A 144,179-nucleotide genomic window follows, 5' to 3' on the forward strand; every position below is an offset into this window, starting at 1 on the left:
GGTCGCTACTAGTGCACATCATCTTCTGGTGTTTCGAGGGTTTTCGGCATTTAATTGATGCAAATGGATTACTGGAGGGTTTTGAGGTCGCTAAACACGAATATGCCATCACAACCGACACCCTGTGCACCTGGTGCCCAAGGTCACTACAAGGGACAGCATCTTCTGAAGTTTTAAGTAATTTCGGCATTAAATTGATGAAACTAAATTACTCGGGGGTTTTTTAGGTCGGTAAACACTAACATGTCATCAAAACAGACCATCGTAGAACCTGCTGCCCAGGGTCACTGCAAGGGGCGTCATCCACTAGGCGAGGTTTTCGGTACTATATTGATGCAAACAGATTACTTATAGGTTTTTTGGGATACTGAACACGAATACCCCATCAGACCAAACACCGGAGGACCTGATGCCTAAGGCACGCCATCTTCTGGAGTTTCGAAAGTTTTAGGTACTCAATTGATGCAAACAGATTACTCACGGGTTTTTGGGGTTGCTAAACACAAATACGCCATCAGAAGACACACCGGAGCACCTGGCCCTAAGGCACGTTATCCTCTGGAGTTTTGAGGGTTTTTGGCGGAGCTTTTGAGAGTTATAAATATATTCAAACGGATTACTCATGGGGTTTACATTTTTGGGGTTTCTGAAGACAAATATGCTGTCAGAACAAACACCGGAGCACCTGGTGCCTAAGCTATATCATCTTATGGAGTTTAGAAAAATTTTGGTACTAAATTGATGTAAACGAAATAGCTCATGGGTTTTTGGGTTTGCGGAATATAAACTCTACTATATTGATCTATTTATTTTTTTTATATGAGTGTTATTATTCGTTGACGTTATTAGTGATTACCGTAATCACAAGATACTCCAGAATTCCTCATGTAAGCCATATTCGTGTTTAATAACCCCAAAACCAAAAAGTAATCCATTTTTCATAAATTTAGTACCGAAAACACTCGAAACTCCAAAAGATAACGTGCTTTATGCACTGGGTGCTTCGGTGTCTATTTTGATGGCGTTTTCGTATTCAGGTACCTCAGAAACCCATGAGTAATCCGTTTTCATCAATTTAGTACCGAAAACACTCGAAACTCCAGAAGTTGACCTGCCTTAGGCACCAGATGCTGCGTGGGTTAGGTCTGATGGCATATTCATGTTCAGCAACCCCAAACATTCAAGAGTAATCTATTGCACTAATTTAGTACCGAAAACCATCGAAACTACAGAAGATAACGTGCCTTAGGCACCAGGTGCTCCGGTGTCTGTTCTGATGGCGTGTTTATATTCAGAAGCCCCAAAAACCTATGAGTAATCCATTTGCATCAATTAAGTATCGAAAACCCTCGACACTCCAGAAGATGTCGTGCCCCTGATACCAGGTGCTATGGTGTCTGTTCTGATGATGCAATCGTGTTCAAAAAATCCAAAATCCGATTAGTAAGTAATCCGTTTGTATCAATTGAATACCGAAAAGCCTCGTATTTTCAGAAGATGACCTGTCTTAGGTACCCGGTGCTCCGAGGGTGAGATCTGATGGCGTATTCGCATTCAGCAACCCCAAAAACCTATGAGTACTCCGTTTGACTCTCGAAGCTTCAGAGGATGACGCCCCTAGCAATAACCTTGGGCACCAGGTTCTCCGGGATTCGGTTCTGAGGGCATATTCGTATTTAGCGACCTCAAGAACCCCTCAATGATCCATTTGCAACAATTTAATGAAATTTCTCGAAACTTCAGAATGTGACGTCGCTTGCAGTGACCCTGGGCACCAGGTGCTCCCTGGGTCTGTTCTAATGGCATATTCGTGTTTAGCGACCTCAAAAACCCCCCGAATAATCCATCTGCATCCATTTTATGCTGAAAACCCTCGAAACTCCAGAAGATGACGTGCCCAAGTAACGATCCTCGTCACCAGATACTCCGGAGTTCAATTCTGATATCATATTCGTGTTTAGCAATTCTAAAATCACGTAAGTAATCCGTTTGCATCAATTTAATACCGAAAGCCCTCGAAACTCCAGAAGATGACGTCCCTTGCAGTGACCTTGGGCACCAGGTAATCGAGAGGTCTGTTCTGATGGCATATTCGTGTTTAACGAGTCAAAAATCGCCGAGTAATCCATTTTTATCAATTTAATGCCAAAATCTCTCAAACTCCAGAAGAGGACGCCCCTTGCAGTGAGCTTGGACACCAGGTGCACAGGGAGTCGGTGTTGATGACATATTCGTGTTTAACGAGCTCAAAAACCCGTAAGTAATCCGCTTGCATCAATTTGATACCGAAAGCCCTCGAAACTCCAGAAGATGACGTCCCTTGCAGTGGCCTTGGGCACCAGGTGATCCTAAGGTCTATCCTGATGGCATATTCGTGTTTAACCACCTCAAAATCTCCCGAGTAGTCCAGTTGCATCAATTTAGTGCCGAAATCCCTCGAAACTCCAGAAGATGACGTGCCTTAGTAGCGACCCTGGGCATCAGGTACTCCGGAGGTCAATTCTGATATCATATTCGTATTTAGCGACCCCTAAAACTCGTGAGTAATCCGTTTGCATCGATTTAATGCCGAAAACAATCGAAACTCCAGAAGATGACGTCTCTTGCCGTGACCTTGGGCACCAGGTGATCCGGGGATCAGGTCTGATGGCGTAATCGTATTCAGTGACCCCGAAAACCCTCCAAATAATAAATTTTGTTCCTTAGTATATTGATTTTGACTATATTTTTATATTTATGAAATTTTGGATGCATTTTATGCACTTTACAGTGCAATTATGCATTTCCACCCATTTTTGAATAGTAGACTTTTTTCCTGATGTCATCCTGAACATAATGCAAAAAACTGCAAGTCTCTAGGTGCTGTATTTAAAAAATTATTTATTCGGGTGTTTTTAATGCTAAATGCCCTGGTCTAATAATATGATGACGTACGTACATTCAAAACGGCTTGAGGTTTTTGCCCGCTACAAAAACTTGTTTATTAGTTTGAGTATTGGAATTTATTTTAAATACTTAACATAGGGTGACATAGGTACATGCTATTATAATAGTAGATAAATTTAAAGAGGTATTGGAACACGGCGATACGAACTGTAATCGATTTCACTCGATAATGTACTACATATGATAGAAGAATAATGATGATTCATAATGATAGATGAATAAGAAAATTTCTTATGCATTTAATGAATCTTCTTTAACACTGAGGTTAGTGCAATCTCTGATATTCCTCTCTTCTTTCTTCCCAAGACTTTTCTTCCCTCTACTCTCCGTTGGTACCTATTACTCTCCTAAACAGAACTATTAACGAATGTTGGTACGATATTCAAAACTCGATTTTAGAGGACGTAAGGGAATCTTTAAAAACACCTACAATGTTGGCAAAACATGAATGGATAAACCAAGAAATTCTAGACTTGATGGAAGTTCGACGAAAATACAAAAATAGAAATATTATCAAATACCGTGAAATTAACAAACTCATAAAAAGAAAAATTAAACAGGCCAAAGAATCCTGGCTCGAGAATTCATGTAAAGAAATAGAAGACCTAATATATAATACCCCATAAATAATATATGATAATATGGTAAACATGTTGATTGAAAAAGATTGGGCATATTCTTCGGTAAACATCGATGAAGTTACTGATACTTTCGTCAATAATATCGTAGATGTTTTGAATAAAGTGTCACCAGTTAAAACTGTGGAAGTTAAGAACTTTGGTAATAAATGGTTTGACAACACTTGTAAATTGGCAGTTAAGAATAAAAATATTGCTTATAAAAGATTTTTGTTTACAAATGATTGCGTAGATTGGAATAACTATAAAATTGAAAGAAATAACTGTGTTAGAATTTTAAAACAAGTTAAAATTAGATTTTATGAGTCAAATATTGATAGGAATAGGGGTAATTCTAAACAAATGTGGAAACATCTCAAACAGTTAGTAGGAACTAATAAAACTATATCACAATTTCAAAGTCTTGAACATGAAGGTGTAACATATAGTGTAAATTTGGCAAACATATTAAATCAATATTATGTTGATAGTATTAAAGATATTATTGTAAGTTTTGACCAAAATAGTGATATTAATTTAAATTTGCAGACAGTTGTTTCATCTGATGTAAATTTTGAAACTTTTGAGAGCATATCACTAAACCAACTATATGATATAGGTAATCAAATTACAATATAAAAAAAATAGTACGGATGAAGTAGGTCTTGATATTATCAAAAATCTATTTCATGTGTTAGGTTATCCTTTATTAAATTTAATTAATATGAGTTTAGAGAAAGGCCTGGTGCCCAAGCAATTTAAAATATCAACTATAGTTCCTGTTCCAAAAGTTCCTAATACTAATAAACTTGATCAATTACGTCCAATAAATATGCTCCCATTTTGTGAAAAAGTTTTAGAAATTGTGGTGTACAATCAGCTGATTAAATTTATTACTTCAAATAATATCCTGTATAATTACCAGTCTGGATTTAGAAATTCTCATTCATGTGAGACCGCATTACAGTTAGTTGTCTCAGATATGAAAAGTATTTTAGATACGACAGGGGTCGGTATATGCGCAGTTTTTATAGATCTCAAAAGAGCATTTGAAACAATAGATCGTCATATACTTCTTTTGAAATTAAAGAAATATGGTTTTAACGGGACAGTTTTTAATTGGCTGGAAAATTATCTGTCAAATAGGTACCAAAGGACTAAATTAAATAGTGAAATGTCAAATCCAAAGTTAAATGATATTGGTGTGCCGCAAGGCAGTGTACTTGGACCTCTACTTTTCATATTATACATTAATGATTTGGGAAACGTATTAAGCAAATGTAAAATTCATCTTTTTGCTGATGACACATTAATATATTTTTATGGGGAAGATTTTGTTGATGTAGTGGACACGATGAATCGTGAATTGCATTTATTAACTGAAAGATTTAAGTTAAACAAATTGAAAGTCAATGATTTAAAATCCAAATACATGTTTATTGGTAATAATACTCTTTTCGGGAAATTCTTAAGTTTGGATGTTCACATTAAATTAAATAATGAAAAAATTGAAATGGTTCAGGAAATAAAGTATTTGGGATTCATATTGGATAGGGAACTAACTTTTAGTAAACATGTTGATTACATTTGCAGAAAGATAGGGAAAAAAATAGGTTTTTTTCGAAGAGTATCACCATTTTTGACATTTCAAACTAAATTAACAATTTATAATTCGTTAATATTACCTCACTTTTTATATTGTTGTTCATTGATTTATACAGGATGTTCTAATTATGACAGGCTTCAAATTCTCCAAAATAAGGCTATGCGAGTAATATTGAGATGCAATCGATATACTCGAATTCAAGATATGCTGAAAACTTTAAATTGGTTAAAAGTTGAACATTTTTGTGTATGTCCAATCTATGACATTCTTATTTAAGATGGTAAACCATTTATTGCCTGAGTATTTGAACAGTCAGTTGGTCCCGATAGCAAATGTTCATGAGCATAGCACTAGAGCTGCAAATTCAATAAATTTTTATGTTAGAACAACCAACAAGTCCAGTTCAATGAAAAGCTTGTTTCATAAAGGAATTGTACAGTTCAATAATATACCTTATCACATTAAAAATAGCCATAATGCAACTATCTTTAAGAGATTATTAGTCCATTATATTAAAACTAAGACCTAGAAACCAATTGGCAATGTTTGTTGTACTTCCAGTGTTTTTATTTTTATTTTATTTTTTCTTTTTTTTTATTTATATATTGAATGTTTCTGATTAATTTAATTTGACAATGCTTATTTCTTTATTTGTTTAGTCTCATGTTTTTAATTTTTTGTAAAAATTTTTTGTAATACTTTATGATAATTATACAGCGCTACTTGCCTTGACAATTCTTATGTAATTTGTACAGGTGTGGAGTGCAATGTTTCTGTTTTGTGTATTATCTATTATGATAAATAAATAAATATCTACCTCCAAAAAAAGCATGACAGTTTCAACCTCCACAAGAAACTTAAATATACCTCCGGAATTAGAAAACAGAAAAATGCTCACGTACTTAAAACCGCAGACGGAAAAATTTGTGATCACGAACAACAGTGCAAAGAATGGGAGAGATACATCAGTGACCTTTTTGACGATGCTTCTCGAGAAAATGCTCCAAATACTACCTGTGACAACCATTTAGACAGAGGTCCCAGTATACTGAAGTCAGAAGTCATAAAAGCAATACAACAAGCCAAAAACAATAAAGCACCTGGACCAGATCAAATCCCTGTTGAGCTACTTAAACTTTTGGATGAGGAAAACATTACCTACTTGACTACTTTCTTTAACAAAATTTACAACGAAGGAAAATTACCAGATGATTGTTTGGAGTCACTGTTTATAACATTACCAAAGAAAAGCAGGCCCACCAAATGCAGCGATTTTAGACTAATCAGTTTGATGAGTCACACACTTAAGATACTTTTACGTATTATACAAAACCGAGTATTCCTTCTGTGCGAAACTAGAATGGGTAATAAGCAATTTGGATTTAGAAATGGTCTAGGAACTAGAGAAGCACTATTTTGTATGCGCGTTCTATTACAAAAAAGTTGTGCATTCCGAAAGAACGTTTATGTTTGTTTCATCGACTTCGAGAAGGCATTCGACCGAGTACAACATGATACACTTTTCGATTGCCTGCAAGCAGCAGGACTTGACCACTACGATATAAGACTGCTGAAATACTTATATTACAATCAAGTAGCCTCTATCCAAATTGGAGACAGTCGTACTGAAAAACTGCCGATAAAACGTGGAGTACGACAAGGTTGTGTTTTATCACCCACCCTTTTTAATCTGTACTCTGAAGAAATCTTTAGGGAGGCTTTGGATTACAGACAAGAGGGAGTAAGGCTAGGCGGAGAAGTAATCAACAATATTAGATATGCTGACGATACAGCCATTCTTGCTGAAAATTTACAAGATCTTCAGACACTACTAAATCTAGTCAGTGAAGCAAGCTATCGGAGAGGCCTTAAAATCAACATTTCAAAAACAAAGTGGATGGCAGTTGGAAAGATTAATATAGATCAAGGTCAGCTTTCTCTTGATGGAGAGGAGTTAGAACGGGTAAATCATTTCAAGTACCTTGGCAGCTGGTTAAATGTAAATTGTGACTCTAATGAAGAGATAATAACTAGGATCGAAATATCACGGAAGGCTTTTATGACCTGGAAACCAGTTTTATGTAATAGAAACCTGTCAATGAATATTCGAAAGAAGGTGCTGAAATGTTATGTGTGGTCTATCCTATTGTATGGTTGTGAGACATGGACGTTAAAAACCACAATGCTAAACAAAATAGAAGCATTCGAATTGTGGTGCTATCGACGAATCCTAAAGATTTCGTGGGTTTCGCACACTTCCAATGAAGATGTTCTTCAAATGATGAATTCGGAACGTCTGCTCATAAGCATCATAAAGAGGAGAAAAACAGAATACTTCGGCCATATAATTAGAGGACCTAAATACCATCTGCTTCGCCTTATAATACAAGGAAAAGTGGAGGGAAAGAGATGGATTGGTCGAAAGAAGCTTTCATGGCTGCGTAATATTAGACAATGGTGTGGCTGCACAGTAGAAGAATTATTTCGCGCAGCAGCCGATAGAGAGAGATTTCAGGAAATTGTAAACATGATGACGGCCAACGTCTGAATACAGACACGGCACCTAAAGAAGAAGAAGACTCTCCGTTGCATCTTTTCGAAGTATGTGATATCACGTTTTTCTTAATTTAATTGTGCTCATAAGAAAGAATAGAATTTTGTGTTTCATAGAAATGAATAGAATGTTATATTTCGTTATAAATATTAGGAAATTATTACAAATACTTTTAGGCCTGGATCCCGCATACCAAAAAAATGTTGATTAATAGCAAGCTGAAAATTTTTTGGTAGCTTAACGGTGTCTAGTCGGACAAACTTTGATGTACGGGAACACTGGAATAGTGGAAGTTTTAATTGTGAAACAAGTTAAAAATTTGGAACGTCAGACTACGAAAACGTCCCATAAATTTGTCGGACAGAACTTCCAATTGATTTGTTACCCTTTCATTAAACTTTCAAGCAAAAAATCAGACTGCTATTTATCACCAACATAATTCCTGTCATTTGACATGTTCCACGTGTCGGACTTATTAGAATGCCCAGTTGGTGATAAATACTAGTCTTATTTTTGCATGAGAGTTTAATGAAAGGGTAATAAATCAATTGGAAGTTCTGTCCGACAAAATACATGGGACGTCTTTGTAGAATGACATTCCAATTTTTTATCCTGTTCCACAATTAAAACTTCCCCTGTTCCAGTGTTCCCATACATCAAAGTGTGTTCGACTAGACACTGTTAGGCTATTAATCTGCTACAAATCTTCAGCTTGCTATTAATCAACTTTTTTTGGTACGCGGGATCCAGACCTATTTGGAATATTGTAATTATTACAAATACAAAATGCTACTTTGGACTAAGTAGACATATGACAAGCAGAAATTTAAGGCACAAAACAAAAATATCCATATACAAAACCCTTATACAACCAGTGTTTACATATCGAAAGTGACTTCCGCCCTAAGGGTCGTTTAAACACAGCGATAAATCAAACAACTTATCAAGGTCAATCGAGTTGTTGCAACTTATCATTGTGTGTAAACGGTGCATCGCACAACTTATCAAAGTTGGAGTTGGGTTGAAGGTGGTATCGCATTGAATCGCAGCGTCTAAACAGCGTTTCAACTTGTCATCACAACTAGTTGCAGCGTCGTTTAAACACAACGATAAGTCACAGCAACTAGTTGTGATGACAAGTTGAAACGCTGTTTAGACGCTGCGATTCAATGCGATACCACCTTCAACCCAACTCCAACTTTGATAAGTTGTGCGATGCACCGTTTACACACAATGATAAGTTGCAACAACTCGATTGACCTTGATAAGTTGTTTGATTTATCGCTGTGTTTAAACGACCCTTTAGGGCGGAAGTCACTTTCAGTTTGTTTTGTAGTAGATCAAAATTAGTGTTCTTAATTTGTACACCATAATTTTAAATGCCGTTAAAATTATCAAATGATGTTGCAGCTTTATGATTTAAAGGAAAGTGGTAAAGCATGCTTTGTATTTTATTTTACAGGAACATAATCGGCGTTAAGTTGTTTTGTGTTGAAATAATAAATAATTTAGGACTACGGCCTTTTTTGTTCTGTGGTACTATATCAATAAAAAAACAGGACAGCCGCCCTTTTGGTATGATTTTATTAGAAAAAGAACGTTATAATCAGAATTTAACATTACAAAAATAATATAAAACTTAAATTAAAAAGCATTTAATCATCTTCGGAACATGAAGAATGGTTTTCGTTAACGACAACTTTATTATTTTTTTTGTTGTTTTTAAAGATTTATAGTAGGAATGGTAAATAGAAGGTACCCATTCTAGCAATTCCATTAGGTGGTTATATTTTGAACTATCAATTGGAATTGAATTTTCATTATTTATTTGGTCCAATGTCTTTTTTAGGAGACCATCGAGAGAACTTCTCAGTTTCATTTTAAAATTGACAGATTTAAAATTTTCCTGGGAAAATGTTGTTTTATAAAACATAATGCCAGGGTGGTCTCTCTCGACTTTCAAGTGCACAATTTTAGAAGATAGAAAGGGTTAATTGTCTGTGTTCCGTTTCCGACTCACAAACGGGCTTGTCGATTCTTTGCCCATTTTTTAAAAGTTAAAAAAGTCACTTGTTTTCATCTCATAAACAATAAGTGGTTTTAACAAACTGCAGGTCCTTATAAACTGGGCCCATTCATGAGATACAGAAATATTCATAGTAGGCAGTCTTTTCTTCTTCCTCTCAATTAGTGTATGTATTGTGTCTGCTTCGTTGTCTGTATGCCCCTTGAGTAAATATTTATGATGAATTCTAACTACCGAGGTGTTATGGACATATACATACAAAATAAAAAAAATTCGGTTTTGGCCAGAGCAGTTGTCTGACCAAAATGACCTCTTCTGTTGTAGAAGGTAAATTTTTCAACCACATTATTACAGCGGAAGCTATCTCGTTACCACCCTTTTTTGCAATAGACTCGTCCCACATGAAGCATGAATCTTCGGCAGTACTATCATTATAGACGGTAAAATTAAATATCCATAACTGCTTTAAATCAAACGATTTTCCATTAGTTAACATAGGTGCAGGGAGGCATTTTTGCAAATCCATCATTGCTACGACTTCTTTTAAATTCTGCTTGCATCTTATCTTATCCTGCCTTTTTAACTTGTATCTGTTATCTGCGTCATTGAAATGATCTGCTTTTTTCTTTAAAATATCTTCAACATTAGGATATGCCTCTTTTCGCTTATTTTCAAAACTGTCACAGGTGTCACATGTATCAATGTTAGGGAGCTTGAAATGAAGATTTAACTCAGTAGAACCATCTTCTTTGCTCTTTATTCAGACATTTTTGGTTGTTATTTATTATCACATTAATCTAGATAAAGAAAAAGTTACTTTTATCTATAAACCATGCAAAAACATTAGCTTATAACCTCAATTTTTACACAGCTGACAGGCGTTTGTCCGTAGAGATTGGACTACCGTCTTTTTAACAATCAGTATGCCATGCAAAAAAGACCGGTGTACCACATGGGGCTTTTTGCAACAAATTTCACAGTGGACATCCGACTTGAAATTTTAGTAATATTGCCTGTACAACCACCTATTAAACACCATTCGAAAGATAACACCTTTAAGTGCATTATTGGCTGCATATCTCCATTTACTGTAAAAATGGACTACCTCCCTTTCAATTCTAACGTACAGATATATGGATCGAAGGCATGGACCATCTTCAAGGCAGATGGAAACCTGCTTATATTTGAACGAAGGATCCTGAGAGGAATATTCGGTGGTATCTGTGAAAATGGTGTTTGGAGGAGGAGGTACAACTACGAGTATACCACAGATATAAACAAAAATTTGGTGGTAAAAACGTAGTATCTCTTATAAGAATAGGAAGACTAAAATGGGCAGGACATCTAGCAAGATCACAGCAGAACAACACTCCTAAAAGAATCCTTATGTCACAACCTGTGGGAAGTAGAAATAGGGGTAGGCCAAAACTCAGATGGAAGGATGGTGTAAAAACTAAGTACAGATCCAGAATTTTCTATTGTTTCAGGGTGATTTCAAGTATATATAGATTTCAAATTTTCTCTGATGATCGGCTGACTTCGGGGTGGCTTCAACCCTTTAGGGATGATTTTATGGTAAAACTATAATATATGGTATTCTATGGTAAAACTAAATTTAGATTCCAAACATATTTGTCGGACAAACATTTTTTCATATATTATAATATAAAGTGTGCTATTGAATAAACCTGCTAGTTTTCCCAATCATAAACTTATCAGGATGACAAGTTCCACAATTATTAAACTCATGTTCCACAATTAAAACTTCCCCTGTACCAGTGTTCCCATACATCAAAGTTTGTCCGACTAGACACCGTTACGCTATTCACAAATGTTCAACTTGCTATTAATCAACTTTTTTGGTACGCGGTATCCAGACCTATTTAACTGATGGAAGAGTTGAACGGCAACTATTTTTAGAAGAAAAATAGTAAAACAAAACAGACAGTTAACAAATGAATTAAATCAAAGGAATTAAAATAAAATGATTATTTAAAGAAAAATAACAAACATGATATAAGATATAATTAGGTACGTAAAGGATACTTCCGTCCCCAATTTTCCTGCATATGACCTAGGACTCTAAATTAAATCGCACCTGAATGGTTATAAATTTGTGTAAGTAATACGTAATTGCTCTGTGACCTACTACTACTGCTCTAAACTGAAAATAGGGTAACTAGAGTATTGTGAAAATTAATTGGGACAATTCAGTACGAGGGCAATGTAACAAGTTTGAGGTCTAGTATGAAAATGTGGGGGAAGAAAAAGAACGAATGGGGGAGTTCTACTTGTAAAGTTAAAGGGAAGAGGGGCTGCGGAGAGGTTGAGGGCTGAACTGGAGAGCAAAATGAACGGGATGGACACGGCAATCAGAAGAAAACAGACTTTCTTCACGATTACGAGGTTGGACCCCGGGGTTGGTGACGAAACTCTAATGGAAATGATAAAGAGCTGTACAGGCGTTCCTGAGAGAGATAGAAGTTAAGGCTCTACGAACAAACAGATATAAGGAACAGGTCGCTATGATAACACATCTCAATTTCGATGGTAATATAAAATACAGGGTGTTCCATTTAAAAATATGAAGAAAATCTTGTATTTACATTTTGACTTACCCTGTATACAATTTGTGTAGTTATAAAAAAACTGAATATTTTTGCAAAACTACTTTAATATTGACAGTCAAAAGCAGTAAAAACATTAGGTTATATTACACCGTTAGAAACATACAGGGCGATCAAATCAGTATGATTTTTTAATAAAAGTGCTCATAACTTTCAAACGCTCGGTATAACCTTAGACAAGTGTTATATCTTTTTAATCAGAAAAATATAGAGAAACCAAATTTTGAATAAAATATAGGGTGTTCCATTTAACAAAACATAACTTTGGTTTGACACCGTGTTATGGAGGACCCTGTATATTTCTCACTAATTTTAAAATGTGTACATTGAAGGTGTCTATAACTTTTATTAACAACTTTTTTTCATATATTGTATAATAACAGATATATTGGACTTTGTCACATAAATTGATCACCCTGTATAAAGATCTAAAGAAAACGTTAAATAAAAAAATAAGACAAGAGAAAAAGGAAAAGTGGCAGATCCTGATAAAAGCATTGGACGAAGATATATGGGGCGGCGTACAAGATCACTATCAAGACGCTGAAAATAATCGCCTCATAGAGACTCGACGAAGACCAGCGGATGGAGTCAGCTGAGCTCCTCTTTCCTACCAAGGATCATCAAAATTTCATCAAGATATTTCCAACGATGGTAGAGAAGTTCACGGAAGAGGAAGTAAGAACCGCTGGTCAGGAGATGAAGACAGGGAAAGCTCCCGGCCCTGGCGGGCTGCCAGCAGGGTCAGTAAACATAATAGTAACGTAGAAACCAGGTTTGATCAGAAGAACATACAACGACCTACTGCAGAAGCAAGAGTTTTCCAGGGACTTAAAGAAAGCGAACTTAGTTCTACTCCTAAAGCCTGGGAAATCCCCCAATTCAGCAGCCTCTTATCGGCCAATATGCCTTCTGGACTGCCTTGGTAAGTTCTACGAAGGACTTATCAAGAAGAGGCTGGAAGGCGTGTTGCAAGATCAGAGACTGTTATCAAACCAAAAATATGGATTTCGAAAAGGTAAATCGACAGTCGACGCCGCGAACTGGATAAGGGACGCGGCTAAAGCAAGTAAAAAGAGATGGGTGGTCCCCTATCTGAGGACTCCTATCTGAAAGAACCGTATGCATATCGAAGAAAAAAATAAAGAGATTACTGCGGGAGTACCCCAGGGGTCAGTCCTGGGACCCTTACTTTGGAATATATTATACAACGGGGTACTAGAAGTAAACAAGCAGAGAGGAGTGAGAGCGATTGCTTACGCGGACGATCTAGCCTTACTGGTCGAAGACGACATGAATAGGGGAATAATACACAAGTAAACGAAGCAATACAGAAGACCGCGGATTGGATAGAGAGAAATGATCTAAAGTTAGCAGTAGAGAAGACAGAAGCCATTATCTTGAGGGGACCAAGAAAGATAGATGACATAATATTCGAATACAAAGGCTCCGTAATAAGACCCCAAAAGACGGTTAAGTACCTAGGAATTATTTTCGACGACAAGCTTAAATTCGGACAGCACGTACAAGAAGAATGTCGAAAAGGCAGAAGAAGGGACCTCTACACTAAATAAATGTACGCCAAATATCGGGGTCCTGGATCCCAGAAGGAAATGGTAATGGCACAATTCATCTTATCCATAGTTTTATACGGAGCCCTAGTGTGGCACGAGGTCCTTCGAATGAAAAGTATAAAGACGTGCTTCTTAGGATACAGTGGAAGCCTCTGATCAGGGTGTGCAGCGCGTACAGAACCGTATCAACAATTGCCTTACAGGTGGTGGCTGGGTCTGTGCCGGTGCGCATCCTGGCCAGAGAAAGAGCCCGAATGTAACAGAGGGGCAACGTGCCAATAGGTTCAGGTCCACAAGAAAGAAAAAGAAGTCTAGAGATGTGGCAGAGAGAATGGGCAGCCGAAGTCGAGAGGGCGGCCTGGACGAGATCCCTGATTCCAGATGTGGTGAGGTGGTACGAGTTCCGGCATCAGCGCGTCTACTACTATTTCACACAATTTTTGACGGGACATGGATCGTTCAGGAAATTTACTCATCGTAAAGGGAAAACCGTGGACGATCTATGCCCTGAGTGTGGAGTAGTGGATGACGCATAGCAGCAGCATGTCGTCCTCGTGTGCCTTGCATACCGGGCGGGACGTACCGAGCTGCAGCTGGGACTGGGATCCCCTCTAGGAAAGCCTCAACTAATTGATAAAGCTATCAATAGCAAGAGAGAGACTTCGACCTGATCATTGCTTTCGTCATGAAGACAATGAAGCACAAAGACGAGAAAGAGGGGCGACTGCAAGCGGGATGGCCGTCTATTTATTTATTTTTTAACGTTTTTTTGTGTCGTAGAGAGCAGCCAGTGGGGCAGGATCCTTTACATCCAACCTGCGCTGTCTGTCTTATTTTAATTAGTTTTACTTATTTATTTATTTTCTTTTGTTCTATCTCCTTATTTACTTCTTCAATCTTATTTATACGTATTATTTTATATAAAATTTATTACTCAAGTGTGTTGCGTGTGGTAAGCGGTAGTCAACAGGGGGAGGACTTATTACATCTGCCCATGCTGGCCGCCTTTGTATTGTTTTGTTTACTTTCTGTTTTGTCTTGTTTTTTAGTCTGTTTTTGTTTTGTCTTAGGTATTGGGGGAGGATCTTTACACCCAACCTCACTGACTGCTTCCTTTTAACTGTAGAATGAATGGGTATGGGTGTGAGTGCGAATTGATGAAACTACGAATGCTTGGAGTTGCTCGTAACTGTCGACTGGTATCCTTTTGCTAGTTCCTGTTGGATTGGGGGCACCCCGGTCGCCCCACCCGCACATGGGCTTCACGGGACGGTCGTCTTCACCGACCGATCTTTGTGCGGGGTGTGTGCGGGGCTGGGTGGCCACTTAATCTACGGAGTGCACGCAGAGGGTGACCGGGGGAGTTAGAAGTAAGGTCGACGGGTCAGACATGCTCGCCAGGAGCGGTTTCAGACCTCTCGGCTGGAGGAAGAGGTGAGTTTAGTCGGTAGGCGGTTCGGCACGGTGAAGCGTGACGGACCGAATCCGACACACCTGGGGCACCTTCCCAGACGGTCTTTTAAAGATTCTCACCTCCCAAAAAATAGTATGAAAAATACGTTTACCTTTGGTTTAATATAATTTATCTAAGGTATCTCTGATAAACAGATTCTTTCCCAAATGCTGTCTTCAAAATATTCATTTATCGCTGCTGTCATCTTTTGACGCTACTAAACACAATTTGTGATACTGGGGAACAGTTTGGTTTAACAATAAACAAAAATAAAACAAAACTCATGGTGATTAGTAAGAGGGGTAAAGTCATAACAAAGGTCATAATAAAAGAAGATATCGAACAAGTGGACAAAATGAAATACATATTAGTCTGGATTACGGTTCTAAATCAGAAATTCGATAAATTATTAAAGAGGAAATTTCTGAGTAACCAAAGAGTCAATCTGCAAATCCGGTATCGGATGGTAAAATGTTATATCCACTCGTTCTTCTTTATGGTGTCAAAGCTTTGACTATTAATGTTGACTTAATGAGAAAGCTGGAAGCTTTTGAGATGTGGCTTTTTAGGAGACTTTTGAAAATATTGTAGACCCATCATATTACGAACGAAATAGTCTTGTACAGAATGGGAGGAAATAGAGGACATTTGACGACCATTAAAAAGAGAAAAACAGCATAGTTGGGGCACATACTTAGAAATGATAAGTACCTAAGTATACTTAGAAATGATAACTTTACGAGTTATTACAGCTAATTATAAAGGGTAGAATCCAAGGAGGAAGGGGCCCTGGAAGACGACAAATATCTTGGCCAAAAACATTCGCGACATGACCGGGTTAAATATACAAACGCTTTTAAGAAAAGAAAAAGATAGAGATGAATTTGCAATAGTTATAGCCAACCTTCATGAGTGGAGTCGGCACTAGAAGATCTCTTGATTTGGCCTAAAACGTGTTCCACCTATATCGAGTGTACAATGCTTGTGTACGTCCTGGATCTTCTTCAACATTTTTGTAACGTAAGTTTCTGTGGGTGTATAAATTAAGTATATTCTCATTTATATTTTGTGACGCACCGGCATTACCTGCAATCTGCTCTTATGTGTTATCCTGTATCTCAGTTTCGTCCATTGCAATCTGGGGGAATCCTTCTGTCTTATTTCATGGCCAACTTCATTGGGGTAAGTTAGTTCTTCTACTTTTACTTTTATGGTGTTGTTCTGGTAGATATTTTCAAACGTTTTAATTATTTCTACAGGTATTGATCTTTTCGTAAGTGAATAACTTCCTTTAATTTGACCCTATCCAGGGTCGCCGCTACCATGTGTGCAAAGTGTGCATCGCACACGGGCGGCCGATTATGGGGGGCGGCGAAAAGCAGGCCACTGATGATACTTTTTTTAAAACGAAAATAGATTTAAAAAATTAAATAGTAATGATTCAGATCATTCTATAAACTCTAATATTCCAAATCTAAACAAAAATGTCAGAAAATGTTATTTATTATATGAACTGCCCTTTTGCAACTGTAGTCATAAAGTAGTTTCGGGAACGCTTTTTAATTCAAAGTGCAATTCTAACATTTTCAAAATTTTGTAATCGAATCCAGAGAGATATCTACAAAAGCTAATATTGAAATTTCCCTAACTCCTCTACCGAACGAATTAGAAGAAGGAAAGTGCATTTTGAGTATGAAGGAACTGATGAACCTATATTATCTCCGCAATTGTCATTTAATATAAATTTTTATTTTAAAATTTTGGATGCTACCATAATAGCAATTAAAGGACGGGTCCAATTACTTCAACAGCACGCAGAAATTTTTAGTGTAATATATGGCATAACTAAAGTTAAAAACGATGATGAACTTAAAACGAATTGTAAAAAAGTGTATCAAGTCACAGAATAAAAGAATGTGTGTGTACTTTGTACGCACGTAAGAAGTTATACTTCTATTATAACGAAATAAATATACTTTAGACAGTGTATTTTTATTTTATTTAAATATTAAACTATTTTTCCTGCTTACCACTTTCCAAAAATAAAAAAAAAAGAATAGGAATGGTCCGTATTTGAACCCAAGACCTCTCGATCTGTAGCCGAATGCTCTACCAATAACACCACGAGCTCTCTGTTTATAAGTATGTAGTTTCTCGGACATAATGACAATTCACGGTAACAAACTGACGAAGTGAAGTATAATAAATATAAAAATGTTTTAATAATACTTATTTTACTCTCGAGGAAGACAAATCCAAAGACACAAAAATTATAATAAATATATTTCCTAAAACCATAAATATATTCTTTTTACACCTTTTTTTGCACTGATATAATACATAACTTAAAAGATTTAGCAACTAACGCCATACTGTCAGTATGCGCATGCGCGCAGAAAAAAAAATTCACTCTCAATCGTGCCTAAAGAAGTATAACTTCAAAAAAGTCCTAGTGATATTCTTGAATACATTTACGAAAATAATCTTATATCAACATTTCCAAACTTAACTATACTTGCAGTATATTCCTAACTCTACCCGTTACTGTATATATTCATGTACATACTGTATCTCATTTGTCATTCTACCTTGTATAATGACGGAGGAGTTGTGTTCACAGACAAACAGACGGACGTGGATAATTCAAAGTTTTCAGATACAGTGGAATCCCGAAAATCCGAACTAATTGGGGGGACAGCCTGTTCGAATTCCGAAAAGTTCGGATTATCCGAAAATTAGCCTAACTAGTAATTCAAAGCTTTGATTGTCGTTGATTTTGAGTCGCAAAACGTTCTCGCAAGAGTGTGAACAATAATTTTGGACTGAAGTTGACTACGAGAGAACAAATTAAGTTTATGTTTAACCTGAATAAGCACTACATATTAAAGTACGTATTTATTTTTAAGAAATTTTAAATGTCAAAGTCCTATTAATCCTACATTGTTTAATTTTCTGGTTTTACTCTGTATAATAAACATGTTTTTAAGTTTTTGTCTTGAATTTTTTAATTTTTTTCACTTTCCGTTGGTTCGGATTTGGCGAACGTTCGGATTAGCGGGGTTCGGATTTGCGGGGTTCTACTGTATTTTTCAAAATTGGGTGAAAACAACAACAGACCACCAAATTACCCCATCTACACATCTGCCGATGTCTAGAGGATTCAATAGAATGAAATAGCAACGGCGGATACTGCGTGAAAATAGTTCATGTGTATTATTATTTCTTGTTACATTTTGTAGTTCTGTCTAATTATGCCCAGAGCGAGACACTAGTATGGTAATCCCTTGGTCTAGCGTTAACATGAAAGATTATAGAAACTTATTAATGTTCTCCTATTTCAGTTTTGACAGAGGTGAACGGCTCCTTCAATTTGCCATCGATATGGATCTCAGTATTCGCCTGGAGGACGATACAAGAACCAAATATATTATATTCTTATCACTAAACGATGGAGGAGCTCTGTAACCAATGTGAAGACAAAACCAGCTGCAGACTGTGGTTCGGACCATAAAATGCTACAAGCAGAATTTCGCATTAAGTTGCACAGTAAAACAATTGCAAAAAAAGACAAAAATTGGTTCCAAAACACCCGGAAAAGTTTAGAGAGGCACTAGCAAAAGCTGACCTACCAGTTACTACCGGAGACCCTGAGAAAACGTGGGAATACACAAAGAAGTTGATCACCGAAGCCATCAACAACACAAATCCCAAAGAAAAAATAGATAGGAAAAGACATTGGATGACTGAGGAATCTCTCAATCTTGTAGAAGAAAGACGAAAACTTAGAAACGGCACGTCAAATTCAATACAAAAAGAAATAGAGATAAGCACCATAAATACAACTATGTATAAAACACTTGTGCAGAAGGGACAAAAATAATTATATAAAGAGCATATGTGAACAACTAGAGGAACATGCTGACCGCCAAGAATCTAGAGAACTTTTCTCCAAAGTCAAATATCTAGCAAACCACAGACACAGACCATCAAAGATAATAGTGGAAATACCATAACAAACCCAGACGGTGTCGCAGAGGTTTGGAGACAATATTGTGAAATACTATTCTCTAGCAACGACCCAGACCATAATACAGAGAAAAGAAGTTATGAAAAAGAACCTCAAATATTGAAATCTGAAATTGAGTCGGCAATAAAAAATCTAAAATGTAGAAAAGCACAAGGAGAGGATGGAATAACAGCTGAAATACTCAAAGAAATGGGAGAATTAGGGACGGAAGTAATGCTTAGAATTTGCAATGAGATCTGGAATACCGGAAAGTGGCCAAATGACTGGGGTAAACTCACGTTTATTCCCATATACAAAAAAGGTTCTCCGACAGATTGCAGTAATTACCGTACAGTAGCGTTGATATCTCACGCGAGCAAAGTACTTCTAACAATAATCAATGAAAGATTAAAATCCATTCTCTTACCGCAAATTCCACAAGAACAATGCGGATTCGTCCCAGGTAGGGGAACAAGAGAACACATTCTTAATATTCTTCAAATTATCGAAAAATCTCGAGAGTTTAACATAGAAACATATTTGTGCTTTGTTGACTACTCCAAGGCCTTCGATAACGTAAAATGGGATAAAATGTGGCATATACTTAGAGAAATGGGTACGCCAGAACATCTAATCTATCTATTACAAGCACTTTATGTAAATATCACCGCTAATGTAAGAGTTAATAATGTGGTTTCGAAAAACTTCAAATTCAAATCTGGAGTGCGGCAGGGATGTATAATATCGCCCATTCTATTCAATATATATAGTGAACACATTATGCGTAAAGTTTTTGAGGAATGGCAAGGTGGAGCAACGATAGGAGGAAGAAAAATAAAAAAGAATGTGTGTACTTTGTACGCACGTAAGAAGTTATACTTCTATTATATGATTTCAACGAAATCAATATACTTTAAACAGTTTCTCTACTACTTTCCAAAAATTTTTATTAAAACAATACCAAAAATTAAAAAAATAAAAGAATAAAACACACACAAACACATTGAAAAATACCACAAATGATTTCTGAACAATAATTGTTGCCAAAAATTTTAATTAAATACGTATTTTCTGAAAAAAATTATATAATAATATACTTACAATCATAAAATCTATAAAAAAAAATAAAAAAATGATATAACTTGCATTGGGCTTGAACCTACTTCCCGTGTATCCTGCCGTACGAGAGTCGAAGCGATTTCAAACTGCACCACCTTTGCGTATACGTCATGTGGGAATATACACACACTGAACAACTTTTTGACATTTTGTTTATATGAATTTTTATTAGTTTGATTTTTGTCGAATTAAAATACAACAATATATAGAGTAAGAAAACGATACATTAGATGAAAATTTGTAGAAAGTTTGTTCGTAATCAGATTATGTAAATTAAAGCATTGCCTACTAGGGGTATAGCATAGCAAGTACTAGGTAAGTACATTATTTTTTTTTACATTTTCCAAATAGGTATGAAGATAATTTTTTATTGGAATACAACTGAAACATTTAGAATTACGTACCTGTGGCTTTTCAAAACTATTTAAAAAGTCACTATAATTATAAATTTGATTTTATTTCTGTCCTCACAACAATAAAAACTAATATATTATACAACGTTTTTGTTTACCGATAACCTCCATATTGAACAATTATTGACAGATCATTTCAACACCCAATCAAAGTCCGTATAAAGACTAATACCAAACTTTCGGTGTGCGCATGCGCGCAGATCAATATAAAATTCACCCTCAATCTCAATCGCGCCTAAAGAAGTATAACTTCAAAAACCTACGTTATGCTGATGACACTGTTATATTGGCGTCTTCACCAGAAGAACTGGAAGAAATTTTGAATAGGCTAGGAACGGTGAGTACAGAATATGGTTTGAAAATAAATATACAGAAGACCAAAGTAATGATCATCGATAGAATCAGAAACAACCAACCGGAGATAAGAGACTAGGCAGGTTACGAAGTGGTCAGACAATTTAATTACTTAGGCTCCGTTATTACTAACAGTGGAGGATGCGAAGACGAGATCCGTAGGCGCATCATAATGGCCAGATCGGCAACAGCCAAACTCACACAAATATGGAAGAATACTGACATTTCAAACAACACAAAATTACGCCTTGTTCGAGCGTTAATATTTCCTATCGCCACCTACGCTTCAGAGACTTGGACCATCAAAAAAGCAGATTCAAAACGTATAATGGCATTTGAAATGTGGGTCTCCCGGAGAATGTTGCGCATACCATGGACCGCACCTCGCACAAATAATTCAATATTAGCCGAACTTAACATAAAAACTAGACTCAGCACAACTATCAACCAAAATATACTGAGATATTTTGGACATATAACTAGAAGAAGGGAAGGCATGGAACGAATGATAGTTGAAGGCAACGTAGAGGGCAGAAGATCCAGAGGAAGATCTCCATTACGATGGTCGAACCAAATAAGGGACATGACTGGTTACTCGTTCTCCGAAGCAAAACAACACGCACAGGAGAGAGAGGATTGGATAGAAATAGTCAAACGACTTACATGACGCCACTACATCCTTACGAAGGAGAACAGATAGAGGAGGAGGAGGAGGATTTCAGTTTTGCTTGCTTGTTTTGTCACAATATAGTTTTAATTGATGTAATACCTTGTTTGGTATACATCTACAGCTCCCGGAACGAACCATGGCCGGTGACAAAGGCTGTCGTCGGTCGTACACCCACCTAATCTTTACGCAGACAGAGTTTCCTCATCGGTCATAGTTCGATCCGGGAGCTGTACACTGTTTTACAAGATATTCCTTTCTGAAAGACTACCATATTATGGTAATAGAATACACTGGAACTAGGTTAGTGAAATAAAACAAATTATTCTTAAACTTCTTTTACTGTGTCATTTGTTTTCAGTGCTATTTTAACAAACAAAATAATTACACTTCAAAACTTTAAATGAATAACAAATAATATAAACATTTTGGATAACATACATAAAAATTAAAACAACCCAGCACACCAAAAAGTTTGACATGTAGTTGAGTTCAGGAATAAAATAATTAAAAAATAAATATTTAAAATAAATAATAAAAGGATTTCAAGCCTTATTTACCATTCAGAGAACATGATTTTGGAAAAAGTATAAAAATAGGGTCAATTTGGCAGTTCTTAGTACCTACATAAATGCATTTTCGTTTTGTAAAAATAGATTAATAAAGAAATATATCTAGATTTTTCAAAACAATCCAATATGTATATCTAAAATTGTTGTAGAACAATGTACATACTTCTATATTTATAAATCTTGCAGTAACTCTAAAAACTTGGTATTATAATTGAAAAATTATTTATTTTCTTTCGTTATTATTTTGGCAGCGCAAGTTGTCTAAAGAATTTCTGAAACTGTTTTCTTGTGTCTTAAAAAACAATTAATGCAGAAGTCATTTAAAAAAAAGTGGTACAGTAGGCGGTACAAGCGCAAAGCTTCATACTGTTTTCTATATTTTTAAAATTGAATAAATTTTATTATATATTTTATACTTCCTATATATTTTTTAATGAATTGGAAACAGTTTACATGTTGTATAGCGGACTCCCCTCGTCGCGTAAATGACTTATTTTTCGCTCGTGACGCTCGCCTCAGCAAGAAGTTTTGCTTCAAAAATTTTAAACCAAGAAATTATTAGATATAATCTGTAAATTTACAGTTTAAATCTAAGTTATGTAGTTTTATGAAAATATAACAAAAGATATTCTACATAAACGTCAAGCAAGCATACCTTTGGAAGAGAAAACAGTGTAAAACGATTGTATTGTCCTTTTCATGAGCATTTTTTAGTGCGTAACAAATGATAGGAAAAAGGGTAAGTCCGTGATAATACACATTTATGACATTTATTCTAACATGACATTTTAGTTAAATCTGACAGTTGTCACATTTTATTTTCAATTTGTAATAAAAACAAATCAAATGTGTTTCTTGCATTTATAAAATGGTATTTTCTTTGATTTGTATAGTCTTATAAATTATACAAATTATATTTGTAATATTAAGTAAAATTTAATAAAAAATTTTGGTCTTGGTAAAAGGTATATTATTTTAAAAAGCCCTATAGGGCTACAAACATCGAACAGAACGTTTTCGCTCTAAAAAGAGCATCATCAGTGTTGCCTAAAATAAGTATAACCATATTAATTATCAAAATGTTGAATTTAAAGTGATGACCAAGGTAGAATCAAAGTTTGGTTATACTTACAAGAACATGGTGAGCCAACCAAAAAATACGAAGGTCAAAGCCTTTCAAAAATGGACTAAAAGTCACATCAAAATGCTAACATAGCAAATTCCAAAGGATGGATATAATCCCTAAGGATATGGCCCTAGGATAACATATGACTCCCACACGTTGTAAGTGGGTCAAAGGTAACAAATTAGGTCATTATGTTACAAGAGCTGACAGGCAACTAAGATATGAGATATCAAAAGCGAATCTGTCTGATGTCAAGACAACAATTGTCAATGGAACTTGAAGTATCATGAAAAATTGGTTACACAGCTACTAAATTTATAGTTGTTTATAGTACAAGCAATGATAACAGCTAACATCAGTGTGTTGGAATTATAAAAATAAAGAGTTAGTGAGAATAGATTATCTAGATGTAAAATAGAAGGGGGGAATTTGAGTACCCACAATCATCAATGAAGTGTACGTAAATTGATGAAGAAAGATAGGCAAAACAACATACAGATAGTGTAATGTATGGTTTATGTTTTGAAATTAGATAATTTATATTTGTGAACCAACACAAATGATGGCTGAGAGGCTGGCTGAAAAACTAGAGACAAAATAGGGGTCGTGATATCAAATGCTGAAAAAGTTGTAAATGCAAAATCTTATTTATAAATTAATAAAATATAGATGGGTTCATCAACACAAATTTACAAGACTGAAAAGGTTGTATTACAAGCTTAGTCCAAATTTCTTTATTATGTCCTTTTATGTTAAATAACATCTAGGGCAAAGAAAAATTAATAACTTGGATAAAAGTGTCTAAGCTACAACTAAAGTGGGGTCAGATGAAGATAAGTGTTGAGTAAGATTATTGAGTATATGAGAAAATTAAAAATTGTGTTTATTTGAGATAGGTGAGTTTGTGGTATATAAAGTAAATTTGACATCACTATTGAGACTAATTAACATTATTGAGAGACTGGGGACTCCAGAGACCAGGCAACCAAACAAACCAAATGATGAATGAAAGGTTGGCTGAATGGAATAACTACTAGATGTGTGAAACTTGAAAGATATATTGTACAGTATTATTGGTTGATTTAGTTTAGAATGAAATAGTTATGATTGGACCCTAAACGAAAAACGGTTTGAAAAGATGATGTGGAGAGAATGGGATATATATTGAATAGATATAGTTGTGTACAAGTTGTGACAAATGGATGTTGTGGATATAGTTGAAATTGCTTTGTTTGGGAGAAGAAAAATTTTTTGAAGAAAGGATTAGATGATTATCGAAAATTGAGTGAGAAATTGAGTTGAGAGATAATCATCTAATCCTTTCTTCAAAAAATTTTTCTTCTCCCAAACAAAGCAATTTCAACTATATCCACAACATCCATTTGTCACAACTTGTACACAACTATATCTATTCAATATATATCCCATTCTCTCCACATCATCTTTTCAAACCGTTTTTCGTTTAGGGTCCAATCATAACTATTTCATTCTAAACTAAATCAACCAATAATACTGTACAATATATCTTTCAAGTTTCACACATCTAGTAGTTATTCCATTCAGCCAACCTTTCATTCATCATTTGGTTTGTTTGGTTGCCTGGTCTCTGGAGTCCCCAGTCTCTCAATAATGTTAATTAGTCTCAATAGTGATGTCAAATTTACTTTATATACCACAAACTCACCTATCTCAAATAAACACAATTTTTAATTTTCTCATATACTCAATAATCTTACTCAACACTTATCTTCATCTGACCCCACTTTAGTTGTAGCTTAGACACTTTTATCCAAGTTATTAATTTTTCTTTGCCCTAGATGTTATTTAACATAAAAGGACATAATAAAGAAATTTGGACTAAGCTTGTAATACAACCTTTTCAGTCTTGTAAATTTGTGTTGATGAACCCATCTATATTTTATTAATTTATAAATAAGATTTTGCATTTACAACTTTTTCAGCATTTGATATCACGACCCCTATTTTGTCTCTAGTTTTTCAGCCAGCCTCTCAGCCATCATTTGTGTTGGTTCACAAATATAAATTATCTAATTTCAAAACATAAACCATACATTACACTATCTGTATGTTGTTTTGCCTATCTTTCTTCATCAATTTACGTACACTTCATTGATGATTGTGGGTACTCAAATTCCCCCCTTCTATTTTACATCTAGATAATCTATTCTCACTAACTCTTTATTTTTATAATTCCAACACACTGATGTTAGCTGTTATCATTGCTTGTACTATAAACAACTATAAATTTAGTAGCTGTGTAACCAATTTTTCATGATACTTCAAGTTCCATTGACAATTGCTGTCTTGACATCAGACAGATTCGCTTTTGATATCTCATATCTTAGTTGCCTGTCAGCTCTTGTAACATAATGACCTAATTTGTTACCTTTGACCCACTTACAACGTGTGGGAGTCATATGTTATCCTAGGGCCATATCCTTAGGGATTATATCCATCCTTTGGAATTTGCTATGTTAGCATTTTGATGTGACTTTTAGTCCATTTTTGAAAGGCTTTGACCTTCGTATTTTTTGGTTGGCTCACCATGTTCTTGTAAGTATAACCAAACTTTGATTCTACCTTGGTCATCACTTTAAATTCAACATTTTGATAATTAATATGGTTATACTTATTTTAGGCAACACTGATGATGCTCTTTTTAGAGCGAAAACGTTCTGTTCGATGTTTGTAGCCCTATAGGGCTTTTTAAAATAATATACCTTTTACCAAGACCAAAATTTTTTATTAAATTTTACTTGTAATTAATGGTATACAGCCAGCTACAGGAAATTCTTCCTAGTGGATTTGTAATATTATTATCTACTTAAAAAAAAATTATTTTTTTTATTATGGCGCCATCTATCGACAACTAGAATAACTAGAATAAATGTTGTAAATGTCTGTAATCACGGACGTGCCTTTTTTCTGTCACATACAATTTAATGCGTTAGAAAGAAATCGAAAAACTGTGACGCACTGAAAGATGATCATGAGAAAAAGAATACAGTTGATGTAGTGAAGATTGGTTTTGATATTGATTGGTTCAATTCAAAAATAGGTATATGGGATAAGCTGTGTTTGGCAGACTCAAAACATCGTGCATATTTTTAATTGGCTGATTATGCCACATACAGCCAAACAAAGTACTTGATATTTCTTATTTTATCCATAGCTACTGAGCTAATCTCATCGATTTTGTATTTATTTCTGTACAATGTTGACATGGTGCAATAAAAGCATGAACATAAGTGAAATTGAGAAAACTGTCTTTTCTACAACTGACATTGTTACGTATCAAAGAAGAAACATGAACAAACATGTAACGAGAGCAGAGGTTGATAGAATTAGCAAAACAACTGATAATAGGAGTCACAAATATTAAACACAACCGAAAAAGAGGTCATGAACATACTGTCAGAAAAATAGCAATATAAATTGTAGTTTAAAGATGATTTTAACTGAATTTTAGCGTTTAATATTATCATACAACAAAAGTTAAGTATCAAACAAGATACTTGTGAAAAAGAAACTCTGTATACATCAAATACATTTAGTTTATTGATTATTTTATTGATAGTACGACTGGGTACATTCCCTTACATAATTAAAAGAGAAGTCCATAGAGAATAAACATACCAAGTTTTTAGATTTTATCCAAATTACAATTTGTCAAGCGTACACAATATCCATCTAAGACTGGCATAAATTAAATCTTAATGAGGTATTGTAAAACTCTACTAAACTAGCTAACAATGTAGTTCCCATTCCCTTCTATATTGGTCGTAATATGTTATGGCTACGGCTTAAGTCTTTATTTCGAAATAACATTGTACCGTACTGAAGTTACAAGCTGATACAGCCTTACTGCATTATTACGAACAACATTATCGCTAACAGTCACATTATTTCAACAAAAACTTCAAAGGCATCATATCGTTTCGTATAGGCGTAATATTCAGTCTTTATCTTCAAATAGATATTTGAAAGTTTAACAAACTATATAACATAGTTAACAAGAGTAAAATATTTTTGAGAGACACAAAATATATAATTTTTTACGCAAAAAAGATCAATTATAAAAAATAAAGGCTAAGTAGACGATAAAATATATTTTCTAAAGTAGGATGATTGAGAAGTGATCTTGAGGAGGAGTACGATTAACAATCATAATTTAATAAAGTAAAGTCAAATGTGTAATGAATATGGACAAGCTGAATGAATACAAGTTAATACTATTTCTACTGCTACATTCTCTCAGCAGTATTTTAGATTTAGTTCTGGCTTTATTTGGGCGTAATTACTTGATCCTTCTCTCAAAAGAACATTTACATCCACAAATGTAACTAAGTTAGAAATTAAAATTAATACATGGTTATGAAAGTATGGTGGTTTGTTCTACACTGAATGTGTTATATTTTTTCAGAATAAAGCACACAAATTTATATTACGTGTTTTTAGGTTTTGAATCTCTGTCAAGATATAGCGTAACAAAAGAAATTATTAAATATAAAATGATATATTTAGAGGTTGTATCATTTTTATATTTAGTATGTATTTTAATACAATTTCGCGACTGGAAGTCGGAATATCGAGACATACAATTGCGATTGTAATATTTGTGGTTTATTCCTAAAAATATCAAATATTCAGTAGAATCAACATAATATACGAATAAAATATAATTGCATATAAATGCAATGTTATTAGACAAAACTCAAAATTAAATAAAGTGTCACGTTTAACAAACTATAAATGCATATATGTTAGTCAAATATACTTTTCCCGCTAAAATAATGTGACTATATAGCTCCACACAATCGTTAAAGATGCCAGAAGGAACTCATAAAATCTCTTTACCAGAATTTGTTAAACAATTCCATGAAACTGTCATAGATCATAAATGTTATGGCAACGTCCAGGCATACTCTACCCAATCTGGGCACAGTTCCCTTGTAGAAAGCTAGGGGACCTTCGTTTTTCATTATTTGAACGGCGCAGTCAAGGGTATTTTTGTACTTTTTCGCTTCTAAACCTTGCATACGGGTCTTCACAACGTCGATGGGATTGTTTCCGTATACTGAGCAAGCACCTGAAAATTAAAATTAGCAAATGAAAAATTTGAGTGGGTGCTTCAAATTTTCTGTTAGTCAGATATGTTAGGTCTTGGGCCACACTTTAAAAAAATCATAATTACCCCCCGCATGAGACTTCGTTTATTCAGTTATTCATATCGAATCGGGCAACTTTTCTAATACCAAAATTTTCGGAAGGGGGGCGGAGAGAAAATGCATGAAATCGTCAACTTTGGAGCATCCGACAACTGGAGTACCTTTAAAAATTTGTCGGACAATATTACCAGTAAATTGTAAGTATTTTTTCAAACAATCTTGCAAAAATCAGATGTGAGGGTATAAATTTTATGACTCATTATAATGCGTGCGTCCACCCCTCAAACACAGCAAAGCTATGGAGTCAAAATTTATACCATTACTATGATTTTTGTAGGATTTTTTGACAAAAACACTTACAATTTACTGGTAATATTGTCCGACAATTTTTTAACGTCACTCCAGTTGTCGGGCGCTCCAAAGTTTACGATTTCATGCCTTTTCTCCCCGCACCCCTTCAGAAAAATTTTCCGTATTAAAAAAGTTGTCCGACTCTACATGAATAACTGAATCATGAAGTATCATGATTCAGTACTGTTACTGTTGTATCATGATTCAGTATACTGAACGAAGTATCATGAGGGAGGTAATCATGATTTTTTTAAGTCTATAATGTCTGTGTATGTTTGATTTAAGTATAATGAATAATCGCACACACAACATGGCAATCGAGAATATCAACGCACATAAAAAGAATGTCAGATGAATAATTGATTTATTTGGCATAATTGTGTATTGTTTAATATAAACTGAAAACTTTGCAAGTACCGGCTATTTTAGTAGGTACGTAACTTCATTGAGGCTACAATGAAGCATGCTTCACTCAGTCTTTTAAATGAAGAAACACGAAACAAGAGAGCCGTCATCTCCCAGGCATGGATCATCCTCATTGTACGCAGGTGTCCCTTGACTGGCGCTTGTCCAGTAAGGAAGACTGTTATGAGTGTGTGGTAGTTTCTACTTGTTTTCCGCAGTACTTCAGCCCTATTAGCGCATGTCCGTGTAATACACAGTTTGTCATGTGCTTGATCGGGTATACTTTCCCAATGAAAGGTATATTGTGTTGGGATCCAGCCTTTTCCGGTCGCGTTTTGGTACTCCTGATTCAAAATTTCGTCCTTGATCAGAATATCAAGAAGGAACTTCATGTCTTGATACGACATGTATTATGAATGCTTCTGCTACTGTAGTTGCTTCTTGATTAGGAAGGGGTACAATTTCAAGCCATTTTGAAATATTGCGACCATTATGTACTTGTTTCCTCTCTCTGTCATCGGAAGTGGCATGCCGAGAATCTCCACTGCAAGTCGTTCAAAAGGTTGTCCGGAAAGATATTATGCCATTTTACCACGACTTCTTATTCTAGGGATTTTTCTATCGTTACATAAATCGCATTTCTTACACCAATCTTCTACATCTTGGCGACAACTGATCCAGTGTTCTTTTGAAAGGTGTTCTTTTTCGAAATCTGGCCAGTGTTCTTTTGGCTCCAAAACGTCCTCCAGAAAAGCTTCTATACAGATCTTGCAACACACTTTTAATGTGTGATTTTGATAGTTACCACTTATTGAACTGTATGTACTCCATCGGGACTCTCCCATTTCCTATAATAGACCATTGAAAAGATCAGAGATTCCCATTGTGCCCAGTGCGCCTTTATAGTTCCACTACAGTTGGTTATTTCCTGCCAAATAGGTCTTATTCCATTTTTAAGTCATTCTCACATGACTTTTAGGTCATTATCTTTTTTTTTTTGCCATTTTTAAGGTTTTCCAAGCAAGTCAGATGATCTTCGTCATGTTTAACTGTGGTTACCTACAGACTTACTTCTTCGCTTATGGTCTCTTTTTCTTCAAGTGTTTTAAAGTACAAACATTGTCGTTCCAAACAGGATCGCCTAGAAAGAATATCGGCATTCTTATGAATATGTCGATTTTTCGATGTACTACGTCGAAATTGTACTGTTGGGAGTCTCTCTATCCACGGAGCAACTCGTCCTTCTGGCTTTTTAAAATTCGTTAGCCAATGTAAAGCGCTCTGGTCAGTTCTAATTATAAAATTTCTGTTATAAAGGAAAGTATGAAAATGGTCTAAGACTTTTATAAATTACAACTGTTCTATGAATGTCAACTTTCTATGTTTATATACTGATGGGATGGGCATGAAGCGAATTTAATACGGCCAGGATGAAATAGAAGATAGTCAGGGAAGGAGGGAAGATAATCGCCATCTTTCGTAAACAAAAAAATGATAGTGGTAGTCAGGGTTGCCAGATTGGGGTATTTTCCCACAATTTTGGAGTAATTTGAAAGCGTCTAGGGGAATTTTTCTAAGCAGAAATGGTTGGACGATTTGGGGGGGGGGGAATTATGGAAGATTTTAAGGGGTCATGGTAAGTTAAATTTGCGAATGTACATAAGACTGTACTGTAGATTATACTCTCACATAATCGAAGACGATAGGACCTATGAATTATTTCCAGGGCCTTCTGTTGGTAAGTAGTATAATTTGGGTTTATAATTTTGGTTTACTGTTCTCTACATTTGACTACTAGTTTATTAAAATACGGCAAAACTTTAAATTTGGGTGATTTGAGCTTCAATTTGATGGAATTTCAGTTTCTATGTGGGGGATTTATAAAATCACATCTGGATTGACAGTTCGTTGGTTTATAAACATTTTCTGACGTTCATAACTTCATTCGACATTTCTCGATTTTCGATGATATCTCGAATATTCTCGAACTTTAATACTTCTTTTCGTCAAGGGACTTTTTCAATGTGGGACCAATCTTACAGAACTGGTGTAACAATATTGATCATAAAAAAAGGTATAAATATAACAGGTATTTAAGGAAACTTGCCATTCATAAGAAATGTTAATAGTAAAATATTTACCTGCAAAAGCACCCATAGCACCTACAACTATCTTAGGAATCTTCTTATCACGATCGCCTCCCTTGTAAGCATCTTTTAAAGTCTCCATAACGAAGAATCGTATCGCCTGATTAGAACCCTGTTTAATTATCGTCGCTGTAACTCCTTTGTATACACCACCAATACCTACAAAAAAAAATATTATTATACGAGAAATATGAATGTTTCTTACTCTTCAATACTTTCTTCCAATACTGTTTTGAAGCCTTTCATTTTTGTATTCCGTGATATTTCTTTTCTATATACAGGGTGTTTCATTAACAATAGGGAACTTGCACATTTTTTTTTATTACATAATAATGTTTTATTACATAATAAAAAAATGAGATTTCCAAAATTTCACGCTTCAAAAACTCATAATAACTCAGAAGTACAAATTTAAAGTCTTATGTATCTTAAAATAGTTCAAACGACCCGTGACGTCACAGAGTTTAACTATGTGGTTCCGTTTATGGTTATATTTACGTATATTCTTCTTCTTCTTCTTTAGTTTATTGGCCTCCACCTACTTGGGTATTTGGCCAGCTCGTCGTAGGGGAATAAAGGAAAAATATTTATATTCTAATGACATTTACCGTATGTCATTGTCATAATATATACCAGTTTGTTGAGATTGGAGTTTGATACAGTTTTTGAAGGAAAGGAAAGAAGGTTTACTATTGAAAATAAAACCATTTTGTAAAAGTACAAATTTTCTATGAATAGTTCAAACGATCAAAAACACTTGTAACGTCACATAACTGTATTTTCTACTGACGTTTATAATGTCTAATTTAAAATTACCAGAGAACGGCAGTTCTCGCCAGTGGCGCACATCCACACTCCCCTATACGCAACACTATATATATACACGAAATTTTCGATTTTCTAAATCTGGCTGAATTGAAAACTGGGCCAACTCCCATCTTAATGTTCAGGAAAAGACTCACCCATTCATATGTCAACCATCCATTTTGGTCCACGGGTGTGGATTTTACGGCCCTTCCTATTTAGGGTCTGTTTTTCGTTCTCGTCTCCAAAACTCCCAAAAACTTCGAAAATTTAACTCCGACCTTTGCGGCTTCTGATAGTACTGATCATTACCTTTCTAACGCATGTCTAATTTTGAAAATCGGTTATACCATTCAAAAGTTACCGAGCTCAGAAATATGACTCAATTTTTATTTAAAAAAAGGGAAAATGTTTGTCGATATGTATGTATGTATGTGGAAAAGTTAAACAGATCTGAATTTTTTTTCTGCGTTTGAAGAGGGGGTCAGGGCCGATTCAGAACCGATGTAGTTTGTGACTTTTGACCACCCATAAGCCAGCTATAGGACTTGGTAGGTACAAAACGGCATATTTTTTGGGGGTATATATCTTCGGTTCAAGAAGAGACAGGAGAACCGCAAATACACCAAATCAATAGTATTGAGTTAAGCTTTCAAATGGTGTCCAAGCCGCCAGGATCAGACATACACACGGCTCAGTATAGCCGAAAAACTGAAAAACTAAACTTTGAAAATATTGGTTTTTCGACAATTACTCAAAATTTCAACCTACGAATTGCGCCAATAACTGAGCGTTTGTAGAAGGACTCTAGGCGAATCTAACGGTGTATACCTCATATCCAGGAAAATTCGAATTGTTAAGTTATAGAATTCATAAGTATGATCAAATCTATTTCTTATGGGAAAAACGGTTTTTCAAGCTCAATAATTCCTGTAATAGCTTCAGTTATCATACTTGATCTTAGATTCATCAGATTTGTCAATACGTTTCAAACTCATGTTTAGTGATCAAAATCGGTTAAGCCGTTTAAAAGTTATTAAGCTACAAAAGTATAATCCAATTAACGATTATTCCCTAAATGGTTTATGTAGTTGTAGTGGTTAAGACGCTAAATTTGATCTGGTAACGGGCAATTCGAGTTTATTTACCGGCCATTTCAATTTTTTTTTTTCAATCTATTTCGAATAGAAAAAAATCTAGTGTACATTCGATGGACACTAGATCATTTGGGAGATAATGCGACAATGGCGACTATTTATAAAGCTTAACGTGTAATCGAGAAACATTGTATTTAACTTCATACATTTAATTTATAAATAACTTTGAAGAACTCCTGATAGAAGAATAAAAAACTGATATCTGATAAAAAGATCTGATATGAATATTACGTGGCGCGAAAATGTATTTTCATTTTGATGCAAAACAAAATTCTAGTTTTATTTTAAAAGATTTTTCCATAATATTTGCTAAATTTGAAGTAAAACGCGCCACAAAAGAGTAACTTTGATACAGTTTGAATTTTGAAACTCTTTTGTGGTGCGTTTACTTCAAATTTAGCAAACATTATGGAAAAATATTTTAAAATAAAACTAGAATTTTGTTTTTCATCAAAATGAAAATACATTTTCGCGCCACGTAATATTCATATCAGATCTTTTGTAGCTGGAATATTGTATGCGCCACTCATTTTTACGGCGTTTAGCGGTTTTTTATTCTTGTTATATAATATACAATTGGTGTATAATGTAAACATATAACCCCGTGACGTCACGACGCGTTTTGGGGTGGCTGGTATAAGTTTAATTTTTAGTCGTCTTTAGGGCCCAAACGAAAGACAAACAAAACTTTTTTATCTTTGATACAGGTTCTAAATTATGTTCTGTTGTGATTTATACCATTTTTTTCGAATTTAAAGTTTTATGCAAGTTCCCTATGGTCCATATCGTAACTGGAGAAACCTTAGCACAAAATACGAAGATTTAACCTAAAACACTTAAATAAAATATTCTTCCTTACCGAGATACAGAGTGTTTTATTATAAATATTTTACAATGATTTTAGCCCATTGTTTAACACCTTCCAATATTTTTTGTTCAAACTTGGCAAACAATTTACACATGTTAGGATACTTTAACTATTGTTAAAAGATAGTTTTCCGCTGTTACCAGAGGCGTGCTGTAGGGATATATACTTCTTTTTCGCCCCTTTCCCCCCTCACAATCTACGCCACTGTCGTAATAATGATTGCAGCATGTTTTTTGATTCTTTGATATTTTTTACGTAAATATCATCCTTTTGCCTCATTGCGATAGAGTAAGTAGTTTTCAAGTTATTTGCGTTTAAATGTAATGGATTCAATAAGATTATGTATTTTAAACAGATAATCTTATTGAATGTTGTTTCAAATACATAATCTTATTGAATCCGTTAAAAGGCAAATAACTTGAAAAATACTTATTCTATCACAATGAGACAAAAGGATTATATTTACGTAAGAAGTAACAAAGAATCAAAAAAACATGCTCAAATGGGGGGTAAAAGGGGCGAAAAGGAAGTATCCTACAGCACGCTTCTGGTAACAGCAGAAAACTATCTTTTAACACTAGTTAAAGTATCCTAACATGTGTAAACTGTTTGCCAAGTTTGAAAAAAAATATTGGAAGTTGTTAAAACAATGGCCTAAAATCATTGTAGAATATTTGTAATAAAACACTCTGTATCTCGGTAAGGACGAATATTTTAGGTGTTTTAAGTGTTTTAGGTTAAATCATCGTATTTTGTCTAAGGTTTCTGCAGTTACGATATGGACAATTGTTAATGAAACATCCTGTATCAATTTGTTGTTCATTGTACGATATAGTAGTAGCGTTTTCTATACTCTCCTGTTGATTTCTGCTTCTAGAGATCCTGTTTCTTCTAGTAATACTCCTAAGGATGTAAAAAAATTTAACTTATTCTATTGTTGTTCCTTCAATTTCTATATTAAGTTCTTCTCTTTTTTCTCACATCTGCATAACTTCGGTTTTCTTAATATGTATCTTCATTCCTTTTTCAGTGAGTACTTCTTTCCATATTTCTAAAGTTATTTTTCAATTTTTGTAATTAGCACCAAATCGTTAGCAAATACTCCTTCAAAAGAGATTTTTACTCTTTGCAGCTTCCTATATCCTACATTCAGCATTTTACTCCTTGTTGTGCATTTTTTAATAAGTTCGTTCATAAATATTAGAAGAAGTGTTGCTCTAAGGGCTCCTCCCTGTCTTAAACCCTCATTTATTGTGAACGTATTTGATATTGAATTATTACTAATTATGGCTTTGCTGTTCTCATTGTATATTTTTTGTAGTACTTATTCTAAATTTCTTGTTGTCCATTCCTTCACATTTAAACAAATCAGTGTATATGTTACAGTTCAAGTTGATTATCCAGTTGGAGTTGACTCCAACTAGTTGGAAACGGCTGGTTTCAGTAAAAGTTGATTATAAATATAAAATGAAGATTTATATTCAACATTTACTAGTAAAAGTAGACTCCAACTAGGAAAAGTATACTCTTCCCAATGCCATTTAGTAAAAGTTGATTCTGATTCACACAAACAGCCGATTCTAGAAATTAAATTAATGTTACTGAATATGTTCAAATTAGTCTAGGCTGTATCGTCGTCCCCGTTAGTGAAATTGCTCCGATTCGAATTTTTTGCACAAACTTACTCAAAAAGAGGTCCTTATAACAAATCTACTGGGTGCCAGGCAGTACCTTGATCGATAAATTGTTTAAACAATTTTTTTTAGACAAATTCACAAAAATAATTTTTTCACTTCGAACAATTTTTTTAGATCATTTGAGTTATTCTGAGCAAAAAAAGGTATTTTGTGATTTTTCTCTAAAATTGATTGTTGTCGAGTTATACGCGATTTAAAATTTGAAAAATGCAAAAATAGCCATTTTCAAGGCTTAATAACTCAGTTAAAATCCATTATTATGAAAGTCAGAAAGTGACCAAATCAAAGTTTATAGCCCCCTGTACAAGATCCAGCAGAAATTTTTGTCACTATTTTATTACTAAGCTTTATCTTTAATTATTAACAATGAGCGCTAAGTACGTATTAGGCGGCCGTCAATGGTGAGTGCTAAAGAGATGCACCATTTGGGCCGTCCAATGGTGAATCTCACTCGCACTCACATTGACGGCCGCCTCAATACGCGCTTAGCGCTCATTGTTGATAATTAGAAATAATATCTTATTAATGAAATAATGACAAAAATTTCTTCAGGATCTTATAGAGGTAGCTTTAATCTTTGATTTTTTTTAGTTTCTGACTTTCATAATATACAGTGAGCACGTAAAGGTTGGAATAAATTCATTTTCTCGAGAATGGACGATTTTAGAAAGAAATCCCGAAACAGGTCAATTTTTATTTTTAAATTACGACTTTTTGGCATATATACCATAGTAGTGACGTCACCCATCTGGGCGTGATGACGTCATCGATGATTTTTTTAAATGGGAATAGGGGTCTTGTGATAGCTCATTTGAAAGGTAATTCAATTCTCTATTCAATAATATAACTAATAACATAATTTTTTATACAGGGTGCCCAAATTTTTTTATTTTTTTGATTAAATTTACTGACAAAAAGAAGAATGCAAGTAATTTATCTAATTCAAAATACATTTTACTGCTCTCATAAAACAGAATAAAATGTTTATTTGAAAAATAATCATTGCTTTTAGCTTAAATTAAATGTTCAAACTGTCAAGAGGAAGGTGGGTGGCTGCTTTAATACTGAATTTAAGCAAAAAACAATATTTTTATTTGTCAAATACACATTATTTCCTGTTTTCTGATAGGAGTAAAATGTATTATGAGTTAAATAAATTACACACATTCTTCTTTTTGTCAAAAAATTTAATTCAAAAAAAATATTTTTTGGACAGCCTGTATAAATAATAATGTTAATGTTTATATTACTGAATAGAAAATTGAATTACCTTTCAAATGAGCTATCACATGACCCCTATTCTCATTTAAAAAAGCGTAGATGACGTCATCATTCTAGAAATTAAATGTTACTGGAAATAATTATGTTCAAATTGTGATATTTATATTCTAGGCTGTATCGTCGCCTCCGATAGGTAAATTATTCCAGTTCGATTTTTTTGCACAAACTTACTCAAAAAGAGGTCCTTATAACGAATCCACAGGGTGTCAGATGGTACTGTGGTCGAAAAATTGTTTAAACAACTTTTTTAAACAAACTCACAAAAAAAATTCATTTAGGACAATTTTCTTTACATCATTTGGGTCATTCGGAGCAAGGTCAAAAGAGGTCTTTTGTGATTTTTCTGTAAAATTTAGTGTCCATACTTGTTTATTGTTATATTTATTTCAAAATACGAAAATGACCATTTTCAAGGCTTAATAACTCAGTTAAAAATTATATTAGTCACCGAAAGTGACGAGAAAGTCACCGAAAGTCACGAGAAAGACCGAAAGTCACCAAATAAAATTTTAACGACCCCCCTACAAGATACTGAAGAAATTTTTGTTATTATTTTATTACTAAACTAAGGGGTTATTTTTAATTATTAACAATGAGCGCTAGGAGCATATTGACGCAGCTACCAATGTGAGTGCGAGTGAGATTCACCATTGCACCATTTTGACATTTAAAAATTCAAACTTCTGTCAAACCCCAAAAACACTTTTTTTGTAATTTATTGCTCACATGTCATCACCATGACAAGGCGAAAGTTCTTCTTCTTGTGGTGCTTTCTCCTTTAGTGGAGGTTAGCGACTACACTGCAGCACAATGCGGCTCTAAACAAAGATGTTGAATCAAGGCCGGTCCAGTCTCTGATATTTCTAAGCCATGAAATCTGGCGCCTACCGGGACCCCGTTTTCCTTCAATTTTACCCTGGATGATCAGTTGCGTGAGGCGGTACTTTTCGTTTCTCATTATGTGTCCCAGGTAGCTAACTTTTCTGACTTAAATGATTTTTAGCAGTTCCCTACCTGTACCTATTCTCCTCAGAACATATTCGTTGGTGGTGTGGGTTGTCCAAGGTATTTTCAAATCACTTCTATAAAGCCAGAGTTCAAAGGCGTCCAACTTGTTCATCAGTATTGTGTTGTGTCCAGGCCTCCGTTCCATACAAAAGTATTGACCACACATAGTAATGCAGAAAACGACATCTAAGGTTGATATTAATGCTACTGTTACAAAATAAGCTTTTCATTTTGATAAACCCCTGTCGGGCTACCTATATTTTCGCTCTTGACTTCTTGTTTATAATCAAGTTGATTGTTGAACCAGCAATCAAGATATTTGTACTGGCTTACGTATTCAAGCTGTTGGTGTTTCACATATTTATTGGAAGAGGTAAATTTTTGTTCCTTGATATTTTTATAACTTTGGTTTTCGCAGTACCTATTGATCTTCATCCTCATTTTTTCACAACTCTCAGTATCCCTGTCCAACAGTATCTGCAGACTATGGTCCGAATCAGTCATTAATACTGTGTCATCTGCATAGAGGATGTTATTTACTCTCTGACCGTTGATCCTGATTCTTTCTGAAGAGTGCGATAAAGAGTTCTCAAATATTACCTAAGAGTAGACGTTAAAAGTATGGGTGATAGCACACAACCCTGTCTAACACCTCGTTGTATTTCAATTGGCCTTGACGTATTACCATTGGTCTTTACGATTGCTGCCTGATTCCAATAAATAGCCTCTATAATTTTAGAATCTCTTTTGTCGACTCCGATGTTGTTCAATCTTTCTATCAAGGTCTTGTGCGTCACCCTATCGAACGCTTTTTCAAAATCTATGAAACAGATAAAAAGGTCTGCTTGCTTATCTTTGTGCCAGAGTTTGAAGACAGAATATTGCTTCTCGTGTCCCCATACCTTTCCTGAAGCCAAATTGTTCTTGACCGGTGACCTCATCACATTTTTTATAATACAGTAGAATCTCGGTTATCCGCCATAAACAGGCCGACGGAAGGGCGAATAAGCAAAAATGGCGGATAATAGGGAGCGTTAAATGAAACACAAGTTGAGCCCTTGATGATTTCCAGTCTTCGATAGGAGTGGCACAAGAAGAAGAAGAAGAGAATCAGTTTAATTTTGACTGACATTGGACATTGTAGATAGAATGATTTAGGATGAACGAAAAAAACTAGCGATTTTCATCTGCCTTGCTGATTTATCTCGTTTTGTTGCTGCCAATACTCGCCATCTTGTAGCATCATAATATCGACAGCTCTTTCTTCTTATTGCTCGGAATGCTCGGCTTATTTTATCTCATCTTAAAAAATTTTTACTCGTTCTTTAATATTTTCAAAGTTATAAAAATTTGAAAAAAAAATTATTACTTAAATGGAGCGGCGGATAAAACGGAACGGCGGATAAATGAAGGGCGGATAACCGAGACTCTACTGTATATTCTATTCTGTATGATACGCAAGAAAAGCTTTAGAATGTTATTTAATAGACTTATAAGGCGGAAGTCCTGGCATAATTTGGCATTCTTATTTTTAGGTAGTGGTATGAAGACTGATTCAAGCCATATTTTAGGGATAGCCGTATTGTAAACATTATTAAATAGTCCAAGAAGAAGGTCTAAGTTTTCTCGTTGATTAACTTCAACAGCTCAGCTGGTTTTTCATCTTTTCCTACAGATTTGTTGTTTTTTAGTTGACATAGAGCATATTCCAGTTCGAACTTCAGTATTGGAAGAGCTTCGTCGTTAGTCTTCCCACATGTTTATTTGTTCTTCTGGGCTTGAAATCAGTTTGCCTTCTGCGTTGATTAGATTATTTAGTCCTTGTGAATATGTCGTGCTTGTGAATTCCTGAGTTTCTTATACAGATGGAAGTCATCATGTTTTTTTATATAAGTTTTCGATTTCTTCACATTGTTCTGTTATCCATTTTTCTTTTGCAATTTTTATTTTTTGTTTAATGGTTCTATTTAATGCTTTGTACATTGCTTTGTGCTGTTTGAATTTTCTTCTTTTATCCATTAAATCCAATATTTCCTCTGTCATCCATCTTTGCTTCCGTGGTCGCTGTTTTGTGAGCATTTCAGTTGCCGTTGCAAGGGCGAGTCTGATTTCCTCCCGAAGGCGAAAGTTAAGGATGTTTAATTATATGAAAGTGTGCTAAAAAACAGTGCAAAAAATTAAAAGCCATTTAAAATACATTGTTACTTCAGACACACTTTAAGCCCTTCATGTACTGCTATCTATATTTACAATTTTCACACAATAAAACCTTTACTTACATAATATGAGATAAAGTAGATAAAAATTATTTTTTTGAATTTAACAAAAATTGGTTAAACAATTTTTCGACCGCGATACCGGTCGTATTTCTTTGAGTAAGTTTGTGCAAAAAATCGAATCAGAATAATTAACCTAACGGGGACGACCTTACAGACTCTACTAATAAGTAGTTAAAACGGTCAAGACAAAGAAACGCACACTCATCAAAAATGCACTTGAGATTCTCGTATAATCAACATTTACTGAATCGATCCAGGAAGAGTCAACTCCAACTAGTACAAGTTGATTTAAATTTTTAAAATCAACTTTTACTGCTCGTTTCAGTTGGAGTTGACTCCAACTAGTTGGAGTCGACTCTAACTGAGAATCAACTTGAACTGTAACATATATACTTATTCACGACTTATAACTTTCACACTTGCTTTAATTAGTTTTGATTGCTTGTCAACACGGTGTTACTTAGTCATTTGGTGCATTTAACACTTTTTGTAAAGTTTAGATAATTTAGATGGGAAACACTACATTTTTCATTACCGATATATACAATATCCGCCAAAAGAAACAGTACCGAATAAAAAAATATATATTTATGAATTAATTTTTATAATACATATGTTCAAAATGTGCACCGTGGCGTTGCAAACAAGCTTCATAACGTTTCTAAAGATCATTAAATATATTTAAGAAAAGTGGTTGTTGCAAATGTTGAAAATAAGTTATTATTCTTTGCGGTTTCTCCAACAGTCTCTGGCGGATTTTCCGAGCGAAATATGAAATTCGTTATCATCCCCCAAATGTAGGCATCAGGTGGTGTTAAATCCGGTGAATAAGGTGGATACTTGAAATCTCTTCGACGAGAAATTATTCTGTTACCAAAATGTTCACGGAGCAAATTTATGGAGCGTTCAGCTGTATGGCTTGTTGCACCATCTTGTTGAAACCATTGCTTAGGTACGGATTCTTAAATTACGCGCACGACAAAAGATCTTTAAATCTCTGACAAAATGTGTCAGAATATTATGTCTGTACCGCTCTGGATTGACAGTAACTGGCTGCTCATTCTCGTCTTCAACAAAATAAGGACCAATTATCCCATGACCAGACACAGCAACCCAAATGGTTACTCGAGCACTGTGGAGAGGCTTTTCTGCAATAGTATCAGGACGTTCAAACCCAAGGAAGTGTTTGTCGGTTAATGCAACCGTTGAGGTGAATGTGACTTTCGTCATGTCCGTTTCTTAAAAAATCGGGATCTTCATACAGTAAGCTCAGCACGCATCCACAGCACGCAGTAAAGGACCCCGTAACACACCTTATGGAAAAGTGGTCCCGGTCAAATTTAACGAAACTTTGGTCAATGATAGTCCTCAGTAAGTATAATAAAAAAGTCCATGGCACCTAGGTCTGAAAAACTATTATTCTCGAGCTACAGCCTTCTGAAGTTCTTAAATTCAGGAATTCGTTTTCCGTTAATGCACTAATTCACGGTCAAGTGAACGAAAATATTTATTATTGAAAGAAGAGAGACCCATTCTCTTCATGCATATTTGCGTGTTGCATATTAATTCGTGGTGAAAAATAAATGCATCGTATTTTAGTCTCCAGGAAATCTCCGAAAAGTACTCAGAAACTGAAGAAGTGCGAAAGAAAATGTGTGGCTACAGTGACATAAGAATTATCACGTTTTCATGAATGGTTTAGAGTTATCATATACCACCATAGCTGCAGTTCCACCTTATCGTTAGAAAACTACTGAACAGTGGCGGATTTACGTGGGAATAGGGAAATTCCCCCCGTAACACGGTCCAGAATTAAAGAAAACATTGTTGGAACATGATTATTACACGTTGAAATCTGTTAGCTTACGTGGAACTTACTACAGACAGACAAATTCAACCCAATTAACTCGATATTTAGGAAACTAAAGTGAACTTATTGCACATGTCATTACCTATGTCTTTTATGTAGTTTGGGTTTATCTCTATTATATATATTTTTGGTTGGTCTTTTATTGGAAGTCGCCACCCTCCCCCAAATCTAATGTTTCGCCACTGCTACTGAAGTATCCTAATATGTCGTTCGTTAACACGACATATATGATGCATCTACCCCAAATCAGCAAAATCTTAACGTACAGATAGTCAAAGATGACATAAACCCGATTTTTCCATAGAAGATTGTAATTCGTCATATTTCGCGTTTACCTACTACCATGTGTGTACTTTGTATTTTCTTTTCGTATTGAGATCAAGTATATTTTCTCTACCCATATCTGATATGCTGGATATTATTCTTTGCAAATCATCTAAGCTATCTGCATAATAAAAATAGCAACATTAAATCATCGGATGAACAAGGGTCTACAGTACCTACCTCTGTATTTGGTTAAATGGCACTACATAATTTGTAGCGCCATCCCATAAACATAATGAAAATACGAATGCAAAGATTGCGTTTATCTCAAAACTTGTTGAGGTTGTTCCTCAATTTTCTGAAGGCGCTTCAGTAGCAGTGGCGGAACATTTGCCTTTGGAGAGGAGGCGAATTCTAATAAAACACCAACCCCTAATAAAACACAAACCTCCAAAATACATAAAATAGATAAACCCAAACGACAAGACATTGCACGTGCAATAAGTTCCCTTAATTTTCTTAACTGTCGAGTTAATTGGGTTGAATTTGTCTGTCTGCAGTAAGTTTCATGTCAGCTAATATATTTTTATGTTTCAACAATTTTTTCTTTAATTCTGGACCGTGTTACGGGGGGAATTGCCCTATTCCCTCATAGATCCGCCACTGTTCGGTAGTTTTCTAAAGATAAGGCGGAACTGCAGCTATGCTGGTATTGGATAAGTCTGAATCGTTCATGAAAACGTGATAATTCTAATGTCGCTGTAGCTACACATTTTCTATCGCACTTCTTCAGTTTTCTGAGTATTTTCGGAGGTTTTCTGAAGACTAAAACACGATTTTTATACTTTTTATATTTTTAACCACGAATTCATATGCAACACGCAAATATGCAGGAAGAAAATAGTCTCTCTTCTTTCAATAATATATATTTTCATTCACAAAAGCCATAGGCTTTTTTAATCTACTCAGTGAGAACTATCATTGACCAAGGTTTCCTTAAATTTGACCGGGACCACTTTTCCATAAGGAGTGTTGCGGGGTCCTTTTTCTTTCACGTTTATCGCAACATTTAGTCGTTGTCAAAATTGAATTCAGTATGAAAATCCGCCAATAGATTTGAACATTCGACGTGTAGATCTTTCACTTATATTCAGTTTACGTGCTGTTCATACAAGACTTCTTTGTGGAGAGTGGATGATTTGGTTAAACACGCGCCCTTCATTAGCATTTGTACAAACTGTTCTTCGACGACCTTACGAGCCTTTACGTTGACATAATACACTACCAGCTATCTGCGACGAAATTCCTCAACAATCACTAGCAATACAGCTACACTAGGGGACGCCTTGTTAAAATGTTGATACCTTTCTGACACTTGTTATAATCATTCCGTCCAACTCAGTATGAGCGGAAAGAATGTTCTACTAAAAAAGCTTTTTCTTCCGTAGAAACAACCATAATGACAAAGATTTTAACCGTAACGTAATGTCAAGTTGACAACTAATGACAAGTATAACAAATATGATAAATGCAACTTGCATGAGCAATTTCACAGTAATTTCGGTACTGTTTATGTTGGCGGATACCGTACTAAATTGCATTTTATTTGTAAAATTCATGTACTAAATTATTATAATTGTATCAAAAATTGAAACTAAAAGTTTTTACCTTCTTCCCTGACGATCATCTTTACACCATGCAGAAATCCCTTAAACCTAGGCGTTTGAGATCTCTGGTCATTAATGAATTTCACCTTAACAGTTTCCATTGGAGTCACGGCTAAAATAGCTTCACAAACACCAGCTCCCATACCACAAAGTAATCTACCAGATATGCTAAGGGTGCCATCAGGCCTTTGCATTTTATTCTTAAAACTTTCAAAGGCACCAAACCTAAAAGGAAGAAAAATATATTAGAAATTCGGTATAATTTGCCTTAAAATTGCTGCAAATGTAGGAAAATCAAAAGCACAATAATTCAAAGCGGCGGAAATACAATAATGAATTATTCACTTCTCTATTCCTACAGGTGGCATTGCAAAGAACATATAACAGGGAACTATAACAAAAAAAAAACTAACTATTTTTAAAGATCTCTTAATCAATCTCAACCAAGCAAAATAAAATAAACGGGAAAAAACTAAACAAAAACCCATAAGGACCAACCTAGGCTTCCCCATGGTAGTTGTAGCTGTTTTCATTTAATACTTTCCCATCTTTTAGTTTTCTTCCAATGTTTCTTTCCATCTCTCCTACGTTTTGTTCTTCTTCTTTTCTCCATCATATCTTCCGTCTGCTTCTTGATATTGTTCCTCTAATGGTTTTTTCTTCTCTCTTATATCTAAACCATTTTATCCTCTGTACTTTTACTAATCATGTTGTTATCATTATTCATTAACTCATTGTGTTTCATGATTTATCCATAGTCTTACACAATATTCGTTAAATATCTTTGATAGTAGTATTTTTTCTTCGTTTTGTGAAAAGTTGCTATTGTCAAAAATTTTTAAATAAGATTTTATGACAAATTAGTAATTTATTAATCGATATTTTTAAGGTGTAAGCTATTGTTATTTACGGTAAGGTTTGCTCCAACACAACGAGAAACCATCCACGAAACGATCACCGTCCTGCGCAGTAAACAAAATAACCCATGGAACACACGATATACAGACACAGAACGCATGGAACGTATTATGTTATAGTAAAGTGATCGTTACATGACGGTTGTCGTTGTGTTGGAACAAAATTAGCGCCAGGCATGTAACGGTAAACAACCTTCCACACCGTTCGCCGAAGAATCTGGAGAAATCTGTGTTTCAATGAGGGTTTGAAATAACAACAGAACGAGTTTTACCGCTAAATTCTTTGACGGACGGGTAGAACGTTCTAATATTTTCCAGAAAAGGGGTGGACTAAGTATACATAGGTCAAACCAACAGGTGTATGTTCTCAAAAAAAAATTTAATAGTGTGTAAAAAAATTTCAATTTCAATTTAAGTATAAATAGACAAATTGTGTTGACACGGGTTCATTGATATTTTGACTGTAATTGTGCGTGTTGAACATTCTTCTTCTTCAAGTGCCGTTTCTCAATCGGAGGTTGGATATCATCATCACTATCTTTACTCTATCTACTGCTGCTCTGAAGAGTTCCATAGAACTGCATTTAAACCAGTCCCTTAAATTCTTCAACCAGGATACTCTCCTTCTTCCTATACTCCTTCCTCCTCTTATCTTTCCCTGTATTATCAGTCTTAGTAGTTCATTTCGCTGTCCCCTCATTACGTGTCCCAGATATTGTAATTTTCTTATTTTTATTGTGTTTATTATTTCGTATCCTTTGCCCATTTCTCACAATACTTCCGTGTTAGTTTTCTTCTGTGTCCATGCTATTCTAAGTATCCTCCTGTAACACAACATTTCAAAGGACTGTAGCTTATTTATGTGTTCTTGCTTCAATGTCCAGCTTTCATGTCCGTATTGCAGTATCAAAAACACGTAGCATCTCAGAGCTCTTACTCTCAGTTCTAATCTAAGGTCTTTGTTGCAGAGAATTGTTTTCATTTTTACAAACGCATTTCTTGCTATTTATATCCTGACCCTTATTTCTGTTGTTTGATCATTATTGTCTGAAATCCAGGTTCCTAGGTATTTGTAGTTAACAACCCTTTCTATCGGTACATTTCCCAAATGTATATTTGTTTGTATATTTGTTTTCTTTGTTATTATCATGTATTTGGTCTTTTTTATATCAATTTTTAATGCATATTTTTCACAGAAACGGATTTGTTTTGTTTAGCAGTAATTGGAGTTCTTCAGCAGAGCTTGCCATAATCACGGTGTCATCTGCATATCTTATGTTGTTAATAGATCTTCCGTTAATTATTACTCCTTCACTTTGAGATAATAATGCTTCTTCAAAAATGGCTTCACTATATACATTAAATAGTAATGAAGACGTACCTAATACATCCCTGCCTAACTCCTCTCCTGAGTTCAATTTCTGGACTGGGTTCGTTATCTATTACAATTTGTGCTCTTTGATTCCAGTAAAGGTTTGTTATTATTCGTAAGTCCATTTTGTCTATAATTTTTGTCTTTAGAATTTGGACTAATTTTTCATGTCTCACTTTGTCAAGTGCTGTTTCAAAATCAACGTAACAAACATGCACATCCACATTCATAACCATGCATCTTTGAGCTAACACATTAAAAGCAAATAACACCTCTCTGGTTCCCACCTTCTGGTTCCCAGTCCGTGTCTGAACAGTTCATTGATGTATTTTGTCCATCTCTTTAATTTTTCATTACTACTCAACACAAGTTTCCCATTTGTATCTTTCAGTATTTCCTGTTTTCTTGTTCTATTGTTGTGAGCTAATTCTTTAAATCTTTTATGTGTGTTGAAACTATCCTGTCTTTTCTGGTATTCTTCTATTTCTGCGCATTGTTCTTTTAACCATTGTTCTTTCGCCTGCTTAATTCTGTATTTTATTTGATTTTTAATTTTTTGTACATCTGATTGTACATATATGTTATACCTATATTAGTTTAAAAATGTGTTATAAATTATTATAGTAAATGTAATAAGTTAAATAAGTGTGTGTAAATTAGTTACAAACAAAGACTAATAAATTGAGTGTTTTCAATTAAAGTAAGTATTCATTACAATATAGTATTTCATGTTTATTTAAAATTTTGTATAACTAAACTACATTCAAAACTAAGATAAGCTTGAGGTGACACCCATCGGTGGGTTGTCGTGCCGTCGCAGCTTGTCATTGGTCAGAAATTAATTTATATTTATAATTTATTTACAGAAAACTACTTTTTAATATTTTCTTGTAACAGCAACATTTTCGTAAAATTCTGTTAGGATTGTATAAAAACAAAATGAAAGTCACAAAATGTCATTATTTTTGCAACTAATAGATCAATAAAAACAACACAGGGTCATGCAAATAAACAAAGTAAAACACACTTCTATTTACCCTCATTTCGCCACCCTTAATACATTATCTGAAATATACATTTTTAAATATTATTTACGGTATAATACAGTTAAATTCACAAGGAAAAAGTTAATTTCCTATAGTCGGCTATATACCATATATCACAAAATATTTTATTACAAAAAGGATATATTTATTTAAAGCCCTTTCAGGCTAAATCACAGGACGTTTTCGGAATAAATATTTCATCTTCAGAGCTGCCAATAGGAACTTTAAACATGAATACCTAGTAGCAGCACTGAAGATGGAATATTTATTTCTAAACGCCCGAAACCAATATTTGTTGAATATTTGTATCATCTCAAGCTATAAGAGTCGACTTAATTAATATGATTTTCATATTATTCAATTTAATTCAATTGTCAATTGAAGACCTAAGTGGAAGAAGGAGATTATGTATCATTTTCTAAAATTTTGAGTTTTTTAGTGAATTAAGGTGGTATGTAACTTCACTATCATATTATGACACTTATCTGTACCTCTAAAAGGCTTAATAAGAGATATTCTAGTGGATGAAGGAGGTATGTAACATGTAAACTACGATTCTTGAATGGAAGAAGGAGGTATGAAACATTTTTCGTCGTTTTCAGATTTAAATTGTTTATAACTCGAAAACTATTAACTTTGGAGAAAAATTACAAAAGACCTTTTTTATTTCCAATGGTCAAAAGAACCTAAAATGATGTACCCTGGTTGAAAAAATTAATTTTTTAAATTTGTTTAAAAAATTTTTTTTAAAATAAATGTAGCTAAATAACTTCGAAATTATGGCATTTAGGTAAAGGGAATATAACACGAAAAATAATCAGTACTTTCTAAGGACTTTAAAACGCAAAAAAATATACAGGGTGTTCCATTTGATATAAGAAAATTCATTAGATTTCCAGAAAAACGGAAGTTCTGACAACAATGTAATTGCCACTATTATATCGGCCGCATTGGGAAACCCTTTGTCACCAAAATCTATAAAAAAATCGTGCAAGCCGTTTCCGAGATAATTGAGGCTTTCCATACATAAAACTCACTCTATATAATATACTCCATTTAATAATACAAGGCAAGGTAAACGGAAGAAGAAAGGTGAGGTCGAAGAAGAAAGGCCAGGTCGAAAAAAAAAGGCCAGGTCGAAGAAGACCGTCATGAGACACTTCTTGTGAGAATGGTTTAACAGATCCTCTGCATCCCTTTACCGAGCTGCCATCAAAAAAATTACTATAGCCAATTTGATAGTCAAAGCTCAATAATCGAGCACGGCACATGAAGAAGAAGATTATTTTGCGTTCAATTACATAAATTTCTGTAAAACTGATTATAGAATATTATTTCATGCCACATACCCCCTTCATCCATTCAGATAAAGGATAGTTATACAAACTAAAATTAATGGAAGAAGGCGGTATGTACAGTTTTTATTTATTTGTAGGAAAAATACTACGAATAAAAACAAGTTATCAACATTATATGTAAAGAAATGCTTATAGCAATATAAATAAAACCAAATAACACAAACAATGTTTTCCTGATAAAAGTAGACGAATAAAAACTTTAACTGCCCATATCTCAAAAGGTAGGCTTTGTAACATAACTCCTTCTTCCACTTAGGTCTTCAATTGCAAATTGACAATTGAAAATAAAAAACCAATTAATTCAACACGTTGAGTCGTATACATACCTTGTGGTAGGGGAGCCCAAGAGGGGATTTTTGCAGTTACTCGAGCGCGTCAGATTATCACATGAGGAGAAACCTTGTACTCTGTAAATGTACATCTACCATATATTGGCTCTTAATACAGGGGAGTTAGTTAAGAGGGGTCCGAAAAAAAATATATCCTTAGAAAAACTCGAAATCGTCAGATTAAGATAAGGTATTGTAAGTTAAGTTGTATATGCAAATCAGTGTATATTTCAAAAATTTGACGATTTGAGCGGGGCGCACGGAAATGAGCGAGTCACAAAATTTCACAAAAAAAGCTAATATTTCGCAAAATGAAAGTCAGATAGAAAAACTAAAAAATACATGTTCAATATTTTTCAAAAATCAATCGAATGACACCAAACACGACCCCCACGGAGGTGGGATGGGGGGTTACTTTAAAATCTTAAATAGGTTCCCCCATTTTTTTTAAGGCAGATTTGGATTCCTTACGTAAAAATAAGTAACTTTTATTCGAGACATTTTTTCGAATTATGGATAGATGGATTGTTGGAAATGGAAAATTGAATTAAAAAATGGAAAGTCCCCCACTTTATGGAAAACTTAACTTAACTTTTTTTGGTTTTAGAACCTACTCTTCACAACCCAATAGGTTTCCATAACGCTCGAGTGACTGCAGATTTAGCATACTTTCCTCCCCTATTATTGGTACAGTCGTCAACTCTAAATGGGTTCAAACAACCGAAATACGATCTAGAATTGAAAAGGCCAGAGCAACATTTAACATGATAAATACATTCACCCATTGCGACATATCTCTCCCGCTAAAAATACGTCTACTAAAATGCTATGTATTTCCAGGCTTGCTGTATGGCGCAGAGGCCTGGACAATAACGGAAACGTTAATGAAGAAGCTGCATGCGAAATGTGGTTGTACCGACGCGACGTATCCTCAAAATATCCTGGACGACTCACACCACCAACGTAGAGGTATTGCGCCAAATGGGAAAACAAAAAGAAATCTCTTTCACAATAATTAAGAAACGGAAACTTGAATATCTCGATCATAATATAAGACATGATAAATATCATATACAGTGGAACCTCGATAAGTCGGATTAATCGGGACCGCCTCCGATCCGGGTTATCGAAAATCCGGGTTAGCCGGAGAATATGGTAAAAATTAATAAAATACACTATACTTCGAGGTAAACTCCGCTATACTTGCAATAACAAGAAATACATGAAATACAGTAGGTATTGTTCATTTATTGGTGAAAAACTCAGTCAAACTGAAAAAATAAATGGGTTAGACGGACTTCCGGATTATCGGAGGCCGACTTATCGGGGTTCCACTGTACTCCAACTGATAATACAGGGTAAAATACAGAGCAAACGCGGACCCGGAAGAAGAAGACACTCGTGGCTTCAAAACTTACGCCAATGGTATGGACTAACATCGATCGAGTTATTCAGAAACGCCGCAAACAAAATTAAAATTGCTATGATGATAGCCAACGTCCCCAACGGACAAGGCACATGACGAAGAAGAAGAAGATTTTCGAAAAAATTAATTCAACAATGCAACTACAACAGTAATTTAGATGGACTAAAAAAATTTAAACTCACCTTACAGCACTTTTTGGGATTGAACCATACAATAATACACTAAGACCTCTGTACAGACCGAAGAACCCATGACTTTTAACAGTTTTCTTTACACAGTCTGCGATACCATTGTATTTCTTCTTATCTCCTTTCTCGTCTAATTGGAGCTGCGTCTTTACATATTCCGTTGGAAATGTGATACAAATTTCTATACCACCAGTTATACCCCCTAAAAAAAAACTGTCGTTATTATTATTGTTTATTATTTCTACATCGAAGAGGTATTATTGTTTTTATTGTTTATTATTTCTACATCGAAGAGGTATTCCTTTAAATTCTTCAACCATGACACTCTTCTTCTTCCTATACTCCTTCCGCCTCTTATCTTTCCCTATATTATCAGTCTTAGCATTTCATATCGCTGTCCCCTCATTACTTCTCCCAGATTTTGTAACTTTCTTATTTATATTGTGTTTATTATTTCGCATTCTTTGCCCATTTCTCGCAATACTTCCATGTTCGTTTTCTTCTGTGTCCATGCTATTCTAAGTATCCTTCTGTAACACCACATTTCAAATGACTAGCTTATTTATGTGTTCTTGCTTTAATGTACAGCTTTCAAGTCCATATTGCAGTAACAAGAATACTTGGTTCTAATCTAAGATTTTAGTTCTAGCAGAGAATGTTTTCATTTTTTCAAACGCAGTTCTTACTTCTTCTATCCTGTAGGGGAGGCAATATAGATTTTGACTTCGGAAAAAATCAAACAAGATGGAACTTTTTGTAATTTGATTAAGAAATGTTTAAACAACATATCAAATAGTTCTACTCCAGAAGTGGGTTGTAGTTGTTTTTTAAATAACTCCTAAAATATAAATCTTAGAAAAAAACTGACATGACCATTAAAAAAATCAGAAAATTTTACAAAAAAAAAACCTTATATAAAGATTTTTCTAAAATTAAATCTGTAGCTTCTATAATTTTTTATTTATTAACACTAAAGTCACCCTTTGCCAGCCCGCCAACCGGCCATTGGCGCAGTGTACTAGCGTTCGGCAAAGTGCACGGTTGAGTTATTTTAATATAATTCTTTAACTAATGGATCAAATGAAATTTTACAAATTGGACATGAAACCAGAACAATTATGATATCTTAAAAAGAAATAAAATGTATGGGCATAAGTACGGTGTGGGTGCAAAATGAGACTTACATGAATTTTGTTTAAAAATTATTTAAAAATGTGTAACTAATACAATTTTACCTATATAACTCTCAAATTTGCACAACTTACCAATCAAACATCTTATTTTGTTGAAAATTTTGAATTTTGTTTAAAAATTATTTAAAAATGTGTAACTAATACAATTTTACCTATATAACTCTCAAATTTGCACAACTTACCAATCAAACATCTTACTAAACGATGTTTTATTAAAAAACATTTCAAAAATTTAATTCAAATGATACGTTTCAAAAAATGTAATTTTTGAAAACTTCGTAGTTTTACAGAATTACTACCAGTTTAAGACGATATTACTTAAGTTTGAACAGATTTATTACAATTTTGTAGGTGTTTTTTTAAAGCTTAGGATGTAATCTCTAAAATGCACTTAATTATTTTACTATAGAAATGCAATAAACAATTTATTTTTGAGAAAATTAAGTAAGATAAAAAATGTAATACAAAAATCGAAAAAAAAAATTTTCTGTAAAACTTAGCTAAAATACATTTAAAAATAAGCTTCAACGATAATAAAAAAATGATCAACAAAAATTTTTTTGAGCTATTATACAGAGTAGGTCTGCGTAACTTGGAACCTATTGATAACTTTTTTATTATCAGTTTTACGAAAAAAAGTTATTCCTTACAAAATACTCTGTATCGTGTAGATTTTAGGATGCAACCATCAGATATCTAATTTTAACAATTTTATACGAGGTATGTCAAAAAATATGAATGTCACTCAAGAGTATAGTACAGTCGAACCCGGTTATTAGAATACCTCTTAAAGGAATATCCCGCTTTAAGGAATAGAGCTTTGAGGTCCTGAAACCTTTCTACTAGCCACCAAAAATCTGTTATTAGAATAGCCCGGTTATAGGAATACTTTTGCTTGGCACGAAGGCAATTTCAATAAGCGGGTTCGACTGTATATGAATTTCACTCAAGAGTATACAGTACCTGTATATTTCACAATATCGAAAATTGTTATTAAGAAAAGTTGTTTGGAATTAAAAGCTATGTTCCAATGTTCAATTACATCCTTCTAACTGAAATATTGGGAACCATAAAGGCACTTAACTGGTACGCGAAATTCATATTTTTTTACATACCTCGTATAAAATTGAAAAAGTTTGATATCTGATAGTTGTATCCTAGATTTTAGACCAGGTAGAGAGTTTTATGAAGAATAACTTTTTTTCGTAAAATTGATAATAAAATAGTTATCATAATTGTAATAATATGATGATGGGTATCCATAATTTGAGAAAAAATTGAAAAAAAAATCCGATAACCCGGACCGATTTTCATCAGATAAACATTTTGATTTTCAATATTTTGTATTTTTCAATTTAATTGTGGCTTATTTCCCATCAAAATAGTTAATTATCAGACAAACCGTTCAACAATAAAAATGTATGTAATATAATATTTGAGAGCAGATAATGTGTATGTGTGTAATTTGAACTATACGATATTAAAAATGACTCATAGCACACGCCGCAGAAACAACAGCCACCTGTCTGTAGTAGGTACCTATTCCTTTTTATTTCAAACTGTCTTAGCATTGTTTAGGAAAGACTATTTAAAAAATTCTTTTATAAACAATGGTCTTTAGTTTTCACTGTTCTTAAATAACATTACATCGTTGTGACTGTATTGTGTGTCTTGTATTGTTCGCTTCCGTTTGCTTACGTTTGTGTTTGGTGTTTTTTTTTAGTAATTTTAATGAGTAGGTACTGTGCATGTTTATAAATATATTTCATGTTATTTCAATTCTAACGGAGTTTATCTGTAAGTATACCGTATTTTATTAATTTTTACCATATTCTCCGGCTATCTCGGATTTTCGATAACCTGGATCGGCCGCGGTCCCGATTAATCCGAGTTATCGAGGTTCCACTGTAATAAACAAGGAGATAGTCGCAGCCCTTTGCTATTCATAATCGTAATGAATGAATTAATAAGAAAAACTAGAGCAAGAACCAACCAACTACAGACAATAATAGGATACCATAGACTACAACCGGTAACAATAGAGTCCTTAATGTACGACATAGTACTAATAGCAGATTCCGAGAAAAAAATGCAGAAACTAATGGATATATGGGTAGAGGAAATAGAAGAGCTAAAAATGGAAATAAACGAGGAAAAAAGTAAGATAATGATAATCAACGGCAAAGAAGATAATGAAATAAAGATAAAATGCAAAAACTCAGAACTGGAAATAGTTACAACTTACGAATACCTGGGAAGTATCATTACTAACGACGGAAAAATAGACTGGGAAATAACAAATAGAGCAAAGAAATCAAACAAGTTATACTATGCCTTAGCCCCAATACTGGGGAAAAGAGAACTTGCAAGAGAGACAAAAATAAACATATATAACACAATAGTGATACCGACTGTGCTCTACGCAAGTGCAAACTGGACAGTTCTGGAAAAACATAAGAGCAGAATAAATGCAATGGAGATGAGACATTTAAGAAGGATAGTTGGAAAGACAAAATGGGATAGATTAAGCAACGAGACTATTAGGAGAATAGCCAACCAAGAACCAATAATGAATAAACTAAAAAAGAGACAAATGAAAATGAATTGGTATGGGCATTTGATGAGGATGCAACCCAACAAATTACGAGAAGAGTCCACGAAGCAAGGAACATTGCATAAAGAAAAAGAGGCAGACCAAGAAAAAATGGATACAGCAAATAGTAGAGGCGGGAAAAGTTAAAGGAAAATCACTCGAGGAATTAAAAATAATGGCGGAAAACAGAAAATAATGGAAGAGATAGGTGAATGTAAATTAAAATAGAGATCCCAAATCCGACACCCTGATAGGGTACAAGGAAGGGGAGAAAGAAAGAAAGAAAGATATTCTGAAATATAAAGGTACTTTACTCTTTAACGAAATTTATATTTTTGACATACCTCGTATAACATTTATAAAATTTGATATCTGATGGTTGAGTTTTAAATATTAGACTATGCAGAGTATTTTATGAAGAATAACTTTTTTTGTAAAATTACATAGCTATAACATACAATTACAATAACATACTGAAATTGTAAGGCCATATTCGGATTCAGCATAATCAAAAACAAAATAGAAACATATTTGATCAAAGTAAAATGATGAATTCAACAATATTTTTAAAATTGTTTATACAAAACAATTGTTATTGTTTAAACAATTACAAAACAATCAGCGGCAAAATCTGTGAGTAGAACTTTTTACTTTAACATGTATAAATAACCAAACAAAAAAAGTTTTTAAAAAATATAAGCTTGTTTAAATTATTCCGAAACCATGCATGTTTTCGTTCTATATTGACTCCCCTACTGGTCCTTATTTCTGTTGTTTGATCATTACTCTCTGAAATCCATCTAGCTAACAAATAAATGTTTAAAAAATGCTAAATTCCTAAAAAAACAAAAGAAATGTCGATGTACTAATTTTGACGGGATAACTTTCTTTTGAATGAAGAATAGTTCTTGTAGGGTTGGTTTCTATCGTTATTTAGTGCTTGATTTTGTAGAGCAAAAAACCGTACTTAGGAAAGTTACTACCGTAAGTTAGTACCGGTGCAGTAACTTTTCATCGTTATACAGAATATTAGCAATGGATTAGATGAAGATTATTACCTGCTATGATTCCCTTAAGACCAATACTTCCGCCTCCAACAGGAGCAGCTGCACCATAGTCCTTTAGCCACGGCCTCTTGAAAGGATATGTAAATGGTGTGGGAGGTGATGGACTCATGTTGAATTTAATACTTTACGATTTCACCTAAAATAAGAAAATCCTGGTTACTAACAATATATTCTAGCATATGGTATTGGAAACCACTTTGTGTGTACATACTTATTGCTAAACAAACGATATCAGATTACTACAATGGTATCAGAAACCCATAGGTATACCTTGGTTGCCTAATCAACAATAAACTCGATCCATATCAAGAGATAAAAAAGGATAGAAATGGCCAGAAACGCTTTCTTAAGAATGCGACCGTAAAAAATCCTGAAATCCGGGACTTTTCAATGAAAATCTAGACTTTAGAAAAACTAGAACTTTATTATCATCATTTTATTGATTACTCAACATTCTTATATTGACAATGATACTTTTTTGGGATTAAGCCACAATTGATTGTAATGATAATTACATTTTTGTTAGTTTTTGACGTTTCGACTTCCAATCCGGAAATCGTTCTCAAAAAACGAAAACTTAGAAAATCAACTTAGAAAATCAACAGATGTTGGATTTCTATGTAAATTCATATTTTAAATTGACCTCAACGAACGCAAATATATTCATTGTTTACATTGCTTGTTTCTTAAAATCATATTTGTAGTAAAGAATAACGTATTCAAAATTTCAAAATAGAATTTTACCAAAACGTTGAAAATGCGGATGGCCCGGAAGGCTTGTCTGGGATGCGGGACACGACTTTGTAATTCCGGCCATGTTCCGGATTTTTCGGACTAGTTGGTCACACTACGTATATAGCATCCTGTTATAAGTTCATTGGTCATGGACATTGATGGTCATTACGATGCGAAAACTGGATAGCTTTGAGATGTGAATCCTCGCCGCATGCTGAGGATTCATTGGACAAACCACGTCAGAAACGTAGAGATTCTAAGAAAGATGGAAAGGGATTGAGAATTGCTATATATATATAATGAAAAAGCGAAAAAAAAAATATCTTGATCACGTACTTAGGCACAATAGATATAACTTCCTTCAGCTGATAATGGAAGACAAGATTGAGGACAGGTGAGGTCTTGGTAGACGACAAATAACGTGGCTAAGAAGTATCAAAGAATTGACTGGGTTAGACTTTCAATCGCTAGTAAGAAAAGCCCAAGAGAAGAATTCATCGCCAGTCTAAGAGAAGACTTCATGCAGAAGTCATCGCCAACCTTCTCGGGAAGAGGGCACAATGAATGTCTTCGGCACGGTACAGTTATTAGTCATTAGTGTAAACTATTACCACATTAATAAAATATCAAATAATGTTAAATACTAATTCACAACAACTGTTCTGAGCAAACCACTCATAGTATACTGTAGGGATGGGAAAAACCTACCGGTTTAAACCTAAAACCGGTTTTTTTACTTCGCAATAACCGGTTTTACCGGTTATTTTTTTGTCCCGATTATAACCGGTTTTTTCTTTTTAAAGTAAAAACCGGTTATTAGGTTTTTACGGTGATTAGGATTAGGTTAGGTATTATTTGGGATCCCAATCATAATTATTATTCTCAAGTAACTATTCCAAACAAAACCATAATTCAAATTTTATTTTATTTTATAAATACAAAAGCAAACTGAAAGTGCAATCTCACATCAGCCAGCAGAATCAGTTATTAAGTTTTATTTAATATTTCCTTGAAAAGGTATTTGTAATCATAATATTTACATAAGAAGTGTCTGTTTGAATTAGACGCAAGCCAAACATCATCTATTTTTCACACTAAACTCTTAACTCTTGACATTGAAAGTCGGTGAATGATTTTATCTGATTACCAAAAATAATGCTCTGCCTATGCATATCGTATTACTGATTACGGATACGAATCTCCAAGAATTTCCCTACGTTTTCAAAACGATACACCCATACAGGAAGTATTAAATGAGTTAAAATGTACCTATTTTAGAAATATATATACAAACGTGTTAAAAGTAATACATGATAAATTTTTTTTGAGGTAGTAAAAATAAAAGATATATTGCATTATCCAATTTATTTTTAAGTAAAATATTTATGTTGATATTATTTTTTTTAAATCCCATTTCAAAGAGTCTGGGAAATTTTTTATAAGTTGAAATGGTTGGGGAATTTTTTGATTTTGGGAGGAGAGGAAAATTGTAATTGTAAATGTAACTTTGTAACCTATTGGATTAAAAAAACCGAAAACCGGTTTTTCCAAAAACCGGTTTTTTTTGGCCGGTTAAAACCGCCAGGTTAAACCGTAAGCAAAAAAAACCGGTATAACCGAAAACCGGTTTCTTGTCAAAAACCGCCATCCCTAATACTGATAGTTTAATGTTATTTTAAGTATAATCATAAATTTGATTAAACTGAAATTGTATTACAGTAAATAAAAAACCCAAAATATTATATAACAATGCATGACCTATTGAACACGTTAATATCCCCAAAAAATGTATGTACTTCAATGTGACCCCACTTTATTGAATTAGATAACGAATTATAATACTAAATTAAAAACGATATTAATAACCTTTCAAGATATAAAATTTATTGTTTACATATCCTATAGTAAACTCGGATTATCACGATATGCAGTAATGCTGTAATCATTATTGTAAATATACTGATAATGGTGTAATGAAAAGCTAAATCAAAGTGGTAATGTACTAAATACACGTGAATGTGATATCCAGACAATTATTAAAATTAGATTTGTCATATAGGTCTGAATCCCGCGTATGAAAAAAAAGTTGATTAATAGCAAGCTGAAAATTTGTTAATAGCTTAAGAGTGTCTAGTCGGACAAACTTTGATATATGGGAACACTGGAACAGGGGAAGTTTTAATTGTGGAACAGGTTAAAAATTTGGAACGGTCAGACCACGAAAACGGCATATGTATTTTGTCCGACAGAACAGACTTAAACTCTCCGAACAGAGATTAAACTCTCATGCAAAAATCAGACTGCTATTTATCACCAAATGGGCGTTTTAATGAGTGGAACATGTAGAATATGTCAAATGACAGGAATTATGACAGGTGATAAATAGCAGTCTGATTTTTGCATGAGAGTTTAATCTCTGTTCGGAGATATTCTGTCGGACAAAATAAATGTGCCGTTTTCGTGGTCTGACCGTTCCAAATTTTTAACCTGTTCCACAATTAAAACTGCCCCTGTTCCAGTGTTCCCATATATCAAAGTTTATCCGACTAGACACCCTTTAGCTATTAACAAATATTCAGCTTGATATTAATCAACTTTTTTTTCATACGCGGGATCCAGACCTAATATATTTATTTTAAAAATGTTAATAATAATTTGCTCAAATAAAAGTGAATGACAGATAATCGCCAGGAGTTAATTACACGTTATAAGAAACCCCATCCAAAAAAAATCGAGTTCTCATAAGGTTAGGTTTCTTCATCAGGTTTTATCCAAATATATAACATATAACATATCTTATGTGTTTTCTGGTTGTCTATATATATTAAATCCCGAATCCTTATTGTTTGAATAACATATTTCTATTTTTTCTAAAAATACTGTGCTATGTCTATGTCTCAAGATTTACATGTCGACCGTTTTGATTATCCATGATATCTATCTTTAAACTTCTTTGTGTATTTTATATAATATAGTGATATGTAGCAATGTAGCATTTTACTAGGTCTATTCCAAATACATATCCATTTTAAGAAAGACAGGCGATAGTATTTAGTATTATTTATCACTGCCTGCAATCCATTGACTAGCTCAGTGAGCCGGTCACAAGAAACAATCATCAACAGTACGTTCATTTCCAAGATAAGCTTAGACGCCAATATTAGAAGCCCGATCGGTGGGAGTGTCTTATCGTCGCAGCTTGTCGTGACGACAACCTACGACGACACTACACACCTACCGATGACGTGTCTAAAACTGGCGTCATAGCGTCATCTTGGGAACGAATGTAGTATAACAACTCATTTTTGCGAAGAACGCAATGAAAAAGGATAATGAGAATGGCGACATGGAACATTCAGGGTCTAAGACCAAAGAAATAGAAGTATTTGAAGAACTAAAAAATAATACGGTAGATGGTGACCTTACACAAACAAAGAAAAAAGGAAAAGGAAACGCAAGAATAGGAGAAATTATCTATTTTTCTACATATAGTGGAGTATGTAAAAGTTCTAGAACAAGAAGCAAAGTTTCTATACATATACATAAACTGTATGGAGACAAGCTGAGAAGAGACAAACAAATAGTTTTAGTAGAAATAGAAGAAAAAAAATGACTTTTTTAATAAATTATAAGTAAAATATTATGGTAGGGGAGCCCAAGCGGGGATTTTTGGAGTTACTCGAGCCCGTCAGATTATTACATGGGGAAAAACCTTGTGCCCTGAAAATGTACCTCTACCATATATTGGCTCTTAATGCAGGGGAGTTCGTTAAGGGGGAGTCGAAAAAAAAATCTATCCTTAGAAAAACTCGAAATCGTCAGATTAAGATAAGGTAAGTTAAGTATGTACATGCAAAACAGTGTATATTTCAAAAATCTGACGACTTGAGCGGGACGTAAGGAAATGGGTGAGTCTCAAAGTTTCACAAGAAAAAAGCGAATATTTCGCGAAATGAATGACAGATCGAAAAACTAAAAAATACGTATACGTACTCAATATTTTTCAAAAATCTATCGAATGATACCAAACACGACTTCCCACGGAGAGGGATGAGGGGTAAATTTAATATTTTAAATACGAATCCCGAGATATTTCGCGAAATGAACATCAGATCGACAAACTGAAAAATACACTTATTCAATATTTTTGAAAAATGTATCTAACGGCACCAAACGCGACACCCCACGGAGGTGGGGTGGGGGTTACTTTAAAATCTTAAATGGGAGCCCCATTTTTTATTGCATATTTGGATTCCTTACGTAAAAATAAGTAACTTTTATTCGAAACATCTTTTCGAATTATGGATAGATGGCACTATAATCTAAAAAAAGGATTGTTGGAAATGGAAAATTAAATTTAAAATGGACAAGTCCCCACTAAAATGAAAAACTTTACTTAACTTTTTTTGGTTTTAGGACCTACTCTTCACAACCCAATAGGTCCCCAAAGCGCTCGAGTGACTGCACATTTAGCATACTTTGCTCCCCTACCATTAAAACAAAAAGGGAAATCTGTATACTGAGAGATTTTACCGCTTAAGTGAATAAACATGATAAGAAGCCAGTAATAAAAAAATATGGAGAGAAAAAAGTGAACAACAACGGAATGCTACTCAGAGACTTAAAGTCTATCTATAAAAGTAAGTAATGGATTCTTACCACATAAGGACGTACTTAAATTCACATTGGTATTTTACAGCCTAAGAACCAATCAAAATTAATATTGACTATTTTATCCAGCAAAAAATTCAAGGTTTAAAACTAATGACGTAAGGGTATTTCGTAGAATGCACAATGTGGATCTGATTACCATTTGGTAATAGCAAAAGTAAATAAGATGTGTTAAAAACTGAAAAATATCATTAAGACAGCATCAAGCAGCGGTCAACACAATTCCTGTATAAACTTCGTTTGGCTACAAAACTGAGAGACATTGTGTATGGAGAACGAAAGACGGAAATAAAGTATCTACAAATCAATTAAAGGCTGCATACATCAAGCTGTAAAAGTAGCTATGGGAACTAAAAAGTTATATCAAAGTGACAATCCAGAATGGTGATCAGAAGAAATAAAAGAATTAGTAGAGGGAAAAAAGAAACTTTATCAAACGTGGCTAGTTACTAAATATGTACTCTGAAGATAAACGAATATATGTGCGATTCAACAGAGAAGTTAAAAAAGTGGTAGCAAAAAGGTAAAATTAGCAATAAAACGAAAAATATGATGAGATAGGGAGACGTCTAGGAGCAACAGGTTTCACAGGAGTGGAAGACTGTAAAGAATCTAAGAAGAGAAGGAAAATATAACATGGAATTAATAATAATAAAGAATGAGAACATCACTGCAAAGTCCTATTAACAGAGAATGTCAATTTAAAGGAGAAATTGGTGAAATCAGATAAATATCACTACTGACTGACACAGCCACTGAGCTACGGCCGGCACAGGGAGATTAACCAGCAAAATAATAAAGAATGTGTGTTAAAAATTAAACTTAAATAGAAAATTTATGTCGGAAGGTTAATACGTCAAAGTAGAAGACAGAAAGAGAAGACATGTTTTGGAATTTAATCTTTTTAGCACTGATTTTGACTACTCGTACATCTATAATGAAGATCAATAAAAATGACAGGAATATTAGTTATTATATTGTTGTAATATTGTTTTAAAACTATGTGTTCTTTAATTAAAATACAGTGGTTCTTATACTTGCCTTAAGATAATGGAAAATATCAGGTCACACACTAAACATTTAGTTCATTGTTCATACCAATCAGAAAAAAAATTAGACATTAAATTATGTTTAAAAATTCTGACGCAAACCAGTCTGAAAAAGGTATTTCCTACTATACATATTTCACGGTCACATCGACAAGTTTATTCTGATTAAATTACTATTACCTTTGTTAACTCAATAAATACCATATATAAACATTGTTTGTAAAAGTAGAACTCAAAGGTTACCTAGAAAATACACTGCTCAATAAAACTAACGCGGAAACAAGATATATTAAGTTCACACTGTTGATGAATACCACCAAATCGCAAAAATTTAAGTGTAAAAATATAACAGTGAAAATATATATTTTTATTTACTTATATTATATTTATCAATATTTATTATATAACGTTTCAATTTTTATGGCGTTTGTAGATTTTCAAAAAGCATTCAACTCCTTCGAATTATGGGGTGCATTATCCCCTAGAAAACGCATGTGTAGATTCAAGACATCCTAACATAATTAAAATCATACTTAAAGCATTTGAGATTGGCTAATTACATAGTTTTAATGGCAAATAACATCCAAGAAGTACATGAAATGTTACAAGTTTCCTGAATGATGGGCTTAAAAATGAACTGCAGTAAAACAAAAATAATGAGTCAGGACCAGACAAATATGTATAACAATACAAAACCATATTATAGGAAAGTATATTTATATATTTTATAATATAATATATTTTTACGATAAGTACAGTTAATTTTTATCGTGTTCCGTGTACTCTTCTTCTTCGGGTGCTATGTCCGTTTATCGAACGTTAGCGATCATGTTGGCTATCATAACTTTATTCGCAGCAGATCTGAAGAGCGATTCCGAAGTGTGACCAAACCATTGCCTCAAATTTCTTAACCAAGATGTTCTTCTTCTTCCTCGACTTCTTCTGCCTAATATTTTACCCTGCATAATTAGATGTAGAATGCTATATTTTTCCGGATGTCTACAAACATGCGCAAAATACTCGAGTTTTCTAGACTTTATCATTTTTACCAGTTCTCTGCCTTTCTTCATCCTGCTCAGAATAATATCATTACGCACCCTGTTCATCCAGCTTACTCTCAGCATTCTTCGATAGCACCATAATTCAAAGGATTCAACCATCTTAAGCATTCTTCCTTAAGAACGGAAAACACGTAACACTTTAAAATTCTTGTCCTAAGACTCAAATTTATGTCATGACCGCATAGAACTTTCTTGTAACGGAAAAATGCTGATTTGGCTTGAGCAATTCTGCAACGTATTTCGGTTCCGTGTACTAAGAATAGTTATTTATGAAACAGTTCGTGAAGTATGCTTTCTGCGAACTCACGCGATGTTTAGAGCACGAGCGACAGCGGTGCGAGTGCTATACATCGCGTAAGTTTGCAAAAAGTACTTCACGCACAGTTTCATACAATATTTTATCTACAATAAACAAATAAAATAACTAACTCTTCGTCACTGGAATTCATTTCTATTCTACAATTTTTAGAACTTTGACATTTAAAAATCATAACTTCTTTCAAACCACAAAACTGTCAAAACTTTTGTTGTAATTTATTGCTAACATGTCATCACCATGACAACGCGAAAGTTAAGGATATTGGATTATATGAAAATGTGCCAAAAAACAGTGCGAAAAAGTAAATCCCATTTAAAATACATTGTTACTTCACGCACACTTTAAATCCTTCACGCACTGCTATCGATAATGACAGTTTTCACAAACTAAAAACTTATACACATAATATGAGATAGAGTAGATAAAATATATTTATGTCGTCCGTAACCTACATAATAACAGAAGAAATCTTGAGTATCGGTTAAAAGAAGAAGAAGAAGAGGAACTTGATAAAAGAATGATTTAAGAAAAGATGGCCTTTTAATTATCTTCCCGGAGAATTTCACGTCGAGAAATATTTACAAATGGATCCCACTATTTTTATTAACACCGCTTACGCAGAAATAAGACGCGATAAACAAGATCCTCAAAGCAAATATTATTTTGCTAGTTTGAGATATATTACATCTTTTATCTTCTTTTCCCTCATTATAAGCAATTCTGCTTGTTCACTGGAGGATTGAATGATCTCCCCTATACTGCTTATGTGGTTATTCCACTCTTTTTTTGTGTTTGGTGTTCACTTGTTTATCCACTGGGTGTTACATTTTCTTCTAATATCTTCACTCCTCTTTCGATATCTCACAGTAATTTCTATTACTCATCTCAGTACTCTCATCTCCGCCGTTTCCAATAGTCTTTGTGTTGTGGGTGTGTCGAGTCTTGTTTCTGATGCATATTTCATTATTGGCCTTACACTGGCTTTATAAGTTATTGACTTCATCTTAGTAATATTATGTCGGTTTCGCCATATAGTTTTATTAAAGCATCATGCCCCTCTATTTTGTTTTTTGTATTTGATCTCTCACTTCTCTCTCCCGATCTCCATAGCTGGACGGTGTAATTGCAAGGTATTTTATTTTCTTTATTTGTTCAATTTATTTCCTTTACTGTGGATTAGTCTTTGTAGACTATCTTCTTCTTGGGCTATCAATTAATATTGCGTTGTCTGCGTAATAACACAGTTATTTTGACTTATTTGTGTGTATCCTCTTCTTTCGTTGACATTTTTTTTGGTTTCATTCATGATTAATTTGAAGAGCATAGGGTTTAATGAGTCCCACTGTCTTATTCCGTTACCTATATCTACACATTTATAGGTTCTTATCTTATATCTTACATGTGTATGCAATTTTCTTAAGTCTTTGAAAATTTAACACAAATAGGAGTTACCGATGTAATTTCCCGAATTGCCAACCTGAAATGGAACTGGGCCGGACACGTCTCCCGAATCAGTGATGGGATGTGGACGAAGAGATTACTTGAGTGGAAGCCGAGATTAGACAAAAGAAGTAGAGGAAGACCAAGACCCTTACTCGTTGGACTGACGATCTCAACACAATGGACAAAAATGAGGGAGGCCTATGTCCAGCAGTGGACGCTAAGGGCTGGAGGAGGAGCAGGAGGAGGAGGATGATGATGATGATGAACACAAATATCTGCTCAAAATAAACTGTAATACCTTTGTCTTTCAGAATTTCAAAAAATCGAAAAGTCAAACATTAGTTATTTAAAAATGTATTTTGCATTACATCAATAATTGTGGCTTAATTCCCATATAAATATAATATTTAAAAAAATCCTTTAGGATTTTAGTCGTTTTTTGTAATATAATTACGGTGACCATATGTACTTATTTAAGTAGGACAGTACTTATTTTTAAATATTGTCCTAATGTACTTTAAAACCTTTCTAGGACACGCGAATGTACTTCTTTTTTCTAAAAAATGAATATTTTTATCTTTTACTACTTTTAAACAAATTTCTTTGTATACTGTTCCAGGTATTGCAGCTTTTGTGTCTTGATGGTTTCCAATATTTCCATTCTTTTGTTGACTCTTCTCATGACTTCGTTGTTTGTTACAGACTCGGTCCATGCTATCTTCAGGTACCTTCACCCACAGTTCAAATGCTTCCAACTTTTTAGTAGTCGACACGTTAATTGACCATGCTTCTATCCCGTAAAGCAGAGTCGAGAAAATGTAACACCTTGCAGCTTAACTCTCAAGTCTTAATTATTTCAGTTCTCTTGCACAAACTACCTTTCTCATTTTATTGAAGTTGGTTCTTGCCTTCTCTATTCGAACTTTCATTTCTTTGGAGTAATAGTTTCTGTGATTAATTACTGTGCCAAGATAGTTGTAGTTTTCAACTTGTTCTAAAGTTTTATTTTTAATTGTCAGCCTTTCATCATTGTTTTGGGTTTTTGATATCCTCATAAATGTAGTTTTCTTGATGTATACTGATAATCCATATTGTTCTCCATACTCAACTATCTTGTTCATTAGCTTTTGGAGGTCTTGGAGGTTGTCCGCTATTATGATCGTGTCGTCCGCATATATCTAATGTTGTTAATTGGCGTTCCATTTAGGTACCTTTATTCCTGCTGTTTCTCCCTCAAGAACTTTTTTCATAATTTCTTCAGAGTATGCATTTTAATAGTAGTAGTGACAATACACACCCCTGTCGCCCTCCTCTTTTAATTTCGAACTCTTCTGATGTGTGTTCGTTAATGCGTATGTGTGCCTGCTGTTTATAATATAGATTTGTTATAATTCAAAGGTCATTGTAATGTAATTGTTTTGCTTTGAGAATGTCCATTAGCTCTTTGTGGCGGACTTTATCGAAAGCCTTGTTGTAATCTATGAAACAGACGTACATATCCTGGTTCACATCCAAGCATCTCTGGATTAGTAGTGTAAATCCAAAGTGAAGTGAATCCGAAGTGAAATGCGTTTACGAATGATCTTTAAAAACATTTTAAGTGTGTGAGACATCAGGCTTATGGTGCGGTGGTCGTACACAAAACTTCACTGCACAAGTGACACATTTTTACACAAAATGTGTAACCTACCTAGAAAACTGGAGTACAAATTTTCATGAATTTAAACTATTCAAAAGCATAGATCTAAAGCGGGCTCCACACGCTCGGCGAAGTTACTTCGCCAAAGTTGACGGAAGTCCGAAGTACCCTCTCTACACACTCGTTCTACTTCGCGAGGAAGTGCGATACCGACAAAGAGCGGTGCGATACCGACAAAGATCCCTTTGACCAGACCGACAGAGAATGGAAGTAGAACGAAGTGAGGCAAAGTTACACAAGGTGGCCGTCTACACTCTCGTACTTGTTGAACCTCAATCGACTTCGGCGAGAGTGTGGAGCTCCCATAAGAAGTGAAATAACATGGAACGATGTTTGTTATTCTCTCGAAGCTTTTAAATTGTATATCAAGGCAACCACGTTAAACGAAGATTAACTCTTTGACGAACTGGGAATTTTGAAAGACGTGGCTACAAGTGAAAAAATTGCTGAGTGGAACAGAGAAGAAGAAAAATACTCAGGATCGATGGCTTAAAGTTTTTAAGTGTGTAGATCAATTCAAACTGAAAAACTTACAAATATTATGCGAATTTATTTTTTGTCTTCCGGGTAAAAGTGCGGCTATCGAGCGTTTTTTTTTCTGTAATAAATAATTATTATTGGACGTCGGAAAAGTCACAAATGTCCATATCAAGGCAGCGATGCTGGTGTACCCAAATTTTGGTGAGACTTGTATGAAATGTTTCATTTACTTCAGTCGAAGCCGGACCTACTTAAATTAATTTTAAGTTCAGAAAAATATGAATAATGCAAAAAACCGGAAGAAGATGAGGCTATTCCAGTTCCGTTATCTAAAAACTCTTAATTACAGGCTTGGAACTTTTTCAAAGTTAATGCAATGTGTTATGTTTAGTTTAATTGATATCATTTTTTATGTTTAGCTACATAGTTTATTTATTTTTAATGCCAAAAAGTTATATTTGTCCAATAACAAGATACATTTTGCGTTTTTAATACATTTTTGTTTTTTGTACTTTTTTTTTCTTTAAAAAGATATGGTCACCGTAAATATAATATATGGTATACAGCCAGGAACAAAACTACATGAAAACTTTTTTCTCGTGGATTTTTATATTTAAATTAGACATGGACTAGGAAGATGAGGCTATAACAGTTTTAAGACTGTTATAGTCTCATAAAATAATTGAAATAAATGGCGACTCGATTCTAGTTTTCTGTTGACCTAGATATCAAATTATCAAAAGGCACCGCTGGAAAAATATTCCAAAAATGCGGTTCAGAGAAACTATATGAAACGAGTCTTTGTACTCTCATACAGAGTATGGCATTAGTAAAAATACAAAAATCAAAACTAAACCGTCTATTTTTGTATTTTTTCATAAAATAATATAAAAATTAAAACCTCTTCCATATAAAATTTGAACATTTTGTGTCACTTTTAAGTGAGTGATATACGACTATTTGTTAAGTTGAAATAATTCTACATTCTTGCATAAAGGTTAATCAAGGTTAAAATATGTTAAGATTGTATCCAAGAAAAAATATGTTTTGTAAAGGGTTCTAATTCATTATCTAATTTTATAATCACTTCATGTTGAAACATAGAAAATTGTGAATATAGTACATAACACTAATTTTCATATTTTAACATGTAAGTCGGTAGAGGTCAATTACCGACAAGATATGTAAAATATGAATTATTTATTTATTAGAGTTGTTAGTTATAGTTTATATATATTATAACTGAACTAAATCACAAAGAAACAGACCAACTTACCAAAATTTTGAACTATTTAACCGGTACGTTATGTTGAAAGGCCGCGGACGTACTGAACTGAACTGAAATTAAATTGACGAAAACTAAGTGACCATTATTTAATCATTCTGTCGTTATCAGTTTGTTCTCAACTAATCTTTGGTAATAATATATATGTAATAAATTATCATGCTTTGGTTTAATGATACGGATTAATCGATTGCTGACTCAACAGATCGTTAGATAGACATCAGGACGCCGTCTATTCAGCGTTGGCGGTTACCCTTATGAGGTGGGTATGGGATATTTTGGCACAAATTTGATTGAAGATATACATAGTGATATGTATAAAACTATGATTTATTTTTAATATTAAATATGTTGCTTACAAGGCGGGTATGGGATATTGGGATACAAATTTGATTTAAGATATACATAATGATATATCCAAAAACTATGATTTATTTTTAATATTTTAATATGTTATCTGTTCCGTCTCATATACGCCAGTCAATGGAAGCAAGAATAGGATATTACCTCCGAATTCTATCATCCTGCATGGATCTTAATGAAATTTTGGGCCTAGCCTCTACTTATCTCCTAATTCAAAGTCTACCCTATGCCGATGTGTGCTTTTATCTTGGGGGTGGTTCCCACACCTTCTTAGGGGTGAAACATTTTTGGTTAAAATTACCACGGAATTCGCTAGAGAACCAAATTCTAAGCAAAAACTGTTCTATATTTTTTTTGAAAACTCAATACTTTTTGAGATATTCGTGGTTGAATATTGGCCATTTTCATTAAAACATTATACCTTTTCGAACGGTTTTTTGCGAATATCTTAAAAACTATGCATCTAACTAAAAAAACTATATTAAACATTTTTGTAAGTTATAAAAAAACAAAGAGACACTTGCCTTCATAAATCTTCTAGTTATAATATAAAAAAAGATATGGTAGGTGGAAATAGTTTGTTTTTTGGTACATTGGTCAACAAATTGGTCTATTCAACTTGAAATAACAGAGAAACGGTCAACTTTAGGTGTATAATGCTACTAATCAGTGGTGTCATCGTGTGGGAACGCGTGGGAACGCCGTTCCCGCACTGGTTAAGAAAAGAAAAAAAAATAATAGAGAATTTAGGTTTTGTAAACAAAAATTAGGCAGTGCGTTCCGGCACTGCGTTCCCGCACTGCTAATTTTGCCATGACACCACTGCTACTAATACCTTTTGTAGTGCTTGACAAGACCTTTAAAATGAGCTATATTAGAGGTCCATTACATTAAAACTAAGCGAGATATGCTGCAAACAAAATTGATAATGTATTTTAAGAAAAAATGAGAAGTAATTTTAACCCCCATCCACCAAAATGTAAATGCATCGTTTTCATTCTACAATACCTTTAATTATAGTGTTATTTCTGTGTTCAAAAAGTTGGACGGGTTTAAAATGAATGGTTTTTGAAAAAAAAAAGATCAAATTATAGAGCGCATTTTTAAATTTTCTTAAAAATCTTCCTTTTTCTCCATCTAACTTGAAAATGATAAGAGATACAGTACCTAATGAAAAATAAAATAGAAATTTATATCTGAAAAAGCCCTACATTTTTGTGTGATATCTTTTTTTCGTATCTCTTATCTTTTTCGAGTTACCTGGGCCCTGATTCTAAATCAAATTTCGACACTAAACAAGTCGCTTTCAATATGGCGATGGCGACTGTCGAAATTATTTGACACGGAGATGAATGAATGGCCAAAAGCGAGGTTAGGTTTAGTTTAGATGTGTTTTGTTTATTTCTTGCAAGGAAAACTAAATCAAAAGGTATTATAATATAGCTGGGTTTAATTGAAATTTGCTTGTTTTGAGGAATTAGATAGAATAGTATTAAATTAGAAATATAATAATTGAGAATGTCCACAACATGAATCATCAACTCAATGAAAGATGTGAGGTAATAATCTGGGAAAATTAGTAAAAAACAAGGAAAATTAATTACCAGCTATTTTATTGCTGGACATGCTGAAATAAAATCTTCAAGATTTCCTATATTAGTAATATAGCTGTGCAAAGTCCACAGAAAGTGTGCTATTTTGTTTATAAACAAATTAGCGCTCCGAAATCTTTTTTTTTATTATTGCTCTAAAACTCCGAAAATTTTAACTTTAAACCAAAACACTCACATAAAAATTGACAGTAATTTAATTCTGCACATTAATAATTTATTCCAATTTCCTTCGACGGAAATTTTCTTCGGAAAATTCGGGTTTTCCAAACAAAATCTTTAATTTTCAACTAAAATTTGAGGGAAGTAATTATTTATCAATAATTAAATAATTTGGTGACAGTGACATAAATCTTTTTTGTTACGAGTGTCTTGAAGATATGAAAATTTGTATGTACAAAGAAGACCGGAATTAAAAGGTATCTAATGGTTCAAAGATTAAAATCCTGTTGTTTATAACTCTGTCGCAAATGCCGGTCAAATTTGACCGGTTATACCTGGAATCACTCCTCGCAATTCAATTTGTTTTTCTTCGAAAAGGACACAGAAGCCGTGCTCTTTTCAACAGCGTTAACTTAATTTAATTTAATCTAATATTTTCTGAGGGGTTCTATTTGTTTATAAGCCAAAAAATTGTTTCTTTATAACATTCCCGAGACCGCTCAAATGGTCCAATTTCAATCCTGTAAGGTACGTTGAATAGGTATAGTGCTTTTTTATATGAAAATCATAGTTATTCTGGTGTATCATAATCTTTCTGGTTATTATTTCGACCGAAATTTTTTAATTAACATTTTAATTATTGCTAAACTATTGGTTAGATTGTCGCCGGTCTCCTGATATACAGAGAGGGGCTAAATTATGGAATAAATTCATTTTCTCTAAAATGGACGATTTTAGAGAAAAATCCCGAAACAGGTCGATTTTTATTTTTAAATTAAATTTCTTGGCATATATTTCAAACTAGTGACGTCATCCATCCGAGCGTGATGACGTAATTATTTTTTTAAATAGGAATATGGGTTCGTGTTGTAGCTCATTTACAAAGGCGTTCAATTCTCTATTCAGTATTATAAACATTAGTTTCATTATTTATACAGGGAGGCCAAGAAAAATTTTGAATTAAATTAATTGACGCAAGAAGAAGAATGCATGTAATTTATTTAACTCAAAATACATTGTATTGCTGTCAGAAAATAGAAAAAAAATGTTTATTTTGCAAATAAACATTGCTTTTAGCTTAAATTAAAAGTTCAAACTGCCAATAGGTAGGAGGGAGTCTGTTTGTGATTTAATTTAAGCCAAAAGAAATGTTTATTTGTGAAATAAACCTTTTTTTCTATTTTCTGACAGCAGTACAATGTATTTTGAGTTAAATAAATTACATACATTCTTCTTTTTGCGCCAATTAATTTAATTCAAAATTTTTTTTTGGCAACCATGTATAAATACCTAATGATATTAATGTTTATATTACTGAATAGAGAATTAAACGCCCTTTCAAATGACCTACCACACGACCCCTATTCCCATTAACAAAATTATCGATTACGTCATCACGCTCAGATGGATGACGTCACTAGTATGAAATATATGCCAAAAAATTGTAATTTAAAAATAAAAATCGACCTCTTTCGGGATTTTGCTCCAAAATCGTCCGTTTTAAAGAAATGAATTTATTCCATAATTTAGCCCCTCTGTATAATCTACTATAATAAATCTTTCATGTCTTCAATTATTTAATTATTGATAAATAATTAGGTACTTCCCTAAAATTTTAATTGAAAATGGCAGATTTTTTGGGAAAACTCGGATTTTCTGAGTAAAATTTTTGTTGAAGGAAATCGGAAAAAAAATAACTTTGTGCAGAACTAAATTACGGTGAATTTTTATTTGAGTGTTTTTGGCTCAAAGGAAAAAATATAGGAGTTACAGACCACTAATTGAAAAAAAAAAAGAAGATTTAGGAGTGCTAATTTGTTTATAAATAAAATAACACACTTTCTGCGGACTTGTCATACCCCATATTACTAATATATGCAATCTTAAGATTCGATTTTAGCAATAAAATAGCTGGTAAATAATTTTTCCCAAAAATGGTATTTTTTCGATAATTTTCCCAGACTATCAACAAAATCCAAGAAACCGAAGCGCCAACCCAAATTCTGAGCAGTCTCAACATAATAAGGTTAATATCCCCAAGAATCGCGCGGTGTCGAAATGAAATTGCGACTGTCGAAATGAATTAGAATCAGGCCCCTGGAGGAAAAGGAAGATTTTTAAGAAAATTTAAAAATGCGCTCTATAATTTAATACATTAGTCATCAACTTTTTTGCAGAATATCTCGCTTAGTTTGAATGTGATCGACATTTAGTATTGCTCATTTTAAAGGTCTTTTCAAGACCTACAAAAGTTATTAGTATCATTATACACCTAAAATCGACAATTTCCCTGTTATTTCAAGTTGAATAAACCGATTTGAGCATGCAGCAAAAAACAACCTCTTCTTACCTACCATACCCCTCTTTTTATTTTAACTAGAAGTTTTATGAAGTAACAAATCTCTTTGTTTTTTTATAACCTACAGAAATATTTTATATAGTTTTTTTGTTAGATGCATAGTTTTAAGGTATTCGCAAAAATCCGTCCGAAAAGGTGTAATTTCTCAATGAAAATGGCCAATTTTCAACCACGAATAACTAAAAAAATATTGAGTTTGAAAAAAAATTATAGAAAAGTTTTTGCTTAAAATTAGGTTCTCTAGCCTCTTCCGTGGCTATTTTAACCAAAACATTTTTCACCCCCGAGAAGGGGTGGGAACCACCCCCAAGATAAAAGCGCACATCGGCATAGGGTAGACTTTTTTTTCTTGAGCTATTCCCTACTTACTGTGAAAATATCAAGTAAATCGATGTAGTACGATGGAATTCGGAGCCAAATACCCATTGACTCTAAATAATAGTTTAGTTAATTTTGTTTTTCTATTTTAGTTTACGATGTAAATTCATATCAGTAATTCTTAAAGTCTGGGTAAATTAGCTTCCAGAAATCTCTTAAAAGGTTAAAATAGGTATATTCATTTTTACCTATATTTCTGGGTAACATTTTGTCATTTGTATCATAATTCTTCTCTTTAGAAAGCAGGTATTTGGAATTTAACAGTTAGGCTAGTCAAGCGGTTATCGTCAGCTTCTGAGAAGGACAGTGATGACGATTTTGTAATTACGGTTTTCCCAGCGAAAATTAGATCTGTAAACACGTATAGTAATCAATAAAAGTAGTTCTATCGAAAATTGTCGTCGTGTATTATTTTAATTTGCTAAAGTAATACTTTATAGCACGTATACTCACGGTAAACTAATCGTGTATCAAGACATTACCTTTTCCGGGTGCTTAAAATAGGCTACTGATTATGTTCAAAATAAGAGAGCGAAAAGGAACTACAACGTTAACGGCGTTTTATTGTTTCATATGGTCAATGGACCTGTAAATATGGAAAAACCGTGGAGTGCTACCATTTAAACGGGTGCGTTTTTTGAGAAAGGGGTGAATTAGTCCCTAGGCACAAGGTGCATTCGGGTGAGTTCTATGCACTTTTGGTACAAACACGCCTACAGAAAAATTGTTTCAGGTTAAATTTACTATCGAGATATCACCTTTTAAAGTCAAAAATATTTTTTTACAAAAATATATTTAAAAAAAAACGCGAAAGAAAGCAATTTTGTTTTTTGTCCCATAACTTTTTTCCTCGGGGATATAGGTACAGACATTGCTTCAAAGAAAAAAACTTCCATCCTTCCTCTTTAAAACTGCGTTTAGTAGAAGTCTCTACGATTTATAGTTTCCGAAATATGATTTTTCAAAGTTCGCCGCTCTCATCATTTTTGCGCCATTTTTCCTATTATTTCTCAAACATTGTTCTGTAACTTTTTTCTACGCATTTCTAGGAATATGTAATAGTAAATTTAGTGAGAAGAGAAGTGAATTATCACTCAAATGGTCTATTGTCTATTGTAAAGGGTTGTACGGCTATTTTTAAGCAAGATATGGTATTTTAAAATTTTGTACTTTTAACGATTTTTGATGTTTTACGATTATTTTTAAATTTCTCAGTATAACTTTTTTTTCTACATTTAGTTATATACATTGCTAAACACAAAAGAAAGCTTATTTTCGTTGCTTTAGAATGGTGTATTATAAATAATTCTACATTTATTCTAGTTGTCAATAGATGGCGGTATAATCGAAAAAAAAAATTCTTTACGAATTATATAATATATCTACGAATATAATCTGTTCAATTTATAAGACTATACAAATAAAAAAAATACCATTTTATAAATGCAATAAACACAATTGATTTGATTTTATGCCAAATTGCAAATAAAATGTGACAACTGTCAGATTTAACTAAAATGTCATGTCACTAAAATGTATATTATCACGGACTTACCTTTTTTTCTATCATTTGTGACGCACTGAAAAATGCTCATGAAAAGAAGCATATATGCTTTTTCAAAGTGTGACATATATAGGGTGAGGCAGATAACTGGCCTATTAGAAATATCTCGAGAACTAAAGGCAACAGAATCATGAAAATTGGAATAAAGGGGTTTTGAGGGATGATCTATTAAATGAAAATATTTTCATCTCTTTGCAACTACCGGTTACACCGGAAGTTGCTTATAACTTAGTTTTTTTAAATGGGACACCATGTATATTTTTACATTTTTGGATTCTCCTCAATATCTTCTTTCTTAAAATATGAGATTTTGAAATATTATACAGGGTATTTTAAAAGATATTTACGCTTTTTTATTAATTTCGTAGCACATTCACCCTATAGAATTGTAATAGTTTGCCATTAAAAACTCTGCTTACGTTCAAGTGATTTTTAATATAGTCTATTATTGTTAAGAATCATTAGTATAGCTAATTTTGAAATTTTAGATACAGGGTTGGTCGAAACTCAAAATGAATATTTTCTGAGTTTTCTTAAATAGAACACCCTGTATTTTAGTATTGTAATGAAATGATATTTCATAGTACTTTTTTATTTTATAAGTATTCCCTATACCTAGCTGCTTTAATTTGTGAGTTATTGGTGATTCAAGCTAAACATTAATTGCAACAAAAAATACGTAAAATTTTATTAGGTTGACCGTGAAAATATTCAATTACAAATAATTTTTCAGAAATAAATACATATTAATCCAATCTTATCCTTAAAATTACCAATAATGGTTTAGCTATCAAAATACCTACGTAGTTAAGATTGTTGGTGCGACTAACAATTAAGCACAAATTAAAGCAGTTAGGTATAGGGAATGCTTAAGAAATAAAAAAGTACCATAAAATATCATTTCATTACAATACTAAAATACAGGGTGTTCCATTTAAGAAAACTCAGAAAATACTCATTCCGAGTTTCGACCAACCCTGTATACTAAAATTAAAAATTAAGCTATACTAATGATTCTTAGCAATAGTAGACTATATTAGAAATCATTTGAACGTAAGTAGAGTTTTAGTTGTCAAACTACTACAATTCTACAGGGTGTGGTGTGAATATTGCTACGAAATTAATAAAAAAACGTAATTATCTTTTAAAATACCCTGTATAACATTACAAATCCTCATATTTTAAGAAAGAAGACATCGAAGAGAATCCAAAAAGGTAAAAATATACAGGTTTTCCCATTTAAAAAAACGAAGTTATAAGCAACTTCCGGTATAACCGGAAGTTGCAAAGAGATGAAAATATTTTCATTTAATAGATCATCCTTCAAAACCCCTGTATTCCAATTTTCATGATTCTGTTGCCTTTAGTTCTCGAGATATTTCTAATAGGCCAGTTATCTGCCTCACCCTGTACACATGCAATATATCCCACTAAGTAGGAAGCATAAGAAAAACTTTTTTATTATTAATTTTATGAAAACAATTATTCTTCATAAAATGCTCTGTGTAGCCTAAACCTAAGATGCAATCAGGCCCGGACTGGGCCGCCGGCCCACCCTTTTGCCTTGGTTAGTATCTATCCATTAAATAATTTAAACGCTGAAAATTTTTTTTTAACCTTTACACAAAAATGGTGCAGCTATCATTCCCCTAAAAAATGTTTTTACTTGCTTCTGATTTCGCCGTTTGGCACCGAAAGCGCACCAGAAACCTACATAATAAAGCCAACGGGTACAACAAAATACCAGATATCAGATAATCAAATAGCTTAGATGCGATACGCGGCGCCTTTCGAAGACAATTTTTACTATTCGGGCACTTTTCGTAGATTCAATATCCGCTGTTTCTATTGTAATAAATGGCTTAGATGCGACGCGCGGCGTCCTCGAAGAATATGTTTGTGATTCGGGCGCCTTTCGTGGGTATCAGTTTTCGCTGTTTCTATCATAAAAATAGCTTAGATGCAACGAGCGGCCCCCTAAAAGACCATTTTTACGATTGGTGCACCTTTCGTGGGTATCAATTTCCACTGTTTATCAAATAACGGATATTTACACCTATTGAAAACGCCCAAATCGAAAAATGATCTTCGAGGGCGCTGCGCGTGGCATCTAAGCTATTTGATTATCTGATACCTGATACAAAGAGTGTTACATCCCACAATTTTACTAAAATATACAGGTGTGGTTTTCAGTGTTCCAAAACTACATTATACATGCAGGATTGTTGTGTACCTCCTAAACTGTTGTGTAAAATCCTAAATAATGAAGCCAGTGGGTACAATAAAATACAACTTGTATCAGGTATCAGATAATCAAATAGCTTAGATGCGACGCGCAGCGCCCTCAAAGACCGTTTTACGATTCAGGCGTTTTTCGTAGGGTCAATATCCGCTGTTTCTATTATAATAAGTAGCTTAGATGCGACTCGCGACGTCCTCGAAGAATATTTTTATGATTCGAGCGGCTTTCGTAGGTATCAATTTCCGCTGTTTCTATTATAAAAAATAGCTTAGTTGCAACGAGCGGCGCCCTCGAAGACCATTTTTACGATTGGAGCACCATTCGTGGTTATCAATCTCCGCTGTTTACCAAATAACGGATATTTATACGCGAAAGCCCTACGCCTCGCATCTAAGCTATTTGGTTATATGATACCTGATCTCTCGATCAACTCCTTCACATCCTCGCATATCGGACCAATCAAGCCAAGAGCATCCACAAAAGCTTCCTGATTTGAAAATCTTTTTAGATCGCTATCTTCATCTTTCCGTTTCTTCCTTTTGCTCGTTAGTTCAAAACTCCACATACTTATGTAAACTGAGCGATTGTTCTTCCAAACCAGTCCATCTAATGACACTCTTTAGAAGTGATGTTGAAACCAGCGAGAGGTCCAGAAAGGATTCACTATTACTTCTTACTAACTTAGGTGGCTTACCGTCATTTAGCACGGTAAGCCCCATGGCGTGGATCCATTCTGATAGGTATTCCCTCTCGAAGCGGGACGTTTGGTGAAACATAACAATTGTACGCCAGCCGGTCTACAACTTATGCCTTAACATATCTATTAACATTCTTAACAGAGTGTCTCGTGATTTCAATACCTCGGTTCACCACGTATACGGTCACGTCAGATCTCCTATCTTTAACGATTCTCTGTCGAAAGACCAAATGTCATAACTTCCCTTCGTGCGAGTGCCTCTGCAACGTCTTGAGCGACCCTCGCCCTTCCCAGATTTATTTAAAGGAACTGCGTATTAGATGGTTCTTATCTTTCTAACTTAGTTACCCATACGCTGTCTGATTCCTGATCCTAGGTGTTTTCACCCACTCTTTTCTCATCGCTTGTGGCAGGGTGTCTCTTGAGGCCCCGCTTTTCCAGGATCAGTTTTTTACACTCCGGGCACTGTAAGCTGTCGGCACTGTGACCGGATTCTTTAAAAGTGAGCTCACTACTGCACTTTCGTGACTGGTGCCCTCTCCATACCACATCTATAGTAGGAGTCCTCCCTGTTTTCTCTCTTGCAGTCCGTTTTACTATGCCTGAACTGCGGGCATCTAAAGCACACCTGGACACGCAGTCTCTCGTATCTTGCATGAGTTCCAGCCAATAGGTATCTGATCTCTTTCCAGTGCCTTCTTGGCTGCGATACGTGTCAGTCCAACCGTGACGTTTGTGTTCGATATTTTTCCTTATACAGAGATGAGTTTGACGTCGTCAGGATCCCTGCTGCCGGTATATTTCCGAACTTGTCTCAGGATTTATGCCTTGGGACTCCTCCGTCTATATCAAATAGGTACACCTGGACCTGATAGCCCCGGACAACCACTACTGCGTTTCCCTCCGTGCGGGCCACGATAGTCTGTTCTTTCCCTGTCACTTCAAAGATGAGGTCCCCTTTATGCATTCTTTAGTGATTCTAACGCTAATTCCCTTCTTCCTCGTGTCTACGCTACCCTTGATTTGCTTGAGCAACTCGGCATAGGATTTTCTGCCTCCCTTCATGATCACCTTCTACGCCTCCACTCTCCTTTCCCCGAATTTATACTCCTCCAGCGCGAGGTGGAGGTCCACACCCATAAAGGTGAGTTAGAGGAGCTTCCTGAGGTTCTCTGGTGCCCAGTGTCTCCATATCTTCCCTCAATTTATAAATAATTACCAGTAGTCTTTCCTCCCCGTCCATTTCCGTCACCCTTGTCTCTACAGAGGACCATGAAAATAGTCGGACTGTTCCCTCAGTTTTCTTCCTTCTGACTCTTCCTTGTAATTGTAGTCCTAGTATTAAGTTGGAGTTACTCCACCTCTCCTGGTGTGTTTGCACCACCTGCACATATTCCCAGTTCATGTTTTTCTCTTATCACTTCTTGGAACCTTTATTCCTAACCGAAAAGTCCATGTTCCATGACCACTACTAAGTCGCCTGCAAGTTTATTCCCTCTTCCCGGTTTAGCGACCGTATAGTGATCCTCTTCCAATGTGACTTTATAATGCCCTTTTTTTTAAGCCCCTTTCCCCTGACTTCAGGACCGTTGCGATCATTTTTATCTCCTTCACTAAGATTTTCGTGGAAGAACTCGTCGAAATCCATCTGTGTGGACACTCATACAGTCTCCCTAGTCGTTTTTTTCCTCACCGGTTTTCTACACTATTCTATTTCGTTTCTTAATGCTGCGACTTGTCTGAAAGTAACCTCCATGTCTTCGGTGAGTCTCTTAAGGTTTTGTACCTCATTCTTGATCTCGACCTTAATGTTTGTATAGTCGGACATTAGTTTCACTAAATTATTTGTAACACTGCGCTGGTAAGTTTCTCCATTGTTCTTACCATGGCCGTTATGTCCGAGCTCTCCTCCTTCTCTCTAAGTATCTAGGTGTTTTCTCCTTAAGTGAGGAGCTCCTTTGCAAAGTTGTCTTCTCTGGAAGATCCGTCTTGATCAGGTTGCTACCCCTGACTGGAGATCTTCCAACAGATCTTCTTACGAAGATCATAGTCTCCTACTTCCTCTTTTCCTCTTCGCTGAGTACTTTCCCTTTGTTCCCTTTACTACAATGAACACCTTATCATCTCATTCATAGCTTGTTCCAGCTGCACCATCACTGGTGACTCGCTCCATTAGACCTTCGTTTTGTTGTTTCCTTTTTTTATGCATAATTAAATACTTACCCATATAGTTCCCACGAGTAGAGGCGAATTATACTGTCTGGCGACAGTATAATGCCAACGCTAAGGCTTGAATTACAAAGGAGTTTCACCAGTTCTCCGAGGGCTCCATTTGCGACCGTCTGACGTTAGGCCGTTCACCACTTAGGCACGGATCGCCTGACACCGTGTGTGGTTGCGGATTTTTTATGGAGGTTTACTCTTATGCTATATGGAATTTAGTAAAAAATTTGAAAAAATTCAAAAGATGACTTCTATTGAACACAAATCATCATGATTTTTGTTAAATGTTTTTGAACCAATAGATTCTTTTGTAGTAGCAAGTGAAAATTACTCACACTTTTCGAAAATTGTTTTGGAGTCTTCAGAGAGTATCAAAGAGTGTAGCAGATTAAAACGGATACTGGGAAACTGAAGCTATATTTTTGTGGAATCTTAATATAATTTACTATTCCCAATAAAAATAGTAAATTATTTTATGGATTTAAATTAAAATTAGTAATATTGATTTACTTTACACGCATTAGGATTTCAAAAAAGTTTGATGTCAAAGCTGAAGAGGAAGATCTGGCGCCATTGTTTAGATATTAGGTTGGCGTTTTTTTAGAATTTGGGCTGGCGCCTTTTTTATAATTTGGGTTGGCGCCTTTTTTATGAGCCAGTCCGGCCCTGGATGCAATCATCAGATATCAAATTTTATACAAAGTACACGAGGTATATTAAAAAATATGAATTTCGCTCAAGAGTAAATTACCTTTATATTTCACAATATGGAAAGTGTTATTAATAAAAGTTATTTGCAATTAAAAATTATGTTCTAATATGCAATTAAATTCTTCTAATTGAAAAAAAAATTAAATTTTTCTCAAATTGCTGATACCCTAAGAATTATGTTCTAATGTGCAATTAAATTCTTCTAATTGAAAAAAAAAATTAATTCTTCTCAAATTGCGGATACCCTTGGATATCCTACGGATATCTTTTTTAAAAAAAGTCCTAGGATTTTTTACAATGTGTACACCACTTTAAAGTAAAGAAAATAAGGTTTCTTTTTTATTCTACAATGTTTATACGTAAATGTACAAGAAAAAAAGTTATAATGAGATATTTAAAAAATAATCGTAAAAAAATCAAAAATCGTTAAAAGTATAAAACTTTGAAAAGCCAGAACTTTGTTAAAAATATTTGTACAACCTTATACAATAGACCATTTTATTGGTAATTAACTTCTCTTCCTACTAAATGTACCACTGCATATACCTAGAAATGCGTAGAAAAAGGATACAGAATAATGTTGAATAATGCAAAATAATAGGGAAAATGGCCCAAAAATGCTATGAGCGGGGAACTTTGAAAATAATCGGAAACTGTAAATCCTAGACACTTATACCGAAGGCCTTTTTAAAGAGGAAGAATTGAAGTTTTCTTTCGTGAAGCAATGCCTAAACCTATATCCCCGTGGAAAAAGGTTATGGTGCAAAAAACAAAGTTACTTTCTTTCGTGTTTTTTTTGCCTTTTTTTTTTAAATATATTTTTGTAAAAAAAAAGTATTTTTGATTTTAAAAGGTGATATTTCGATAGTAAATTTAATCTGGAACAATTTTTGTGTTTGTGATCTCTAGACGTGTTTGTACTAAAAGTGCATAGAACTCACCCTAATGCACCTAGGCGAGCGGCAGCAAACCCCAAAATTACGTTATACCGACCATGAAAATCAATTTTAAGGTGAATGACCAATTTTGATCATTCTTTTTTTTTCGAGGTCTCTGAGTCCGAATATGAAGTTTATTTTTTTTTCTAGAATTGGTGGACATATCAAAAAATCAAATTTTATGGAAAAATGCGAAAAATCAATTTTGAGAATTTTTCAAATTTACCTCACTGTATCTTTGGCCGTTGTGAACATTTCCTTTTGAAAATTTTATCATGTTATCTTTGAAGTATTTAGATAACAATGAGATTTATCCAAAATGATTAAACAAATTAAAAGAGTTGTTAATTTTTAAACATTTTGTCGTCAGATTTCATTGGTTTCATGTTTACTTAAAAAAGATGAGTGACAAACTGTCTATTTTATAATTTTAACCAACACAGCAATAAAACATAATTCATGAAGAAGTTTTCTGAAACATTTGAAGTCAACATATTCAATAAGAAAAAAGGTATGCGACTTTGTAGGCGAAAAACCGTTATTTCGAGATACTGACCGCGGTGTGGCGAATGGCTATTTTGGTCACACTTTATGTTTTTGATGGTGCTGAAAACGAAAATTGGGTTTATTTTGAATTTTACATGGGGGAAATTGTCAAAATCGCAGTTTTACCCTAAAAATAAAAAAAAAATGAAATCACGTTTTTTTGCATTTAACTAGCTGCAACTCTGTTCCATTTTAATATTTTTTTTTCTGAAATTTTCATAGTATATATTCCTCACCTTTCTGAAGATAATGGGACCCGCTTCAATCTTTATGTCTGATTATAATAAAACTTATGAACTGTTTAGATTGAAAGGTGCAGATTTCTGAATTGCAAAGTTTAATCGCAAAAGTTGAGTGACAAAATTTGAAATCCAGCTTTTTAATCAAGTTTATGTTAAAACATAGAGTACAAAGAACAAAATGTTTTATAGAAAAAAAATATTGCAACTTTTAGTTTTAAGAAAAACGTAATTTCATTTTTTTTATTTTTAGGGTTAAATTGCAATTTTGACAATGTTCCCCCATCTAAAATTCAAAATAAACCTCATTTTTGTTTTCAGCACTATCAAGAACATAAAGTAAGACCAAAATTCACCATACACCATTCACCATACCGTGGTCAGTATCTCCAGAAATAAGCGTTTTTTGGGTGAGTGCCACTCGTCTATAAAGTCAAATAACTTCTTTCCTATTACATATTTTGACTTGATATTTTCCAGAAAACTTCTTCATGGCCTATGTTTTAATGCTGTGCAGGTTAAAATTATAAACTAAAAGGTCTGTCACCCAACTTTTTTAGGTAAACATGAAAGTAACGAAATCTGATGACGAAATGTTTAAAAATTAACAACTTTTCTTTTAATTTGTTTAAAGATATCGGACAAATCTCATTGTTATCTAAATTCTTCAAAGAAGACGCAGTAAAATTTTCAAAAGGAAATATTTACATCGACCAAAGATACAGCGAGATAAATATGAAAAATTATCAAAATTGATTTTTCGCATTTGTGTATAAAATGTGATTTTTGGACATGTTCCACCAATTCTAGATAAAAATAAGCTTCATATTCGGATTCAGAAACCTCGACAATTATAAGAATGACCAAAATTTGCCATTCACCTTTCGTGGTCGCTTTTTCGATTTCTAAGCCTCAAATTAGGGGTGTCCCACTCGGCTACTGTGCCTAGGGACTAATTCACCCCTTTTTCAAAAACGAACCCCTTTAAATGGTAGCACTCCGGGTTTTTTAATATTTAGAGGTCCATTGACCATATGAAACAATAAAACCTTGTTAACGTTGTAGCTCCTTTCTATAATACATAATCAATAGGCTAAAAATTAATTTCAAACAAACGTTACATTGTGTAGGGGCGAGTGGGGGAATAGTACGCACCTAAACCAAAATTGTAATTTTGACAAAAATAAAAAAGTTAAATCAAGACGAAGAATTTAGTGAGATAAAATAATTATTCTACTTTATGCTTGCCAAATAACAGTTTAAAACAACAAATGTAAAATGTTATTACGATATTTTATTTTTTTAAGTAAAATAAAAAATAGGATTGCTGAATTGTACATTGGCGCCTAACGTGGGCGTTCGACATTATGCTATACCATGTTATTGGTTAGCTTATAGCAGTACATTGCTTAATTGTTGTTTAATGAATATGTACTAAAATTCATTGGGCAATGATTTTTATTGTCCCCCAGAGTAACATCTGAAAATTATTGTTATAAGAATTTTACATTTTTACATACCTATAAGAAATATTAGTCTGATCAATACTACAATTAATTGGGGGTAGTCTTCAATTTCCCTGAGTTATACATACTCTAAATTTTTATGATAATGATTGATGATAATAATTAATTCTACTTCTTCTTCTTTACGTGCCATCTCCGCGACGAAGGTTGGCAATCATTATTGCTATTCTAACATTTGACACTACAGCTCGAAAGAGTTCAGTTAAGCTGCATCCAAACCATTCTCCGAGATTTCTCAGCCAGGACATTTTTCTTCTACCTATGCTGCGCCTTCCTTGAATCTTTCCCTGGGTTATTAATTGTAGGAGTTCATATCTGTCACCACGTATTATATGACCCAAGTTTTCCAGGTTTCGTATTTTAATGGAATCCAGTATCTCCCTACTGTTCTCTATTCTTCTTAGTACTTCTTCATTGTTTATTCTGTCTGTCCAGAAGATTCTCAGCATTCTTCGATATGTCCGCATTTCACATGCTTCCAATATATTGACACATTGTTTATTAAGAGTCCATGTCTCCACATCATACAAAAGAACATAAAATACATAACACTTTAGTACTCGTTTTCTAAGATTTAGGCTGAGGTCTCTACTACATAATATTTGTTTCATATTATGGAATGCACTTCTAGTATTTTCTATTCTAACTCTGATTTTTTTGGTATAATCGTTTGTTTCATTAATGTTTGTCCCTAAATAGTTATAATTGTGTAAATAAACCTCTGAATCCATGATTGTGTTGTCCCTGAATAAAGCCAGTCAAATAAACTTGCGCATTATGGATACCAATCCGATATCGTTTGGTAAAATATTCTTTTAGATCTAAGTTCATTGTTCATTCTTCTTTTTCTTCTTCTTTTTGTATAGAAATGACTGTTTTTTCAATGGGTCTCCAGCAAGTTGTTGTTCCATTGTTTTCATGATCTTCCCCCTGATCGTCTTCCTGTTGGGGAACCGTCTGTCACTGTCCTTACTAGTTGTTGCCAGACAATACAGATGTTACTGTTAAGTACAGTAGTTAGTTATTTAGCATTTTTATAGGACATTTTATAACTTTATTATGATATTTAATCATTGTTTTTCTCTAGCAGATCATAACTTATTTAGTTCTGTTGGTTTTATACTTAAGATGTAGCAGTGATGGTAACCGAAAAAACTGAACTTTATTACGATTACTTAGCATTCCACACTTCAAAACACAACAGAAGTGAAGCATATTATCGATTCTTCCAGTAAAAATGTTAAATTAATCTTTTTACAAAACAAAATTACAAATAAACGCAACTAAAATGATCTAAAACACATTAAGAACTGATAGAATAACATTTGTTTGCCTCCCCGCTGTCAGATTGATTTAATTCTGACAGCATGTTGGAATGGCCTATTGGTTATTCAATGACATTTTGAATATTTTCCAACTTAATCCTTCTTCTTTTACGTCAAGGGACTTTTTTATGTTTACTTTTCGGTATAAAAGTAAACAGTGAAATGAAAAAGGGAAGGGTCCAAGAATGTATTAACTCAATATGCCGTATTAGCTCAAGCTCCCGTCACTTCCGACGAAAAAGCAAGTTTAAGATTCGAATTTAGTAAGTCAAGATACACAATAATACACTCTGAAACTCTGTGGACTTCGTGAAGAAAACAACCCAGGCCTCCAAACTAATATTTATACCTGATTTATACCTTAATTTATGAAAATGGTTATTCATTTTTTAATATTTATACCTAATATTTATATTATTAGTACATTATTTGACGGTTTTTGCTGTAAATTTTAAAGAACCGTTTGGATCGACATAAAATTTGGCATACGCATAGCCAAAATGTCAAAGAAAAAAAGTGATATTGTGCTGATGTGTGCTTTTGCCCTGGGGGTGAGTTTCACCCCTTCTCGGGGCTGAAAAACATACGTTCAAAATAAGTCCGAAATTCGATAAAATGCCTAATTATTCTAAGCAACTTTTATTCTATACAGTTTTTTCACCAAGTTAGTACTTTTTTAGTTATTTGCGAGGGAATGTGTTTATTTTTCAACAAAACAAACACGTTTTTAGACAATTTTTCGCAAATAATTCAAAAAGTAAGTATTTTATCGAAAAAACCGTTGTTAACAAAAGTATAGCTTGTAAAAAAGTGAAAAAAAAATGGTGTATACATGAAGTCTCTAGACCTAGTAGAAGCAGAGTTATAGCTAAAGAAAAATAGGTTCATATTCGCCAAACTTCAAATAAATATATTTCAACGTGAAATAACCAAAAAATGAAGCACTTTTTGGAAAAAACTCATTACAACTTTTTTAAAGAGTTTTAAAAAAAAGCTTTATGCCCATTTTTATAATAAAATATTCTGGCATAAAATGTGAGCAAGTTACGCTCAAAATATAGTTGGTCCGTTTTGATTTGGCATAAAAAAATCGGGAAAATCCCCCCCTAATTAACAACTTAAATAGAATTAATCGTTACCGCTTCACATGTTGCTTTATTTATGTTGTGTCTATATGATCTGTAAGTTTCTGAGAGTGCTTATTTTTGAAAAAAAAAATGGTTTTAAAATAAAAATTTTAAAATTTTTAATTTTGAAAAAATGCTCTTTTTCAAAATAACTTAAAAAATTATTAGTAGGTAATACCAAAAATCTTAAGTAATAAAATGTACGTTTTGCTTTTCTGAATATTTTGGTATTTTTGTTTTCCTGTTAAACAAAAATCGGTTATGCTATGGCTGTTCAAAGTTTGCATACACTCGGGATTGCAAAAACTTATAATAAATGGGTAACTGATAATTGTTACGTTTTTCATAAAAATACAAGTATTCCTAGATAAACCTCCTTTAATTTTATTTTAATAGTCTTGCTATCATACCAAAATGTATGAAATATCTTAATTTTTGTTTTTTTACAATCTTAAAATTATAACTTTCAATGTTGTAAGATACAATTATGACAATAGTGTAGAAAATTTCTGAAAATAATTTTGTTCTTTTTATCCTCTCTCTAATTTTGTTACATTTTATTTTTCGTTTATCTAGTAGCATTTTTATCAAGAAATAAATCCTAGTTAATTTGAGATTTTTTATTTTCAATTTAATATTATAAGCCAATTTTAGATTTAGGAATAATTGAATAGGATTAGTAATATAATAATTACAGGGTGTAACAAAAATACAGGTCATAAATTTAATCGCATATTCTGGGACCAAAAATAGTTCAATTGAACCTAACTTACCTTAGTATAAATATGCACATAAAAAAAGTTACAGCCCTTTGAATTTACAAAATGAAAATCGATTTTGTCCAATATATAGAAGAGATTTTTTATTGAAAATAGACATGTGGTATTTTTATGGCAGGAGCATCTTACAAAAAAATTATAGTAAAATTTTCACACCCTATAAAAATTTTATGGGGGTTTTGTTCCTTTAAACTCCCCCAAACTTTTGTGTTCGTTCCAATTAAATTATTAATGTAGTACTATTAGTTAAACACAATGTTTTTAAAATTGTTTGCCTTTTAGTACTTTTTCGAAAAGTCAGTTTTTATTGAGATATTTTAAATATTCGTCAAATCCACCACATATTTGTATAATATGGTTAAGTACGATTATGAAGACTTGGTAATCGTATGAAAATTTATTATTTATAATTTACATTTTTAGGCATATTTTGAACCATATTAAAAAAGAAGCCACATCTTGATAAAAGGTGCCTTATCGAAAAAATACTAAGAGACAAAAAAGTTTTAGAAACATTGTGTTTAACTAATGGTACCGCAGTAATAGTTCAATTGGAACGTACACAAACATTTGAGGGGTTTTAAGGAACAAACTCCCATAAAATTTTTATGTAAGCATATTAAAAAAGAAGCCGCAACTCGATAAAAACTGCCTTATCGAAAAAATACTAAGAGGCAAAAAAATTTAAAAAACAGAGAGTTTAACTAATGGTACCACAATAATAATTTAATTGGGTTGTACACAAAATTTTGGGGGGTTTAAGGGAACAAAACCCCCATAAAATTTTTATGGGATGCAAAAATTTCACTATAATTTTTCTTTAAGATGTTCCTGTCATAAGAATGATACATGTCCATTTTCAATAAAAAATCTCTGAGAGTTTTCGATATATTGGAAAAATCGATTTTCATTTTGTAACTTCAAAGGGCTATAACTTTTTTTATGTGCACATGTGTATTAAGGTAAGTTAGGACCAATCGATCTATTTTTGGTCCCAGAATATGTGATTTAATTTATGACCTGTATTTTTGTTACGCCCTGTATAACTAATATGTACGTTTTACAATAAAAGTTACATCAAATATTATTAAAAAAATTGAAAATAAATTGTTTAAACAAATTTGATGTTGTATATAACAATTAGTTTATTTAAATAACGCATATTCGTAATGTACGTAAAAAGAACATACAAATTAAAAAAAGAAACAACGAAATAAATAATCGAGAACCAGAGAGATACAGTTAACAGCTCCTTCCCCCCTCTCATCGCTATCCCAAGTTTCAACGCCGGCCGATTTTAAGGGCCACATTTTTAAGCTTTGTGGACGATTTCCTTGAAAGCAAATCTTTTGTATACTTGGTATGTTAAAACTTTGAAGTATGTTCTTTCAAATGCGGCTAATTTTATTTCTTAATTGTTATAAACAAAGCTGCCGTGAATTAAAGAAGGGGGCTAACTTTGTCCCTAATTGTCGTAGGACAATTGTTTTTCTTTCTAAATGGGTATAAAAGTTTAGTCTCTCTAAATATGGAAAAATAATTTTTCTACGGGTAACGGTTAAAAAGTTATTCTAATTGTTTATAAGCAAAAAATCGACATGATCTTGCAAAATAATTTTACACTATTTATAATTATTTTTTGTCATTTTTTTTAAATTAAGTTATTAGCATAAATCTTCTTCTTTCATAAACTGTCCGAAGTATTACTGTAACCTCATCGTTTTCTGACTTATAGTGTTGCAAAAAAAATTAATTTGGGATAAACAAATTAAATAACTTTTAAACTATTTGACCAATTGCTTTGAAATTTAGAATATAATTTAAGCACCAGAAGTCTCAGCATTTCGTGTAATAAGAAAGTTCTAACTTAATTTTTACATAAGTTATGAACATTTATAAAATCTCAAAATTTATGATTTATTTTGCAATTTTCTAAGCAACAAATAAGGATAGACATATGCAGTGAACGCCATATTGAAGTTTTTTATATGACTTATCAGTTTCCTACTCTCAAATTTGTTTAAAATGCTTCACTTTTTAGTAATAGACGAAAAAAGCGAAAATTTAGCGTTTTTTGATCTTCATTTGTTTATAGCTATGTATATCATCAAAATCGGCTGCAGGAAACATATAGGTTATTAATATAGATGTCCATACTACTCAAAAAATTTGGTTTCGGCCTGGAGGGGGATGTGTCACGAGAAAAATCTTATTTCTCTGGACTATCATGCCAGCACGCTTGAGCGTGTTGAGAAACGTTCAACAGCTGTTCCCCTTCTCTTTTGTAAATTACTGGTCGATTCAATAACATACTCGGGTGAGCGTCACTTTAGGGGAAGGTGAGGGAATTTTACGCAGCGGGTAATTTTACGCAGAGTCGATTCAAATATACCGGTCTTAGCCAGTGCCATGCGAGCATGTCCAAATGCCTAACAAAATATATCAGTTGGATGTGAGAGATATTGCTACACGTGCTTACGAATTTCGGTAGTTATTGAGACTTTAATGATAATACATAGATTCTTATAAGAAATAGCCGTGCAAAGTGTAACAAGGTAAGCGTTAATCTTTCTTGTACTCTTGTTTTTATCTTATCAGATGAAAACATGATCCTTACTGGTAATTTGTTTATTAATTTTATGTTGATTAGAATAGTCTTCCTAACATTTTTATACCATTTACGTAGTTACTGTCATATGGGGTAATATTACGCACACAAGATAGAAAGTGAAGCGGAGGAATCGGAATATGACGAGAAAGGCATCTGTGATGATGATGTACTAGATGACGTGGATCCGACTAGCCCTGAGGACATCTGCCTGATTTGTGGAGAGTTTGGGAAGGACAGAGAATTGTGCATCTTGTTTGGGTTGGACTCATACCTCTTGCACTGCGAGAGAAAGTTCGAAGGACGAAGGACTATATATGTGACATATGTGTTGAATAATTACTCAGTTTCAATTATAAAGTGTTTTGTAATAAAAAAATCATACTGTATAATTTTTATAATTTGCGTAAATTTTCCCGATACACTGCGTAAAATTACCCACACACATGGGTAATTTTCCGCACCAACCAAAAAAATTGAATTGATAATTTCAGAATGTGTATTTACCGTTTGAATCCATGTGTCTTATATACATCTAGGATTAACATTTGTCAGTTGACTATGTTAATTTGAATAGTGTTAATAACCCTAGAACCTAAAACAACAATAAAGACGATTTTGCTTAGGTGCGTATAATTCCCCCACCTTCCCCTACTATTTGACAGACAAAAAAATTGAAAATAATAGTAGTCAAAACTTTAAAAGTGTTTTTCTCAAAACTGCTCTTTTCAAAGGCGGTAGACATTATAACTCAAAAACTACTTGACCAATCCACATGAAATTTTGTACAGATTTTTTTAGACAATTCGTGAGGTAACGCTGTCGAGATATTTTTTGTTTTATGCTTATTTTTGTTTAACAATAACAAATAATGTTGATTTTTATCTTTTTTTTTAATTTCGTTATTTTGACTTCTGAGTGATACCAAAAACTAAAATATTGTTAAGACTAAAAATCTCGACAGCGCTACCTCGTCAAATTCATAAACGAATAAAATATTTTTTGAATTTTTTGTTTCACATGATCCAATGACGAGTTCTGATGTCCACTGCAAAGTCCATTTTTTGGAGGTGTCTGTAAAAATTTGCCATCGGTGCATTGGTTTATTTTTTAATACTTTGGCTTGAAATATTTTTTGATTATTCTTTGAATTGTCCTAAATATGTTTATTTAATTTAAAAATAGAAACGGTCTACCATACTTTCAAAAAGAATTCACAAAAATGTTCTTGAAATGTCCCCCCACCCCTTAATATAGAAATATTCATGAAATTTTTCTACATGTTTGCTTTTTTGAATTCTGGCCCGCAGTGGCGGCTGGTCAGAGGAGGCAAGGGAGGCTTAGCCTCCCCATAAATTTTTTACACACGCTACACTGTTTTGTTTACTTTGTTATTTTGCTTCGCGTTAGAGATATCGTAAAAAGTTATTTGAACAAGTTGTTCCAAATAATATTCTAACCCCACATACCAAATTTCAGCACAAAATTCGCACTTTTAGTTTTTTCATTATTTGTAGTCGGGATCCTAAAATTGCAGAGGAGGCTGCTGGCCGGAAAATCTCACTTGCTAATGCTCCGCGTAGCCCAGCAGCGTTTAAGGATGGTTTAAGGAGACCCGGTCTACTAACGGCCGGTTTCACAAAGTAAAGTTAACTTGTGGTTAAGAGATAACCAGAAGTTACGTCAAAATATGCGTTTTAGTTTCAGGTCAACGGCGAAGTATGGTTAACTCACAGAATTTTTAACCAGAGGTTGGAGTGGGTTACCCTTATGGGTATACCCAGAAGGGTAACAATTATGAAACTGAAACGCATATTTTGGGGTAATTTTGAGGTTATCTCTTAACCACAAGTAACTTTACTTTGTGAAACCGGCCGTTAGAGCTGCACATCGCTTAACGAACACGCTGCCCGGAGATCGGGCAAGTGAGATTTTTCGGCCAGCAGCCTCCTCTGCGGATTTTAGGATCTTGACTACAAATAATGAAAAAACTAAAAGTGCGAATTTTGTGATGAAATTTGGTATGTGGGATTAGAATAATATTTGGAACAACTTGTTTAAATAACTTTTTCCGATATCTGTAATGCAAAGCAAAATATCGGTAATTTACCGTGTTTTTGCATTCTCAGAGTAAGCCGCTTTTAGAATTAAAAAAATTCAGTTGAGTATCTTAAACAATGTAAACCTTCAACCTGTATGGACTGCAAAACTTCAAATCTGTATTTATTTTGATATGCATATCTACTTACAGAGATAGAATTGTTAACAAATAAACGACACAAACTTTGGTAATACACTTTTACAATTATACTAACTATTTTTAAAATGATATGATATTATGAAATAATTATGAATTATGATGATATTATAAAATGTAAATAAAAAATGGTCAAAAAAATGGGGCCTTAAATTAGATTTTTTTGGCGGATTTTTTTTTGCTAGTGCAAATTTGTCTAGATAATTTACAGTTAGGTATAGCCTCCCCTCCCCTATTGAAAAAATCACGAGCCGCCACTGGTGGCCCGTCCTCTAAATAGATCACTGGGCGTTAGTGTTATCCGAATTGCAAGTATGTATGAATGAGTTACAAACAGTTATGGTAATTATTTTTATTTGCATCTAATAACAATATGTTTATGTTTTATAATATTGTATAAAACAATTTTTACACAATGTTACAGTACATTTTGCAGAATCTGTGTTATAATAATTGTAAAGCCAAAACACTAACAGATTCTGGAAAATGTACTGTAACATTGTGTAAAAATTGTTTTACACAATATTATATAAAATTATTTTGCCTAGGCATTGTCTCTGCTCTTCATGTTTCTCCATGATGTGTTCTACCCATAGATATAATAACCTGTAGATTACGCTAGCTATGGGCCGCTCTGTGCATCGAGGTGTAACGCCGATATCAAGGATGCCATTGGTCATTATTCATTTTGAGTGGTCTAGCCATCTTTGTCCATCATATGAACGGTATCGCTTAGTAAAAAGAGATAGATAGACCACCGATCTACTGCCGCGCGCCACGCTTTTTTGCTCAGTATGCCTTGTCTACGGTTAACATGTCTCTGGTTCTACCCATCGAACTTTATGTCTGATAATACTTATAGTCGGAGAGATAGAAGCGGATTTTGTGCGTGATAAGTAATATGGAAAAACTATATGGGGATATGTTGAACTAGTTGTGTACATTACTTTCCCTAACTGCCGGAAACCAGAGTGGGGGCCGAGGGTAGATATAAGGGGTCAAAGTCGCGGTTTTTATTTTTTTTTTTTTGTGACGCTCTTGATAGAGATAGTGCACCAAAATTTGGGAATAAGTAGGTCATGACGTAACTAATTAAAATCTCCAGGGGCGTCAACCTGCGTGGCCGACAAAGGGGTGGGGGAAGGGGTGAATATATAAATTATAATTGGGTTTTTTGTGACGTTCCTGATCGAGATAGTGCACCAAAATTTGGGAATAAGTAGACCATGACATAACTAAGTAAAATCCCCAGAGCCGGAAAACAGATTGGGGGGACGAGAGTAGTTATAAGGGGTTAAAGTCGCGGTTTTTATTATTTTTTTTTGTGACGCTCATGATCGAGATTGTGCACCAAAATTTGGGAATAAGTAGGCCATGACGTAACGAATTAAAATCTCCAGGGGCGGAACGCTGCGTGGCCGACAAAATTTGGGAATAAGCAGGCCATGACGTAACGAATTAAAATCTCCAGGGGCGGAACGCTGCGTGGCCGACAAAGGGGTGGGGCCAGGGGTGAATATAAAAATTAAAAGGGGTTTTTTGTGACGTAACTGATAGAGATAGTGCACCAAAATTTGGGAATAAATAGACCATGGCCTAACTAAGTAAAATCCCCAAAGCCGGAAACCAGATTGGGGGACGAGGGTAGTTATAAGGGGTTAAAGTCGCGGTTTTTATTATTATTTTTGTGACGCTCATGATCGAGATAGTGCACCAAAATTTGGGAATAAGTAGGCCATGACGTAACGAATTAAAATCTCCAGAGACGGAACGCTGCGTGGCCGACAAAGGGGTGGGCACAGGGGTGAATATAAAAATTAAAAGGGGTTTTTTGTGTTCCTGATAGAGATAGTGCACCAAAATTTGGGAATAAGTAGATCATGACATAACTAAGTAAAATCCCCAGAGCCAGAAAACAGAGTGGGGGACGAGATAGTGCACCACTGACGCTCATAATTGAGATAGTGCACCAAAATTTGGGAATACCTAGTTCATGACGTAACTAAGTAAAATACCCAGGGGCGGACCGATGATTTTGGGAACAAAGGGGTAGGGACAGGGGTGAATATATAAATTATAAGGGGTTTTTTGTGACGTTCGTGATAGAGATAGTGCACCAACATGTAAAGTTGAATTATATGAGCACTTTTTAAGAGCACAACATATAACAAATATTTGGCTAAATGCTCATAAATCAGTTCCAACAGTACTCATTCCTATTGATTATGGATGGAAACTGGCTGATGATAATTCCTATAAATTTAATTGGTTTAAAGGCCCACAGTTGCCAGAATCTATTCGAGATATTGTTATAGGGGATGATGAGTCTGAAAATGAGATGGATGATTTTGAGTGTGAAAGTGATGAAAATGATGATAATAACGAGTTTGATGATAATTATATTAGCGGTGATGATGACTAATGTAATTATATGTATTGCATAAAGTATATCTTTAAGTAAATTTTTGTACATGTTAAAAGGCTACATCAGCGCGTCATCAAGACGAAAAACGCGTTCCAAGATTGCAGCTTTTGTTTTGAATAATTTGTCGGGTTATTTGACACACATATACGTAATATATTAAAGAATGACGGTACACAGCTCAATTTAAAAAATATGTTAGTATGTGGAAATTACTCCAAGTATAATTAAATAAATGAAGAACAAAAAATTACACTTTTTTCGAATAAACTTTTTATCCCATGCCTAGATTTTGTGTCACATTGGAACTACTAAAATCGTTTATCTATAACAAGAAATCGAACTTAACTGACAATATTTGGCAACATAGAAAAATAGTCACCGTTATCACAATGCCTATTGGCCATGAGCCGATGGGTAGAGGGGATTTGACAGCTTTCTCCAGCGCTGTTAGTGGCAGTTTTGTGCATTTATCTGATAAATTTAAATGGCGCGCCATGGGTAGAGGAGAGGGGATTTGACGGTTTTCGCCACAGCTGTTAGTGCAACGTTGCCACATTTAGTAGATTTCTACTTTTTTGGTAGATTTTTGATATTTTTTAAAAAATTCTAGTAGGCAATATTTTTTAGTAGATTTTTGGTATATTTCAACATTTTCTTATGACTAAAATAAAATTTGCTTTTTAATAGTATTTACCCCATTTCTAAATTAATTTTTAGACATTTTGTTACAATTTCCCAATGTCATTACCGAAAATAAGATTCAGGGGTGGGATTCTGTGTACAATCGCTAACACCAGGTTTGTTCCAACACGACCGAGAACCGTCAGGAAACGGTAACGATCCTGCGCAGTAAAGAAAATCCGTTCCAACAAAAATATGATCGTCATCGGATCGTCCTTCCCACTGTTCCAACAAGAATTGTGATCTTTCGGTGACGGTTTCGTGATGATCATTTCAGTAATCGGGCAAATGCATAATGTGCTGGTTGGACTGACTTAAGCACTAGGATTTAATTCTTTAAATTTTTTGAGCCTTTGATCGACTAAAAGCACACAAGCTGTCACCAACAAAAATGACAAATATATGATTACCGTCATGGGACGATAACTGGGCGATACAATTACGAACATGCGCACAACAAACGGTACAAGCAGTTTCGTGACGGTTTTTGGGCCGTCCAAAAGTTCATGTTGGAACAAACCTACCGCCGACCGCTTTCTATCAATGTCAATATATTTGAATTTTTAGTTTTAATTCAAATATTTTCTTGTTTTACAAGTGTCACTTCAGCATCAACTAGCAAAACTAGAAAATAATTCAATTAAAACTAAAAATTCAAATATTTTCACGACAATTGACATCGATAGAAAGCGAAGTGTAGATATCTACAGTGCACGGAATCTAGCCCCAGGACGTAGATGATGAATATTAAACAGAAATGAAACTGGATTCTGGTGTAACAAACTTGCAGATTTCAAGTAGCAGTGCAATCAGTACCTATTTCAGGTGTTATTGAAGAGTTCTGGTATTCGGTGGTCGGTGAGCCTGTTAGAAGCTAACGATGGAAAACTAAAATATCTAAGGCCCGGTCTTTTCACCTCCGAATAAAAGTTATTCGGAGGTTATTTGACAGATTTACATGTAATCTGCCGGATAAACTTCCTAATAAATATTTATTCGGAGGTGAAAAGACCGGGCCTAATTATAATGTATGTAACTTTGCAAAACAACAAATGTTGTGTTTGCGTGTTTCTAATGTAAAATGCGAAATAATTGTTTGAAGAATGTGATCCAGATATGCAGATGTTAAAATCAGTGGATGACAAAATATTATATATAAATATTAAATATGAAACTGATAAAAATTAATTATAGTTGGTCATTTTGTTCCCCAGTTAAAATATAAAAAAGTTTGGTTTTTGTTTACAAACAGTCATATTAATTTCTAGTTAAACTCCCTCTGTGGCTCAGTAGTAAGAGCGCCTACTTTTGGATCGAAAGGTCCGAATGATCGTGAATTTGAATTTCACCAGGGTAGAGAATTTTTCGTTTATTATAAATTAATAAATGAAAATAGTTTCTATCCTTGGGGGATCGGTACCCACCGGAGGGACCGCAGACGTTCGGATACAATTAGCGTCTCTGCAAAGACAATGACATCGACTTTCCAAAGTAACAAGACACTTACTCAACACACACACTACACATAAAGTCTACTTTACACTACATGATTTATCACGTGGTTTATCATATGATTTTGCCCATGACGAGCCGCATGACAATGCTTATGATAAAACACAATGCTTATGGCAAAATCATATGACAAATCACACAGTGTAAACATGTAAATTTTACTCCATGACCAAATCATATGACAAATCACATGATAAATCATGTAATGTAAAGTCGACTTAACACTAGCTACCTAATTGGTAAAATCCACTGTACCATCACCATGCCAATGCCCATTAGTTGTCGAGGCATTAGCTAAATAAAAAAAATTTCTAGTTAGTCAGCTGTTATTTTTATTATAAAAAGTCATAAATTATATACAAATATATTAATAAAGTTTTATAGTATATTTTAGTTTTTGATAAGTAGATTTTAGTAAGCTAAACTTACAGTAGATTTTCTAAATAAAATGTGGCAACGCTGTGTTAGTGGCAGTTGGCAGTTTTGTTTTGTGCATTTGATAAACTTCACAAACTGAAATGGCGGGTAATATGGATTTTTCAAAAAAGAAAACAAGATTGCAGCTGTTGTATTGATTCATGTAAAAATATTGAATATAACAGTACTGGATGCAGTTATTATATTCGGAAACATTGCGTACATGTCCTGTATCAACTAAATCCTTTCCTTTTTTGGTGTTGCTGATTGAAATTGGATATCATGGGAAATAAGACTGAATCCAGTATAATGTTTAATATCCATTTTGATAGAATTCAAACAAATTACAATTCATACAAATTGCAAATTTTAATAATCAAAGCAGTAAGCACACAAAAATAAACAGAGGTAACCTTTAAAATGTTAAATAATTCATATAAACTTATTCTTTTTCTCAATGGTCTCTTGCGTAAGCAGTCATCCAGTCTCACGAACTTATATATTAAATATTAAAATTATAATGAATAAAATAAAAAAACATAATTAATTTTACTATTAATTCTGTGTATTCGTTTAGTAATCAGGTAACAATAATATTTCAGTTCATAATTTGTGTCTTTCTAGATAAGTATCTATTTTTCTCGTTTTGTATATTTCACATACATAAATTTTATCAGAAAAGTATAAGTTTCAAACCGCGAGATAGCGCTACCGTCGAAACTCACAGCCAATTATTACAATCTTGTGCTTTCATCTTTGATAGTGCCACTTACTTCCGACGCACTGTTGCCAAAGGTTCGCAAAACTTTCGAAAAACGGTGCGGCAAAACTTTCGCTCGAATTAACATTAATGACACACTGATGTATCCTTTTAATACTTGTAGATGTAAATAAAATTATATTTTCCGATGAAAAACCATGAATTTTTTTCTAATTTCATCATTGTTTCTATCAATTAATAATAAAAATTTCGAGAACAATAATTATAATTATTTGCATAAATCAATGTTAAAAAAACTTTTTGAAAAATATAAGAAATTTTAATTTTTTCTCTACATTTTTTATAAAAATATTGTGACACCGTTTTTAACAAAGCTAGCTGTCCCCACCTAGCTGTCCGCCCTTTTGGATTTTGATTCTACAATAAATCAATTGTGCAAGTTACGGACATATTCTCGATGACGAGCATAACCCAAAAATTTTGCGTATTCACCCTTGTCCGCCCCTGGAGATTTTATTGAGTTTTTTCATAATCTACTTATTTCCAAATTTTGGTACATTATCTCGTTAACGAAAGTCACAAAAAAAACCCTATATTTGTATGTTCAACCCTACCCACCACCCCTTTATACTCAAGCAGCGTTCCGCCCCTGGGGATTTTAGTTAGTTATGCCACGATCTACTTTTTGTCAAATTTTGGTGTACTATCTCGATCATGAACGTCACAAAAAAACCCTTATTATACTTTTTATATTCACCTCTGCCCCCACCCATTTGTCCCCCACACAGCGTTCCACCCCTGGAGATTTTACTTAGTTATGCCATAATCTACTTATTCCCAAATTTTGGGGCACTATCTCGATCACGAACGTCACAAAAAACCACTTATAATTTATATATTCACCCCTGCCCCCACCCCTTTGTCGGACACGCAGCGTTCGCCCTTAGAGATTTTACTTAGTTACGTCATGAACTAGTTACTCCCAAATTTTGGTGCACTATCTCGACAATCTCGATCATGAGCGTCAGAAAAAAATAGTAAAAACCGCGACTTTGACCCCTTATAACTACCCTCGTCCCCCCACTCTGGTTTCCCCTCTGGGGATTTAACTTAGTTATGTCATGGTCTACTTATTCCCAAATTTGGGTGCACTATCTCGATCAGGAACATCACAAAAAACCCAATTATAATTTATATATTCACCCCTTCCCTCACCCCTTTGTCGGCAACGCAGGTTTCCGCCCCTGGAGATTTTAATTAATTACGTCATGACCTACTTATTCCCAAATTTTGGTGCACTATCTCGATCATGAGCGTCACAAAAAAAATAATAAAAACCGCTACTTTAACCACTTATAACTACCCTCGTCCCGCAATCTGGTTTCCGGCTCTGGGGATTTAACTTAGTTATGTCATGGTCTACTTATTCCCAAATTTTGGTGCACTATCTCGATCAGGAACGTCACAAAAAACCCAATTATAATTTATATATTCACCCCTTCCCCCACCCCTTTGTCGGCCACGCAGGTTTTGGCCCCTGGAGATTTTAATTAATTACGTCATGAACTAGTTATTCCCAAATTTTGGTGCACTATCTCGATAATGAGCGTCACAAAAAAAAAATAATAAAAACCGCGATTTTAACCATTATAACTACCCTCGTCCCGCAATATGGTTTCCGGTTCTGGGGATTTTACTTAGTTATGTCATGGTCTACTTATTCTTAAATTTTGGTGCACTATCTCGATCAGGAACGTCACAAAAAACCCAATTATAATTTTTATATTCACCCCTTCCCCACCCCTTTGTCGGCCACGCAGGTTTCCGCCCCTGGAGATTTTAATTAGTTACGTCATGACCTACTTATTCCCAAATTTTGGTGCACTATGTCTATCAAGAGCGTCACAAAAAAAATAATAAAAACCGCGACTTTGATCCCTTATATCTACCCTCAGCCCCCACTCTGGTTTCCGGCCGTTGGGGAAAGTAATGTACACAACTAGTTCAACATATCCCCATATAGTTTTTTCATATTACTTATCACGCACAAAATCCGCTCCCAGCTCTTAGACTATTAGTTGTTTATGTTCTCGATATTCCCGCTATACTTCTTGTAGTAAGTCAATTTTAGGTAGATAACTGCTACAGATTAAGTGACATCTAATAAAGGGATATTTAACTTATTGACCGGTTTTTAGAGAAGCCATGAATTTACTACCACCATATCAACTAGTTGTTTGAAGTGAATATTGGCTAATATCACTTCTAGGCTTCGATTTTATTGGTATATTTCATTCATAGATCCATGGCCTCTAAGAATGTACTATTTACTTGCTGTTAAGAAATAAATGTTTTCCTTTGAGCTTGTGATTCCATCCACTAACTTGTGCGAGAGGTTCTGTATTATCAAAATTAGATGCTACAGTAACACACTTATTATCGTTTTACACACCATTTTACGAAAGGTATTTCTCGATTAACATCAAATTGAAAATCATAAATACGATCCATATGCTTTTTAATCAAGAGCTTTTGTATCTTGTATATGACAGTTTACTAATATATTTTCCTGCAATGTTGTTACTCTGCATTCAAATTATTAACTCAAATACTACTCTTGGTCCTAAGGTCAAATATTTTGTGATCAATTTTAGCAATTGTTTTGCCCGTAAAAAAGTCAAATATACAGTGAGGACGTTGAGTTGGAATAAATTCATTTTCTCGGGAATGGGCGACCTTGGAGATAAATCCCGAAACAGCTCGATTTTTATTTTTAAAGTACAATTGTGTGGCATAGATATCATACTAGTGACGTTATCCATCTGAGCGTAATGACATAATCGAGGATTTTTTTATATAAGAATAGGGATAGTGTGATAGCTCATTCGAAAAGTTATTCAATGCTCTATACACTAATATAAGCATTAACATAATTATTTATACATACAGGGTGCCCAAAAAAATTTTTTGGAATTAAATTAATTGAGACAAAAAGAAGAATGTTTATAATTTATTTAATTTGAAATACATTTTACCCTTTTCCGAAAACAGGAAAAACTGTTTACTTATTTGATAAATAAATATTGCTTTTCCCTTAAATTCAATATTAAAGCTGCCACCCACCTGCCTCTTAGCAGTTTGAACATTTAATTTAAGCGAAAAGCAATGTTTATTTTTGAAATTAACATTTTTTTTCTGTTTTCTGACAGCAGTAAAATGTATTTTGCATTAAATAAATTAATTTAATTCAAAAAAAATTGTTTTTGGGCACCCTGTATAAATAATTATGTTAATGTTTATATTAGTGAATAGAGAATTGAAGTACCATTCGAATGAGCTATCACACGACACACGACCCCTATTCTTCTTTAAAAAATCATTGATTATGTCGTCACACCCAGATGGATAACGTCAGTAGTATGATATATGCCAAAAAATTATAATTTAAAAATAAAAATCTACCTGTTTCGGTATTTATCTCCAGAGTCGCCTATTCTCGAGAAAATGAATTTATTCCAACTCAAACATCCTCACTGTATAACAGTAGCAGCTACTTCCACAATAATCCCAAAATCTGTAGCAGAAGCAAAGAAGCTTTCCACATAAAAATTGCTTCAATGAGTTATGTCCATATAATTTAACAATTATTTCATCTACTTTATGTTTATACACTGGGCGTCAGAGAAAACGGATACCCCAAAAATGGCATTTTTGATGTCTCGTATCTCCTTAAACTGTTGTCTGATTTAAGTATGTTTTTAATATGTTATAGCTTTATTATTTAACAATATCGCTGTAATAATATTGTTGCTAAACAGGTAAATTTTCATTGTATACTGGGATGTACGAATCAAACTGTGTTTTTTTCTCAAAGTTCGCAACACCCTGTGGAATATTCTAGCGTTTATAAAAAACTTAAATTAAAACCTAACTATAGCCTCAGGTTTTCTTAACATTCTGTTTTTTCATTCATTCGCTTATGTTGGATAATACAAAAGTTAGGTACGTTAAAAACTAGCCATGTTCTTTATCAGTATAGCGTTTCTAAATATGTAAGTGCGACAAACTTTAAGGGGTAATTCTGCCTTAAAAAATAATGACAGTTTACTTCATTATCGTATGTCCGCAAATGCTTCGTTTCCGAGATACGGGATGTTGAAATTTTTCTTACAAACTGACGATTTATTTATTGCTTTAAAACCGATTGAGATATGCAAATGAAATTTGGTAAGTTTTAAGATATAGTTATTGCGCATTTTTTGACATGCAATAAAGAGTTTTATATTCACCATTAGCGCGCATACGGGTAATATGACCGATCATATTACCCGTATACACGCCAATGGTGAATATAAAATTCTTAATTGTATGTCAAAAAATATGCAATAAGTACGTCTTAAAACCCAACAAATTTTATTTGCGTATCTCAACCGGTTTTAGAGAAATAAATAAATCGTCAGGTTGTAAGAAAAATGGCAACACCCCCTATCTCGGAAACGAAGCATTTGCGGATATACGTTAATAAAGCAAACTGTCGTTATTTTTTAATGCAGAATTGCCCCTTAAAGTTTGTCGCACTTATTTAGAAACACCCTGTGTACTGATGAAGAATATGGCTAGCTGTTAAAGTACCTAACTTTTGTATTAACCAACATAAGCGAATGAATCAAAAAACAGAACGTTAAGAAAATCTGAGGCTACAGTTGGGTTTTAATTTCGGCATTTTATAAATGCTAGAATATTCCACAGGGTGTTGCGAACTTTGAGAGTTTGATTCTTACACCCAGTATACAATGAAAATGTACCTGTTTAGCAACAATATTATTACAGCGATATTGTTAAATAAAAAGGCTATGTCATATTAAAAAAAATTACTTAAATCAGACAACAGGATTAGGAGATACGAGACATCAAAATGACCCATTTTTTGGGGTGCCTTTTTCTCTGACGCGCAGTGTATTTAGTATTCAAAATATACAGGGTGTTTGGTAAAGATTAGGCCATAGCTTAACCTTAGATTCCTGAGGTTAAAATAGGTCGATTTAAGCTAACTTACCTTAGTACGAAAGTTGATAATAACCGAAATACAGGGTGTCAAAGTTAAACTTTTATTTTATGTATTCTTAAATATTTCCTAACAGACATGGGATAATAAAAGTAAATTTGGTAAATGGGGGTTTTTTGGGACAAGAAATCTAAATTCGCCACCAAAAATTATGTATTGCCCAGAGGGCGCCACATACGCCTTGCAGCGCTCATTTAATATGTTCATTTTTTTTATTACCCACTCTACATACTTTCTGAATCAAAACTTTTATTCTCTTAATATTCTTACTTAAAAAGGGTATACTACATTAATCTCGCTAAACTTAACCGTTTTCAAGATAAACGCATTTTAAATCTGCGAGGCAACATAATTTTTTACATAATATCATTTAGTATGATATAGTTAGACCCAAACCCAGACATCCAAAGTGAAAGTTATCCTCCAACACCAAATTGTTCTATATGGTCCACATAATGTTCAGAAAAAAGTCACACCATTTTGAGCATCGGGTTTGGGGGGAGAGGGGGGAGAAATCTGCAAATTCGTAGTTTTTTACGTTTTTGGTCAATATTTCTAAAACTAAGCTGTTTAGCATGAACAACCCTCTACACAAAATTGTTTTACATTAAATTTGAAATAAAAAAGGCCCTATACATAACCCTTCTAAAATGAACGGTTCCAAAGTTACGGAGGTAGTATAGTATAATTGGTCCAAAAAAAGGCCTAACCCAGGCATCCAAAGTAAAAGTTTTCCTTCAACAAAAAATTGTTCTATATGGTCCACATATTGTTCAGTAAAAAGTTACACCATTTTGAACGTCCGGTTTGGGGGGAAGATGGGGGAGAAGTCGGTAAATTAGTAATTTTTTTACGTTTTTCGTCAATATTTCTAAAACTATGCTTTAGCGTAAGGAATGTTCTACATAAAATTTAAAACAAAAAAGGTTGTATACATAATTGTTATAAAATCAACGGTTTCAGAGTTACGGAGGGTGAAAAGTGGAGGTTTTCGATACTTTTTATATTCACCGATTTCTCCCCCCTCTCCCCCCCAAACCCGACGCTCAAAATGGTGTGACTTTTTTCTGAACATTATGTGGACCATATAGAACAATTTGGTGCTGGAGGATAACTTTCACTTTGGATGTCTGGGTTTTTGGTAAAGTTATATCATAAATATTGCCCAAAAAATATTAAAAGTATCGAAAACCTCGACTTTTCACCCTCCCTAACTCTGGAACCGTTGATTTTATAACAAATAGGTATACAACATTTTTTGTTTTAAATTTCATGTAGAACATTTTTGTATATACCATTGTTTACGCTAAAGCATAGTCTTAGAAATATTGACGAAAAACGTAAAAAAAACTACTAATTTACCGGCTTCTCTCCCATCTCCCTCCCAAACCGGACGCTCAAAATGGTGTACCTTTTTACTGAACAATATGTGGATCATATAGAACATTTTGGTGTTGGAGGAAAACTTTTACTTTGGATGTTTGGGTTAGGTCTTTTTTTGGAACAGTTATAATATACTACCTCCGTAACTTTGGAACCATTCATTTTAGAGAGATTATGCATAGGGCCTTTTTTATTTCAAATTTAATGTAGAACAATTTTGTATAGAGTGTTGTTTATGCTAAACCGCATAGTTTTAGAAATATTGGCAAAAAACTGAAAAACTACGAATTTACCGATTTCTCCCCCCTCCCCCCCCCCCCCCCAAAGCCGACGCTCAAAATGGTGTGACTTTTTTCTGGACATTGTGTGGACCATATAGAACAATTTGGTGTTAAAGGATAACTTTCACTTTGGATGTCTGGGTTATGCCATCTTTTGGATCAACTATACTACACTAATTGTAGTTACACCAGAAAATACTTAAAACCATAAAAAATTACAAATGTATCGCAAATTTCTTTAAATCGAATTTGCGATGCAATGACATAAATATGAGAACTGGCACAATTAATATGGTTTTAAGTTATTTTTTGGGTGTAACTGCAGTGATATTATACAAAAAATTATGTTGTATCGTTGACATAAAATGAGTTTATCTCGAAAACAGTTGAGTTTAACAAGATGAATGTAGTATATCTTTTTTAAGTAAAAATATTAAGAGAATAAAAGTTTTGATTCAAAAAGCATGGAGAGTGGGGGATAAAAAAAATTGAACGTATTAAATAAGTGCTGAAATACGTATGTGGCGCCCCCGGGTAATACATCATTTTTTGGTGGCGATTTAGATTTCTCGTCTCAAAAAACCCCCGCTTACCAAATTTCGTGTTGTTATCCCCTGTCTGTCAGGAAATATTCAAGAATAAATAAAATAAAAGTTTAACTTTGACACCCTGTATTTCTGTTATTATCAACTTTCGTACTAAGGTAAGTTGCTTAAATCGACCTATTTTAATCTCAGGAATCTAAGGTAAAGCTATGGCCCATTCTTTACCAAACACCCTGTATATTATTCGTTGAAATATTAGTTCCTGTTGATATTGTTGATGTTGCTGTTTGTAATATTGAAATGCTGCAAATTTTGATGATAGTATAATCAATAAAAGTACCAGTGTCCTATTTATTGATTAGTAAAATAATACTGACAGTGACGATTCAACAATTTATATTTCCGAGATTTATTCATGAATAAAATTTATAATAAACATTAACCAACAAGAATAATCCAGTAAAGGATAAAAAAATGCTGAGATGAAACGTATTATTAAATGTGTAAATCTCTGAATGTTAAAAATCATCTGAATTCTACATTAGATTTAGTTTTAACAAATTTAACTGAAACAAATGGTATTGAGTCAGATACATCACTTGTGAATATTGATCGTTATCATCCTCCTTTAGAAATTGACATTAGTTTCAAAACGCCAAATTAAACTATTGTAAATGACACAAACTTTGCACCTCCACCAACATATAATTTCAAAAAAGGTAACTATACGCTGTGAGCTCGTACGTAGAGGGGATATTTATAAATTCGGGAGCGCCAGTAGTGACAAGTTTGTAAACGTTTACTGGAAATTTGACATAAATGTCAAAGTGATTAATTTAAAATTAAAATTAAAAACATTAATTATAAAAAATATTAGTTGGTCAAAGCTGTGATATATATTTTTACCTTAAATATACTTACGTTTTAAATACTCAATTTACGTTTTTTAATGTTCCGTAATATGTAATTATAAATTAATCTTAGCGCCATCTACACGATAATTGTGAAAGTATCCGAAGTAAGAAATTAATATTTCATCAATAGAACGTCAAAATGATTAGCAAAATCTTAAAAAAATCTTTTACAATTTAATTACTTTTTAGCGTTGTAAATATTAAGCGATATCAATTTAATAATAAATTTAAAAATTACCGGTAAAAGTTGAATTATAATCCACTAGGAGCGACACCAGCGAAGCTCAGAGCGAATACGCCCTGAGCTTCGCTGGTGGCGCTCCTAGCGGATTACTAATTCAACTTTCACCGGTAATTTTTAAATTTATTATTTAATTGTTACCACTTAACATTTACAACGCAAATAAGTAATTAAATTGTAATCGATTTTTTTAAGATTTTGCTAATCATTTTGACGTTTTATTGATAAAATATGAATTTCTTACTTCGGATACTTTCACAATTATCGTGTAGATGGCGCTAAGATTTTTAGATTAAATTATAATTACATATTACGGAACATTAAAAAAACTTAAATTCAGTATTTAAAACGTAAGTATATTTAAGGTAAAAATATATACCACAGCTTTGACCAACTAATATTTTTTATAATTAATGTTTTTAATTTTAATTTTAAATTAATCACTTTGACATTTATGTCAAATTTTCGGTAAACGTTTACAGACTTGCCACTACTGGCGCTCGCGAATTTGTAAATATCCCCTCTACGTACGAGCTCACAGCGTATATTCAACTGCATTATCTGATATACAACACTAATTGGCAAGAATTCAAATTCAAATAATCCAGAAATATGTGTCAATCAATTTTATAATACTCTTTATCATATACTAGATCAATGCATTCCACATAAGAAGGTAAGCCAATCAAGGAAATATCCTTTTTGGTATTCAAAAGAATTAATTAAAAAAATTAAATTAAAAAATAAATTTTTTAAGAAAACAAAAAAGATAACACATATTTACAAAAGTTTTATGAAGTTAGGAAAGATGTTAAAAAACTTATTAAAAAATGTTATAGAGAATATATTCAAAATATTGAAGGTAATATAAATAATAGTCCTAAAGAGTTTTGCCAATACCTAAAAGGGAAAAGATCAAATTCAACACTTGCATATAAATATAAACATGAAGATGAATGTTACGAAACTGAAAGTGATATAGCGAATGCGTTTGCACATTATTTTGAATCTATACATTCTAACACTAATTTAATAATAACAGACTCCTACAAGAAATATGGACTTGAACAATTACGTGTTGATTGTATAACTCTAGAAGAAATCAATATTGCAATTAAGTCTTTAAAAAGTAGTGCAGCTATAGGTGTGGATGGGATTCCTTCTTACCTGTTTAAGGCGTATTCAGAAGTTCTGTTACATCCCCTACAAATGATATTTAATAAATGTTTAGAGACAAGCATGTTTCCGGATGCGCTTAAGGCAGGTAGAATAACTCCTATCCACAAATCTGGAAATACGAGTTTAATATCAAATCATCATCCTATAACAGTATTGCCTTCTCTTTCAAAAATCTTGGAAAAAATTATGTACAATAGACTGTATACTCATGTTTCAAAAACTTTAATGGAAGAACAACATGGTTTCATAAACAAAAAATCAACTCAAACAAATCTGTGCATTTTCAGTCACTATATTGCTTCATCCATAAATAATTCTTAAGTTGATGTTATCTTTACTGATTTAGCAAAAGCCTTTGATAGAGTAAATCATTCAGTACTATTAATGAAGGTACTCAAGTACTACTCAAAAAAACTGAGGTCATATGCACTTTCTGACAAGCTTATAAAATTTTTTGAATCTTACCTTACCAACCGTACTAATGTAGTCAAATTTGGGAACTGCTACTCAGACAGTTTTATAACCAGGTCAGGTGTACCGCAAGGTTCCATCCTTGGGCCTTTACTTTTTGTTATGTTCATAAATGACATCACCGATTATATAAAATTTGCCAAGTTTCTTCTATTTGCAAACGATTTAAAATTATTTCTTACAATAAAAAACGAACATGACTGTATTAATTTACAACAAGATATTCGAGGTATATCCACATTCTGTAAAAATAATGATTTGAACTTAAATGAGTCAAAATGTAAACTATTGACTTTTTCTAGAAAGCGAGAAATCATAAGAAGAGATTATTTTATTAACGAAGTAAAACTTGAAAGGTTAACAAAAATCAGAGATCTAGGGGTGTTATTCACTAGCAACTTTTCCTTTAATGAGCACATTCTCAAACTAACTAATGATTGCTATAGACAGTTAGGCTTTATCCTAAGATCCAGTAAAGAATTTTATTGTGACACTACAACACTAAGCTTTTTAATGCATATGTGAGGTCAAAACTCGAATATTGTTGTACCATATGGAGTCCCTCCACCATATCACATTGTGATATGATAGAGAGGATTCAGAAGAAATTTTTGAGGTCTTTATATCTGAGGAAATTTGGGATTTATCCTTTTAAGGTTTCCTATAACTAGCAGAGAATGCTTTTTGACACTGTGTTATTGAGCGAAAGACGTAGAAATGCCCAAATCATTTTCATATTTAATATAGTTTATCCTCGAGTTTATCAAATCATAGACTCTCCTACGATTCTTTCATTTATAAATTTTAATGTACCAGACCAAAGACTTAGATGTAGACACACTTTATTTAAAATAACTCCAGAATATACAAACTCCCCCATGGCAAACTGCTTAATGGCAATGAACGATTTTATCGTGAGTGAAGACCTTGACCTATATAATATGAAAAGGAGTACTATTCTACATAAACTGTGATACCCTTATTTATTGTTTTAACATGCATTTATTTTATTGTATTGTATAAATTATTGTATGTTCTTATTACCTTGTATTGACCAACTGTGCATTTATAATTGGCATCATTGCTGTAAATGAGCAGTATAAATAAATAAATAAAGGCAGTCAGCCAATTTATCTGATGTTTATAATTTTTTTTATTGAAATGATATTGGAAATATATAGGACAAAAATTATTCAGTTTGCTAAAACCTAAAATGTCTAGGTAAATTTTTGTTGAAGTTTAAAAAAATTTTAATGATCGAAAACAAAATAAAATTTTCTATAAATAATGATTTATGAATAGGACACTTGCCTATATTGGATTAAACTTTAAGCAAAAAAGGTACAATTACAGAGAATCTACTGTGAGACTTATTTACAGGTAAATAGAGTTACAAAAACCCTCAACGTCACTTGTAGCGCATAAACGAATGTCTGTTACCTCTTCTCGTCACGGTTGCAGCCAAATTAGTTTTACTGTACTTGACAAAAAAAAATTTTGAGCATATTGTGACTGTTCTGAGAAACACCAGTTGATATTACACAATATACAGTTGATATTTCAATCCTAAGGCCAACCACTCACTATCGGGTACACATAAAACCTAAACAGTTAGACCCATAGACATAATAACACCTAGACTGCTCACTGCAATCTAAAACTTTGTGACCAGTGTGATAGAGAAAAAGTTTGTATTTATGGTAGGGATCTCTTTCTAATAGGCGAGGTTTATCAAATTGGTGGCACTGGAAAAATCACATGGTAAACAAACTCAATGCCATTGGATAAACCCCTCCGATTAGAAAGAAATGCCTACCCTAAATACAGGCATTTTTCTCTGTACAGGCAAACTATAAGAATTTTGAATGTACGATGGTTGAAATTTACATAGTGGCTCGAGCAATCAGATGGAATCTTTGTCCCTTCACCGAATGTTTCAAGTGGTGAAGGGAGAAAGATTCCATATGATTGCTCCAGCCACTATGTAGATTTTAACCATCGCACGGTCAAAATCAGATTTCAGTTTTATTTTAATATTTTTTTCTTAACCCAAATAACGCCCAAATCTAATACGTTCACTTTTATATAAATATATATTTATTCTGAATAAAAAAATTATTTTTGAGTGTTGTTTTGCTTTCTTGAAAACAGTAGTTTCCCAGACGACGCCTGACCAGTTACGCTACTACTACAGTACCGGACCAGTTAAGGGTTAAAAATGATATCTATAGAGGTTGTGTCACAATAGATCAATCATCAATGGAAATTAGATGTCTATAGAAGTTCTGTCCGTCAACGTGTTAAAGCAATAAACGCAATGTTAATTTTTCTTTTTTATATTATATAATCTATTCAGTAAGTCAAATTTTTATGGATAGATCAGGAAATAATTATATTTATACTAAATTTTATATTTATATTTACACTAAATATAAAAAAAGTATTACATTCATTACATTTTTCTAATAACTGCTAGACTCTAAAATAAGTTGTAGACAAATAGATATAAAATAATAAATAAATCCTGACTATTTTATCTAGCAATCTGTTGTCAAGTGTATGTTTACATTAAAATGTCTTACCGGATAATAAAACTGCACTTCACAAATCAATTTAATTAGAGTAAATCACAAAATTTTAATTAACTGGACACAAATTAATGTGACTTTAAGCCTAAACAATAAAAGCATGTGATTTTAACACAAAAACATGAAGAAATATTGGATCAAAAATAACCGAAATCAAAATAATGTTATGTCACTTCCAAAACATCATGATGTAAATAAGGCTATAGCGATGTTGCCAATGTGTCTGAGTGGGGCTTAACATTACGGATTTTAAATTGTATGGATGAGTTATGGAAATTTGTTTCCCACTGATGATAAAAATGATAATTACGGACTGATTGTATGAAGTAATCAACATTATTTGATATTAATTAGGTTTACTTAACAGTGATGATTTCATGGTTTTTTACCGTAAAGGCGAAATTACACGGTTTACCCAAATTGAATTCACTTTCCCTAATAGCACACGACGTCCTTTGGACGTCCAAAATAGGTCCATTTTTGGTCCTTACGTCCATGGACTATAAACGGACGTCCTTTGGACGTCCCATTTTGGACGTCCTTCGGAAGGAATAAATATGGACGTCCTTTGGACGTCCGACGTTGGACGTCCTTCGGACGGAATAAATATGGACGTCCTTTGGACGTCCATACTGGACGAAATACGGACGTTTTATGAACGCGTATATATTATATTGGACACATTATACCAATTACGGGATCAAATAGCAAAATAATTCAATAAAATATTAACTTACGCGTTAACTTTACGTTAATGAAATACAGTCAAACCTGTCAGTAACGGCCACTAAAATGAAAGAACTATTGGCCGATATAGAAAGGTGGCCGTTATTGCCAGTTTTTGTAGTCTAGATATACAGTAAAACTTGTGTTACTGGCCACCTGATAAAATCGGCCACCTGTACTAACGGCCAGTTTAAATATTCCCCAAACCAATTATATCTAGACTACAAAAACTGGCAATACCGGTCACCTTTCTATATCGGCCAATAGCTTTTTCATTTTTAGTGGCCGTTACTGACAGGTTTTACTGTAATTGGTTTGGGGAATTTTTAAACTGACCGTTAGTACAGGTGGCCGGTGTTTGCAGGGGGCCGGTAACACAGGTTTTACTGTAGTTTAAATCGAAAAGATTAAATCTTAATTCAAAATTGTATATACAATTATTACAATTATAAACAAACTATATAGTTTAATATCCAAAAAATGTTTTTGATTTTATGTAATGTAATGAAAATCTTATTTGTAAATTATTGGTTACAATGTTTAACAATAGGAAATTTTCAAGAATAAATAAAATAAAAGTTTAATCCTAACAACACAAAACATTCCAGGAATGTAGGTACTACCGTTCTATTCCGTGAACATCTATCTGATTAAATTATGGGTGGAAAGTTACCACAAGATATTCTATGAACATAGTACAATGTCTTCCTGGAGGGGTAAAATTTTCCATTACAAGATTTTAAGAGAGGCCATTTATTGTACTTGTAATTTGCGTTCATTTTCAAATTTGCCGCGCGAGTATCTATGTAGCGTCTCGTGGTCGTTGGTCATCACATTTCATTTTCATAACATAACCGATAACCTAAAAATTTAGTAAAAAAGTAAAAATTTTGATTGGAAAAAAATGCATCGATAAGGGGGTGTGGGAAATGGAAATTAGTGGCTTTTTTGCTGTACTGTCTGCTAGTTTTTGCTCTGGGCACTGGCTAGATCTCTTGTTTAAACAATTTTGTAAGTATTATAAAATCCGTTTTCAATTTTCTTTATTCTTTATGAAACGAATCATTTATACATGCATATTATTACCTGTAAATAGGTACCTATTTCTTTTGATTTTTAATTGTAAAGAATAGAAAAATTACCGTTCATTTTAATTTTTTTTAGAATCAGCTGAAAGTGGCCTACAAAAAAAAACCAAGAAGGAAATGTATAGCCTTGTGGCTATGAAAGGCAAAAGAGAGATATAAAAAGTGTATTGGCTAGTTGGAAGAAAGTCCACATTGTCCATGCATAATAAGTTATTACATTATCAACAAATATCAAGAAGATAGCAGGGTCACGAGCATCAACTTCATGAGTTCAAGAATATCGAGGAAATCCAGCTCCTCGATACTACTGGGCAAACTAGAAGATTGAAGAGGACAAATCCTTTTGAACTAGTTTGAGTGATAGGTGATAGTGAAAAATGGAGCATAGTGCTTGTGTGCTGTGCCTGTGTATGTTAGAATAGTGCACGATCTTGTTAGATTAGATAAGAGACGCTATGGGGTAAGCTCTTCATTTTAAGAAACAGTAGTAATTTAGGCTAAATTAAAATTGCTCATTGGTCAGTTATGACCAGATTGTTTTTTTATGTTTGGCAAAAAGGACTGAATTGCACATTGATAATGTTTTGATGATTTCTGGACCAGAAAAAAACTGTTGTAGATGTAAACTGTATGTACAGTAGAATCTACTACAGTACTGTAGAAATCATCAAAACATTATCGATGTGCAATTCTGACTTAAGCCCTTTTTCCCAAACATCAGAGAATTGTAATGTACAATAATTCTCCTATCTGCTTTTTCATGAATTTTGTAGGAGATGAAAAACCATTTTTAGGATCATCTGCTTTCACATGTTTTGTAGTAAATAGATAGTTGAATTTACTACAAAACATGTCAAAAAATATATGAAAACAGGAGGTGACTATAAAAAAAGTTTTTAGTCTCTCTTACAAAACTCATGAAAAAACAAATCGGAGGTATGTCACATCAGTGACTAAGAATGTCTAAAAAATATACTTTGATGTCCCAAGAACCAAATATAACCTACAGTCCATCTAATTTACTTACTGTTGCATGTCATTATCTACGCCAGAGATCTAAGTTGACATAGTTGCCAAAGTATAAAAAGATCCTGAATCCATTTTAAATCAAAAATGTCACATAATTATTGTAAACGTGGATTATACAACAAAACAAATTAATATTCAATGTAAATAAGTAAAAACTTAAGAAATAGAGAACAAGAATTAAGTTATAATCTTCTAAGATTTGCAGTGCAAGAGTTTTTGCACTGCATTGTTAATAATTAAAAAACGGCTCCGAACTCTTGGCAAAAAGCCGGTAGGTTTCTTTGTATAAGTATGTCTACAATAACAACTAAAAAAGTTGTCAGATACCTCGATTATTCCAAGTCGTTATAAAATTAGGTGAAATTTATATTTTTATAGTAGAGGATCTTTTTATAGTAAAGTAAATAATAAAAACAGTAAATATAATAAATAAAACAGATACTTATAGTAAAGAATATAAACAAATATGAAGTGTCATCACCGTAACTGTCAAATAAATGTTACCAATTTATTCTAAAATGTCACCTTCGTTCGATTACAGTTACAGTGTGATCCGAACAAATCTGCTTCATAAAAACGCTTTATAATCCATTTATACAAATTAAATGAAACATATTATTGTGTATTTCTTTAGGTTAACATTAATAGAAATCTTCAAATATTATTTCTAGGCGTATATAATAAAACATGTCTAGTGGCGGTAATTCCAGTGTACTCAGCAAAGTGATTCTAAAAAAGAACACACCTACCGCCTAAATATTTCGTGTTGGTATCATGCAACCTCACAGGCTACGACGCGGATGACGCGCAACAGTTAGTAAATTAGACGAAGTATGTAGATATATACAGGGTGTAACAAAAATACAGGTCATAAATTTAATCACATATTCTGGGACCAAAAATAGTTTGATTGGACCTAACTTACCTTAGTACAAATGTGCACACAAGAAAAGTTACAGCCCTTTGAAGTTATATATATATATAATAGCACCAAGGGTCTTAGAGGCCCATGGCTTGAAAAGTTTGTTTTTTTTCTTCATTTTCACGTTTCTTTATGTACTGAGATCTTCTCTGGCTTGATATGTGATTTTTCTCCATTCCTTCCTGTTATTCATTTTTCTTTTCTGACCCTGTAGCACCATTCTTTCCAAATCTTTTTCGACCTCTTGCTTCCATCTATTTTTCGGCCTTCCTCTTCTCTTTCTTGAAGCTGTAGTGTAGTTTAGTACCATTTTTGGAGTCCTCGTGTTTGGCATCCTTTCAATGTGACCTCGCCATCTAAGTCTCTGTGCCTTTATCATTCATTTGAAGTTACAAGATGAAGTGATTTTTTCCAATATATCGAAAACTATTAGAGATTTTTTATTGAAAATGGACATGTGGCATTATTATGGCAGCAGTATCTTACGAAAAAACTATAGTAAAATTTGGACACCCCATAAAAATTTTATGGGGGTTTTGTTCCTTTAAACCCCCCCAAACTTTTGTGCACGTTTCAATTTAATTATTATTGTAGTACCATTTAAACACAACGTTTTAAAAACTTTTTTGCCTCTTATTACTTTTTCGAAAAGTCAATTTTTATCGAAATATTTTGAATATTTGTCAAATCCACCACATATTTGTATATGGTTAAGTACGATTATGGAGACTTGGTAATAATATGCAGACTTATTTATGCTTTACATTTTTAGGGATATTTTGAACCATATTAAAAAAGAAGCCAGATCTCGATAAAATGTGCCTTATCGAAAAAATACAAAGAGGCAAAAAAGTTTTAAAAACATTCTGTTTAACTAATGGTACCTCAGTAATAGTTTAATTGGAACGTACACAAACATTTGGGGGGTTTAAAGGAACAAAACCCCCATAAAATTTTTATGTAGACATGTTAAAAAAGAAGTCGCAACTCGATAAAAACTGCATTATCTGAAAAATACTAAGAAACAAAAATATTGAATTTAACTAATGGTACCACAATAATAAAATTGAATTGGAACATACACAAAAGTTTGGGAGGATCTAAGGGATCAAAACCCCCATAAAATTTTTATGGGGTGCACAAATTTCACCATAATTTTTCTTTAAGATATTCCTGCCATAATACTGCCACATGTCCATTTTCAATAAAAAATCGCTAATAGTTTTCGATATAATCAAAAAAATCGATTTTCATTTTGTAATTTCAAAGGGCTGTAACTTTTTTTATGTGCATATTTGTACTAAGGTAAGTTACAGTAGGAAAAATGAAAGAATACCCATGAATGAACATATAAAACACGCTGTATTTTCCTGTCACCGTGTCACACAAAAAATTGGCCAGCGCAAGTACATGTAATAATTATTGTTACATGTACTTGCACTGGACAATTTTCTTTGTGACACGCTGACAGGAAAATACAGCGTATTTTATATGTTCGTTCATGGGTATTCTTTCATTTTTCCGACTGTAGGTTCATTCAAACTATTTTTGGTCCCAGAATATGTGATTTAATTTATGACGTGTATTTTTGTTACACCCTGTATATACAGCCGATTACGCACCACCTTAAAAATTGGGCATTTTTGATGTCTCGAATTTCCTAAACCTGTTGTTGCATCTAAGTGATTTTTTTATAATATTCTAGCCTAGGCCCTAGGCTATAGGTTAAGTACCTCCTTATGCTTGTCATGCACGGGGAGCTATACTGTAATATATATTATATCACATCGCACTCTATAGTAATGAGTGAGCCTGCACATATGGAACCATTTGTTTTCTGTCTGCAGGCTCACTCATTACTATAGAGAGCGATATGATATAATGTACATATATTACAGCATAGCTCCCTGTGCATGACAAGCTTAAGGAGGTAACCTATAGCCTAGGCCAGCAGTTCTCAACCACCGTGTCGCGACACACTGGTGTGCCGGAAGAACCTATCAGGTGTGTTGCGAGATTTACGAATACGATATTTTTATTTATATTTTTTTACTTGTTATAATATACCAATCATGCATTCAACCATTTTTTTAACTATTAGGTATATACCACGTTATACCAATCAATAAAGTGCCAATCCGTAATTGTTTCCTCTCTACAGTCGGAAAAATGAAAGAATACCCATGAACGATCACATCAATCACTTATTTTGTATTTGCTGTCTTTTTCTATAAATAACAAACGTTTGTTATAGAAAAAGATAGCAAATACAAAATAAGTGATTGATGTGATCGTTCATGGGTATTCTTTCATTTTTCCGACTGTAACTGTTTTTAATATACAGTACGTAAATCGTTCTGCTGAACATAGGGATTATACATTGAGATCATTGTGGCAACTGCGCCAACCTGTGTTAGGTGAAACTTCTGTTCGAGTACGAGTTTCTGGTGCAATAGAGCTGTTAGAACGAATAGAATGAGTGATTTTGAATGAATAGAATAGAATAGAATACTTTATTGGTATAGCTTTACAGCTGCCATCATAAAGATGGATATACACGTCAGATATACAACACAATATAGTCACAGACACATAATCAAATACCTATACATACACTTAAATTTTAGATTTAACATAATGTACATTGATAAATATGAAAATTATTAATATTAGACAGAACTCATAACAGCAATCTAGTTGCTAAGTATTCTTCTACACTGTAGAATGCATGTTTACATAGTATACTTTTCACAACTCTTTTGAATTTCACCGGATGCAAAGATCTAACTTCATTTGGAAGATGATTATATAGCCTGACCCCCACATAATCTGTGGACTTCTCAAATTTGGATAGTTTGTGACCAACAGTAACAAACTGATTGGCATTCCTAGTTGAGTATGCATGTAAATCAGAATTTCTCTTGAATGAATGTAAATTATGCTTAATATACAATATGGATTTCAAGATATATATGGAAGGCAACGGTAAGATATTGTTATTAATGAAAACTTGCTTACAAGTATGCCCAAAAGGAATATTGAAGAATGCAAGGTAGTCTATAAATAAATCAAAAACAAAGATTTTGACTGATGAATTAATAATTTTACTTTAATTTTTAAAATATCTTTAAAAATTAATTTCCAAATTAAACAGACTCAGTTTTCCCATTAGGTCAAAAATAGTTCTACTACAATGTCATGTTTTGACGTTTATTTGTGTCACCCAAAATTAATTGTCAATTTTGAGGTTAATGCCCTAATGCTAACAACTATATACTATATTGTCATTGAGAGAGCGAAGTTGCCACAATTATCTTAATATAATACAATGTATGTATTTATGTATCTAAATATATACAATGTATGTTCCCTATGTCCAGCTGAACGATTTACGCACTGTATATCTTTTTAATATATTCATCTGTTCTTACCTACCACTAGCAAAAATTTGTACATATAAGGGTGTCGCAAATCTGTAAGGAGTACGTTAGTGCGTCGTTGAGTAAAAAAGGTTGAGAACCGCTGGCCTAGGCTATAATATTATAAAAAAATCACTTAGATGAAACAACAGGTTTAGGAAATACGAGACATAAAAAATACCCCATATTTAAGGTGGTGCGATAATTTCTTGGAGAAGTGTATTGTAATTTAATGTAAATAATGTAATATCCAATAATTGTAATTTAATATAAGATGTAATATAAGTTCCTTAAAAAATATATTTTTTATTTCCCACGACATTAGATGGATGTTCGGCAGCAAGACATTGGACCAAACTGGGACGTCCTATGAAGGCCCAATTGACGTCCACCGAACGTCCCTTCGGATGTTAAGTGGACCTCCATTGGGCGTTTGGTAACGTGGCATTTGGACCAAAATTGGACGTCCTGTTAAGGTCCAATTCACGTCCCCTAGAACGTCCGGTTAAGGTCCAATTTACTTCCGATTACGGTCCAATTTACGTCCGATTAAGGTCCCATTTACGTCCGATTAAGGTCCAATTTACGTCCTATTAAGGTCCAATTTACGTCCGATTAAGGTCCAATTTACGTCCGATTAAGGTCCAATTTACGTCCGATTAAGGTCCAATTTACGTCCGATTAAGGTCCCATTTACGTCCGATTAAGGTCCAATTTACGTCCTATTAAAGTCCAATTTACGTCCGGTTAAGGTCCAATTTACGCCCGATTAAGGTCCCATTTACGTCCCATTAAGGTCCAATTTACGTCCTATTAAGGTCCAATTTACGTCCGATTAAGGTCCAATTTACGTCCGATTAAGGTCCAATTTATGTCCGATTAAGGTCCAATTTACGTCCGATTAAGGTCCAATTTATGTCCGATTAAGGTCCAATTTACGTCCGATTAAGGTCCAATTTACGTCCCCTAGGACGTCCGATCAAGGTCCAAATTACGTCCGATTAAGGTCCAATATACGTCCCCTCGGACCTTAGATGGACGTCCAATGGACGTTCGGTAGCGCGACATTTGGACCAAAATAGGACGTATAAAGGACGTTCCTCGGACGAAAACGGACGTCCCTAAAGTCCGTGAAGGACGTCCAATGGACGTCCTTGTGCTATTAGGGTTGGATGAATGGAGCAGAAGTGAAGCAATGCTATTTACACGGTATCTGGAAAATGAACCGTTCAACACATATTTTTCAAAAAATGTCGTCGAAAGAAGTCATCCGTTTAGGAGTTGCATAAAAGAATTATAGTATTTTTACTACAAAAACGTTATTACGTAGGTCAAAATTTTTGACGTAAGAGAACTGTCAAAACATTAGAATGTGACTTTTCATTATTGCCGTGTTTATAATAAACATAGCAATAAGAAAAGTCACATTCTAATGTTTTGACAGTTCTCTTACGTCAAAAATTTTGACCTACGTAATAACGTTTTTGTAGTAAAAATACTATATCTAAAAAGAACCTAACGAAATGCCGTCAGTAGGTAAATTTTAAATCTTATATCTTAAATTATTACACTTTTCGTTCAAATACGGCTAAACGGCTGTTTCTCGAAACTGGCGCACACGACTGACTGTAAAAGTGAATCGTTCAATGTTCATTTCTTGTATTTACATGTTTATTTTTCGTTCACTCGCGTTGAACATTGAACGCCAGAAGTGAAAATATTGAGCATGTCCAATTCTTTCATTGCGAGTGAAAGACAACGCATTCGCTGACATTAAATTTACGTTTACATGAATCACTTTGGTTGCTTCATCTAAAATGAAAGGCAAAAGTGAATCGTGTAATTTCGCCATAAGTAGAATTATTAAGTATAGCAAGGTTCTGAAACTGTTTTCTTATTGTGGCATGTTAAATTTAATATTATATTCAGATATAGAATTGAGCTGCAATTATGGTTGGTGAAATAAAAATTACATTTCTTAAATAAATGAACTATTGCTGGACGTTTCGATTTCTACACCGGAAATCGTCCTCAGAAAATTAAAAAGAAAATTAGGTACTTAGGTCTGAAAATTCTGGGGAAATCCTCACAACCTGAATATAGGTAGAATTTTTGAAAATATTCTGAAATTGTCTTCTTGTAGCATGTTCAAGTTGAATATTGCATTTGCATGATATTAAAACCATAATTGATGGTAATGAAAATTACAGTTTACATTTGTTTTTGAGGTTTGGAATCCGGAAATAAATTTTTATTGTTTTCATCCATTTTGACATATTGTGAAAACATTGAATTATCCATGATCTTTTCCAAAGGGACTTTGTAAATGTAAACACAACTCCTCCGTCACTATATAGAATGGCAAATAGGTGTTGAATGAAAGATTATAACACAGAGATGGTATTATAAAGATCAGAAATATAACCCCGGACTTCCGGTTTTAGAGTTGCAACCGGAAGTACTGTTTTAAAGTCGTCGAAGTCGTACAAGCGATACATTATTCGGGGCGCCTTCAGAGACATGTAAAGAAAATAGACTTGGCTAGGGATATGCCACTCAATGCATCGGGGTGTAACGTCGATATCAAGTACGGTGGTCTAGCTATCTTTGTCTGTCGTGCGAGTGTGAGCGTATCTACCAAGAGGTGGGAGTAACGGAACGACAGTGACACACAGGCGGCGGCCATCATATGCTAGAGACAGAAAGTTAAGCGCCGGTAGAGAGAGATAGATAGACCACCGACCAGAACTGCTCCGCGTTACGCTATTTTTTGGAGTTGACCAAATCTATGTGTATAAGATCTTTGGGCGCCTTAGCCTTAGCAAGACGAGAATAAATATACTTCCGGTTTCAGGTCTGTCTATCCGTCCGTCCGATAGAATGACAAATGAGGTGTCGAATGAAACCTAATAACCCAAGGAGGTGTGAGAGATTCAAAAGTGAGAAATTTTACCTCGGACTTCCGGTTTTAGGTTTGGCAAAAATGAGTAAAAATTATTTTTTTATACAGTGATGAGCGCGCTAATAACCGGCAAAATAGCGCAAAAGATGGAAAATATATTAAATTTTGAGATAAAACGAGATGAACCTAGTGGAGGTGTTAAATTTAGCGATAGTAACTTATAGATTGCCATTATATTAATTGTTTCCCACCTTTAGACGTATCAGCGAAGTATGTCAACTAAAACTGTCACTGTGACAGTAGCATTTCTCAAACTCGTCTGATACGGCTAAAGGTGGGAAACAATCAATATAATGTCAATCTATAAGTTACTATCGCTAAATTTAACACCTCCACTAGGGTCATCTCGTTTTATCTCACAACTTAATATGTGTTCCATCCTTTGCGCTAATTTGCCGGTTATTAGTGCGCTCATCACAAAGTCAGACGAAGTGTTCAAATATCGACTTGCAGTTCCACTTCCGGTCACATTGAGTGAACATAGGACCAGTAAGAGCTATATTGGCGCCTGTGTGCAAAAGAGGATTTTGGCGCCCCTTAAGGCATTTTGGTTCATGTTTATTTATTTATTTTTTTTGAAGGTAGGTTGGTATTTCAGGTAGGTTCTTGAATAAGGCAAAAAACTGAACTTTAGAACTGATAATAAGTTTTAATGGGTTTTCCCCGAAAAGTGCTTAATTTGTAGTTATTTCACGTTGAAATATTAGATTTGGAATTTGACGAATAAAACGTATTTTTCATGAGCTTCAATTTTGCTTTTACTAGGTCTATAGACTTCATGAATATACAATTATTTTTTGTTTTTTTATACGCTACATTTTTGATAACAATATTTTTTTTCGATAAAATAATTAGTTTTTGAGTAATTTGGAAAAATCCGTCTAAAAACGTGGTTTTTTTTTGTAGAAAAATAAACATTTTCACTCGCAAATATCTCGAAAAGTATTGATTTAGTTGGAAAACTCTATGGAACAAAAGTTGCTTAGAATAAGTCAGTTTATCCATTTCCGGACTTATTTTAGACCTATATTTTTTTCACCCTCAAAAAGGGGTATCTTCCACTCCCCTTCACTTTAAGTGAAGGGAAGTAGAAGCTAAATCCAAATTTTCTTGCAATTCTGTGGTGGTCAGGAAAATTACATGGTATCGCCGTATTTCACGCTTATTTACTGGGGTATAGGTACAATAGAAAAATATAAATAGCTATTGTAATAGCAATATTTTCCGAGACTTTGCTGTTGTTAATTACATCACTAAAATTTATATTATCAAAAATTTCTTGTTCAATTGATAATTTTGCTAGCCCAGGCAATCTTTCTTGAAGCATTGCCCTTAAATGATTTTTAATGATTTTTAACTTCCAAAAAAAGATCGCTCGCCAAAAGCTATAGATATACGCTCTGAGTTTTGCTGGTGTCGCTCCTGACGGATTACTAATTCAACTTTTACCGGTAATTTTTAAATTTATTATTTAATTGTTATCGCTTAATATTTACAGTCTTTGTTTGAATTTCGAACGAGACAGTCGATATTACCAGTCTGCTTATCTTTAGTTAAATATAAATACAAAAATAAAAATCCAGTTTTTGCGGTGAAACAAATTAAAAGATTGTTAATGGGACCCAAAAAACGAAAATGGATTCCGCTTCGACGGCGATAAATCAGAATATTCTGCAATCTAACGAACCTATGCAATGCGACGCAATGGGTAGTAGCCAGCAGCCAGTGGCGTACGCTCCAAAATACCAAATGTGCACTGATCAACAATAATTACAAGGTAATATGCAAATTTCTCAACCATTAAACACATCTTACTCTCAACCCTTAAAGCAACCCCAATATACTAACCCACCTTCCACCTCATTAAATCAAACCGAATGGAAAACAGTCGAAAACTCCAACAAAAGACATCGAACTAGTCCAGACAAAAGAATTGTAAAGCAAACAAAAATAAACGATTACTGGCTGAACTCGCCGACTGCCACTTCTAACAGATTCGAGGCACTAAATAGCGAGTCAAAAGATGATGAAATAAATGACAATGAAAGCACAAGTGAAAAAGAGAAAATAACCAAACCGCCTCCAATATTTATTAAGGGGGTTAAACACATACCCCCACTTATCGAATTACTAAACAAAATTGCTGAAAATAATTACGAATTAAAAGTTCTTAGCTCCGATCAAGTTAAACTTCAGCCAAAATCAGCTGACCACTATGGTACAATAACAAAAGCCCTATCGGAAAAAAAGACAGAGTTTCATACTTATCAAATAAAAAACGAGCGCAGTTTCAGGGTTGTTCTTAAGAACATGCATTACTCGATGGACAAAAATCTTATTAAGAGGGAAATAGAAGAGAAAGGCCACATTGTTAGAAACATTTGGAACATCAAACACCCTAAAACTAAAGATCAGCTATCACTATTTTTCGTCGACCTGGAACCTTCTGATAATAATAGAAATATATATGACATTGAGTTCCTATTAAACCATAAGATTAAAATTGAACCACCGTATCAAAAAAGAGAGATACCACAATGCTCTAGATGTCAACGATACGGACATACCAAGTCATACTCCACCTTAGACCACGATGTGTAAAGTGCACAGGGGATCATGCAACAGAGCAATGCACTAATATAGAAAGAAGTGCCAACGTCAAATGTGTACTCTGCGAGGGAGACCACCCAGCAAACTACAAAGGTTGCAGGGTATACAAGGAGCTACAAACGAAAAAATTCCCAACGATTAGACCCAGGCCTAGCATGCCAATTAATCATGCACAACATGTCCAAGCAGGAGTTACCTACGCCCAAATCGTTAATAACTCACAACAAATTACGAATAGTAATACAAACCAAACAGAAGTAACTACTACCAATACTCGCGCCTCAAATGACATGGCTGAACTAAAGAATATGTTAAAAGTCCTGATGGAACAAATGGGTACACTGTTAAATCTTCTCACCACCGTCGTCACTAGAATAGAATAGAGAAATATGCTTTATTGCCACTGAAAATTTTTACAATTTTATGGACAAAGCTTACATACAGTCAAAAGAAAAACATAATATAAATAACAAATAACAACTACAATTTACTAATTTACTAAATTAACAAAATGATCAAATTCTTAAAAATAGCTATTTGGAATGCCAACGGGCTAACAAATCATGGTCAAGAGGTTAAAGCTTTTATACTAATACACAACATCGACATAATGTTAATATCTGAAACACACTTTACAAATAGAAGCTATCTGAGAATTCCCAACTATGCAATATATAACACCAAACATCCAGATGGCACTGCACATTAAGGAACTGCAATCATAATTAAGTCATCGGTAAAACACCACGAGTTAAATAAGTTTAAAAGAGACTATATACAAGCAACAAGTATTAGCATAGAAGACTGAAACAGTCCCTTAACAGTAACTGCAATATATAGTCCACCACGACATACTATAGCCAAAAATCAATACCAAGAATTCTTCAACACACTTGGAAACAGGTTTCTAGCAGGCGGCGATTATAACGCAAAACACACTCACTGGGGATCCAGGCTAATAACCCCGAAAGGTAGGCAATTATACATGGCAATGGAAACCAACAACCTTAAATACATATCTACTGGCGAACCCACATACTGGCCCACAGACACAAACAAAATTCCAGATTTGGTTGATTTCTGTGTGACGAAAGGATTACCACTTGAATCCCAGACAGCACAATCTTGTTTCGATCTTTCATCCGACCACTCTCCTGTCTTGGTCATGATATCCACAAATATCCTCGAAACAGAACCTCCACCATATCTAAGTAGTAAATATACCAATTGGATTAAATTCCGGGCTATCCTTGATGAGAGACTGGACCTAAACATCCCACTAAAATCGGATCGCGAAATTGACGAAGCAGTAAATCAATTAAATAGGATAATTCAGGAAGCTGGCTAGCAGTCAACACCTACACAACCAAGAACAATCATACACAAAGGTTTACCCAACGAAATAAAAGAAAAAATCGCAGAAAAAAGAAGACTAAGGAAAGTATGGCAAAGAACCCGCGCACCCAGGATAAAAATAGATTAAACCAAGCTACAGTGCGACTAAAAACTTTGTTAAACAACAATAAAAACAACGACATAAAACGATATCTACAAAATCTATCTGCCACGGAAACCTCCAAATACTCGCTATGGAAGGCAACACGAAAGATTAATAGACCACAACTCTCTAATCCGCCTATCCGGACCAGTAACGGACGATGGGCTAAAAGTAACAACGAAAAAGCTACAGTCTTTGCCAAATACCTGGAGGAAGTGTTCCAACCACATGCCCAAAACAACAACTCTGATGCAGAAGATAATATTCAATTATGTTTAGAATATCCATACCAACTAGAAGCACCGTTGGAGAAATTTACAGCCAAACAAGTTTTCAACAAAATCCAAACAGATATGAATCCTAAAAGGTCCCCAGGGTTCGACTTAATCACTGCAAGAATTTTAAAAGAACTTCCCAAGAAAGGCGTGCAATATTTGACACAGATTTTTAACGCAATCTTAAGAACTGGTTACTATCCCCTTTTGTGGAAAGTGGCACAAATAATCTTAATACCCAAACAAGGCAAGCCTGTAGAAGAAGTTAAGTCCTATAGACCTATCAGTCTACTTTCAGTGATGTCAAAGGTTTTTGAAAAACTCTTACTAGACAGATTACAGCCAATCCTCGTGGAAAAGCAGCTAATACCCAACCAACAGTTTGGATTTAGACAACAACATGCTACCACCGAGCAAATTCATCGAGTCTGCAATTCCATAAACAAAGCCCTAGAAGAGAAGCAATACTGCTCTGCAGCCTTTTTGGATGTCTCGCAGGCTTTTGATAAAGTCTGGCACACTGGCTTGCTATACAAAATGAGAAAAGTCCTTCCTCTCAACTACTTTCTAATCCTCAAGTCCTATCTCTCCGACCGCCATTTCCTTATAAAAGTTAAAGATCGGTGCACTAACTTATATCCAATCAAAGCTGGAGTACCTCAGGGTAGTGTCCTTGGACCAGTTCTCTACCTACTCTACACAGCAGATCTTCCTACAAGCCAAAACATCATCACAGCCACATATGCAGATGACACAGCAATCATTGCAGCTCACTCAAACCCGTACATCGCCTCGCAACTGCTCCAGACAAATCTCGACAGTATAAATATCTGGTTACAAACATGGCGAATTAAAGTAAACGAAAGCAAGTCAGTACATATAGCCAGGGAGGTAGTGTCAAATTTGACCGGAGCATTTTAGCATGGCTGGTTTCTTTTTATTTAGGTAGGTGTTCCAAAGCTTATTAACAAATGATGTGTCAGCTGGCGCAAAACCGGGGATTTTAGTCAAGAAAAGGTAAAACATGAAAGTTGATGGACCAACGCTATAGCTTAAATGTCAAATATTTATATACGATAGTCAGAACATTTAATGGACTTGCTTACTTAGCACCTACCTTTCACTCAGGAGATCGGGGTTCAAATCCTAGCGCGGAAAATTCTTTTTGTTTTTTAAATTGACATTTTATTTTGAAAAATATTTATTTTTATAATACCACGTTTTTATTATTTATACGAGACAATATAAAAAAATATGTATGTCTTTTATAGAATTATGCATAGAACTTATGAAATAGCATATATACATTTGATCATAAATATTATGATTGACCTTAATAAGCAAAATTGTTGTACATGAACCCCTGAAGCTTCCTGAGTTAGTACGACCATTCTAAGTGAAAGAGGGGGTTGGTCTCCCCATCCCCCTCCCGACATTTTTTTATCTTTTTAGACAAACTGTTTTTTGCATAATTTTATGTGATGTCAAACCAAAAGATACATACAACCCTAATTTTTCACTTTTCTATCACCAACCCCCATTTTTTTAATAGCAACCTAATTATTTCCCTGTTCTCTATAACATATAAAAATGAATTTTTGTCTGTAGGTATGTCCCTTATAGAATCGTAAACTATGCATTTAATCATATGATGACCTCAAGCAAAGTTTTTGTACTTACATGAACCCAGGAAGGAGTTAATACTTAATAATGTATACTTAATATACTTAATAATTAATAGAGTTAAAAAAGTTAATACTTTTTTATTAATAACTAGCTGACCCGGCAAACTTCGTACCGTCTTAAAACTAAATAATGTTTGAATGTTTAATACCTAAAATTACCAGAAAGCCAAAAAATACTAAAAAATATTGCGTACCTATACTTTTTTCCACCAAATTCATAGTTTGCGATTCTATAAGGGACATAGGTACAGACAAACATTCATTTTTATTTACTATAGAGAATAGGGAAATATTTAGATTGCTATTAAAACATGGGGGTTGGTGATAGAAAAGTGAAAATTTAGGGTTGTATCTTTCGGTTCCACAACATATAAAATTAAGAAAAAACAGTTTGTCCAAAAAATAACAAATAATATCTCCCTTTTCACTTAGATTGTTGGTCTTACCAACTCAGGAACCTTCAGGGGTTCATGTACAACAAATTTGCTTATTAAGATCAATCATAATATTATGACCAAAAATGCCTAGTTTGCGATTCTATAAAAGACATACAGATTTTTTTATATTGTCTCGTATAAATAATAAAAACGTGGTATTATAAAAATAAATATTTTTCAAAATAAAATGTCAATTTAAAAAACAAAAAGAATTTTCCGCGCCAGGATTTGAACCCCGATCTCCTGAGTGAAACGTAGGAGCCAAGTAAGCCAATCCATTAAATTTTCTGAGTAACGTATATAAATATTTGATATTTAAGCTGTAGCGTTGGTCCATCAACTTTCATGTTTCACCTTTTCTTGACTAAAATCCCCGGTTTTGGGCCAGCTGACACATCATTTGTTAATATAATAAGCTTTGAAACACTTACCTAAATAAAAAGAAACCAGCCATGCTAAAATGCTCCGGTCAAATTTGACACCACCTCCCTGGCTAATATAACGTTCACTAATCGAAAAGATACGTGCCCAACCGTCTCATTAAATAATCAAGTACTACAACAAAAGGATGATGTAAAATACCTAGGTATGCACTTGGACCGCAGAGTAACGTGGAAGAAACACATATTCACGAAAAGAAAACAGTTGGGTCTGAAACTCAATAAAATGTACTGGCTGATATAGTATTTTTACTACAAAAGCGATATTACGTAGGTCAAAATTTTTGACGTAAGAGAACTGTCAAAACATTAGATTGTGACTTTTCATTATTGCCATGTTTATGATAAACGTGACAATAATGAAAAGTCACAATCTAATGTTTTGACAGTTCTCTTACGTCAAAAATTTTGACCTACGTAATATCGCTTTTGTAGTAAAAAATACTATAGGAAAAAGGTCACAACTGAGTTTGTACAACAAAATTTTAGTATACAAGGCAGTGATTAAGCCAATATGGAGCTATGGTATCCAACTGTGGGGATCTGCGTCGAGATCCAATATCGACAGCCTGGAGAGATTCAAATCGAAAACCTTGCGCATTATCACAAATGCACCGTGGTACATGCCCAATGAACACATTAATCGTGATCTCCAAATGAAGACTGTCAAAGAAGAAATTGTCAGTTACGCCCAAAAATACGACATCCGACTACAAAACCACCCCAACAGGCTAGCGAAGAACCTAATGAGACCCCAGCCAAACAGAAGGCTAAAGCGCCACACTCCAAGCGATCTACGAATAAGATTTTAAATTTTAAATTTTCAAAAATATTTTATTTATTATTGTTTTAGTTATAGGGTTTTATTTATTAGTCACAAATAATTTTGTTAAGTACTAAAATTATGATTTCATAGGTTATTGTCACTAGACAGTCTCCTGCAAGTCTCTTTTAATTGTTAAACAATTTACTTATTGTAATCATTATTACAGATTGTAAATAAATCGGATGTTAAAAAAAATTTACAACGCAAAAAAGTAATTAAATTGTAATCGATTTTTTTAAGATTTTGCTAATCATTTTGACGTTCTATAGGGCTTTTCATTCACAGTCATTTGTTTCGAGCTTCTGTCATGTGTCACATAATATTAATATATCTACGACATACGTTATTGGTATATACAATAATACAAACCAAAGACGTATGACGTAGATATATTAATATTATGTGACACATGACAGAAGCTCGAAACAAATGACAATCGATGAAAAGCCCTATTGATAAAATATGAATTTCTTACTTCGGATACTTTCACAATTATCGTGTAGATGGCGCTAAGATTAATACATTAATTTATAATTACATATTACGGAACATTAAAAAAACTTAAATTCAGTATTTAAAACGTAAGTATATTTAAGGTAAAAATATATACCACAGCTTTGACCAACTAATATTTTTTATAATTAATGTTTTTAATTTTAAATTTAAATTAACCATTTTGACATTTATGTCAAATTTCCGGTAAACGTTTACAGACTTGCCACTACTGGCGCTCGCGAATTTGTAAATATCCCCTCTACGTACGAGCTCACAGCGTATAGGCAATGTCAAAAGAATTCTTGAAATGATTGAAATTCGTGAAATGCTTACGGCTTACGTTTGAAAGGGTGGAGATTAAATTGTTTTCAAAGTAATCAAAATAAATTTAACGCTTTAATTTCATTGAACAAATGATGATTTGACTTGATATCCTTATTATCCTGACATTCTTCAAGAACAAAACAACGTTTTATACGATCGGTGTCATCTAATTTAAATGTTTAGTGTGCATTTATACCTGATCCTATTTAATGTCACAACTTTTCTTTTAAAATAAATTTTTCTTGCAATTTTTTTTTTCAATTTTTGATCCTGGGTTTTGGCGCACCTAAAGGATGGCGCCCGTGTGCATAGCACACTTTGCACATATGGTAGCGGGGGGCCTGCATATAGGACTTACGAAGTCCAATTGCTTGTTTTATAATAATTATTTGAAAAGGATTGTCGAATTGGAAGTCGAAACGTCAAAACCAATGTGAATTGCAATTTTCAATTGTTATTACAATCAATTGTGGTTATACCCTATAGGGCTTTTCATCGATTGTCATTTGTTTCGAGCTTCTGTCATATTTTGTATAATCTGTGTATAATCTTAATATACACGGATTATACAACATATGACAGAAGCTCGAAACAAATGACTGTGAATGAAAAGCCCTATTCCACGAATATACACGTCTGTTTTGAATTATTTCGACAACGACTATTTTATTGTGCAAAATATGAAGAACGAAAATAAATTGCAAATTACATTGCTGTTTATTGGAATAATTATTAGAGCCATTTACTTTCGTATTTCTTATGTTGCACACTGAAATATTCGTTGTCGCGATAATCCAAAACAGACGTATGTTGGTGGAATGAACCATAAATCCCAAATGAATACAGTGTTTTTTGGTTTTGCATTTAATTTTGAGGAGTCGTAGGTACCTAGTACAATATATACAATATACATACTTACAATAAATTACAAGTTTTATAATACAAAATTTGTATTTAACTTATTGAAAACTCGGGTTACTTTTTTAAAAATTAAATTCCTGGATTAATAATATTGTCTATAATAGGTAAAAATTAAGTTAGATAGATAAGATAAGAATAGATGTTGAATATGTCGATCATTGAACCAACCGCACTAAAAATATATTTTTATATATCAACGATATCTGCAAAAAAATAGTAAATATACTGCTATCAAAATAAAATGTTACCAGTTTCACCAGATTAAAATCTTAAAATCTCGGTGAAATTGAACCAAAAGTGAATACGTACGTAAATCTTTTGAAATAAGGAAAATTTTAAAACTACAGGCAACGTTGCAGGATCGTATGATGCCTGTTTGATTCGAATGTGACTACTGCACCAATAGGTACAGGTAGTGACTATAGAAACAACAAAAAATTGGAATTATGAGCAAATTCATATTCCGCAAATTAAAAATTGTGAGCTCGTTACGTTACGCTGGCACTGGGCAGGAATTTAATATTTTAGTGAGGGGGGAAGGTGTCTGACTACTTAGTGATATTGAATCGATATTTGCGGCAGAATTACGAGCTATTTATGAGCTTTCGAAGTGATATAGTTCAGATTTTTGAGCTCATTCCCTTCACACCCAAACAACCCTTTAATTTATTAAACTTAGAGAAAAATGCTGAGAAAAATTAAAATACACTCTGGGCCAAAATTAACCGGCCACCTTAAAAATGGGTCATTTTTGATGTCTTTAGGGTAGAGACTCCGGTTATGGCCACTCTACCAGTTATGGCCACCTGGTAACAGCGATTCCTTTATGCTATTACAGTAATCCACAAACATATTTACTTTAAATACTTCATACTAGGGGATGCTGATAGTTCTACAAGAACTTGTGACTTTTGACTTTTGCTGTGAAACTTCATAACTGTTGATTTGTTAAGAAATTTGGTAAGCAAATACTTTTTCATATCTAATTTTATTTAATGCATCCGATATTTGTTTTTAACAATTTGTAGACATATGGCGCGATTATATGTTATATATTCAATGTTTAGTAAAATATTCTAATCATATTAACCTCCAACGCTTATAATCTTCGTGGCCATAAACGGAGAAATATACAGTGTGTCCACGGATGGGGTGCCCAAGAGGAAAAACTTTTTTATTTTCAATTTTAGCGAAAAATGTCATTCTAGGTAAAAAGTTTTGCTTGTTCTAAAACCCCATAATACGAAATCAAATTCAAGTTTTTCAAACCCTGCTTAATTTTGTAGCCTATTCTATGTAATTCCCTATAAATTTTTGCACTAAGTTCGAAATCGTAACAATAATCTAGTGTTGCTAAGCTACAATGTAGCTTAGTAACTGTCCACTCCGATACATAATTTGCGAATTATCATTTTTTTCGATAATTTTAAGTGTTCAACGAAGAATTTATTGTTGGATGCTTAACATTTTCTTGTCGAAAAAGAATGACAATTCGCAAATTATTTATCAGAGTTGACAGTTACTAAGCTACATTGTAGCTTAGCAACACTAGATTATTGTTACGATTTCGAACTTAGTGCAAAAATTTATAGGGAATTACATAAAATAGGCTACAAAATTAAGCAGGTTTTGAAAAACTTGAATTTTATTTCGTTTAATGGGGGTTTTAGAACAAGCAAAACTTTTTATCAAGAATGACATTTTTCGCTAAAATTGAAAATAAAAAAGTTTTTCCTCTTGGGCACCCCATCCGTGGACACACTGTATATTGTGTTTTCCTGCTATTAAGCAGTGCCGGCGCTAGGGTATAAGGTGCCCGCCTGCAAAACTATCACAAGCGCCCCCCCCCCCCCCAGACACACATACACACAGATACCGTAGTACAACCCCAGCCTCGGGGACATTATGTGTGTTCTAATGGAACAGTGAAACCCACATGTCCGAAGATCAAACCGGTCACACTGCGTAACCTGGAGTGGTACCTATCTGACCGCCAATAACCTGGAATTGTATCTATCTGACCCCCAAGCTATACCACCACCCCTCCCCATCGCAGTACATAACGAATGAGGAGGTTTTGTAGTGAACGTTACCTTGGAAGCCCTGGGTAATGGGACATCCTCTTTATGTGGTTAAACCACCTGATTTTAGCGGCAGCTAGAAAAGCTTTTCCCCCTATTAATGACTTGATTTTGGACTTGTGTCCTATCCGCAAATGTCTCCGGGAAATAAAGGTTCGGTTACAGTTTTATTGGACCCATCATCTGACAAAACAACTTCACCTTAACTTTTTTAAGTAATTGGGTAAGAGAACTAACATTGTTATTTTTGTTATTTCTTGTTTTTCGGCTCTTCTTTTTCGATTTGTGCCCCAGATAATTTTTTTTGGATCCAATTTTATTCCACTAAATAAAAATAATAACTTTAAAACCTCAAGTTTATGCTTCAGCACTAATGTGAAACCGTAATTTAATAATAGTACTGAGTACTTTTTACAATACAAATATAACAAATATAATTTTATATTAATTTATTGCAACACTATTTAGATTCTTTTACTGCAGAGTACAACTGACAAACTATTCTGTATTATAATCACATGAAATAATATTAAATCTAAAGAGCACTAAACTAAATTTTATATAAAATCTTTATTTTAAATATTATGTTTTTATGGCATTAATACTTAACTTGATACCTATTAATAGGTACATAATACTTAAATTAGACAGAGGCGGCAAGAAAGCAGTATCACAATCTTGTTTATTTTACTATTTAGAAATCATATTCATTTTCTCTCATGACTGCTGTTACAAAACTAACAACTTGCAAGAAATTTGAAGAAAATAAACAAATCATTCTCAATAAAAGCAAAGTTGTTTGGTTGAAATATGATATCTTTGACCAATAAATTATATTACTAAATGGTAAGAATTCTATGCGGCATTGCATATTTTTGTATATTTTACATGTGTGATATGCAAAACTAACAAACACAGATTAGGGTATTATAACGAATTTAAACCACATTTAGAAAATGAATTTTCTCATTTTAGTACATATTTTGCATAACACCAGCACAAAAAAAGCTCATTCTGGCGCCCCCCAAACAGGGGCGCCCGCCTGCAGTGCATCCCTTGCAGGCCCGTTATCGCCGGCCGTGGCCATAAGTGGATTTGTATAAATCTAGTTATGGCCATATTATGTGTAAATGATAAATGATTATCGGACTAGTATGCCATAACTTAAAGTAGTACCTACTATAGGTAATTTTATTCTACTTCTTTTCAGAAGTATGGCTCCAATTTGAAAAAAAAAGGTTTTTATATTCACCCTCGAAGGTCAAGCAAGCCCTGGATGCTGTTACCAATGGCATGTCTGTCCTTAGAGCGAGCAAAGTATTTCAAGTACCCCGAACAACTCTTCGCAATAAACTATCTGGGAAGTGCCCAATTGACGGCCCACGTCATTGTGGACCAGACTAGATCTTAGGAAAAGAAAATGAAAAGTTACTGGTGGATTGGATACTGAACTGCGCAAAAATGGGTTTTCCTATCGATAAGGAGGGTCTCCTCTATTCAGTTAAAAAGCTTGTCGATAAATCCAATATAAAAACTCGATTTACTAATAATAAACCAGGTAAACAATGGTCTTATGCATTTTTAAAGAGATACTTTCTACTAAACACGCCGAATATGTAAATAAAGCTAGAGGTACCGTTACTGAAGAAAAATTAAGAAAGTGGTTTTCAGAGGTAATAACTTTATTAGAAGATGATTCTGAAATATTGAAGTTTCCCGAACGAGTATTTAACATGGATGAGACATGTTTTTCCTGGCACCCAAAGGAGAACTTATCATTGGACCTCGAGGGCAAAATGTTTACAATAAATCCACAAATTCTGACAAAGAAAACGTCACCACTTTGTTTGCAGTAAATGCACTAGGACAATTTGCTCCACCGCTGACTTTATATAAATATGCACGAATTCCAGCATCATTGTCTGCAGCCGCGCCGACTAATTGGGGTATTGGCAAAACAGAAAATGGCTGGATGACTTCGGAGAGGTTTTTTGAGTATATCGCTAACTTGATTCTCCCTTTTTTAAAAGAAAAATCTATATCTTTTCCGGTTATAATATTCGTAGATGGTCATCGTTCACATCTTAGTCTACAGCTAAGTCGATTCTGTCGTGAAAATCAGCTTATACTCATCGCACTTCATGCTAATTCCACACATATTTTACAGCCTCTTGATGTGGCAGTTTTTAGTCCCTTAACGAAGATGTGACAAAAAACTGTTAGAAAATGGCGTATTGATAACAATGGAAAGGAAATTACCAAAGTTGATGTTCCAAAGGTTTTGTCAGATTTGATAAATAACCCAACATGACACAAAATATAATTTCGGGATTTAAGACTTCTGGTTTAAATCCATTCGATGCAAATAAAGTAGATTATTCAAAAATTATTTAGAGACAAACTCTAACATCAACTAATACTGATACTGAAGAAGTAAGACATCACCTTCGATTCATCGAAGCTCACATAGAACCATCGATTCTAGCACAAGTCAAAGATGCAGAAACAAAAAATTATGATTGGGATGGTAACGTTGAAGCAACAATGTTGTATGACTTCTGGTTACGATTAGCTAATAAGATTGAGGAATCCAAAGATAATCGTCTTCATGTCACCGCAAACACTCCAATAATATTGCAAAGTTCGTCACCTGAAGTCATCAATCGCGAATCAACCCTCAACACTTCAACACCCTTAACACCTGAAGCAAACACTTTCACACCTGAAGAATTTGGTGAAAATTCTTCATCAAATGTAGTGGAAGATTCAATAGGCTCCAATAATTCACCTCATCGTGAGATTGATGTCCATCCCTCAACATCAAATATCATTGAGATACCCAAGAACAATTTAGCATCCATATTTAAGCGCAAACAGTAGCGATCAACAGGTAGCGAAAACGCGTTCCAAGATTGCGGCTGTAATTTTGAATATTTTTTCGAGATATTTGGCACACGTATTCGTAATATAATAAAGAATGGCGGTACAGAGCCCAATTTGAAAAATATATTAAAATGTGGAAATTACTCTGTAATTAAATACAATATTAAAAAAAACGAGCCTGTACCGCCATTAAGAAGAACAAAAAAATAGACTTTCTTCAAATAAACTTTTTTATCCGATGCCTAGATTTTGTGTCATTTTGGAACTACTAATGAAATAAAAAATGTTAGTAGTTCCAAAATGTCACAAAATCTAGGTATCGGATAAAAAAGTTTATTTGAAGAAAGTGTATTTTTTTGTTCTTCTTAATGGCGGTACAGGCTCGTTTTTTTAATATTGTATTTAATTACAGAGTAATTTCCACATATTAACATATTTTTCAAATTGGCTCTGTACCGCCATTCTTTATTATATTACGAATACGTGTGCCAAATATCTCGAAAAAATATTCAAAATTACAGCCGCAATCTTGGAACGCGTTTTTGCTACCTGTTGATCGCTACTGTTTCCTCTTAATGACATTGTTCCATGGCCAAATCAAACATCTACATCTGGTAAAAGAAAAAAAGACTACACTCCAAGTGTCATAACATCTGACAGATGAGTGCTTTATCATAAATTAAAAGAACAAGCCAAACTAGAACAGCTAAAATTAAAAGAACAACGGAAAAGAGAACGAGAACTAAAAAAGGACGAACAAAACAAAAAGACTAAAAGTAAAAAAAAAGAAAAAAATTGTGGAGTCTAGCTCAGAAGAAGAAGTGGAATTGATGGAAAGCGGAAGTAGTATAGACGACATTGATGATGAAAATGAAGGTATTATCGATAAAGATGATATTAGTGACACTGAAAGTGACAATAATGTTGAGTTAAGTCCTGGTGATTATATTTTGGCGTCATTTGAATCAATCAGCAAGAGAGGGACTGTTACTTTCAAATATGTTAGCAAAATCATTAATGTCTTGCCCGAGAATGAATACGAAATTCAAGGCTTGCGGAGTATAGATGAAAGTAATTTAAATTTTAAACTTATACACACTGACATCTGTCATCAACAAAACTTATATTGTCAGTAAACTACGATCCACAATTTATTCAAGACGGAAGGATATTGAAGATAGTTTTTCCAAATAAGGTAAGATATACACGAGAAAAAATCATGTGTTATACCTATTAAAAAAAATAATGACTTTCTTTTGTATTAAACATATAATTAATAAATAAAAAAATTATACAATAAACGGTTATATATTGTTTTTTTTTAAGATAATGATAACTTCTTAGTGGCCATAAATAGGGAAAAGTGATGGCTATAAGTGGGCCTTTTGTGGCCATAAGTGGCAAAAGTTGCCATTTTGTTTTTAATATTTTTTTTCTTTAAATGGTTTATTTTAGCAGGCTGAAACTTTGAAGGCTCATTGGTAAGATTTCGCACTAAGTATAGGAATTTTTCCATAGTTTAATTTTAAAATTTGTTTCGTGTTTTATTCATTACAATGAACAAAATTGCTTAATGTGGCCATAACAGGGGTCTCTACCCTATCTCCTAAACCTGTTGTCCGATTTAAGTAATTTTTTAATATGTTATAGCCTTATTCCTTGACAATATCGTTATAATAATATTGTTGCTAAACAGGTAAATTTTCGTTGTATACCGGGTGTACGAATCAAACTGTGTTTTTTTCTTAAAGTTTGTCTTAAACAATATTCTATTTTTTTATTCATTCGCTGATGTTGGATAATAAAAAAGTTAGGTGCTTTAACAACTAGACATGTTTTTTATCAATACAGGGTGTTTTTTAAAATTTTTGGCAAGTTTAAGGGGTAATTTTGCATGAAAAAATAGTGACAGTTTGCTTTATAAACTTATGTCCGCAAATGCTTCGTTTACGAGATAGGGGGTGTTGAAATTTTTCTGACAAACTGTCGATTTATTTATTACTTTAAAACCGGTTGAGATATACAAATGCAATTTAGTGGGTTTTATGACGTAGTTATTGCATATTTTTTGACATACAATTAAGAATATAATATTCACCATTGGCGCGCATACTGGTAATTTACGAGCAATCATATTACCCGTATGCACGCCAATGGTGAATATTAAATGCTTAATTGTATGCCAAAAAATGTGCAATAACTACGTCTTAAAACTCACCAAATTTCATGGGCCTGTCTCAACCGGTTTTAAAATAATAAATAAATCGTCAGTTTGTCAGAAAAATTTCAACACCCCCTATCTCGAAAACGAAGCATTTGGGGACATAAGTTTATAAAGCAAACTGTCATTATTTTTTCATGCAGAATTACCCCTTAAACTTTGCCAAAATTTTTTAAAAACACCCTGTATTGATAAAAAACCTGTCTAGTTGTTAATGCACCCACCTTTTTTATTATTAAACATAAGCGAATGAATAAAAAAACAGAATGTTGAGAAAACATAAGGCTATAGCTGGGTTTTAATTTCAATATTTTATAAATGCTAGAATATTCCACAGGGTGAAGCAAACTTTAAGAAAAAAACACAGTTTGATTCGTACACCCGGTATACAATGAAAATTTACCTGTTTAGCAACAATATTGTTATAACGATATTGTCAAGTAATAAGGCTATAACATATTAAAAAAATCACTCTAATCGGACAACAGGTTTAGGAGATATACAAGATGTAAGACATCAAAAATGACCAATTTTTAAGGTAGCCGGTTAATTTTGGCCCAGAGTGTATATTCTATCGCGGATATACATAATTCGTATATAGCTCATATATTCTAAGAATATACTCTTAAATCACGCGCATTTCGATTAGTGAGCTACAACCCTTCGCAAAAAACCACCTTACCTTCCCGGCTTAAGGGAGAGTTGTACTTAAAATAAATTAAGTTAATTATTTGGCGACTACATATTTTTAATAATTTATGAGCTCGAAAAATTCGCGCATTGAGATCATTGAATTGCAATTTCTTTTGTATATAGTGCAGGCACTGGAGGTAAAAATCAGCTATTACCTTCGATTTTCGGCGAACCACCATCGATTTTCACGAAAATTGGTGAGTGGTTAGAGGATACCTCAAAAAATAAGGGTTACATGGTGCTACCGTGCGCGGTGTGGATACCACCCCTTCCAAGAGATTCCACTCTGAGGGTGGATACCACCCCTTCTCAGGATCAAAATTTGTTATATAAAGTTACTAAAATAAATGAATACTTTTAGACTTATTAAAGATCAAAGATTTTTGGACACGCTTTACCAAAGAAATGGAACACGATTTGTATGGGGCGCAAAGAAAAGTTTGAAAAATACTTACTAAAAAGTAGGAAAGAACCCATTAACGAATATAGAAGTTTAAATAAAATAGAAGCAGAACAATGGACCGCCTATATAGAAAAACTGGAACTATAAGGAAGATACTATAGGTAATACCTGAAGATGAGGAAGAAACAGGAAATGAAGACGAATCCAACATTGACACAGAACTAGAAATCACAAAAGAAGAAATAAGGAATAGCATACGTAAATTAAAAAACAGAAAAGCCCCAGGACCCGATGGGATACCAAATGAACTCCTAAAATACGGAGGAAAACTTAATCGAAAACATAGAGATCCCTCTTTCAAGAAATAATATGTAGCCAGCGTGTACCAGACCAGTGGAGGACGAGTATTACCTATACACAAGAGAGGAAACAGCAAAGACCCTAGCAACTACCGTACCATTACCTTGCTGAGCACAACTCTTAAACTTTTAACAAAAATACTTGCCAATAAAATAAATGAAGAATACACAATTAGTGAGGAACAAGGTTTTCGGAAAAATAGGTCCACAATAGACGCCATATTCATAGACAGACAAATTGCCGAGAAAGCAATGGAATATAATAAATCTGCATTTATGTGCTTTATAGATCTGACTAAGGCCTTCGATTGTGTCAGGTTGGAAGATGTGCTAAGCTTGCTAAAGGAGAAAACTCAGCCCAACAAGATGATAAGGATAATTAAAGGCATAAATACGAAGAACAAAACCAGAATAAAAGTCGACAATGAACTAACATCGGAAGTAGAAATCAACTCGGGAATCAGACAAGGAGATAGCTTGAGCCCATTGCTTTTTAATTTAGTAATGGAGAAAATCATAGACAACATTAAAGGTACCTACTGCAAAAGGATATAAGATGGCAGAAAAACAAATAAAAATCCTCTGTTATGCTGACGACGCAATCTTAAGCTCCGATAACGAGAATAGCCTACAGCGAATGGCACAAACTTTCAATACAGTGGCGAAGAACTACAACATTAAAATATCAACAGCTAAGACAAAATCCCTGGTAGTGTCAAGGGAACCCATAAGATGCAAATTAGTAATTAACAACGAACTAATTGGACAAGTCTCGAGATTCCAATATCTGGGAGTCGAAATATGTACCTAGTTATGGAGATGTTAAAGAGAGCGTCCGAAAGCAAGCAAATAAATCCAATTACGTGTCAGGATGTCTGAGGGATATCATCTGGAGAAACAAAGATATGAGGCTGGAAGGGAAAGTACGCATATATACAAATCATGTGTAAGACCGATCATGACGTATGCGATAGAAACGCAGAAACCAAGAGGATACTGAGAACATCAGAAATGAGAACGTTGAGGTCAATAACTGGGAAAACGCTGAGAGACAGAATACCGAACGACCGAATAAGAGATCTCTGTAACATACAAGATATAGTACGATCGGGAAGACAGAGACGACGAGAGTGGAATCAGCATGTGACGAGAATGGACAGCGAGAGAATACCCCGTGTAGCCAGGGATTCGAAGACAAACAGGCAAGAGACCAATAGGAAGGACCTTTAAATGGTGGCGAGATAGTTGGTAGTCAACATCACAGCTACTAATACAAGCTCAAAATCGGTTAAGAACAGGCCAAGAAGCCTTTAAAGCGGTTTTTCGTAAATCACTCAAAAACTTTAAGTTTTTACAAAAAAGTTATCATTATCAAAATTAAAGCTTTGAAAAACCTTTTAATATGAATTCAAAGTGAGTTATAGGTAATTGAATGTTTTTTTTTCGGCGGGTACCTACTCAAATCTAATTATTCAAACCTAATTAACGAGAAACGATGCATTTTATAAAATATATTTAATATACGCTTGGCAAAGTACTAGGAGTACTTAACAATTGAGCTACGGACGAAGTTAATATCATCAAAATTAAGCAAGTTACAATGAAAATAAGACGAGCTTTTCGAATTTTTTAGGAAACAGTGAAAAATAAAACATACGCCATTTCCACAAAAATTAAAAATTTTTAGTAATCCCTATGAGAGTTTCTTTACTTAGGTATAAGTAACTAATGACCTCGAACATTTTGCAGAATTTTTCAAATGTGTGTAAATTACATTTTCTTTTGACAATAACTCTAAAAATACTCGATGCGCGTTATAAATGATAGACAACGAAACTAGAGCTTTTTTGTTAGCAAATATTTTACTTGTTTTTTATTTTTGTAGGATACAATATAAACGAAATAGAAACCCACGAGGAAAAATTTCCTGTAGTTGGCTGTATACCATTACAAAAACATAAAATCCTTTATAAAAGGTATATTTATTAAAATCCCTATACAGGGCTACATCAAAGACAGAACTAGTTTTCAATCGGTTGACCGATCATCATCAGTGCAATCTTAGAATCTACATGCAAGCCACCAAAGTAAAAATAACAGGGTAAAAACCCTTTACAATTGATCCGTCATCGGAACATATGACTAAGATGTGAATTATAACATGGATGATTAAGATATCCAGATGGAAGCAAGACTTGCTTCCATACAGTCATGATGTGAACTTGTCAGATAGAGCTCATTGGTACCTCGGGCGAAAAACATTGGATATCTTAATCATCCATGTTATAATTCACATCTTAGTCATATGTTCCGATGACGGATCAATTGTAAAGGGTTTTTACCCTGTTATTTTTACTTTGGTGGCTTGCATGTAGATTCTAAGATTGCACTGATGATGATCGGTCAACCGATTGAAAACTAGTTCTGTCTCTGATGTAGCCCTGTATAGGGATTTTAATAAATATACCTTTTATAAAGGATTTTATGAAATAGAAACGTTTAAAATGTTACTGCCAGAACCATGTAACCGGGGGCCTTTAACCTTTTATCTTAAAAAATAAGTGATTTAAAAGACTCAATTTAATACAATTTTATAGCTCTTGAAATTACCTTTCAAATGATGAACCTGATGTCATAAAAACTAACAGAGTTGTTCTAAAAAAAATAATAACATTTTCTTGGAAACATTTTTGAAGCATTTTCAATGTTATCAATAAATTCAAATTCTGGAGCTCATTTGATAGGTATTTCTAAGTACTTTGACAAGTATTTAGTAGATATATAATGTAGTAGTGTTAAGTAAGTATATGTTATCGAATGCATCGTTTTCCCGTTATTTAAGCTTGACAACTTACAGATATGAGTTCGGGCCGAAAAAAAAATGTATTCAATTAACTCACATTAAATTAATATTAAAAGGTTTTTCAAGTAAGTTTTGATTTATTTTTTATTACTTAGCTTTAATTTTGGCAATGAAAACTTTTTGTAAAGACTTCCCACATAACAATGATGTTCGCATCATGTTCTAAGCATATCCTACCAACATTCGTCGAAGTATATCCTTTTTAGTATATGCCTAGTACAAGCATAGCATGTACCATAAAAAACATTCTAAATTTCATGTTCTTGGCATGTGCCTCAAAGAATATTCTTGCACCGAATATACTGAGCACATTCGGGTACGTAGTATCTCGGAATGTTCGTAAAAGTTTATTCTTAGAATATACCTTAATCGAATATTCTTAGTATATGCGTAAGTATATGCAAAAGTATATACTTAACACATACCTACTTGTATATACTTTTAAAATATCTAAAAAATAATATACTGTATGTACGTACCTATAGGAAGAAGAATAATGTGAGCCTATAGATTATCAACTTCGCGTTAAGAATAATTAATAAAATTTATGTATTTTAGTAGGTACTACTGAACTACCTAATTCATTTTTTTAAACCGTTTTAATTGTATGGTAAAAAGTTTAAAACTTAATTCTATTGTGAAGAAAAATGAGAAATTCTCGTTTCGTTTTCAGTTGAAATGAATATACCATTTTGATTTGAGTTTATACCATAAGTAAAATAATTTTCGGGAATCCGGAAACGGCCATTCATTGTCATTCTGGCCCTTGCATTGCATTTTATACCTGCACAAGGGAAGGGGGTAGGTAACAAAAGAGCAAAATATGAAAATAGTTTCCAGTAGAGATACGAAACAATCGATAGTAGAGACCATCGATAATTATCGATATTTTGTCTTCGACCATCGATAACTATCGATTGTTTTCGATAGTGGTTTCGTATTCACACAGATGTCACCGATGAGTGATGACAGATGATTTATTTTGACAAATGACATTAAATTTTTTTGTAAATATAAAAATAACCTATAAAATTGTATGTGTTGTCTTTGTTGATACAAATTAATATTATGAATTATATTAAGATCATTGAAAAGAGTAAAACGTTGAATTGAATTATGTTTTCATTTAAAGAACAACATAACCCATAATATAATACTCATCGTACAATATGGAAGTGCAATTTGAAGTCCTATTTTATAAGTTGTTTTTGTTTGAATATAAAGTTGATTTATACAAATCAGCAACCCTAAAATAACAAAATGGGACACACAGAACTCTAGAACACACTATCTAAATTTCAATAAGCGATCAGCTCATCAGCTGAGGACATGACATATGACATGTAAATTGTAATTTGTAAACTCAGTAAACAAACAACTAACCATAACCAAACTGTAAACTGTTAGTAAACAGTAAACAAAACAACTGACTGGGGTGCGGCTTGGCTTGGCTTGGCTCAAAATGAGCGTGAGCGGAAACAGAAGTTCACTATCGAAAACTATCGATAGTTTGACAGCACTATCGATAGTTTTCGATTATTCGAACTATCGATAACAATCGATAGTCCCATCGATTATTTCGTATCTCTAGTTTCCAGTGCATTTATGTCTACGTTGTTAGGAAGGACCAAGTATTTCTAGCTACAAGGACTAAAACATTTTTAAGAACATAAAAAGCAGTTTGAAAATAATAAATTCATATTGGTACTTCAATATTTCCTAAATACCTAGTAAGTAAAAGTATGTATAATGTATATAGATACCTATAAATTTTAGTAATTTACATACATATTATAATATATTTGGCTATTATATAATTATATAAGCAGCATTTTTATTTTGATGTGCACATAATAACTAAATATATTACTTATATTTTATATATAGGCTACTTACCCATATAATATTTATTATACATAGGAACCTATATAACTAACTAAAGTTTATATAGTTTATACTTACTTTTCACGTAATATTGTAGAATGTAATAACTACATTCTCATATGCAATTAGAATATGTAAACATAATATATTAGTAGAACCAAAGAATACTAACACACCCTG

General features: G+C 33.6%; 1 protein-coding gene and 1 long non-coding RNA gene across 4 annotated transcripts; one reads left to right on the top strand and one right to left on the bottom strand.

Annotated features, from left to right (window-relative positions):
• Positions 1-22,284: 22,284 nt before the first annotated feature.
• Positions 22,285-111,134, bottom strand: LOC114333439 (putative tricarboxylate transport protein, mitochondrial). Of its 3 annotated transcripts, none has more exons than XM_028283309.2 (6): positions 110,950-111,134; positions 56,128-56,272; positions 51,278-51,485; positions 44,649-44,872; positions 31,747-31,911; positions 22,285-28,770 (listed from the first exon to the last, which is right to left on the bottom strand). In XM_028283309.2, the coding sequence occupies exons 2-6, from the start codon at positions 56,243-56,245 to the stop codon at positions 28,535-28,537; spliced, it is 951 nt and encodes a 316-aa protein (XP_028139110.1). In that variant the 5' UTR covers positions 56,246-56,272; positions 110,950-111,134; the 3' UTR covers positions 22,285-28,534. The 3 variants fall into 3 exon arrangements, with proteins under 3 accessions (XP_028139110.1, XP_028139109.1, XP_028139111.1); XM_028283308.2 differs by lacking the exon at positions 110,950-111,134 and adding an exon at positions 68,870-68,937; XM_028283310.2 differs by lacking the exon at positions 110,950-111,134 and adding an exon at positions 62,584-62,746.
• A 1,238-nt stretch (positions 111,135-112,372) lies between these two features.
• Positions 112,373-115,197, top strand: LOC126881341 (uncharacterized). The gene is made up of 2 exons (XR_007696805.1): positions 112,373-112,692; positions 112,846-115,197. It is a non-coding gene; the product is annotated as an uncharacterized LOC126881341 (long non-coding RNA).
• The last annotated feature ends 28,982 nt before the right edge of the window (positions 115,198-144,179 follow it).

This window comes from Diabrotica virgifera, chromosome 3 (genome assembly GCF_917563875.1).
Source record: "Diabrotica virgifera virgifera chromosome 3, PGI_DIABVI_V3a".
NCBI classification, from domain to species: Eukaryota; Metazoa; Arthropoda; class Insecta; order Coleoptera; family Chrysomelidae; genus Diabrotica; species Diabrotica virgifera.

Bases quoted from the DNA above. Each gene is read 5' to 3' on its own strand.
- LOC114333439 (XM_028283309.2), bottom strand. From the start codon at position 56,245: ATGAGTCCATCACCTCCCACACCATTTACATATCCTTTCAAGAGGCCG. The intron at 51,486-56,127 runs GTAATAATCTTC...GTTTTTTTTTAG, and splicing joins TCTTAAGGGAATCATAGCAG to GGGGTATAACTGGTGGTATA. The intron at 44,873-51,277 runs GTGAGTTTAAAT...TCTTCCTTTTAG, and splicing joins ATCCCAAAAAGTGCTGTAAG to GTTTGGTGCCTTTGAAAGTT.